We start from the raw sequence: 134,553 nt of genomic DNA on the forward strand, positions 1-134,553 counted from the left end.
ACTTCCACTTCGGGGAGCGAGGGGGAGTTGAACTCAGGAGCGAGGCCATAAGGGGAGTTGGGAAGCATCTGAAAATTCCCTGTTTTCCACAAACTTCTTTGACCCAAAACGAGAGTCCTGTGCAAACTAACCGGCTTAGTTGGCTGAGAGAGTAGCCTTGCCTATTTGGGCACGATCGCTTGTTCGTCTTCTCGTTTTACAAGCTGGCAGGAAGAGCCCGGGACCAGATAATGACAATTATAATTGTGGTATTTGTTAAGCATTTACTAAATGCCATGCACCATACAAAGCGCTGGGGAAGAGACAAGGTAATTGGGTTGGACACAGTCCCTGTCCCACATTGAGCTCCCAGTTTTAATCTCCATTTTTTATAAAAGAGGGAACTGAGGCACAGAGAAGTAAAGTGACTTGCCCAAGGCCACACTGCAGACACGTGGCAGAGCTGGGATTAGAACCCAGGTCCTACTGACTCCTAGGCCCACGCTCTTCCCACTAGGCCGCACTGCTCCTCCAGGTGAACTCGGCCTCTGCCATGATGGAAAACGGATGTCAAGTCTGTCAGCCCCTCGCGATGCCCGACAGGGATTCTCCGAGGTGCGAGGTCCGCGGGAGTGGGGCTGGAAACTTCCAGGTGATGGATTCATCAATTACACAGTTAGTGGATTTGCGCGGGGAGTAATAACTTGCTAAATTGCTTTCCTGGGAATTGCTTTCCTGAGATGGTTTGAGGGGATTAGTGTGGGCTGGGGGCGGGACAGGGCTTTCAATTAAGAAAAGAAAACTTCCAAAAAGCTTCATTTCTCGGCAGCTAAAGGGACCGCTTTCCATTTTCTTTGATCTCTAAAAGGTTAAAAGAGAACCGATAAAAGCTTTATGTCTTTAACAGTTTTCCCATTCCAGTGCCCTGGATGCCTCATTAAGTGGAAATCGATGGCAACAAACAGCCCATCAATTAGCACAGAAACATTGGAAAAGGGTCGGCTCTGTCATCTCTCGACCCCTCTGGACTGTAAGATCGTTGTGGGCAGAGCGGCCTCTCTATCCAGACCCCCCAATGGCTCCTGACCCTCTCGGCTTCACGTCTGGAGATGGGAATGGAAGCTGGGAACACACCTATTTTGCTGAACCTGCCTGAGCGCTCAGTACAGCGTGCGGCACTGAGAGGAGGCTCATTGGCAACTGCCGCTTCTACTCGCATCCATGGGGAACACAGAGCCAAGAGTTCCAGGAGTCCGGCCAATTCGGTTTGTCACAGCCTGAGGCCACGGGGCGGAGTCCTGGCCTGCTCCGGTGTGGCTCCCCAAAGAGGCTGGAGGGCAAGGAGAATGACACGTGTCATCAGCGGTCATGGTCCCTCTGGGTGGGCCCAGATCCAGCCACGCCTGGAGGGAGGAAAATAAAGTCCTCCAGAACACAGTTCCCTTTGTTCTCGCCCTGCCGGATGAACGGCGGCCTGGCTCCTCCTCTCCCTCCTGGACCATTTGGTTTCCAGCCCCTTCCCACGGAACCCGGAGATTAAAGTAGGTTGGGGCAGAGGCCTGGAGTTGGACCTGGGATGGAGGAAGGTTGGAAGATCTCAAGAATGGAGGAAATCGAGAGGGGGGAGGGCAAGAGAGACCTGTCTGGTGAGAAGCGGTTGCGTTCGTGCCCAGGATTACGCGGGGCAGCTGGACGTGGCGAAGGAGATTCTGAAGGAGGGAAACAGTGAGCCTCGATCTGCTAATGGGACTTTTTCGATGATATTTGTTAAGGCTTACTCAATGCCCGTCGCCGTTCTGAGCTGCTCGAGTAGATTCTTGCTAATCACGTTGGACCCAATCCATGGGCCGCATGAGGATAATAATAATGACGGTATTCATTAAGGACTTACTATGTATCAGGGACTGTTCTGAGCACTGGGGTAGATACAAACTAAGCAGGTTGGACACAATCCATGTCCCACATGGGGCTCCCAGTCTTAATCCCCATTTTACAGATGAGGGAACGGAGGCACAGAGAAGTAAAGTTACTCGCCCAAAGTCACAGAGCAGACAAGTGACAGAGGTGGGATTGGGACCCAGGTCATTCTGACTCCCAAGCCTGCTTAACAATAATAATAATAATAATAATAATAATGTTGGTATTTGTTAAGCACTTACTATATGCAGAGCACTGTTCTAAGCGCTGGGGGAGATACAGGGTCATCAGGTTGTCCCTCATGGGGCTCACAGTCTGAATCCCCATTTTTCAGATGAGGTAACTGAAGCACAGAGAAGTGAAGTGACTTGCCCACAGTCACGCAGCGGACAAGTGGCAGAGCGGGAAATCAAACCCATGACCTCTGACTCCCAAGCCCAGGCTCTTTCCACTGAACCACACTGCTTCCACTAGGCCACACTGCTTCTCTTTAGCTTTGGGTTCTGACGGGGGTCCAGGGCAGTTCCTCTGGGCGGGACCACCCCAAACCATTGAAAACATCCCTTTAGCATCCACCACCTTCGGTGCTTTTGCTTCCACAAAAGCAGCGTGGCCTGGTGGGTAGAGCAGGTCAACCCTCACTCCTCAGCCTGCTACAGCGAGGCCTTCCAAGATAATCCCGGGTTCGCATTTTGAGGAGAGGCTGGGGGAAGACCTTCTCAAGCAGCCTTTAGAAATCCCCATTCCCGCTTCATTTGCCTTGACTTCCAGCAGCCTGGGGCCTCTGTGTGAAAGACACTGTAATTCGGGATTCTTAGAGAAGAATCTCAGCCTGCTTTGAGACCTCAGAAGACCTTTCTGTGTCCCAGTTTCCTCATCTGTAAAATGGGGATAAGACATTTACTCCCCCATCCCCTTATAAGCAAGGACTGGGACGGGTACTGGCTGATCCGATTGTCTTCTATCTTCCCCAGTGTTTAGACATATAGTAAGTGCTTAAAATCATAACTGTCGTTTACTTGTTTTATGATTTTCGTTAAACACTTACCGTGTGCGAAGCACTGTGCTAAGCACTGGCATAGATACAAGTTTATCAGTTTGGACACAGTCCCCGTCCCACGCGCGGCTCGCTGTCTAAATAGGAGGGCATAAGATTTAATCCCCATTTTACAGTTGAGGGAACTGAGGCACGAAGAAGTTTGGTGATTCGCCCAAGGTCACAAGCAAGCAATCGGCAGAGTCGAGATTAGAACCCGGGTCCTCTGACTCCCAGGCCCGGGTTCTATCCACTAGGCCACCCTGCTTCTCCGCCACCGATGCTGAGTAAATTATGTTCTTCAAGGTGCAAGCGGCGTGGCTCAGTGGAAAGAACCCGGGCTTGGGAGTCAGAGGTCGTGGGTTCGAATCCCGGCTCAGCCACTTGTCAGCTGTGTGACCGTGGGTAAGTCACTTAACTTCTCTGTGCCTCAGTTACCTCATCTGCAAAATGGGGATGAAGACTGCGAGCCTCACGTGGGACAACCTGATGACCCTGTATCTCCCCCAGCGCTTAAAACAGTGCTCTGCACATAGTAAGCGCTTAACAAATACCAACGTTATTATTATTAAGTCTCGGCTAGCGTGAGATCAAAGAGTCCTGGGGAAACGGTAGTCTCACGTGAGGCGACTGAGATTTTACCATGGCATTAAAGTACGGGTAAGACCAGTGGGCACGTGTGCTCTGACTGCAGGACAGATGGCAAGCCGTCTTGCTGCTTGGGGAGTATTTTGAGCTGGAGAAATATCTGTTTTGGGCAACAGGATGTGTTGCCAGCAGAAGTAGAAATATTTCACACATTTTAACTCCGTGAGTTTTCGGTCAGACTCACGCGGTTTTCAAGTCGCTACTGGATTTGCCGTCCTTATTTATCAAAGGCTGCTCGCGGGCTCCGGCCCGGTGACCAGCTGTCCGGCTCCTTGGCTGGGGAGATCCTCACTGCTTACTTTATGCCAAGGACTGTACAAAACGCTGGGGGAGATACAGGATAATCAGGTAGGACACAGTCCCTGTCCCACCTGGGACTCCTAGTCTAAGAGGGATGGGAGAACAAAAGCAGCGTGGCCTAATGGATAGAGCACAGTCCTGGGAGTCAGAAGGACCTGGGTTCTAATCCCAGCTCCACCACTTGTCTGCTGTGTGACCTTGGGCAAGCCACTTTACTTCTCTGGGTCTCGGTTACCTCATCTCTAAAATGGGGATTAAGACTATGAGCCCCGGGTGGGAAAGGGACTGTGTCCAACCCGATTAGCTTGTATCTAGTACAGTGCTTGGCACATAGTAAGCACTTAAATATCAGAAAAAGATTGAATCTTCATTTTACAAATGAAGATACTGAGACACAGAGAAGCAAAGTGACTTACACCAGGTCACAGAGCAGGCGAGTGGCCAAACCAGGATTAAAGCCCTCCCGTCTACCAAACGTGAGTCTTTACCAATAGGCCCCCTGCTAAATTCCTAACAACTGTTCTGATTTCTATTCACTAGGTCAATCCCGATTACATACAAATCTACCCCATAGATAACTGTTTTCAAGTATATTCACAAATTTATTATTGCCTTTTCATCGCTTTCCTTATTAACATTCGCGTTGCTTCTTAAAGGATCGCTCTTGGTTCTTTTGCAAAGGCTCCGCTCAGAGGTGGTAGAATAAGCCGGGGCAACCTTTTCATTCTGAATGAAAATGCCCCATCTTGTTCTTGGGGGACTCTACCAGAAGACAGCCCCACCTTGTTTTATCCATCCCCGTGATATTATTATTCCCTGTCCCCCGAGAGCGAGAGAAGGAAGGAAGGTGGGGTGAGCCTTGCCGTGGCCAGATCAAGAGCCGGCAAGCTGCGGCCTACTCCTCCCAGGCTGGGTTGGGGCTGCACTGGGAAAAAGAGAGCAGTTTGGCCCCTGATGGCTCTGGAGGCCAAGAAAACCCACCCTGGAAGCAAGTTTGGGTTTTTAATTCATCCACGCACTGCCTGGATGGACTGTGGGCAACATGTGGAGGCCCCCATGGCTTGGATGTCCAGAGAATCTTGGACAGTGGCTGCCCAGAGGGTCAACCGTCAACTTCCCATCCGTCATTGCTGTGGCGTAGAGATAACGGCTGTTCGACTAACAGGGTGTCCTTCTGCTCCCATCTGCCTCCTCGGAAGCTTCTGGGAGGTACCTTCCTCCTTCCTCTTGTGGCAGAAGTTCCCAACCACCGGCTTCTGGACTCCCCCGACTCTCCCCTCCCTCTCCCTTATCTGCCCAATCCACCCCGCTTATGCATTCTGTACTGCAGGGTTCACAGGGATCCTTTTTTTGTTGTTGTATTGCTCGGCGTTTACTATGTGTCGGGCACTGTACTAAGCCCTGGGGTGGATACAAGTAAATCAGGTTAGACACAGTCCCTGTCCCATATGGGACTCACAGTCTTCATCTCCGTTTTACGGGTGAGGTAACTGAGACACAGAGAAGTGAAGTGACACGTCCAAGATCACACGGCAGATAAGCGCTTAGTACAGTGGTTTGCACACAGTAAGCGTTCAATAAATACGAATGAATGAATGAAAGGGGTGGAGCCAGGATTAATATCCATGACCTCCTGACTCCCGGGTCCGTACTCTATCCACTAGGCCATGCTGCTTCTGGCTGGACAGAGATGGAGCTGTATCCTAGGGGCAGCGAAGGCCCCGCGGACCTAGTGGACAGCACCGTGGAGCTAGAATAAACTGAAACCGTGAGGAAACTCCCGGGGAAAATTAAAACCCCAAAAGGTACCCACACCTGTACCCCTTCCGGGCTTCCCGTAGGCCTGGCTGGGACGGCTCTCAGAAGGGACGCAGAGAACCTGGAGGAGAAAGCCCAGTGTGACTTCGCCTTTGGGCCGGGCCGGGAGATCTCCGGCCGGGAGAGAGTGGGATTGATGCGGTGCCCACCATCGCCCCAGGACCAGGAGAGATCTTGCGGAAGGGCTGGACATCCCTAGAAGACAAGGCAGGATCGTTGTCAAAACTATAATGGCACCAGGGCCGAAGCTATGCTAAGTGCTTCTTGGGAGAAAGCTCTGGCAACCGTTAGGAAAAAATACTCCATCACCTCACCCCCCCACAAGGGGCTGTTTTTCTGAGCAAAAAGGCTATTTCACAGTTTGGATTCATGATTTCTTTTTGTGACCCTGAGAGGTCTTACTCGTTTTGTTCTACAACTCTATTACCTTTCGGTATGCTTCCACCGAGCTCACTGCAAACCTGGAATTCCAGCTCGCCGTTCTCCGCGGAGCTTAAACAGGAAGGCTGCCGACAGCCCCGGAATGAAGATGGTTCTTCCGGGACCTTGCAGGCACTCTGAATACTGAAGGTCAGCGGACACACTGAGAGGAAAAATAAAACGATTTTGGTCCATTACGGGGTAGTTGCATTTAGGGTGAGTCGAAAGGATCCTTTTCAGCTAAGTAAATGACACACAGATTTCCTACGACAAAGCAAGTGCGGCATTCGGGAAAAATGACCCTACTGTAGGGCTCTTTTTTCTGATGGAGGGCAAAAATTAATTCCGTGCAGCGAGGAGAAAGAAAATACATTGAGTGGTGAGAGACTGCCATTGTACCTCACAGACGGTTCATCGGGAATAAATAGGAAATCGACTTTATGTGTTTACACTCTCCCAGGGGTTTGACCCAAGTCTCTGTTCTCTATTTCATTAAAACGCAAGCAAGGACTGGGGGAAAAGGAGAGGGAAATTGGGTTGGGGGTGTGGAACACGGGTTAGGGAGGCAAGACCGGCAGCCTCAAGTGAGCCAGGGAGAACTGAAGTTTTGAACTGGATCCCAACCCTTAGTGTTCTTTTGCCAAATAGAAATTGGGCGGCAATGGGGCCATTGTCCCCCTGAATCTGGAGAGAAGCGGAGGTCTAGGGGTCGGCATTCAGATTTTTTTTTAATCTGGCAGCCGCGGTGTGGAAAGTGATGGGAAGGGAGCTTCGGCTAATCGGGGAGGGACAAGACACCAGATGTCTTCTGGCTCCGTGATTCGGGTGACTTCTGCACTGTCGCATTCCGGATGGCTTTTCCCAACATCACACATCTGGGACGGTCGACCTGCCTCTGCCCTTTTGGCTTTTAGCCGCCGGACAGTTTTTTAGCTATCTCAGTTTCCAACCCGGTCCGGCTTTGCCCAGATAAATCAAAAGATGGCAGCCTTCGCCGGCACTCCCTCCCTACGTGAGGAGCCGGGAGGGTAAATTAAAGATCTGTCTGCTTTACCTTTAGGAAACGGTGAGAAAAAAGAGCTTGGAACGGAACGAAACAAAGAAAAGAGAGACAGTGCCACATCTCCTCCTGGAGGACCAGAGAAGTGAAGTGACTCGTCCAAGGTCACACCACGTGCAAGTAGCAGTGCCAGGATTAGAACACAGGTCTGATTCGTCCAGTAGAGTAGGTATATCCTGCTTCCATGATGCCCGAGGCTATAAGACCCATTGACTTTTTGATTTTAAACAAGCCTGCAACCAGCCTTCTATTGTCCTATCTCCAGACCGTAAGCTCGGTGTGGGTAGGGAACATGTCTACCGCCTCTGTTGCTCCTCCATTCCTTCCCGTGACAGTTGTAGTTTCAGCCTCTCCCTCTCTAGCCGACCTCCCCTCCTCTCCCATCCTGGAGGAGAAATTCCTCCAGGAAAGAGACTGTGTCTATCAACTTTGTGGTACTGTAGTCTCCCAAGCACTTAGGGCAGTGATCGGCTCACAGTAAAGACTCAATAAATACTACCGGTAAATTGATTGACGAACCCTGGTTCAGAATGATTGATGTTTGACGGCGTTACTGTAGGGAAGTATCATTTCATGGAACATTAAAGGCCTTAACTGTCCTTTTAAGAAGGGAAAATCTTGACAGCAACTTTCTTTTTTCACAAAAGAGGAGAGCTGACTCTCTCCTGACTTTGTTCCAAAGTCTCACCAGGCTGACTCCGGACCTTCGGTAACTTCCAAAATGCCACATGACAACGAGACAGTGGGCCTGTCCGGAGCACAGCTTGTCTCCTAATGTGCTCTGTGCCCGCCCTCCCTGGACCGCAGCAGCTGCCGGCCCCCAACCCCGCGGGAGCTCGGGAAACGAGTCTGAGAGGAAAGAGGCCGTGCTCCTTGACCTAATTAGACCAGGGCGGAGTGAGACACTCGAGCCCTGGAATGCTAACTAACAGGCGCTGGATCTGGAAGCAGCTCAGATTAAGGAGCCCGGAAAACCACCTACCGCAAAAGCAAACCGGGTTGAGAGACGCCTCTCGGGTTTCAGGCTTGTCGTCCCCCATCCTGTTTGAGTTCACGGTGAAACCGACAAGGTAGAATTCACCCGCGGGTCTCCATCTCTGATTTCAGAGGACTCTCGGTCCGGTCTGCCAGATTCCGGGCTGTCGCTCGGCGGCTCTGGGAGAAATGGTTGTGCGTGGGGGAAAATAGTGGGTGTCGGGCATTGAACAACGGGTCAAAGTGGGGACCGTCAAGATGGGAATCCTCAAGGTGTGGGACAGCTGGCTATATTTTGAGCAACCGTTGAACTTTCCTAAGCCCTTAGTTGCCTACGGTGACATTCAATAAATATCATTTCTAATACCAGATTCTCTTTCTTTCTCTCTCTCCCTCCCTCCATCTCTGTGTGTATGTACCCACATATATATATCTGACTCTAAGCTTCATGTGGATAGGAATCATGTCTACCAACCCTAATGTATTGTACTCGCTCAAGTTCTTAGTACAGTGTTCTGCACACAGCAAATGGATAGAGTACGGGCCTGGAAGTCAGAAGGTCCCTGCTCTGCCACGTCTGCTGTGTAACCTTGGACAAGTGATGCGGCTTTTCTGTGCCTGCTGCCTCATCTGCAAAATGGGGGTAGTGGGACAGGGACTGTATCCGACCCGATTTACTTTTATCCACCCTAGCACTTAGTAGAGTGCCTGGCACATAGTAGGCACTTAACAAATACCACAATTATTATGAAGTGTTCAATAAATATCACTGATTGATTGATCATTTGATTGGCATACACATTCACACAGAGCAGTAAGTGTGGTCATATCTGCAAAACTTTTTTCCAGAGAAACCGTCTGGATTCTGTAGATTCACCCAAAAGTTTCCACTGCGGCATACTGTGAGCCTGGGGCACTTAGGGGTCCGATGTCCTTGAATACCTTTAACGGCCGCTTTTTAACGGCAACCTTTAACAGCGTATCTGGTTGAGAAGTAAAGCCCAAAGCCAAAAGGAGGAAGAAAAGTCATAGTGGAGAGGAAACACAGTGGGGTTTTTGCCTCCCCCTAGAATGGGTGATTAGCCCCAGGCATTTCTTTTTTCTTAATGTAGGAATAATTACTTTATGGCCTCATTGCCCCAAGAGTCATATTGCATCCAGACTATCAAAAAAGCATTATCGACATGACTATGTGACAAAGAGACCTTAACAGAGAGCAAAATGCTAACCAAACTCCACGTTTTCCTTCACTGCCTGTTTATGCACCAATCCACGCTATTTACCCTGGTGATCACTAACAAGCACCGAAGAATTCTTAGCCGCATGCAGGTAAGATGTTTCTTCAAGCAGAACGGAAGCCTTTTAGCTGATTAAATTTGAACGGAGTCATCCGACGCTGCAGGGAATCCTTCCTTTGGAAGACGAAACAAGGTACGTTCTTCGAGATTTCTTCCGAGCAGTATAAACGCTCGTCGGCATTAGCAGTAGACTAGAGGTACAGTCTGTGAGGGACTGCCTGCCTGAGGGCTGAAGGATTGGAGACTGTCAAATGGCAACAACTCCGGACCGTTTAGCCGTGTGGGCGGCAACTCTAGTGTGGTTAGCCTTGTTGGCATTCTTGGTTTGATTTTTCATTTCCCGACTGCTTTTCCCCCTGGTTTTCACGAGAATCTTCCACTGCTCACCCTCCCCCAAGCCCCTCGGCTCTTACTAAGTCACAGCGAGCGGCCAGTTCGAAGCTGACGTCTGGAAAGTGTCCACTGCTGTCCGTGTCTCGGAGACCCTCTGTTCCCTCACCACAGGCTGAGCCCATTCTCCCCACCGGCCATCACACAGAGCACGCAGCAGGGCGTGGGAGGACCGGGGCGAGGGAGTGGGGATGGCTCCATGTGAACCATCCCCACTGCGGCCAGAACAATTCAGCCCCGGGACCAGCTGGCTGGGAGACCCACCTTTCCGCTCTTCAGCCAATCAATCAAATTTGTTAATAATTATAATCACGGGATTTGCTAAGTGCTTACTATGTGCCAGACACACTGTTCTAAGCCCTGGGATAGATACAAGGTAATCAGGTCGTCCCACGTGGGGCTCACAGACTTAATCCCCGCTTTACAGATGAGGTCACTGAGGCATAGAGAAGTGAAGTGACTTGCCCAAAGTCACACAGCTGATAAGTGGCGGAGTCGGGATTAGAACTCACGACCTCTGACTCCCAAGCCCGGGCTCTGTCCACTAAGCCACGCTTCTTCAGTGTGTTGAGTGTGCTGAGTGTATACTGTGTGCAGAGCACTGCATTAAGCACTACTGGTGCCTGAGCAACACTTGCCCGAATGGCCAGGGACCAGAGAGGTTGGCAAGTGTATTTCCATGGGCACAGGGTGCCAGGAATTCTCTCTCAATCACTTACACACATGGACTCAATCTTACCAATGGCACTGTCATCTTCAAACCGGTGGATAAATCAGTGATTTGTGTGGCTGTGTGTGGGTTGTGGAAGTGTGGACAAGGCCATGGGAGCGTGTGTGGGTGCGGATTTACTGTTCAGCGGGCAGTCAGTGAAAGAAAGGATCGTCTATGTGTCCGGCACTTGCGAATCTTACAGAATCACCGAAGCTAGGCCTCACGGCGCTGAGCCTCCTCATCTTCGTGCCCCGGGGAAGACTCCGTCTTCCACGGGAAAGAGCGCAAGACTCCGGGACTGACAGACTGGAAGACGGACGGACATTCCAAGGAGCTTTCCTTAGTGGGCAGAGGGTCAGAAGTCAACGTGTGTCCTGTGGGTTCTGGATGCTCCGTACGCTCCGTGTATTCTGTTTATTTATACTCTGTGTGCTCCGTGGGTTCTGGGGGATCCGTGCTCTCCGTGCGCTCTGCTCATTTCCTTCCTCATCTGGGGCGGCCTCTGGCCTGGTCTGACACAGCGGCGACAGCCGGCTCCAGCTGGTCTCCCTTGTGCGGGTCGGACGCGCGGCCCCAGCCGCCGTGACATCCGGGCCGGGCCTCCCTCCGCGCCAGTCTTAGGCCGTGGGGTCCTGGGAAAGAGGAGTCGTCTACGGAATTGTCTTTGGAACCGATTTCTTTCCAAGGACACATTTGAGCGCTAACCGGGGGCGGGGGAAGGTGGAGAGGGCAACAAGAATTGTCACCTCCGACCCCTCACCCCAGCAGAGGCAGAAAGAGGAAGCAGCAGAAGCGGCCGAACGGCAACCAGAGCCATTTTTTGCTCCGGGCCATACCCAGGGAAAACCCAACTTTGGTTTAGATGGGTTGATTTCATGACCAAAGACATAATAATAATAATGTTGGTATTTGTTAAGCGCTTACTACGGGCAGAGCACTGTTCTAAGCGCTGGGGTAGATACAGGGTAATCAGGTTGTCCCACGGGAGGCTCACAGTCTTAATCCCCTTTTTACAGATGAGGTCACTGAGGCACAGAGAAGTGAAATGTCTTGCCTACAGTCACACAGCTGACAAGCGGCGGAGCCGGGATTAGAACCCATGACCTCTGACTCCCAAGCCGGGGCTCTTTCCACTGAGCCACGCTGCTTCTCTGACATCAGCCCGGCGGGAAGCCTCCCCGCTGAAACGGAACGAGAGCCGTGATTTAATATCGGAGACTTGCAGGCGGCACTAAGTCTCTCAGGGAGGCAATCAACCGCAGGCAGCGACCTGCGCGGGGCTCCCCTAGGTGCCTGCTGGACCTAAGCCGGTCACCGGAACTGCGGCCATCAGCCACGGCTCCGCCCCTCCCCAAGTTGTTGGGCATCCCTTTGTCTTTGTCTCTGATGCTCTTTGGTGTTTTTATTGTTTCATCATTATCTTTCCTTACGGCACTGTCGCCAGGCACCCTCCTGTTGTGAGCCCCTCGAGGGCCAATGGGTCATGTCTAACGCCCTGTCTGTCTCCCCGTTTAGACTGTGAGCCCGTCATTGGGCGGGGATGGTCTCTATCTGTTGCCGACTTGTTCATTCCAAGCGCTTAGTCCAGTGCTCTGCACATAGTAAGCGTTCAATAAATACTATTGAATGAATGAACAAATATTTATCTTGATGATGTTGTCTTGTTCTGTTCGGCTTTGCCGTCTGCCTCCCCCATTTAGACTGTGAACCCGTCACCGGGACGAGATGGTCTCTATCTGCTGCCCAATTGTCCATTCCAAGCGCTTAGTCCAGTGCTCTGCACATAGTAAGCGCTCAATAAATACTATTGAATGAATGAAGGAATATTTATCTTGATGATGTTGTCTTGTTCTGTTTTGTTCTGTTTGGCTTTGATGTCTGCCTCCCCCGTTTAGACTGGGAGCCCGTCACTGGGCGGGGATGGTCTCTATCTGTTGCCAAATTGTCCATTCCAAGCACTTAGTCCAGTGCTCTGCACATAGTAAGCGTTTAATAAATACTATTGAATGAATGAATGAATATTTATTTTGATGATGTTGTCTTGTTCTGTTTGGCTTTGCCGTCTGTCTCCCCCGTTTAGACTGTGAGCCCGGCACTGGGTCGGGATGGTCTCTACCTGGTGCCCAATTGTCCATTCCAAGCGCTTAGTCCAGTGCTCTGCACATAGTAAGCGTTCAATAAATGCTACTGAACGAATGAACGAATATTTATCTTGATGATATTGTCTTGTTCTGTTTTGTTCGGTTTGGCTTTGCTGTCTGCCTCTCCCGTTTAGACTGTGAGCCCGTCAGTGGGACGGGAGGGTCTCTATCTATTGCCGAATTGTCCATTCCAAGCGCTTAGTACAGTGCTCTGCACATAGTAAGCGCTCGATAAATACTATTGAAATAAATACTAATGAATGCCAAGCACTGTTCTACTACTGCTATTTCTCTCACCACTATTATCGCGGCTGCTGCCCCTATTACAAATAATAATAATTTCCCTCATGATTTTCCTTATTTCCCATCCACAAAAACATGGCTGGGGAGTTATCCTAAATCTGAACCTGCAACCACACGTGTCCTGTTGGGAGTTCAACGGCTAATCAATCAATCAAACAATAGTATTTATCGTGAGCACCCACTCTGTGCGGAGCACTGTCCTAAGCCCCCGAGAGAGTACAATACGGTAGAGCCGGTCGAACAATCCCCGTGCTTGAGGAGCTAACTGTCCAATGTCTTTTTTATTTTATTATTTTTCTGAAAGCACCAGAGTTCCCCGTGAATGAGAAACTGAAGCTCTTTCACTCAACATCAGCATCTGCGCTCTCCGTCTAGTCGTGGGACGAGGGAACAGGGAGAACTTGGAGTGAGAGCGGAGGAGAATCACCGAGATGACAACCACATGAGAACTCCAACACACGGAACAAAAGTTCCGGGAAAGGAGCCGGCTTAGCCGGCAGGAGGGGAGACTTCGAAACGACCTCGTAGCATTTTGAGGGAACGAGGGCTCCCGGCCACAAGACGTGACTCGACTTTCTCCAGCTCCCGAGAGGAAATGGGCTGGGACGGCAGCCCGCGGAATTTCGATTAGCGCTGAGGCGGGGAGAATTTCCCCGGGATTCTCCAGCTCAGAACGGGTAGTGCGATCTCCGTTTCTGTAGTTGGGCCTTGGCAGAGTCCTGCTTGAAGGCAGCGGGATGGCCTGGATGGCAGACTCAAACTCCCCTCCCGCCCCCGCCACCGGCCTCCTATCTCGTTGCTTCTCTGTCTGTTTGGCCCCGTGGTCCCCTGGGCTTCTTGTCTGCACAGCAGCACGGCCTAGTGGATAGACCACGGGCCTGGGAGTTAGGAGGACCTGGGTTCTAATCCCGGCGCCGCCACTTGCCCGCCGTGTGGCCTTGGTCGAGTCGCTTAATTTCTCCGGGCCTCAGTTACCTCATCTGTAAAATGGGGATGAAGACTGTGAGCCCCCAGTGGGACTGTGTCCAACATGATTAGCTTGCATCTACCCCAGCGCTTAGAACAGGGCCTGGCCCATAGTAAGTAGCAAATGCCATCATCATCATCACAAAAAAGCCGCTCCTATCAGGACTACAGTGTGCCAGCCACAGTTGTCCCCCGACATCCAGCTGACTGGGCATCCCCATCGGGTCCCCCTCCCGGATACTCCCCGGTGACCCGAACAAAGTGCTGACCACCCATCCCGGGCTCATTTCTTCTCCCTGACAGTGTCCAGTCCAGCGCTTTCAAGTATTCTGATCCTAAACTGAACCAAGATGAGTCAAATTCTCCCAAGGTCCAACCTGCCTACCGAAATAACTCTTCAGAGCAGCAGCCGCCAGGTCCTTGAAAGGTGTAATTTACACCGAAATGGGCTGCCATTCGGGGTCGCGCAAGGGCAAGGTCATTAGGACGAAGCCGCGCTTCGGTTCGATGACGCTGCCGATGGCGAGATTGTACCCATGGACGTGAGCGTCGCTAAGAGAGGAACCCGGGCGCACTCCGACCCGGCGTCCTCGGAAATACGGTCCATTGGAAATGGAGAAGCAGTGAGGCCTCGTGGAAAGAGCACGGACGGGCCTGGGAGTCAGAAGACCTGGGTTCTAATACCGGCTCTGCTAATTGCTCTCTCTACCAATGGTTTTCTGGGTGATGTTGAGCAAGCCACTTAACTTCTCTGGGCCTCAGTTTCCTCAACTGTAAAATGGGGATTCAATACCTGTCCTCCTTCCTGCTTAAGACTGTGAGCCTTCACTTGGGGCAGGGACTGTGTCCGACCTAATTAACTTCCACCTACTTAGAACCATGTTTGATACATAGTAAGCACTTAACAAGTACCATAAAGCAAACAAACAAAAAGTTGGGTACCTCTCTCAGCCCTGCAATTTGGGGGAACACGGCTCAGACATCACTGGCAAAGAGGGGAAAGATCAGTCCTACCACAAGGATGGTTTGCACTGAATCATCCTCACTCTCTCACTCGGTCCTTCGAGGACCCGCACCGCGCCGAATGAGATAGGAAGTTGCTTCCATTATTTGCTTTATTTTAAGCAAACCTGAGAGACCTCAGAAACCTTGAGAAAAATAAAAATACCTGCAGGCACAAATATAATCAACCCTCAGCTATTCGGGAGCTGGGAGCCTTCTTGCAGATTATCCAACACTTTTGCCTTACCCTTTTCCTAGCTTGGTGTTTTGGGGCCATTTCCTCTGTCCCCTCAGGAGGTGGATAAGGGGAATGAAACTAAAAAAGCCAACTTCCATTATGTCCCTTTGGTTCCTGCCTGGCAGTGAGGAAAACAAAAGTGGAGAGTTTGTGGTTCTTGGCGGATTTCAGTTAATAATGATAATGTTGGTGTTTGTTAAGCGCTTACTATGTGCAGAGCACTGTTCTAAGCACTGGGGTAGATACAGGGTAATCAGGTTGTTAATCCCCATTTTACAGATGAGGGAACTGAGGCCCAGAGAAGTGAAGTGACTTGCTTACAGTCACAGAGCTGACAAGTGGCAGATCCGGGATTCCAACCCATGACCTCTGACTCCCAAGCCCAGGCTCTTTCCACTGAGCCACGCTGCTTCTCTAGCCACGATATTTACGGCTGATAATGACTTGGAGGCAGTGGCGGAGGGCGGGGGGCTGGAAGACAGAGCACAGGAGAGGCAGGGGCAGAGGTACTGCTTGACTGAAGTGTGGAAAATTCTAAAGAGCTGAGAAAGCATTCTCAACAAATACGATTAAACCAACTCTGACACACATGCAAAGGGCATTACCCAAAATCTAGCATGTTCAGCAAACAAGAAGGCCTTATGAATAAATGTTTCCTGGTTCCCCATGAGTAGATTAACCCTGGCTTGTAAACTGAAAAGATTTGACATCTCCTATGTGGAATGGGAGGAGCGTGAACTGAAGAACCCAGCTTTCCTAAATAATCCCTCTCTCCCCCTTCAAAGCCTTCTTGAAGGCACATCTCCTCCAAGATGCCTTCTCTGATTAAGCCCTCCTTCCCTCTTCTCCAACTCCCTTCTACGTGACCCTGACTGCACCCTTTATTCATCCCTCCCCTCAATCCCACAGCACTCATGTCCATATCCATCATTTATTTATTTATATTAGTGTCTGACTCCCCCTCTAGACTATGAACTTATTGTGGGCAGGGAATGTGTCTACCAGCTCGGTTACGCTATACTCTCCCAATCACTTAATACAGTGCTCTCTATACACAATAAATGCTCTATAAATATGAAAGATTGATTGATCATAATCTGTGATAATCATTCGGTCCCGAGGGATTTCCTTCCCTCTTAAAGCTTAGAATCATTATTCCCTATGTCCATAATTCCCTTTCCAGGCTGGTTACTCAGGGAGAGCCTTGGGAAGCCAATTTCCTCACAGCACAGTTTAAGAGTCTAATGATCCTAAATTGGTCCACAATGGGCCAGACGGAAAAAGCTTTGTCTGCCCTTAAGTAGCATTGGAGGTGGGTGGGAAGGAGAGTGAGGTAGAGAGGGAGGGAGGGAAAGAGGGGGGAAGGAGGAAGGACAGAAGGGAAAAAGGGGGGGAGAGACAGGGGAACCAGAGGGAAGAAAAAAAGGAGAGAGGAAAGACAGGGCAGGGGGAGGAAAGAGGAAGAGGGGGAGAGGGAGGAAGAGTGGAGGGGTGGAAGAGTGGGTTAGAGAAGGAATAAAGGGAGAGGGAGAGAGGGAGGGAGGAAAGGGGAAGGGGGGGGGAGAAGGAGGAGGAAGAAAGATCGAGGAAGATCGAAGGAGAGGAGGGAGGAAGAGAGGGAGAGAGGGAGGAAGAAGAGGAGCAGGGAGATAAGGTGAGATAGGGGAGGAAGGTCAGAAAGGGAAAGGGAGAGGGAGAGAAATAACCCCTGTGGCCCTGAGATTAGAATACTACTACTTCTGGTATTTGTTAAGCACTTACTGTGTGTCAAGCCACTGTATTAAGCAATCACAGATCGAACAAAGTCCCTATCCCGCACGGGCCTCACAATCTATGAGGGTGGGACACTAGGTATTCCGTCCCCATTTTTCAGATAAAGAAACCGAGTCACTGAGAAGTTAAAGTGACTTGCCCAAAGTCACCAGCAGGCAAGTGGAAGAGCCAAGATTAGAACCCGGATCCTCTGACTCCCGGACCTGGGCCCTTTCCACTGGGCCCCGTCGCTTCATCTTTCGACAGTGTCACTGACCACACTGAGATCGTTGCCCGCATGTGAAAGGCCGGCAATCCATCGATCCGATTTTTTGAGAGCTTTCTGTGTGCAGAGCACTGTTCTGATTGGCAGATTAGCTCGACATGCGGCAGGGACTCCCATCAGAAAATGCACACCCCTTGTAGGGCCGGGACAAGAACCCGGCCAGCCTGCTTCTCAGAGCCAGGGCTCTACCTGCCGGGACCCACCCCCTTCCACCACCCCGACCCCCGGATCCAGAACGGTCAGGGCGAGAAGACGGGGTCAAGGATAGAGAAGCTGTTGAGGCCTGAAAATTACACTCATCAGCGGCTGCTTTTCGGGCACTGGGAATTGGTTACGGCTTCAGACGTCAGCTTAAGGCCTCTGACTGAGAAAACCGTCGACTGACAGGTGTTAAAAACAAAAAAAACCCGCCAGGAATTTAATTTGGGTCTGACCACGGTACCCCAAGAGTTTAGGAGCTTAGAGGACTGTAAAAATCATTCAGTCTCAACCGCCCTGATAGCTAGCGTTTATAGCCGCCCGATAGCCCTGAGTTAAATGTCTCCCCAACTCACGGGAAATTGTCCTACAGGTCACAAAGCACAATGGGTTGGTTAGATAAATCATTTGATAAAAGACAAAGGTTCAGAACAAAGTCATGCAAGGAGACGAAGATTCCAAACGCCCTGAAAGGGCTGGTCCAAGGCTTCCTGTGGTAAATGGAGCCAGGAAAACAACAATAATTAATAATAATGATGGTATTGTTAAGTATTTACCATGTGCCGAGCACTTTCCTAAGCACGGGGGTAGAGACAAGTAAATCGCGTTGGACACGGTCCCTGTCCCACATGGGGTCACAGTCTAATCAATCAAAGGTATTTATCGTATGCTATGTGCAGAGCACTGTACTAAGCACTTGGGAGAATACAACAAAATTAGCAGACACGTTCCCTGACCGTAACGAGCTTACGGCCTAGAGAGAGTCTAAGTCGGAGCGACGTTCACGGTCACGTTTTCGACCTAGAAAACGTTAAAGGCGGGTTACGGCAGTGGCAGGGAAAGATACGTCGCTCCCCGAGGTTAACGATCAAGTCCCCACAAATTGGAAATCACGCCGCTGTACGCGCTAACTTCTTCAAAATGAATAAAGACCCTGTCAATTACCGGCCGGTGAGCCCGACTTCAATCATGAACGCTGTCAGACGAAAATGAAAAAGGCCCTCTCCAAGCCCGCTGCTAAATTATGAGTCGTCGAGTAATCACGGGCGCTCGTCGGTCAGGGAAAAGATGCAAGGGATGGAATCATTTGCCATTCTGGTGCTCTGCACGTGACCAAGCCGCAATCCCGAAAACGCCGAGACCGTTTTCTTCAGGTCTAAATTGAAAATCGCTCCCGACCCTTCTTCTCCAGCCTGGAGGTTGGGGCTGAGTTAACTCTCCTTTAAAGGGGACGCCTCTTTCCTAACACCACCGAAATAACTGCTGTCAACTTCTAAACTAGCACCTGGGATGGATTGCTGTTTCTTCCACCTCACTCACCCCCCCTGCTTTTTCATTCTTGGGGATCGATTTTAGGAGTAGCTTTGGACAGATGAGTCGGTTCGTTTCCTCTGAGGGTGACATCCTTCACAGGGCCAATTAAATCAGGGTTGGGGGTGGGGGAGGGAGAAATGGCAGAATCCACACAGTTCTCGAGATTTTGTTTCTAAGTAAACAAAAGCGAGGAAAAGGGCCCGGAGAGGGTAAGTGACTTGCTCATGGTCACCAGCCCCCAGAAACACCGTCCCACAGCAGATGGTCAAACTGCTGCTAATGCCTCCTAATAATAAATAAAAATAAATGGGTGGGGAGGACATTAAAGCAGCATAGCATAGCGGATAAAGCGTGGGCCTGGGGCTCGGGGGTCAGGGGTTAGGGGATCTAATCCTGGCTCTGCCAGTTGTCTGCTGGGTGCCCTTGGGCAAGTCGCTTCAGTTCTCTGTGCCTCCGTGACCTCACGTGTAAATTAGGGATTAAGACCGTGGACCATGGACTGTGTCCAACCCGATCTGCTTGTATCCACCCCAGTGCTTCGTACAGTGCCTGGTACACAGTAAGCACTTAAATGGTACTATTATTATTATTCATTCATTCATTCAATAGTATTTATTGAGCGCTTACTATGTGCGGAGCACTGTACTAAGCGCTTGGAATGAACAAGTCGGATTATCATCCAATCGGTCAGTACCCCTCCCCGACAAGCCAGAGACTCGTTCTCTAATGGAATCCGCAGGAGAGATAAGCTCCTGGCCGCCCGACCTGATGAGCAAAGTATCCATCAGATTTATTTAGCCTCGATGGAAGCAAAACGTGATTTGCTTCTGTATAATCATCACCCATGAGCGCGCGTGTGTGTTTTCTATAGCATCAGTGATGAAAATTTTATAGCCTCCAAATTGCCTCGTAAAACTTACGTATCTGTGGTCCCGGCTGGCTTTTATCACCGGCTTGTCCCCGGGGTGGGTGGATGGGGGCGGAGGGGGAAGGCAGATTAACAAATCGGACCACCTCAGCCCCCTCTCTCCCTCCCACCCGACTGCCCTGAGCAGGGGCCCGCAGCCCAAGGAAGCGTTTCAGTGCAGCAGGGAGACCTGCCCCACCCCCCCAACCGACTTCCGCCCGCTCAGGCTATCGACCGGTCCCCACGGGTGGCCGGCGGACCCCCCGGCCACGTCCCCTCCCGTCCCCGTTGCCGTGGTGTCTCTGAGGGCTCGGCCACCAAAGGAGGAAGGGGGCTGTTGGCCGGAGTGGGGAGGCCCCTCGGGACCGTGGGAAGATCCCGCTCCGCCAGCCACTCGTTTCCCGGGAACGATGGGAAGCCCAGTCCGGAACACCTTGAACCGGGTGTGAGACCTCGTTCAAAAAAGAATCAAGAGAAAAGCCTAGTTTGGTCCATTTATTGTCGCGATCAGAGGCAAGGCAGAAGAGAGATGTGTCCTGGTCCCTCCGCGGGCAGCAGAGAGCGCACCAGGCAGAAGGAGATCAAAGCTAAAATTGCTCCCTGCTCAGAAAACTCGAAGAGTAAGGGGTCTGGATTCCGTTCCTAGATGTGAAACAGAGGGCCGATGCCGTGGGCAAGTGGACAGCCCTGCAGTCCTTCGACCCCGAGCCACGCCGTCCCGCACGGGCAAGCGTTTCGGCTCGGGGGACGCGGAATGGAAACAGACGGGTCGGAACGGCCAGGGCAGGGAGCGGACGGGGCACGCGGAGGTCGAGGGGCGGAGGAGACGCGACGGCCCTCCGAGGGGGAGAGGGGTCAAAGAGCTCCCTGCGGCAGAGCGGGAGGTCACGTGAGTCCTCCGCTGGCAGCTACGGGGCCCCGCTACGTGATGGGAAAATCTCCAGAGGCTTCCGCCACCGCTCCGGTCCCAGGGCCCCCACCCTGGAGACCGGGGTGTGCTCCCGCAGAGCCGAACGCTGAACGCCGCTTGCCCTCGCCGGCCGGGGCCGCTGCGACGAGGCGGAGGGATTCCCCTGGACAGCCCCGAGCCCTCGAGCGGCGGAGGGCAGTCTCCCTCCAGGAGCCAACTGGGGAGGTCCGGTTCCCCCCCACCTCGCGGATCAGTGACCCCGGCCGACCCGGCGGCCGCTCCCACGGGGAGGTGGTGGCCGGCGGGTGGCGGGACGGGGAGGGAGAGGGGCGTACTGCGTGGACCGAGACTAACCAGGGGTGGGCCGGCAGACCGGGGCCACTACGGGTCCGGCGTGGCCTGATCCGCGGCTGGCTGGTCAGCCGGCTGCAGGGCCTCCTGCACGTACACGATGAACTCGGAGGGCTCCCCGCCCTGGGTGTAGACCGTCACCGTCTCGATCCCCTCCACCTCGTCCGCGGACACGAGCAGGTGGTGTTGCTCGGCCAGCCCCACCGACGCCTGCTGCAGGGTCTCCTGGATCATCACCGTGTGGCCGGACGCCTGCTCCTCTTCCGTCACCTGCGCGGACGGGGATGGGACGCCATTAGCGAAGGGTGGGAGGCCGAGGGCGTGCCCTGGGCCAGACGTCGGGGCTGCGGGGATCACGGCCACTAAGCCTGTGGGTCGGTCGTATTTACTGAGCACTTTCTGTGTGCACTGTGCACTTTGGAGACTACAGAATAGCAAACACGTTTCCTGCCTACAGTGAGCTTTCAGTCTAGAGATCTAGTTTACGGTACAGCGCTCCGCCCGTAATAAGTGCTCGATAAATACCATTAACTCCAGTGCACTCTTCCAAGCACCGGGTAAAGCGCGCTGCCCACGGTAGACGACGATGAGCTTAAGGAGGGCAGGGATCGTGTCTACCGACTCGATTTTACTCTCCCAAGCGCCTAGTACAGTGCTTTCCACACAGTAGACTGTTCCTTGGGGGTGGGAATTATGTAAACCAACTCCATTGTCCTCCCCCTCTGGACTGTAAGCTTGTTGTGGGCAAGGAATGCGTCTACCAACTCCATTATATTGTACTCTCCCAAGCACTTAGGTGAGTACTCCGCACCACAATAAATACAATAGATACACCAATACGAGATCTTAATGAACTGTTGTGTCCACAATGGACTGTAAACCCCTCAAGGGCAAGGAATGTGTCTAGTATACTGTACTCTCCCAAGTGCTTAGTATAGTGCTGTGCCCAAAGCGGCGGCGGCTCGATAAGAACCATCGTTGAGTACAAGGGTCTGGTCAGGTTTCAGGGGCTACAAAGCTCCAAATCTCTTCTGACAGTCCGAGTTGGGGCTGAATCACCCTGATTCACCCCTTGTCACTTGGGCACGGCTAAAGAAAAACAACAAGCTCAACTCCAGGCCCCTATCCGACAACAAAGTGGCCTAGTGGATAGACCCCGGGCCTGGGAGTCAGGAGGACCTGGGTTCTAATCCCGGCTCCGCCACCTGTCTGCTGTGTGACTCTGGGCAAGTCACTTAACTTTTCAGCTCCTCAGTTCCCTCATCTGTAAAATGGGGATTAAGACTGCGAGCCCCAGGTGGGACACGAACAGTGTCCAACCTGATTAGCTTGCATATACCCCAGCACTGAGAACAGTGCCTGGCTCATAGTAAGCCCTTAACAAATACCACTAAATAACAATAACCACCACCACCCAAAAAAAAAACCAGTATCATCTAGCCACCCACACGGCATGTCCGAACTGGAGGATGACTCTCGAAAACCACGGTGCCAGCTAAGCGCTGGGGTAGATAGCTAACCAGCTTAGACACAGTCCATGTCCCACTGGAGCTCACAGTTTTAACCTCCATTTTACAGATGAGTCAACTGAGGTCCAGAGTTTAATGACTTGTCCAAGGTCACGCGGCAGATGAGTGGCAGAGCCTGGATTTGAACCCAAGTCCTCTGACTGCTTCTCCACTTTAATGTCCGTCTCTCCAGAGAGACTCTAAACTCTTTGTGGGCAGGGAACATGTCTGCCAACTCTGTCCTATTGTTCTCCCCAAGCCCTCAGTAAAGTGATCTGCACACAATAAGTACTCGATAAACACAACTAATCGATTGATATGAATGCAGGATTTGCCCGGAAAATGGAGCGGGTACCATGGGACAACGGTCACAGACCTTTCCGCAAGTCAATCGGTTTCTTCTTGGGCTCCCTCCCTGCCTTATCTCTCTCAAAACACCCATCCACCTTAGGACAATTCCCTATATCTCACTGAACTTCACTATCGGAAGCCAGGAAAGTAAAAAGGCTTTGGGATGAGTCATTTTCATTAGTCACTGCTCCTTCGGTTATATGGTTCTTGTCGGGGCAAAACAAGAGATGAAGAAAATCCACAACGAGAAAGCCAGGGCTTGTTTACACGGGAAGCTAATCTTGATAGAGCTACTCCATCTGATTAAATGACTGAACTGGGGGCTTAATTCCTGGACCTGTGGAAAACGGAACCTGCAGAGGAGATAAGACGTCTTTTTTCCAGCGTTCGCGTTACTTTATTCAGAAACGGTTCATACACGGTATGACGTGTCCCAGACTCCTCGGCTCGCCTCGGGTGTGACAGGGAGACCCGGTCGCTCGGCATAAAGGTCGTTTTCAGCCTGGGTCTCGAAGAAAACAAGGCGCCTTAATCTCAACTCTCCACACCACAGTGAACTCTTCATTCCACTGTAAGCTCGCTGCGAGACGGGAACGTGCCTACCAAATCCGTCGACCTCTCCTCTCCAAACCGCTTAGTACAGTGCTCCTCACATAATAAGTGTTCAATAAATTCCCTCTAGCCTGTAGACTTGTCCTCTAGACTGTAAACTCCCTGTAGGTAGGGAATGTGTCTGTTGTGTTCTCCCAAGTGCTTAGTACAGTCTCTGCACACAGTAAGTGCTCAACAAATATCCTCCGTAAGCTCATCCTCTAGACTATTAGCTCGTTTGGGACAAGGAATTTGGATGTCATATTGTACTCTCCCAATTAGTACAGTGCTCTGCACACAGTAGGCGCTCAATAAATATCCTCTAGATTGTAAACTCGTCCTCTAACCTGTAAGCTCGCTGTGGGCAGGGAATGCGTCTGTTCTACTGTACCCTCCTTAACAGGGTGCTCTGCGGTCCTCGGCCCATGCTCTAGCCACTAAGCTCACTGCTTCTTACTTGTTTTTCTTCTGCAATCTCGTGAGAAGGTCAGAAGGAAAGACTTCTGCCCTTTCGAAAGGCAAGTGAAGGGAGTGCCCTGGGGTCAAAAAAAGCAGCTGCTCACATATAGCCGGCGGTTTCAAGCACATCTCGATCCAGAATCTAACCCGGGGCCAGGCACTTGTGTCCGCTCCTCTAGTTTCTATTGCTCCTCCTGTCTGTAATTCATCTTTGTGACTGTCTTCCCCTTTAGACTCTAACCTCCCTTAGGACTGGGATTGTGTCTCTCAATTCTACCGTAACTTATTCTGACGAGCGCTTAGGACAAGACAGAGTAGTCACTCAATAAATGATGGATCAATAGGTACTCTCCCCGTGACCAGACTTGATGATAGTAAAAAAACCAATAATTGTGGAATCTGTCGAGCGCTTACTATGTTCCAGGCACTGTTCTAAGCACTGGAATGGATACGAGTAAGTGGGTCTGGCACGGTCCCAGTCCCATGTGGCCTTCACCTTCTCCATCCCCATTTTACAGATGAGGCAACGGAGGCACAGAGAAGTGAAGTGACTTGCTCAACCGAGGTCACGCAGCAGATAAGCCGTGGGGCTGGGATTAGAACCCATGACCTTCGGACTCCCAGGCCCATGCTCAATCCATCACATCATGCTGCTTTCTCTTAAGGATGCGACGCTACAACACTCCCCGGTCCAGGAAATGAAGGAAATGGGGGCACCAGACGTGGCTGCGGAAAGGACCCCTACCTGCTTCACCACGGTGACCGTTCCTGGCGCCATGGCAACGACGGAGGCGACGGCGGTGGCGTCGTGGCTCTCGTTGCCCAGCTCGAGGATCTGCTGGAGGATGTTGACGGCCGTGGGGTCCAACCTCTCCCCTGGGGAGACAGACGGGGAGCGGGAGACTCTCAGGGCCAGAGAAGCAAAGCGCTCGAGCTTCCCGGTCGGGAAACGGGCCCCTCCCCGGGGCTCCCCGGAATGCCTCCAGATCCTACATAGATTTTCCCGGTGCAAAAAACTTCCCCGACAGGTGCAAGTCGGGGTTCCCAACAGAAACTGTCAGAGGGGAAACCAACTGAGTGGAAAAAAAGCAGAGCTTCTCCCTCCTACTTGGGCTCACGGTTACTGTGCCTGACCTAATTAGCAGGTACCTACCCAGGTGATGAGAACGATGTCTGACACATAGTAAACACTTAACAAATACCACTGAAAAAAAGCTTGCACAGAACCATCGAATTTTGGGACGGGGACCGTGTCCAATTCAGTTTGCTTGTATTCACCCAGGGCTTACTTAGTACAGTGCCTGGCACACAGCAAGCCCTTATCAGACACCGTCATTATTATTATTAGTCTCTCAAGCACTTACTACGGTACTCCACCCATAACAATAAATACAATGGATTGATCTGAGCTCATCTTGAGCCTTTTTTCCACTCCTCAGGGGATGCGCTATAAATGTGCTCTGGGAGGAACCGGCAAGGGCTCAAGTGAGAAACGCCCGCGTGAGTTTGGGGAAGAAAAGGTCACGTAACTCTGCTCTGGGTCCGCCAGTTTCGCTCCCAGACTTGGACTTCTTGACCAGTTTAATTCAAATGGGGAAAAGAAAATAAGCCGGAATCTCAGTTTCCTGCCCCCGGACAGGGTTGTTTGGCACTTTTGTTGGGTTCAGGGTTGATGTCATCGTAGACTCCACTCTGTCCTCAATCTGGCCTTTCTTTTTTAATGGTATTTGTTAAGCACATACCATGTGCCAGGCATTGTACTATGCACTGGGGTAGATTTTAGTGAGGTTGGACACGGTCCCTGTCCCACATGGGGCTCCCAGTCTTAATCCCCATTTTACAGATGAGGTAAGGGAGGCACAGAGAAGTGAAGTGACTTGCTCAAGGTCTCCCGGCAGACAAAGGGCAGTGCTGGGCTTAGAACCCAGGTCCTTCTGACTCCCGGGCCCGTGCTCTATCCACTAGGCCAGGCTGCTCCCTCCCTTCTAATTCATACGTCTATCCCTTCTTATTGTCACCTTGGTTCGCGCCCTTGGTGCCCTCTCCCTGGGGATGAGAGGGTGGTGGTCTGTAGCTGGGGGGAAATGGACTCAAGACTCACTCACTTCAGCTCACCGACCACCCACGAATTGTCAGTTAGTGCTGAAAAGTCCAAAACAGCAGCTTTCTGCTTTTTTTGGGGGGGGGGGGGGAGGTTTGAATGGTATTGACTCAGCACTTCCTCTGTGTCAAGAACTGTTTTAAGCACTGTGGTAGATACCAGCTCAGACACAGTCTCTGTCCCACATGGGGCTCTCGCTCCGAGTAGCGAGAACCTTTATCGAATCCCCATTTTGCAGCTGAGGAAGCCGAGGCGCTTGCCACGGCTTTGGAAATCGGCGCGTCCCGAGAGCCCGCCGTTGATTGTCTCTATCTGTTGCCGAATTGTACATTTCAAGCGCTTAGTACAGTGCTCTGCACAGTAAGCGCTCAATAAATACGACTGGATGAACGAAAGACCCCGGGCCTGGGAATGAGAAGACTTGGGTTTTTCATCTCAGCTCTGCCAAACGCTCGTTGCGTGACCCTGGGAAAGTCACGTCACTTCTCTGTGCCTCAGTTCTCCCTCCTACTTAGACCGTGAGCCCCAGGTGGGACGAGGACTACGTCCAAACCAATTCACTCGTACCTACCTCATCACAGAACGGCATCGGGCTCATAGTAAGTGCTTAACAAATACCGTACAATAAAAAACAACCCAAAGCCCCCCCCATTGTTCTTCAGTGACGGTGGCAGCAGGCCCCGTGGCCAGGATGAGGAGGAGACCCCCCCAGGGGCCCTCCCCCCGCTCCGAGGAGCAGCGGCGAGCCGGCTCCTAATTAAGCCAGGACTCACGGCGGGTGGGCTTCCGTCGGGGGGGGGGGGCTGGTCTCCCTAACAGCTGAGCGACTCCCCTTCCCATCCTCTCACCGTTCTCAGCTGTGTACCGCAGGTCTTGCAGGGCTTCGACCGCCTCCTGGGTTCCCTGGGCATCTTCTTCAGCCTCCGCGATGTGCAGGAACTGGGTGGCTGCTTCTTCAGAGATCTCTGTGGTGAGCTAGACACAAACCGTCAGCGGCAGGGGGAAGCTTGGCGACGCTCCCGGCGTCCGGGGTCCCCCAGACAAAACCCCTGCACGCAGTCACCTCCTGACCCCCAAGAGGCCTACAGAGACACGTCGACGTGGCGGGACGGCAACCCCAATCCCGGCCCCGATCCCCCGGAGAGCAAGCGACTCCGGGTCTCCGATGGCCCCGGCTACAGGCGTCCGAGATAAGACGTGAGCCGTAGCCGCTGAGAGATACGCTCTGCCCGGGCCGAAGAGCAAACGAGGGCATTCTGACCTCTCCGTGAAGGGACGGAGACCGATCGAAAGGCAGGGAGTCTGGAACTGGAGGCAAATGCGGCAGCAGAAAGAGTTGGGGGTCAGAGCGTACCCAAGCAGAAGTCGACGGCCACTCACTGTTACCGAAAAGGCTCTCGTGACACAAGCAGCCTTTCACTTTGCCCTAGCGTGTAAGTGGTGGGAGCTGAAGTCTGCCCATACTGGGTATAATGAGGCTTTTTTCTTTTTTGTGGTATTTTTTTTAGGGGCTTACATGTCCCAGGCACTATACTAAACGCTGGGGTAGATACAAGCTAATCCGTTTGGACACAGTCCATGACCCACAAGGAGTTGACGGTCTCAATCCCCATTTTACCGACGAGGTAACTGAGGCCCAGAGAAGTGAAGCGACTTGCCCAAGGTCACACAGCAGACGAGTGGCTTGAGAAGCAACGCGGCTCAGTGGAAAGAGCCCAGGCTCGGGAGTCAGAGGTCGTGGGTTCTAATCCCGGCTCCGCCATTTATCAGCTGTGTGACTTTGGGCAAGTCATTTCACTGCTCTGTGCCTCAGTTCCCTCATCTGTAAAATGGGGATGAAGACTGTGAGCCCCCCGGGGGACAACCCGATGACCTTGTATCCCCCCAGCGCTTAGAACATGCTTGACACATAGTAAGCACTTAACAAATACCATCATCATCATCATCATCGAGCGGCAGAGCCGGGATCAGAACCCAGGTCCTTCTGACTCCCAGGCCCGAGCTCCATCCACTAGGCCATCCTGCTTCTCTTTCTTAAACCAAAGACCTCAGTTTAGGACTCATCAACTGAGGACTCCACAGAAATTAGAGAGCAACAGAGTGGTGAACTTCAGGATGCGCAGGAACAAGGTAAAGGAGTTGGGGATTGTCTAATCTGGAGAAGGGTGGGGAATAACTGGACGGCGGCTATGTCACGGATGGTCACCAGGAACCGGAGGAGAACTCCTTCAACCGCATCATTAAATCCCCGCCTCTAGCTCGTTGTGGGCAGTGAGCGCGTCGACCCACTCCGTTGCGCTGCATTCTCCCAAGCGCTTACTGCAGTGCTCTGCATGACGGCCACGTCCCGGGTCCCAAAGTTTACCTCCCACTTAGTGCCACCGTCATTCTCCACCAGCTTCAGACTGTGCTTGTTCTTCAGGTGCCTGTTGAATTCCCACTTGGTACCGTAGACAAAACTGCAAATTGGACACTTGATGCCTCCTGGAAAACGGGTGAGAGGTGAAATTAAACCGGGCTTCCCTCCCGCATTTGGGATGACTCCATTCCCGGAAAAAGGCTAGGACTCTCAGGCCGATCTGACGGCGTGACTCGCCACGAAATGCCAGACCATCAGGTACCGACCGGAGCCCGGATTTGGGCGGGGTCTTATATGAGCCTGGGGTTCTGGTTTTGTTTTTGTTTCTTTAACGGTGCACACGTTAAGTGCTCTACTGTGTGCCAGTCACTGTACCGAGCACTGGGGTAGATACAAGCTAATCGGGTTGGACACAGTCCCTGTGCCACCTGGGATTCACAGTCTAAGTAAAGAGAGAACCGGTACTGAATGAATCCCCAGTTTACAAATGAGGCAACTGAGGCACGGAGGAGTTAAGAGACTTCTCCGACGTCACGCAGCAGGCAGTTGATGGAGTTGGGATTAGAACCCAGGGCCTCTGACTCACAGGCCTGTGCTCTTTCCACTAGGCCATCCCGCTGGCCGTTAATTACTCCTCGAAACACATTTCCCTTCACCGTTATCTTGGTCATTACATTTGAGACTCACCACCTTGCGTTTCTATACAGCTCACAGAATGATATATAGCAACGCCAAGCAGCACACTTTCCGTGACTCCGGACAGGTCGAAGATATTATCAGCCATAAAAATGAAATTAAAGATTCACTCTGCGGCACTGGCTCATAAAAACTAATTTAAAGGGAAAGGCTTGTCTATACCATGTTGAAATTAAAATGAATTGAACAATAGCTCGCGTTAATTACCGGCGCCACCTTTGAAATTGTGACTTTAATTAAGGGGACAACAAATGAAACTCTGCAATCTCTGTGGTAATGCATAGGCTTAATCGGCCTCAGGGCTGAGGAAGACGCATTTCTACCCAGTTGATGGAATGCTGATCGACGTACGGGAAAGGTCGGTGGGAGACGGTGTAAGCTACCCGGACCCTGACGTGAAGAGTTCCGAGTAAACTGCTACTGAAAATGAAACTCTACATCATCCTTTCAAGCGGGGTTGAGCCACGGTGTCGTTCCCTCCCCCGTTCCCCTCTCCTTCTCTGATCTACAGCCGTCTGGCCGTTCGAGTGAGTGCTAAGGGTCAAGGACAGTGTGGCCTAGTGGAAAGGACACGGACCTGGAAGTCCGAGGACCGGGGTCCCAAACCTGGCCCCGTCACGTGTCTGCTGGGTGACCTCGGGCAAGTCACTTTACTCCTCCGTGCCTCAGTTCCCTCGTCTGTATAATGGGGATTAAGACGGTGAACCCCACGTGGGGATACGGGCGGTGTCCAACCCGATTAGGTTGTGACTCTCCAATCCTGACGTATAGTAAACGCTTAACCAGTACAATCATAAGAATTTTAAAACAACCGAAAGAACCAGGGAACGGTGTTTTCCCAGCGAAGTTCGTCCGGCAGGCACCGAAGCTAGTGTCATCCACCTTACCTCCAGCCCTCATCCTGCTGGTTAATAATGCTGGCATCCGTTAAGCGCTTACTATGTGCAGAGCACTGTTCTAAGCACTGGGGGCGATACAGGGTCATCAGGTTGTCCCACCTGAGGCTCACAGTTAATCCCCATTTTACAGATGAGGTAACTGAGGCACAGAGAAGTGACTCGCCCACGGTCACACAGCTGACGAGTGGCAGAGCCAGGATTCGAACCCATGACCTCGGGCTCCCAAGCCCGGGCTCTTTCCGCGGAGCCACGCTGGTTCCCCCCGTCCCGGCCTAAGCGCTTAGTACAGTGCTCTGCCCACAGTGAGCGCTCAATAAATACCACCGACCGGTTGACCGGTGGGGTCTCTCAAGGTCTCGAAGCCCGGGCCGAGGTCTCGGAGCTCAGGCCGGAAGGGAAACTCACCTTGCTGGATCAGGGCTTCCGCGGCAAGCTCGCCCGAGCCCACGTTCACGTACTCCTCGTTGGGATGCTTCCGGTTGTAATGGCGCTTCAGCGAGCCGGAGATGTTGCAGGAATAATGGCAGTGGGCGCACCGGAAGGGCTGAGGGAGACCGGGGGGGGGGGGGGGGGGGGGACGGAGAAAATACGGAAAAATTCACAGGCTGGCTCAGGCATCGCTCTTCTCCCAGTCAGTGTAAAATTCCCCATGCATTTGGATCCGCGCCCTTGAAGCACCTGCCAGTCACCCCTCCTTAGGCCCCACGGCACTTAAGAAAATAGCCTTAATTTCTTTAGATTGATGTCTGCCTGGGAGTCGGAGGTCATGGGTTCGAATCCCGGCGCTGCCACTTGTCTGCTGTGTGACCGCAGACAAGCCATTTCACTTCTCTCTGTCACCTCATCCGCAAAATGGGGATGAAGACCGTGAGCCCCCTGTGGGACCACTTGATGACCTTGTATCTATCCCAGCGCTTAGAACAGTGCTTCGCCCATAATAAGCGCTTAACAAATACCATAACTATCACTATTATCATTCTGTAAATCTCATCTGCAAAATGCAGAGATTAAGACTGTGAGCCCCAGGTTGGACGGGGACCATGTCCAGATGAATTAGCTTATATCTACCCTGTGCTTAGTACAGTGACTGACACATGGTAAGCGCTTAAGAAACACCATAAAAAAACCCAAATCCACTGCTCCATCTTGCCACCCACATGGCATGTCTCCCTCCTCCTTTCCCTCACCATCTTCCTCCTCCTCTTCCACCCCCTGGAATGTCCCCAAATCATTTTTCCCACCATCTCTTCCTTGGTGGAACTTTTCACAATTTCCACGATGTGTCTGTGTGTCGGAGGGGCAGGGGGAAGTAGAGGAATCCATTCCTTCAATAGTATTTATTGAGCGCTTACTATGTGCACTGTCCAGTAGGCGCGTGGAACGTACGATTCGGCAACAGATAGAGACCATCCCTGCCCAGTAACGGGCTCACGGTCTAATGGAATGGGGGCCGGGGCCGGGGGGAGAAGCCGCAAAGGTAGCCAAGACCAGGGGGTGGCCCAAAGAGGGAGGAAAGGGGAAATGGGGTGGTCCAGGAGGAGGGCCAGAGTGCGGGACGGAAGGAGGGTGCAGAGTGCAGGATGCGGATAGCCAAGGGGTAGAAAAACTGAAGCTTGGGAAGGGGCGAATCAGGCGCGGGTGTTGCGAGAACACAAATCTCTCGGTGGTACGTGTGTGTGCTTCCAGCTGAGTCCACCAGGATAGAGAGCGACAGTTCATTAGGACAATGAGAAAGGTGTGAGTTCAGCATTTCCAGTGCGTTCCACTGGGCAGCAATCACCCTAATGGTGCGCCTTAATGGCTCGGCCCCGGTCGGAGGGTGGGAAGCGGGAGTTACTGCCGGAACGTCTCCCCCGTCGCGGGAGTCACGGCTCAGGCTGCCGAGCCAAGCTGGGATGGCGTCTTGGGGCGGGGGGGTGGGGGCCTGGGGGCCTGGTTGTCTTCGTCCCTCCCCGGCCCCAGGAAGGGGGGCGCGTGACCGTAGTCGTGACTGCGGTAGCTCCCGAGCACTTACTAGGTGCCAACCGGAGAAGATACAAGAGAAGCAGCGTGGCCTCGTGGAAAGAGCACATTCTGGGAATCGGAGGACCTGGGTTCTAATCCCAGCTCGGCCACCTAACTGCTGTGTGACACCGGGCACACAGTCACTTAGTCACTTAGCTTCTCTCTGCCTCCGTTACCTCACACGTAAAATGGGGATTAAGACTGGGGGCCCCACGTGGGACAGGGACTGAGTCCAACCTGATTACTTTCTATCTACCCCAGCGCTTAGTAGAGTGCCCGGCACATAGTAAACGCTAAACGGATACCATTGAAAAAGGAAAAGAGACCGAGATTAATCTCATTCGGCCTCAGAGGAAAGGAGAGCACTAGCCAACCGCAGGACCCTGGGCGGATCGCTAAACAGCCGATCCTGGGTCACGGTTTCCTCCTCTGTGAAATGGGGAGAAGAGATCTGCTCTCCCATTCAGGTGGTGAGGCCGGGTAGGGACTGTGTCCGATCTGAATGTCCAACGCTTAGCACAGTGCTTCACATCAACTAAAAGCCTCAAGAATTAGAGAAGAATTAAAGAAGCGGCGTGGCTCGGTGGAAAGACCCCGGGCTTGGGAGTCAGAGGTCAAGGGTTCGAATCCCAGATCTGCCACTTGTCAGCTGTGTGACTGTGGGCGAGTCACTTCACTTCTCTGGGCCTCAGTTCCCTCATCTGTAAAATGGGGATTAAGACGGTGAGCCTCATGCGGGACAACCTGATAACCCTGTCTATCCCAGCGCTTAGAACAGTGCTCTGCACATAGTAAGCGCTTAATAAATACCAACATGATTATTATTAAGAATTAGAATACACTGGCTACCGATTACTGCTCTCCTCTGAGCTTAGAACAAGAGGAAACAGGCTTTCACTGAAGCCTGAAGGATTTGGGTTGGAGGAAATATTTCTGGGCAGTGAGGGTAAGTGAACCGTTCAGCCCACAAGGTGGTAAGCTCTGGTGGGGGGGATGGTTTACCACAGGAGGTTGGGCAGGCAGAAACGCAAAAATGGGTTCAAGAAGAGTTTAGACAGGCCTGTGGACCGTGAATCGGCCACGACTGTACCAGAGTTGGCTCTGGTTCTTCCGGGCAGCTGGGGCCAGGCTACGCAGAGGGCTTAGCGCATGGTAAGTGCTTAACAAATATCACCGACGATGCTAATCGTAGCCCTCGGTGCGTGCTTCCTACGTGCCAAGCGCCGTCCTAAGTGCTGGGGTAGATACGAGATCGTCAGGCTGGACCCAGCCCCTGTCCCACATGGGGGTTCCCAGACTAAGTGGGAGGGAGAACAGGCATCGAATCCCCATTTTAAAGATGGAGAAACTGAGGCACGGAGAAGGGAAATGACTTGCCCAAGGTCACACAGCAGACAAATAGCAGAGCCGGGAGAAAACCCGGGTGCTCTGACTCCCAGGCCTGGGTTTTTTGTATCAGGTCACTCTATTCCTCATCATATTACCACAGTCAGCACTGTCGCAGATGATCATCAAACGACCCCGCCCCCCGAAAAAGATAGATTTGTTTTGCCCTATACCCAAGGATTTCTTGTTTCTGACTTTTCACTCAGCTGCCATACGCGGCGATAAACAAATGTCATTTTGGCGCAGAAACCACTGGCATTCGGTCTGTGGGTGCTCTCTTTAGCTTCTCCCTTTGCACGTTTGTTTGTGGTGAGAGCCTGGCACTTGGTAAACCCTTACCAAATACCGCAATTACCATCTCTATCATCTCTCAATATCGCATTAACTCTGCCGCTACATTTGAGGGGCGGGGAAGGTGGCAAACGTAGGTGAAACGAGCGAGGCTGAGTTCTCCTGCACCGCTGACCGGCGAATGCACGGATCGGTTCGGCGCGGGCTCCCCGCCGCTCCCCGTCAGCATCAAGCAGGGCATTTCAGCGGCCCCAGAGGTCGCTTTCACCACTCGGGGAAGCGTCCACGGATGGAGATAATATCGTCAAATGGGGCCGCGGAGGAGGAGACTCATCCGTCCCTTGGAGGGGGGGGTGCAAACCGGAAACGCCGAAGGTTCGGGGATTCTTTTTAACGGGATGCTTATCAAGGAAATGACAAAGGACAACTGGAATCCACCGAACGGCTTTCATCAGGGAAAGCTCAGAGGCTGTTTAGCGGGGGGCCTGGAAGCCAGCTCCCACTCATTTATTCATTCAATCCTATTTATTGAGCGCTTACTGTTGGCGGAGTACTGTACTAAGCACTTGGGAGAGTACGACAGTCAACCGATCCCTGGTCCCCGCTAAAAGAGAGAAGCAGGGGCGTGTCTTCCCAGGACCTGCCATAATAATAAGAACTGTGGTATTTGATAAGCGTTTACCGTGTGCCAGGCACTGTGCTAAGCGCTGGGGTAGATACAAGGGGAAGCAGCGTGGCTCAGTGGAAAGAGCCCGGGCTTCGGAGCCAGAGGTCATTGGTTCGACTCCCGGCTCTGCCACTTGTCAGCCGTGTGACCGTGGGCGAGTCACTTCACTTCTCTGGGCCTCAGTTCCCTCATCTGGAAAATGGGGATTAACTGTGATCCTCACGTGGGACGAACTGATTACCCCGTATCTCCCCCGGCGCTGAGAACAGTGCTCTGCACATAGTAAGCGCTCAACAAGTACTAACATTATTATTACTGCTATTACAAGATCATCAGACTGGACAGAGTCCCTGCCCCACGTGGAGCTCACAGGCTCGATCAGTGGGGAGACTGTCTGGAGAATCACTTTAGGTGGGTGGCGAGGCGAGCCTGGGCAGAGAAGGCCTCGCCTCGGCACCTGGCACGACGAGAAGCAGCACGGCTCAGTGGAAAGAGCACGGGCTTTGGAGTCAGAGGTCATGGGTTCGGATCCCGGCTCCGCCACTTGTCGGCTGTGTGACTGTGGGCAAGTCACTTCACTTCTCTGGGCCTCAGTGACCTCATCTGTAAAATGGGGATTAAGACAGTGAGCCCCACGTGGGACAACCCGATTCCCCCGTGTCTACCCCAGCGCTTAGAACAGTGCTCGGCACACAGTAAGCGCTTAACAAATACCAACATTATTATTAGTGGATAGAGCACGGACCGGACCTGGGTCCTAACCCCAGCTGTGCCACGTATCTGCTGTGCGACCTTGGGCAAATCACTTAACTCCTCTGGGTCTCAGTTCAGCTACCGCATCTGTAAAATGGGGATTAAGACACGGACTGTGTCCAACTCGATTAGCTTGTATTCACCCAGGCGCTTTGAACAGTGTCTGGCGCACAGTAAGCACTTAACAAATCCCATTAAAAAAAAAAACAAAAAAACTACGGCACAGCGCTGGGCCTCTGCTGCAGTCGCTTTGGCTGCGGGTGACCTCTGTTCATAGGGTCCTTGGCCATGGGCTGCACACCTGCCCACGGTGTTATGGGTCCCAGTGGAAATAAACAGGCAGAGAGAGAGACGGAGAGAGAGACGGCGGCGCTGAGCAAGCCACGCAATGCTACGGGAAGCAGCGTGGCTCAGTGGAAAGAGTCTGGGCTTCAGAGTCAGAGGTCATGGGTTCGACTCCCGGCTCTGCCACTTGTCAGCCGTGTGACTGTGGGCGAGTCACTTCACTTCTCTGGGCCTCAGTTACCTCATCTGTAAATGGGGATTACCTGTGAGCCTCACGTGGGACAACCCGACTACCCTGTATCTCCCCCGGCGCTTAGAACAGTGCTCTGCACATAGTAAGCGCTTAACAAATACCAACATTATTACTAGAATCAACTTCTCCACCTGGCTCTTTTGCCCTGAAGACATGGTGACGTCCCAGGCTTCTCCACCGTCCTTGGCGGGAGACTCTGGCATCGTCGTCATCATCATCAAAAATTCCCTTTCAAAAGTTAGGTAACCAAACCGTAATGGGAGAGATGCTCAGGTATCCAGTTTATCAAACTTTCAATTACCTAAACTAGATTCGGCCCCAATTAATTAGGATAATTTGCTTCTTACGGAACAGGAAATTAGAAGCAGGCCAAACACCGAGGCAGTTGGTAAATTAATCTGCATTATACAGAGAGAAAGAAACTGTTAAGCTCATCCTTCCTTTATCTGTGATATTTCACAAAACCGTCTTGTGCGTTTTCTGACATACTTCAGGAAGATCACGTAACGAGAGGAACGCCCACACGATGTTATTTAGAAAAGTTAATTACATTCTCCGTGCATAATTTACCCCAGCCCATGGACCATCAGGCATTTTGATGGCCACGATTTTTTTCAACCGCTTAAATTTCGCTCAACTCAATTTGCGGTCTTACACCCCCTCCGTGGCCGCGTTAGAAGTATTTTGATCAAATATTTAATGGGTGATTTTTACTTCATTTCGCTCGGTTTCTAGGAAGAGCCGGGCCCAGACTCCCACCGGTGCGGGACGGGGCCCGAAGCACCGTGCCGAAAGCAAACCGTATCAGAGTCACCCGGGGACCCCGGTGGCTGGCCGGAAGGGTGAGGTCAGGAACGGAGATTGGGAGATGAAAAATAAATCTGGAAAAGCCCTTTCTAGTCTCGGTACGGCTGAAGGAAAGCAGGTCCTTTCGCTTAATTACTCTGAAACCCCCGGGATTCGCTCGTTCAAGTGACCGAAGTCTCGGGCTAAGCCCAGACAGTTGGGGAAGGGTCGGGGGACGGAGGGGAAATAAAGGTCAAACAGGATATCCTGGCTAAGGGGGAGGGAAGGCATCCCGGCAATGGGGCTGCGGGGTGGTGGGGGTGTTGGGGAGGGGAGAGCCTGTCCATCTCCAAGGTTGACAGCAACAGCTGACAACAGTCAATGTTAACGTCGCTACCTGTCACGATGCCTCGTGACAAGCCTTGCCCGGGCACAGACACACACATAGACTCTCCCAAGCATCTTCCCCTTTCCCAACAGTTCCATCGGTCTCCAGGAGCGGAGGCTACGCCCTGGCCCAGGTGAGCGGAGGGATCGGGAAACTCCTGATGATCTGCGATCATAACTGTGGTACCTGTTGAGGGCTCACAACGTGCCAAGCACTGTGCTAAGGAGGGGCCAGCTCAAGGGTCCACTTAACGGTCGGCTCCACGTCAAAGCTGCAGGAGGGGGTGATAGGTGGACGATGGGGCTGAGGGGGAAGCCGGCCGGGTTCTCTGCCGTTGGCCTGCCGGGGGACCGCGGCCCTCAGTGGACTCGTCGGGAAAATGGGGCTGGAAAACTCCGGCCTCCCCATACCTCACAGGGATATGGCAAGGATAAGAGGAGATCACTGATGTGAAAAGCCTTTGGGGAAAAACATAAAACAGTGCCTCCCGAACAAGACGGTATTATTAATCTCGGCTTTTCACAATTTGATAATACTACCGCTGCTAACAATAATAACAAAAAAAAGGAAGGTGAGGGCCAAGAAGCATCGAGAAGGAGGCCATGCTGAGCCGATTCCGAAAGGATCGAGATTCGGAACGCCCCGATTTCTGACGATTCCAAGAAATAACTTTGTTCCGGGGGTCTGCCGATGCAGTCGTTGAATTTAAGACACGTTTTCTGGAAATCTCTGCAAGTCACTGTCATATTTTAGGAATGGCACAAATGAGCAAGCATCTGCTCTACTGGTATTCTCACCGGTCCACAGAGAGGGGCAGAGAATCGGAGCAGAATCGGGGCACCCCTCCACGCCCACTGAGCGGCCAGGTGGCACAGTGCCCAGCAGTCTGCCCGGGGGGCTGGAGCGGCACGAAAGCACACGAGGGAGCGAACAGCAGTCTCTGCAATTTCTAAGGAGTCGTACCGTCTTCCTAAGTGTGGCAGCTCCCCTCCAGAATGTCAGCTCATTATGGGCAGGGAACGTGCCCAACTGCTCATTTTGTCGTACTGTACTCTCCCGAGCGTGCTTACTGCAGTGTTCTGCGCACAGTGAGCGCTCAATAAATCCCGTTGATCGACTGAGTGTCCTGATCTTCCCCAGCACCCGCTAAGCACTTCCTCAACAGCATATCGAATTATTTTTCCCATTAATCAATGGGGGTATTCACTGAGCACTTACAGTGTGCAGAGCACTGTGCCAAGCACTTGGTAGAGTACAAAACAACAGAGTCGGTAGACACGTTCCCTGCCTTCAGCGAGCCTACCATTACCATCATCGTCCCTATTATTTTCACGCTGGCTTCCTCTGGCCATTATCTAGGCCACACGTGCACCTGTTCCATTTCCCTCTCTTCGGTCAATCAGACAGCGGTACTTACTGAGTGCTTACTGTGTGCACAGCCCTGTACTAAGTGCTCGGGAAAGCACACTGCATTGGTAGACATGCTCCCCGCCCACCTTCCTTAGGGTCTTGGCTCCCCAGATGGTGAATTTATGAACCGCTGGACTTCAGCTCCGACTCCTACAGCCGAGGAAGGCATTTACGTCTTGGAATGAGACGGGGGACCTCCGGAAGCAGCCCCAACCTCGTCCGCTGTGGCCGAGACGGCCGAAGCCGCCTCGGGTCTGTGAGGCTCGGAACCGTCTCGGTCATCCTTCAGAGACCGGGAGGAGAGCGGTGCGGAGCGGGAGGAGGATGAGGACAAGAACGTGGACCGGGAGGACCAGGAGGAAAGGGAGAAGAGAGATAGGAAGAGAAAGAGGCGCGGGAGGAGAACAAGGACATGGAGGAGGAGGGAGGCGAAGGGGAGGGCGAGGAGGGGCGGGAAGAGGAAGGAGGACGAGGGTCTTACCTTAAAAGAGGCGTGCTGCTCCATGTGGCGGAGGAGTTGGGGCTGCTGGGCGGCGTGGTAGTCACACACGGTGCATTTAAACTGCTTCCCTGGAAGGAAGGGGGAGAGGAAGGGCTGGGTCAGGTGGGAGGTCCCAGCCCCCGCTACCGACCCCGGAGAAGGGGCCGGGCCGACCGCCGTCCCCGGCGGCCTGAAGACCGATCAGAAATCTGAACCGGCAGGGAGAAGGCCTCGGCCACCGTCCCCATCCAACCGAACGGGCCAAAGGCCGCGACCCACCATCACCACCCCGGGATCGGCCGACTGCCCGCTGGGTGCCGAGCGAGCGCCGCGCGCTGAGAGCTTGGGAGGGTCTCGCAGACCCAAAGCCCCCGATCCCCCTGCCCTCCGGCAGCTTCCCCTCCGAGGCGGTGGATACCCCCGCGGATGCCGTCGACCCGTGACGGACCTAGTGGCGGAAGGCGTGGGCTGGGAGCCCCGTGAGGGCCAGGGACTGTGTGCGATCTGATTAGCTTGCAACTGCCCTGGTGCTCGGCTTGACAGACGGCCCGGTTATTATTACTATTAGCACGGGTCAATCTGGGGAAAATGAGGGGTGTTAGCCCAGCTCTGGCTTACGCAATGAAAGACGAGAGGCAGGAGGAGCCTGGAGAGCTAAGATAAAGGGGGGGGGCGGAGGCGTCCCGATTCCTCTTCCGAGGAGCAAAACGTCACGATCGGGGCGGAGAACCACGGTTGAAATCCTTGGGGGGAGCTCTTTCCAGCTGGACAGGAGAGGATTCTCTTCACCCAAGATGAGCAGTGATAGCAGTAGAGATCGTAAGTTCCTTGAGGCCATATACTCTATTGGATTCCCCCAAGCACTTAGTATGGTGCTCTGCAGACAGTAAGCACTCGCTAACAATAATAATTGTGATATCTGTTAAGGGTTCGCTGCGTGCAGAGTACTGTACTAAGCGCGGGGGAGATACAATATCATCGGGTCCCTCGCGGCGCTCAGAGGCTAAGCGGGGGGGGGGGGGGGGGGGGGGGGAGGAGAACAAGTATCGAATCCCCATTTTGCAGATGACGAAACAGAGACACAGAGAAGTGAAGCGACCTGCCCAAGATCACACCGTAGGTAAGCAACAGAGCCAGGATTAGAAGCCGGGTCTTCTGACGTCCCGGCCTGGGCTCTTTCCACTACGCCACACCGCTTCCCTTCATATCACTGCCTGTCTGATCAGTGGTGACGTTTATTGAGGACTCACTGTGTGGCTTGCACTGTATTAAGCACTTAAAGAATGCCAATTCCATTCATTTTACAGGTCCTGAAACTCCCCGGGTGAAGTTAGACTGGGAAACCTGATTAAAAGCCAATGACTCCCGGAGCTATTTCCAGGGCTGGTTTGGAAGGCAGGTCTGGAGAGACCCTGGAGGAAATTCATCACCTTATTTAGGACCTGGAATCAAATGTTCGCTAACCACCTGGTCAAGCAGGTGGGCAGCTCGAAGAAGAAAAATTGGCAGATTTCTCACAACCGATCAGAAGCCGGTAAGGCTTCTGCGAGGCTCTGAATCTCGGCCAGAAAGCTGCAGACCATTTTACAAACCCCCTGACGGCACCCATAAGATGGACCCGGGAAGGGCTTCTTTTTTTATCGGTACAGCACTTACTCTGTGGCAGGCACCGTGCTAAACACCGAGATAGATACAAGCCAATCAGGTTGGACACGGTCCATGTCCGACATGGAGCTCACGGTCTTGACCCCTCACTTTACGGATGAGGGAACGGAGGCAGAGAGAAGCAAGGTGACTTGCCCGAGGTCACACAGGAGGCAGGTGGCGGAGCCAGGATTAGAACCCAGGTCCTCTGACTCTCAGGTTCAGGCTCTTTCCACCAGGCCATGCCGCCTGGCTCTTTACCTCAAAAAATCAGTAACCCAGACGACCAGACTATTTATGATCTCGAGAGAAAGAGCGCAGACTGAGGAACCCCTACTTGCAGGAGGCAGGCAGGGGTGCAGCTACAAAGCAGGGGGCGACTTGGGTAGGCAGATAGGAGAGACATTCAGGGTCTCTCGATCCCTGCCATTGGTCCGGTGAACCCAGGGCCCGGCTCCGGCGATCAGGAGAGCTGTAGTCCAGCCCCACCTCGGCCGAAGGCAGACAAACGTGATCGGAGACCGACTCAGGGGTCCTCTGCGATGCACGGCGCCCGCACCCACCCACTTCCTCGTGGCACTCTGGGCCCCGGAGGGAAGGAGTGAAACAGGGATGAGGAAAGCGCTATACAAGCCACTAGCATCAGCATCGATTCCTCTGCACAGGTTTCCGCTCCACACTGCCAACTGCTTAGTACAGGGCTCTGCACACAGAAGCGCTCAGAGGAGACTATCGATGATGACGGTAATCGAGTATCCTCCGTTATGTCTGATGAGAGAGGCATCTCTCCCTTGAACCTTTTGATAATTTTGTCCTCAGCCCCACGGCACTTTCGTACATATCCACAATCTATTGTCTGTCTCCTCCTCTAGACTCTAAGCTCCTTGTGGGCAGGAAACACGTCGGCCAACTCTACCAACCGCTTAGCACAGTGCTCCACACCCAGGGAGCGCTCAGTGAATACCAACAAGTGATCTCCTACGGACCTTCCTTCTGGCCCGTGGCTCTGGGCCAGAGTCCCCCGACTGAACAACCCATCTGCTTAAGAATCGAAAACACAAAGTGCTCGACAAAAGGATGATCGTGGCCAAGAGACGATTACCACATCACGAACAAATGCTGTTTTATCAGATGAGAACAAGAGAGGAGGTTAAACCACCCCATTAAGCTTAATAAAATAAATGGGTTAATGGCCTCGGTTCGGCGAAATTGCACTTGCAAATCAAAAACGGCCTACACACGCAGACGGAGGATTTTTGAGCCTGCCGCCGGAGATTCCGAGGTTAACGGTATTAACGGTTGTAACAGCTCTTCGATTAAGACGGGAGAATGTTCTCGGTGAACCTACTCCGTGCAGCAGAGCAGAATATATTGAATTTTGCTTCCACACCTCGGGAAAAAGCAGCAATTTGGCCTCGGTAATGAAACTCGAGTTAAAGAATGGGCCGGCTGCACGATCTCACGTTGGAAGCGAGCAAGCATAAGGGTGGCTCTTCCCCTCGGCCCCATTTCAAAATTCAGCTCTGCGCTTGTCTAATTGCTGCTGGCAGAAAGGTACGTGAGGACGAGGGTGTTTGTTTTGGTGAATTTTGCCGGAAAAACTTCTTCCCAGGAGGGGAAAAGGAGAGGGAGAAGGGAAAAGAAAGAACAAAAATGAACACTGCTCAACTCCTGGGATGTCTCTGCATACCACCGAAGCACTGAGGTATTTAAACAGATTTATTAGATGGCCGTGGTTGCTCTAACCTCCCCGGGGACTCTGAGACATCACCAGTTTGGGGGCTTTTATTTCCCGTTTGGGAAGGTAGACGTTTCCAATGCAGTGCTGATTTGAGTTTCGATATTCAGGGAAGCGTAAATAATGCGGGTATAATAATGCGGGCCAAAGTCTTTTCATCCTGAAGTCCCGCCTCTACCTCAGAATCAAGTTTCTCCCGGGCTTCGTCCTGAAACACAATTCATCCGGACCTCTCCGGACGTCCTCTCCCTCCTTACCGTGGACTTTAAAGCACTCGATCAGGTCGCCCCATCCTACTTCACCTCGCCGACCTCCTAAAACAGCCCGGCCCACACCTTCCACTCTGTGGCCAGCTCACTCACTGGGCCCCGATCTCGTCTCTCTCGCCACCGACCCCTTACCCACGTCGTCCCCCTAGCCTAGCTCTCCCTCCCCTTCCGTCGTATACGCCAGACCACCACTCTACCCACCTTCGAAGCATTACTAAGGTCACATCTCCCCCAGGAGGCCTTCCCGGATTAAGTCTTCTCCCCAGCTTGCACAGCTTTCTGCATTGTCTATGCACTTGGATCTGTGACCTTTGGACACCTGATATTTGCCCCACCCCCAAGGCCACAGCACTTATATACATATTTTTAAATTACATATTAAAAATTACTTATTTATTCAAATATTCCCCGACTAAGCCCTCATGTCCTCGCCTCCCAGTTCCTTCCGCATAATCCCGGCTCTTGGATTTGCACCCTAAGTTCATCCTACCTTCAGTCCCACAGCACTTACGTGCATATCCATGATTGAAATAGTCACGTTCGTGTCTGTTTCCCCCTCTAGACTCTGAGCTCCTCGAGGGCAGGGGGCACTGCTACCAAGTCTGTTAGACTGCACTCTCCCAACCGCTCTGCACACGGTAAGCGCTCGATAAATACCGCTGATCGACCGACTGCAGGACCGAACCACTCGGGAATCTCAACGCCCCACGTTCCCAGCCTCTTCAGAAACACCTTGCCCAAGGGGTCTACGTGGCCACCGGCCAGGGAGGAAGGGGGCCCGTAAAGAAGCCGGGTCTGAGACAGAAAGGACTCGGGTATGGGAGCGGTGAAGTCGCCGTGAATCTGCAGAGGATCCAGGTCCTAAGCCTGGGGGAGAAACCGAGTCTTCAAACGGTCATTAGATTGTAAAAACCGGCAGGCAGAGAATGGGGGCTTCACTCCCGCTGTCCGTGCCCAGCCGGTGGGGCAGCGTGCCGCGCCCGGGAGGGGCTCGGTCGATGCCGCCGGCTGGCAGATCCCCAGCAGGGCTCCGTCCGGGGGTGCCGGGGGGCAGGGGGGGCGTTAGCCCGCTCACCGAGCAGGAGCAGAGCCGCTCCCCACTGCCGTCCTGTTGGATTTTCAACCTCGGTGGCATCCCCCGCCGACAGAGCCCCCGGTACCGGAGATACCATCTCTCATTACCCTATTTATTTTGTCAGTGAGACGTACATCACCCTGATTCTATTTATTTGCTACCGTTTTAATGAGATGTTCTTCCCCTCCATTCTATCTGTCGCCATCGTTCTCGTCCGTCCGTCTCCCCCGATCAGACCGTAAGCCCGTCAAAGGCAGGGACCGTCTCTATCTGTTACCGATCTGTACATTCCAAGCGCTTAGTACAGTGCTCTGCACATAGTAAGCGCTCAATAAATACTGTTGAATGAATAAATGAGTCAGGCTTAACGGCCCGCTCAGCCGGGCGAGGACCGAGGCGGGCAGAGCACCGGCGACCAGGACGCTTGCCCGCCGGGTGACTTCACGGTGGCGGTAGCCAACGGCCAATCCGGACCGCTCCGGGCACGGCCGGGGGGAGCCGGGATCAGGTGGTCCAAGGGGACCCGCCTCCCTGTCGGACGCCTGGCTTCCTCCATCGGCCCCCCCGGGCTCCCCGACCGGGCCCGAGGCCCCCGCCGGCATCCATCGGCCCGAGGTGGAACCCGGACCTGGGACTCAGAAGGACCCGGTTCTAATCCCGGCTCTGCCGCTTGACTGCTGTGTGACTTTGGGCGGGTCACTTCTCTGGGCCTCACCTCTAAAATGGGGATTAAGACCGAGGATCCCCCGTGGGACAGGGACTGTGTCCAACTCAATTACCTTGTAACCACACCAGCATTTAGAAGAGTGCCTGGCATATAGTAAGCACTTAAATAACACAACAATTATCACTATTTTTCATATTATCTCCCTGTGCCTCGGTTCCCCTATCTGTAAAATGGGGATTAAGACTGTGTTCGAGGCTCAGTGGAAAGAGCCCGGGTTTGGGAGTCAGAAGTCATGGGTTCGAATCCCGGCTCCGCCCCTTGTCAGCTGTGTGACTGTGGGCGAGTCACTTCACTTCTCTGTGCCTCAGTGACCTCATCTGTAAAATCTGTAAACGTAACTGTGAGCCTCACGTGGGACAACCGGATTACCTCGTACCTACCCCAGTGCTTAAAACGGTGCTCTGCACATAGTAAGCGCTTAACAGATACCAACATTATCATTATTATTATTATCTGGACTGTGTCAAATCTGATTCGCTTGTATCTACCCCAGCGCTAAGTGCCGGGAGCATAGTATAAGCGCTTGACGAATGTGATTTTTAAAAAATGGGGGGCGGGGCCCCCCCCCGACGGCGGGCTTCCGCTCACCGTCCGCCGTGTGGAGCAGCTTGTGACTCTTCAGGGTGCCTTTCGACTTGAACTTCTTGCCGCACATGTCGCAGAGGTGGGTCTTTTCGGTGCTGTGCCGATTCATGTGGGCCTTCAGATTACTCTTGCTGCGGGTGGCGTACTCACACAGCGAACACTTGAACGGCTTCACGCCTACCGGGAGGAGGAGACTCACAATCCCCACTCCCCAGCTCAGCCCCGAGGTGACGACCCCAGGTTCGGGGGGCGGGGAGGTGGGGGGGGAGGAGGGCAGTGGGGCGGGAGAAGGGGGCCTGGCTGCGTCACTCAGCCCCTCCGCCTTTTCAAGGTGCCGCGGCCAGCTTAAATAATCCCCACCGCGTGGCCGGGCCAGGATGGACACCGAAGGATCGGCAGGCCGGCCGGGGGTGTGGACGTGATGCAGACCGGGGGGCAAGTGGGCCAACACAGCAGTTCCAGGAGCCTGAGAGCCTGGAGGCGGGGGGAAACTGAGGACGTGGCCCCCGACAGCAAACCGGTGCCTTTCCCGGGGAGTGCAGACTGACTGGAAACCTTCGACCGGGAGGGCCCGCGCGCGGTCGGCGGCGACGGACACGGGACGAGACGCCGGCACGCGACGGTCCCTGGGGAGGCCTTCCCAGATTAAGCCCCACTTTTCCCCCATCTCCCACTCCCTCTGCGTCACCCTTAGCTCTCCCCCACCCCACCCCCACAGCACTTAGATATCTGTAATTTTATTTATCTGTATTGATGTCCGCCTCCCCCCCTCTAGACTCGTTGTGGGCAGGGACCGTCACTGTTTACGGCTGTCCTGTACTTCCCCAACCGCTCGGCACGGTGCTCTGCACACAGTGAGCGCTTAACAGATCCGAATGAATAAACCAACGAAGGTGACCCGGCCAGAGGGGGAAGCCCATCCCATCCTCTTCCAATACCCGCCGTCTCCCTCCTCCCCGCGTGTGTCACCACCCACGCACCGCAAACCCCGGCTCAGACGCGGGCCCGGTGGGGACAGAGCGAGGTAAGAAACCCGAGCCAAGGAGGACAAGAGGTGCTTCGACTTCGAGCAGGAGAATGGCACCCTCCAGGAGGGAAGCAAGCGGAAACTCAGGGGAGCATGAAAGAGGAAAGCCACCCGGCGGCCGTTTACCTTCGTGAGCCCAGATGTGGCGCTGGAGGTCCGAGCCGTTCTTCATGAAGTAAAAATCACAGTAGGGACACTTCACGGCTCTTTTCCCAATCAGTCCTTTCAGCTGTACCCTGCGGCCAAGAATCTCGGAGATGGTGTTCATCGAGACTTCTGGAGAGGGAATGGACGAACGGAGAGGGTCAGCGGGCAGAGACACCCTGGAAGGAGCTCTTTTAATAATAATAACGATGATGATCGTTAAGAATTTACTATGTGCCGAGCACTCTTCTAAGCGCCGGAGTAGACACAAGGCGATCAGGTTGCCCCACGCGGGGCTCACGGTCTTAATCCCCATTTTACAGATAAGGTAACTGAGGCACAGAGAAAGGGAAGCGCCTTGCCCGAAGTCACGGAGCCGATGAGCGGCGGAGTCCGGATTAGGACCCACGACCCCTGACTCCCGAACCAGGGCTCTTTCCACTAAGTCAGGCTGCTTCTCGTGCCTGCCCCCCCCCCCCCAGCTCAACCGTAAGCTCGCTGCGGGCAGAGGACCTATCCTCTAACTCTGTTGTACTGGACGCTCCCGAGCGCGTCGTACAGTGCTCTGCACGTGGTAAGGGCTCAATAAATACCGTCGATGATGATCCCCCGCTGGACCACCCCAAAACCCGTCGCCGGTGTTCAGACGGGAGCCGATCGTAAGGAATCCGGCCCCGGTCGCTCTGGGACGCTTCCCGCGTCAGAGGCGGAGCGGAAGCCCGTCGCTTAAATCCGCTCAGTAAATAGTATCTTTTCACCATCATCATCATTCGGCGCTTATTCTATACAGGGCACCGTACTAAATACTTGGCAGAGCACAACAGAATTAACGGATCCAGTCCGCAGTCCAGAGCAGAAGCCCAGGAAAGGCCAGAGGTACGGTGAGCTCTGCACACAGTGAGCGCTCAATAGATTCTATTTAACGTCTGCCTCCCCCTCTGGATGGTCAATTCGTTTTGGGCGGGGATTGGGCCTACCAACTCTCCCAGGTGCTTGGTAGAGTGCTCTGCACGCAGTAAGCACTCAATAAATGCCAGGGATTGATCGGAGCCGGCTGTGCCCGGGGAAGCCATCCTACCCAGAGAAGCAGCATGGCTCAGTGGAAAGAGCACGGCTCTGCCACTTGTCAGCTGGGTGACTGTGGGCGAGTCACTTCTCTGTGCCTCAGTTCCCTCATCTGGAAAATGGGGATCAAGACTGGGAGCCCCACGTGGGACATCCGGATTCCCCTGCGTCTACCCCAGCGCTTAGAACAGCGCTCGGCACATAGTAAGCGCTTAACGAATACCAACATCATTATTATTATTATTACCCCTCTGTCCCTGAGGGTCTCGCTCACCAGCCCCACGCCGCGACCCCCAGAGGTTTCCAGTCCTCACAAGCTTCTCGGAGTGCACCCCACGGGGTGGGAAATGTGCTCCCCTTCCTCTTCGGTCTCCTCAAACCCAGAAGAGGCAGAAAGCTCATGGCCCCCGACCCCTCCCCCTGCTCCGGATGGGCGGGACTTCCAGGAACCAAAGCCCACCAGGCCCCCGGCACCCGGTGCCGTCCATGGCGACGGCGCGGCTCGAGCCCCGGGAAGCCTGGCGTTCAACAGCCCCAGATGTCACCTTCCTGTCTCCGAGAACTCTCGAATACGCAGCCGAACTCCCCGGCCCCAGACTGGGCGTGCCGCCGGGAGCCGGGGAGGGAGACCGCCCTGACCAGGCGACGGCCTCGATGAACTGTGGCCAGCGGGCCACGTAGCCATGTCCCGCTGTTGGCCCGCTGAGGCAGCGAGGGCCCCCCGCGTCCCGCCCCGCCTCACTCGGGGAGGACCCCCGTCTACGCCCGAAATCAGGGAACGGCAAGAGGTAGCAACATCGCTCCGCCTAAGGCCCTGTCCACCCCCACGCTCAGCTCGCTTCCTGTCCAGCGGGAGGGGCCTTACCGGGGTGATTGGTCTTGATGTGGGACTTGATTAGGCGATCTTCTGAGAAGGACTTGGAGCACACGGGACAGGAGTAGCTCCTTTTGTCCTTAAAGCAAGAGAGAGCAGTCGGTCGGGCCGTCGGTCCGCCTCAGACGGCCGGAAAGGGACGTGAGGAGCGGGGTCCACGGGCTGACTGAGCGACGGTGAAGTGTGGGGGCTGGGACCGATCCCCCTAATTAGGCCACCCCCCCGGTCGGGGGTTCAATCTGGTCCCTAGTTTCTCATCCCTTCTGCCGTTCAGCCGCAGGGGCAGCCACGGCGACACCTGGCGATCCTCATCATCCGAGGGGCTCGGAAGCGAACCGGAAAACCATCGCCAGGACACTGAGGGAGACGGAAAGGTTCCTCGAGGATAGTGAACGCACATCTGTTCCCACCCCGTCGGTCGTTAAGCACCACGGGCTCAAACGAATACGCGCCCAGACAACGAGACGGTCAGAAGTATACAAGAGGCAGCAGGGCCTAACGGAAAGAGTCCGTGACTGGGAGTCGAGAGACGTGGGTTCCGATCCGGCTTTGTCCCCGGCTTGCCGGGTGCCCCGGGGCAAGCCGCTCAACCTCCCCGGCCCACGGTATAAACGAGGATCGGATGCCTGCTGCTCTCAGAGCACGAGGCCCGGGTGGGGCTGGATCTTGGGTCGACCCCAGCGTTCCGCCCAGCGCTCGACCCTCAGAAAGCACTCGGATAGGTCCAAGCAGGATGGCACAACTCTGTTCTGATGTATGACCCGATTCTGAAAAGAGGCCACTCGTTCCACTCGAAGCAAGATTTCTCCTCATACGTCCAAATCCCCGGCTGTCCCAGCACCCGGGGGTTCAGGGCTCACGGGACCTCGCCTTGAAGGAACGTGCGGTGTCACCCACACGCGCGCACCTCCCCGTTTCTCATCGCGTGCGTTTCCCATCCCAGATGCGCACCCGCTGCCTCCCTCCATCCCGGGGCCCCACCCGTGCGGACGGAAGCGGGCGTCCCGGCCGCAGGGAGCCCGTCCTCGCTCCGTTCCACGGGAGTTCGGGAATCTCTGGACCGTGAGCCCCCTGAGGGGATCGTGTCTACCCATTCTATTACGCCGCCTTCTCCCCAGTGCTCGGCCCGGTCCTCGGCTCCCAGGAAGGCACTGGGTAAATACCGCCGACTGACCGGTTGGGCAGGGGAGGGATCCGCTTACCAGCTCGGTGTGGACCTTGAGGTGGGCCTGCAGTTTGTATTTGTCCGGCGTGGAGTAGCCGCAGCCCTGGGTGGGACACTCGAGGAGGACGTTGCTGTGCTTCTGGATGACGTGGCGCTTCAGGCAGTTCTTGGTGACGGACGAGTAGCTGCACTGGGAACAGTGGAACAGGTGTTCCCGTGTGTGGGTGCGGACGTGCATGTCTAAGTGGACCTGGTACCAGAACAGCTTCCCTGGGGGAGGAAAAAAAAAAAAGGCAAGGTGCCCTTGAGGACAAGCCCCTCGGAGGGGATATCAATCCATCGATCAATCACTCGATAACCTCTCCGCTTCACCCCCATCTCACTCCCGATCTGCTCCCTGGGCGGTTTCAGCCCGGGAATAACCTAACTCCAACCGTGAGCACGCGCTCAGCTCACCGGGACGCCGCTACTTCGCGAGGTGGCGCGGCCGAGCGGAGAGACGACGGGGTTAGGAGCCGGGAGACCTGGGTTCTAACCCCGGCTCCCGCGCTTGCCCGCCGGGTCACCCCGGACACGTCTCTTCGCTTCTCCGTGCCTCGGTTTCCTCGTCTGGAAACCGGGGACCCCCCCCCCCCCCCGTCCTCCCCGCTTAGACGGTGAGCCCCGGGTGGGACGGGGAGGGTGTCGGACCCGAGAAACTCCACGGTTGGTCTCCCTTTCTCTTCTCCGCACCTAGTAGGTGCCCGGCCCGGTGCTCCACCCCCAGGATACATCGACAGCAAGGGAGGGCTATCGTTGGGCCGCCCCGTGAGATGGCGGGATCCCGCCGGGCCTCACCGCAGTATTCGCACTCCAGGTCCCCGTACACCTTGCGGATGCGCTCGCACAGGTCCGTGTTCATCTGCCTCTTGTGCAAGCTGTCCAGGATCTGCAAGAACGCCCCCGAGCCAGCCCCCGCCGCCGGAGGAAGGGGCTCGCTGACCGCCCCCGGGCTGGGCTCCGCCTCCCGCGGGGCCGGAGGAAGCGGCGGGCGCCCAGAGGGGAACGGGCCGTCGTCGGCTCCCGCGCGCTCCGGGTCCGGCTCGGGGCCCGGGCCACGGGACGGCGTCAGGGGCGCCCCTCCGCCCTGGCCCTCGGCGGGGGCGGGGGGTTGGGCTCCGGGGGGAGGAGAGCCGGCGCTTCCCAGCGGGAAACCTCCCGAGTCCCCGGGCGAGCGGAGCGCGGGGGCCGCGTCGCCCACGGTCAGGTCGTCTGCGGTCAGGTCGTCCGCCGCCGGTCCGCCCGCCGACAGCCCGCCCGCCATCAGTCCGCCCCCCGGCAGTACGCCCGGCAGTCCCCCCGCCATCGGCCCGCCCGGCGGAAGTCCGCCTCCCGACGGCCCACCCGCCGTCGGCCCGTCCGCCGTCGGCCCGTCCGCCGCCGGCCCGCCGGCCGGCGGTTCGCCCGCCGCCTCGGGGGCACGGCCCGCCTCGGGGGCGCCCGGGCCCGAAGACGAGGGGCCGCGGACGTCCCCGGGCCCCGGCCCGCCTCCGCCATCCCCCGCCGCGGGCGGGGGCGGGCGGGGGCCGAGCCCTTCCTGCTGGAGGTCCCCGCCGGGCTCCAGGAGGCAGAAGCTCTGGTCGATGGAGCGGGCGAAGAGGGCGGCCTCGGGCGCGGGGCCCTCGGCGTGGGCCTCGCGGATGTGGGCGCGCAGGCGGATGGAGCTGACGAACTTCCTCCAGCAGAGGGAACAGACGTAGACGAACGGGTGCTTGCGCACGTGCAGCTCCAGCGCCTGGTACCTGGTGGCGCCGTGGCCGCACAGCTCGCAGGCGAAGGGCCAGCGGTCGCCGTGGACCAGCATGTGCCGGTCCCGGTCCAGCTCGCTCTTGAACTTGCGCTCGCAGACGTGGCAGTCGTAGAGGAGCTGCCTCTTGCCCTCGCGGGTCAGGAGACGCAGCTCGTCCAGGGCCCCGGCGACGCGGGGCTCCTCGGGGTCGTGGGCCTCGCGCACGTGCTTGATGAGGTTCTTCACGTCCGAGTACTTCTTCTTGCAGAAGCGGCAGTGCTGCTTGATCTTCTGGTGGACCCGCTCCACGTGCACCTTCAGGTGGCCCTTGCTCAGGCAGGTGAAGCTGCAGGCGTCGCAGCCGAAGCGTTCGCCCGTGTGTTTGCGCAGGTGGACGTTCAGGTTGGCCTTGATGGCGCTGGCGTAGCTGCAGTGGGGGCAGCGGTGCGGCTTCTCCTTCGTGTGGGTGCGCAGGTGGGCCTGCAGCGAGTGCTTGAACTTGAAGACCTTGTTGCAGTACTCGCACGTGAAGATCTTCAGCTGCGTGGGGCCGAGCCTGGGGAGGGCAGGCCGCCGTTAGGCGCGGGGGGGGGGGGGGGGGGGGGGGAGGGGCCCGCCGGACTCTCCCGGGCGCTCGGCACAGCGCTCCGCGCAAGGGAGCGCGCGGGAAGCGGCGTGGCCTAGGGGAAAGAGCTCGGGTTTGGGAGTCGGAGGACGCGGGTCCCGATCCCGGCTCCGCCGCCGTGTGACCTCGGGCAGGCCGCTTAACCTCTCTGCGCCTCAGGGACCTCATCTGTAAAATGGGGACGGAGACCGTGAGCCCCACGTGGGGCAACCCGATCGCCTTGTAACTAACCCAGAGCTGAGAACGGCGCTTGGCACGTAGTGAGCGTGTAACAAATACTATAATTATTAGTGTTATCGATCCAGGCTCCACCGCTCTGCTGGGTGACCTCGGGCACGACACTTGGCTTCTCTGGGCTTCGATCCCCTCATCTGAAAAGCGCTCAGGAAATACGACTGACCGACCAGCCCGGCGCCGAGTGGTGCTCGACCCGTAATGAGCGCTCGTCACGTACCATTTTGGGGGGAAAAAAAAATTCCAGATATCGAAACGGCTCGCGTCTCCGTAAGGACCGGGGAGAGCCGCCCGAATGACGTCGTGAAAATACGCAAACCGAAAAGTATCGGGGTGCCTGTACCCTACGCCCGAGGCCAGATAGCAGCGATTCATCTGGATCACCCTCAGACTCGGCAGGTTGACCGGGGTGCGGGGGAGACGCGTTTTTTCGGCACGCGAATCAGGAGGAACCTCAAAGAGAGAAAATCTGGACATATTACATTCACTCAATGATGAAATGGCGATATTCCCACCTCCGGCCAGATCCAAACATTTGCGGCGATTCCCTACTTAACTACGGGGTCTGAGACCCTCCCAGCCGACACCTCCTGCGTTTCCCAACCTCGAGTGATCTCGCCAACGAAGACACTCGAGCTGCCTTTACCGGTGGAGGTTTGATTTGGGCAAAAGAGCGGTGAGATTTCAATCCTCGGGCTATCATTTCGAAACATTTTCTTCCAGGGGAGAGAAAAATCTCCCTCCCGGAGGACCCCACTCGGTTTCAACTGTCGGAAGCCGGTCACCCTTCTCTGATTTGCATAGAAAACACCTCCCTGAGGGATAAATGGTTACCTGGGGCTCAGATCGCAGACTTCCCCACCGTGGATACTAAAGCCCGCCTACACCGACAAGATAGCATTGCAGTTCCTTCCGTGCCGAACCGCCGGGCGGAGGGTTCGGTTCTCCCGCCCGTCGCGGGGTCGGGATGTCGACCGACCGGTTGTACGACCGACGGACGTCGGTCCGATCGAGGCCTGACCCCGGTTACCTGCTGGACTTCGTCGGCTGCTCGTAGGGGGTCTGCTGAATGGCGTACTCCTGATAGCCCTTGCGGCGAGCTGGCTCTGGGGGGGCCGTCTCGGAATCGGCGCCTTCCGCCTCCGCGGCGCCCGCCTCGACCGGAACGATCTTGGTGGCGCCTGGCAGGGAGGGAGGAGACGCTGCTCGGAACACAACCCCCCCGCCCCCCCCCCTCACAACCCCCCATCCTGGATCCGGGACAGTCGGTCAATCGTATATACTGGGCGCTTACTGTGTGCAGAGCAGTGTCCTAGGCGCCTGGGAGAGTCGACCTGACGATACACGGACGCATTCCCTGCCCAGGCTGAGCTTACGGTCTAGAGGGGCAGAGGCGGCCACTCTCGGGGATAGGTCCCTCCAGGGAAGGGGGAGGCGAGTTTTAGAGTCTGATCCCTCCCGAGGCACCGGCTTTCAGGAAGTCTGCACAGCGGAAGGGGCGGGGGAATGGACGAGATCCCTTTCTCGTATCCTAAATGGGAATTTAGGGCACTGAAAAACGTCAGACATGAGGATGAGAGTCGGCTCTGCTGCTTTCCTGACGCCAAGAGGAAACCGGGGGAGCTGACCTTGTCCGGGAGAAAGGGTTTGACGCAGGGTAATAACTTCCTGAGGGAGCGGACCTTGGGACGGTCTTGCCCAGGGGTTGCAAAGACCAGGCGAGGCTCCCCCAGGCTGGGGGCGTCTCAGAAGAAGAATGACCGGGAGGCGGGCCGCCCCGGACACCTCTCTGGGCAGGGTGCGGGCCCCTGCAGCCCGGCCCGTACCTCAACTCTTCATTTTATTTTCCGAGGACGGTTCGGCTGAGAAAACTGAAACTTCGCCTCTCTGGAAGTCAACTCTCCTCAGTCACGCTGGGGCTAAAGACTCTCTCCGGGGAAAAGAAAAATCTTCAGTGATGGATTGTCTGGTGCTATTCGTCTTAGCTGATCTTTTACTAAGAAAGGAGAGGTGGGAAGCGGAGTGACCTAAGGGAAAGTGCACAGGCCGGGGAATCGGAGGACCAGGATCCGGCCGCCTGCCTGTGGCGTGACCTTGGGCACGTCACTTCGCTTCTCTGGGCCTCGTTTTCTCATCTCGACGACGGGGATCCGGGACCTCCTCGTCTCCTTAGACTGTGAGCCTCGTGCGGGAGAGGAACTGTGTCCAATCTGCTTATATCTGATCTACTTTAGCGCTCAGTACGGGGCTCGGTGCATAGAAAGTGCTCAAATACCCTCATAAAATCTAAAGGCTCTATTAAAGATTCCAGCAGTTGAAGGGGGTGGTGAGGGAGGGCAGCAAGGGGAGTTGGGGAGGGGAGCCGAGCCCAACCGTCCCCAGCAGAGAGCCATTTGATGAGCAGATTGATCGAGCCGCCGGGTAATACTAGATATATTTGAGATGTGGTCAAAAGAAACCGTGCAAAAGGTAGAGCTGCCAGAGAAGTAGGAATGACCGAAAAAGAAACAGCTCCGTAGTCGACTCTTCAAGCTTCCTTTCTATAGCGCTCGGGCCCGAGAGTCAGAAGATCGCGGGTTCTAATCTAGTACAATCCTAAGCGGCCAGTACAGTGCTGAGTGCTCAGTACAGCGCTTTGCACACAGCAGGCGCTCAATAAATAGGACTGAATTGAAATTGAACCGTCTGCTGGGTGGCCTCGGCCAACTCACTTTACTTCTCTGGGCCCGTTAACTGTAAAATGGGGATTGAGACCGTGAGCACCACATGGAACAAAGACCGTGTCTTTGCCTGTAACCACCCCAGAGGTCAGCGCAGCGCCTGGCACACAGTAAGCGCTGGGCAGATGCCACGGTTATCATTATTAATCATTATTATTGTCATAGCGTTCCCTAGGCAAGAACAGTTATGATCATTATAGTGGTATCTACTTGTATCCGTAGAAGCAGCGTGGCTCAGTGGAAAAGAGCCCGGGCTACGGAGTCAGAGGTCATGGGTTGGACTCCCGGCTCTGCCGCTCGTCAGCTGTGGGACTGTGGGCGAGTCGCTTCACTTCTCTGGGCCTCAGTTACCTCATCTGGAAAATGGGGATGAACTGTGAGCCTCACGGGGGACAACCCGATGACCCTGGATCTCCCCCAGCGCTTAGAACAGCGCTCTGCACATAGGAAGCGCTTAACAGATACCAACATCATTATTATTATTACAAGATAATCCGGCTGGACACAGTCCCCGTCCCATACGGGGGCTCCCACTCTAAGAAAGAAGACGAGGAGGTACCGGATCCCCATTTTCAAGGCGAGGAAATGAGGCCCAGGGAAGTGAAGAGATCCCCCCGCAAAGTCACGCGGCCAACAGGTAGCAGAGCCGGGACGAGAAGCCGAGCCCTCCGAGGCCCAGGCCCCCGCTCTTTCCACCGGGCCACGCTGCTTCTCACGAGTATAGGCGGCGCCAGACGACAGGGCAGAACGATATCTGCTCGGGTCCAGGTGGGACCTTCCCAACCTCCTTCCCCTCAAAGGGGGAGTCCATAACGCTCCCCCTCCTCCGGCGACTCCGGTTAGAGGGGCGGGGACGGCCGGGAAGTACCTGGGATAGCTTCGTGGGCAGTCAACACCACGCTGACGATGGGGTTTTTAGGCCCCGGGCCGGGGCCCGCGTCCTTGGCCAGGACGCCCCTCTGGACTCGCTCCGCTCTCTGGACCCGGGGCCGTCGGGCGGCTCTTTGTCTCTCGGCTTCCTTATCCTTCCTGTCAAGTTCAACGTCAGAATCATTACCTAAAGAGCAAACATCAAAGACGCATAACTCACCGGAGACCACGTCTCCGCGACGGTTCGCGACGGCGACGGAACCGGGCCGGGGCGGGGGGCCGGGGCCGGCGGAGGATCGAGGAAGAGGGCCGCTGCGGGGACGGCTGAGGGCTCAGGGGTCCCCGCCGCCCCGGAGACCTCTCCCCGCACCACCACCACCCTCAGCAAATCCCTCCCGAATCAGCGCGGACACGGCGCGCTCACCGCCGACACGGGCAGACGGGCAACTGCGGGTTGGCTACCACGAGGCCGGAGGGACCCCCGCTACGTACTGACCAGTACGGGCGCAAACGTATAAATGTACCTCCCCCGCACACACCCGGGGAAAACCCCAAGAGGGACTCAGTTTCACGTGTTTAATCGGCAGAGGGCTTCCGGTTTCATATGTTCATTCTGCGTTGCGAGTACGGGGAGTGAGGACGGGAGCTGGGGGAGGTCAGTTCCACGCTCTGCCTCCGGTAAGCGCTCAATAAATACTACCGAATGAACGGACTCTAGGACGCCCTCCACCTCTCGGGCGAGCAGGGGCCACCGAGTCCCAGACGGCGAGTCCGGCCGACCCGCGGCCCCCGGCTCCTCGCAGTAAGGCGAGCCCGCTCGCCTGGCACTTTGGCTCCGCAGGCAGTAGCCCCCCACCCCACCCGCCGGGGCTGAACCCGGGCAACGGGATTTACTCTGCCAGGCCCTACTACAACGTCCGTCTCCCGCTGAAGACTGTCAGCCCCCTGTGGGCAGGAACTGCATCTCCTAACTCTTCTTTTGGAGCTCTCCCGGGGATTTGGTACGGTGCTCCGCACGTAGCGAGCGCTCGCTGAATACCACCGACTGACGGACAGAACTGGATTTTTGCCCCATCGCAGCCGCGGGGGGGGGGGGGGGGGGGTGATCGTCAAGTGTTAAAAGAAATCCCAAATCCGCGCAGATAAAGCCGCGTATTCCAAGGCCAGCGCTGCACATTTGGTGGTCGGAGAGGGAGTAGGGTGGTGCCGGGCAGGGCTCTCTCCTGCCGCGGGATTCCGGGGCTGATTCCGGGGTCGTCTCTCCCGGCGGGCGGGACCGGGCCGACCGGCTCCGAGACTAAGCCCCAGATCGAGTTTGGGATAAGCCCCTTTCGACCGCACTTTTCCACTGATTCCGGCTTCTCTGCCCAAGTCCCCGGGACCTTCTGGGAAGGCCGCTCCTACCCCGAGAGCGGGAAGGTGACGGTCTTCCGTCCTCGAGGTCTGCCCTTGGGAAGCGGCTCTTCCCGTCCCACGGAGATGCCCCCCCCCGCGCACGGCGGCCCTCGCTCTCCAGAGGCCATCCCCATTTGCTTTTATCTACTCCGGCGCTCAGTACGGTGCCGGGCTCAAAGGAAGCGCTTAACAAATACCACAATTAATTAATTGACCGGGGGCTCGGCTACGGCTGAGACGCTGCCCCGGGCCCGTCCGAGGTCTGCGCTCACCAAGCCGGCCCAAGCCTCCGTTGTTTCATTCCACACCGTGGCGCTACGCCACGTCCGTCCTCCCTCCTACTTCAACTGTGAGTCCCGTGTTTTTAACTTAGATCTACCCCACCGCTTAGAACAGTGCTCGACGCGGAGTAAGCGCCTGAGAAACACCATCCTTATTATTCACTATGATTAGGATAGGATCTGATCGGGCGCCAGGTTCCGCAAAAATTACACGGAAACGCAGCTGGACCTGGGTTCGACTGCTTCCCGGGCACGCTCTTATAAGTAACCAGCCAGATGTCCTCCGCTATTTATTGTTCTGAAATGCCCACCGACTAACAACTCCCTAGGAGAAGCAGCGTGGCCTAATAGAAAGAACTCAGACCCGGGAGCCGTAAAGACCCGAGCCGTAATCCCGGCTCCGCCACTCGTCTGCCGAGTGACCTTGGACAGGTCACTTCACGTGGCTCAGTGGAAAGAAGCCGGGCTTGGGAGTCAGAGGTCATGGGCTCGAATCCCGGCTCCGCCACCTGTCAGCTGGGTGACTGCGGGCCTCAGTGTGTGCCTCGGTTCCCTCGTCTGCAAAATGGGGGTGGAGACCGTGAGCCTCACGTGGGGCAATCCGATGATCACCCCTCGGCGCTTGGAAGAGTGCTCCGCACGTAGTAAGCGCTTAACGAATACCAACGTTATCATTATTATTCTCCGGTCCTCAGTGACTTCAGCTGCAAAATGGGTATTGAGACCGTGAGCCCCATACGGGAGAGGGACTGCGTCCGCCCCGATCTGCTCGTATCTACCCCAGCGCTTACTACAGTGCCCGGCCAGGGACTGTATCTGTTGCCGAACTGTACTTTCCAAGCGCTCGGTACAGTGCTCAGCACACAGAAAGTGCTCAACAAGTACGACCGAATGAAATGCCGTTATTTTTTTAAGAAAAGAAAGCCCCCTGAGAGGGATACAGCCTCGTGCCCACCAGCGGAAGGCCCGGCCTCACTCTGGGGCTCTGGACCGAGGTCCCCCCCCCACCGTCAGCCCACCCAGCGCCCTGACGGGAAACGGACACCCAACCCCCCCCCCCGGAGCCCGTTACCTGGTTCTCCCTCCTCCTCGCCTAGGTTGAGCACGATGATGCAGATGTGCTTGCGGAGCTGGCGGCCGTTGGAGAACCTGCGGCCGCACTTCCGGCACTCCAGGGGCCCCGGCGGCGGTCCCGAGGGGCTGCCCTCCTCTTCCTCCTCCTCCTCCTCGTCCTCCTCCTCCGCCGCCCCCGGAGCATTCTCCTCGCTCGGGCTGCAGCCGCTGTTCTCCACCGAGCCCTCGGAGGCGTGCGGCTTCTTGGTGGACCCCCTGGGCCGGCCCCGCTTCCTCTTGGCCGCCGACGGTTCTGCGAGGGAGCGGAGGGCGGAGCTGGGTCATTCATTCGGAATTTAGCGAGCGCTTACTACGTGCAGAGCACTGGACCGAGCGCTTGGAATGGACAATCCGCCGACGGACAGAGACCATCCCCGCCCGCTGACGGGCTCGCGGTCCAGTCGGGGGAGACGGACGGAGGAAAACAAGACAACGTAATCGCGACAGATAGAATCGAGGGGACGGACGCCCCATTCGCAACATAAATAGGGTCACGGATGCACGGCGGGGGTGAAGGGGACGGGCTCCCCCTCAGGCGGAGCATCTGAGCCAAGGGAGACGCCCCCCAATCTGGTGCCGGAAGCCCCGATTCCCACCTTCGGGACCTCCGTGGCGCGGGGAAGGCCGTTTGGGGCGGACGACCGCTTACCTCCCCTCAACCTCTCACCTCCCCCCTCCCAAAGCCCTGTTTTTCCACCCCTTTAACACCACGATCCTGGTTTGTCGACTCTGCAACGTGAGGCAGCTGCTAATTCATTGCTGTCGTTCTCTTTACAGTGCTCTGCACACAGTAAGCGCTCAGTAAATACGCCTGAATGAACGAATGTACCTACCTCCCCTCTACTTGGATTACGAGCCCCGCGGGAGACAGGGGCGGGGTGATGACGACGATGATGGTATTTGTTAAGCGCTCACTATACGTCGAGCACTGTTCTAAGCGCTGGGGGAAGATACAGTCTAATCAGGTTGGACACACGCATCCCCCGCTTGTCGTCTCTTCCCGCGCAGTGACGTCAGGGCACCCCGCCCAAGGGAGTGCACCGTGGTCTAGTGGTTAGAGCCCAGAACTGGGAGTCACGAGGACTGGGTTCTAACCTCGGCTCTGCCACTTGCCCGCTGCGTGACCTGGAGCGAGTTACTTAACTTCCCTGAGCCTCAGTTTCCTCATCTGTCTTGCCTGCTCTTCCTCCCCACTGGACTGTGAACTCCACGTGGGACAGGGACTGTGTCCAAACTGTTTTTCCTGTATCCATCCCAGCTCTTAGTACATGTTTGGCACACAATAAATGCTTGACAAATACCACAGTCATCATCATCATCATCATCGTCATTATTATTATTGCCGTTTTTGGGAATGCGCAAGCTCCTTTGATAAAGCAGTTTTGAATTGCGCTATGATGGCCATCTCCCAGATTACACATTGCGTTACTTGCCCACTCTCCTTTTCACTTAAATTCAGATGGCAGAAAACCATTTTCAGCCTTCCTACGACATGCTCCAAAAATAAAATATCTCAGTTGATTTTCTTGCCCCCCTTCAAAAGCTCATTGTGCTTTTAATGAGTTGCACAACTTCTGAAATTCCTTCCAGGATTCAGGATGACTGGAGCCAAACTGTCCAGTTGAAAAAGAAGATCCAATCTTCAAGATTAAGTGACTAAAAATAAATAATTTTAAGTAGTTTTCCTAGCGACTCACTGAAATTAGATGTCAAATACTTAGCTGCCTATCCAAGTTTGCAACTACTCTGTAAACTGATTCCATCCCAATTATTCTTCCTTTCTTCCCCCCTCCTCTCTCCAGGTTAAAGGATGGGCTAGGAAGAAACAGAATACATCAACCCAGGGAGCACGCGCGCGCGCACACAGACACACTCTGCACTGTACTGAGCACTTGGGAAAATACGGATCGGACAGAAGTGACCGATTCCCTGCCCTCTAGGAGCTTCCACTCTAAAAGGGGAGACGGACATGCGAAATACAGTTAATTGCGATCGTTGCCTGACCCGCTGACTGCTTACTCTAACGGTTAGTCGGAGAGAAGGGGGATTCCTTGAATTTTGCTTTCCATCCCAAAACCCTCCGGGACGCAGACGTGCACATCGATCAGTGGTATTTACGGGGCGCTCTCCTGGAGTTCCTGGACTTCCAGGAAACCGAAGGACACGCTCCTTGCGGGCAGGAGATGTGACCCGTTGCACTGTACTCTCCCAAGTCCTTAGGACGGCGCTCTGCCCACGGCAAGAGCTCGATAGATACCATTATGACGATGACGACGACACGGCATAGAAAGCCGAAGGTGACCGGCTGCCCTGGCCCTATTTTTTTTTTTTTTTCATTTTGAGAGCCCAACTTACCTTCCCCACCTACACGCTGAAAAGATCCAATTTTCAGATCCCCAGCAGGGAGGGTGGGAGGATTTTCGGCGTTTTGGAACACTGGCCGAGGATGATGATAATGTTGGTATTTGTTGAGCGCTTACTCTGTGCAGAGCGCTTTTCTAAGTGCTAGGGTAGACACAGGGGAATCAGGCTGTCCCTCGCGGGGCTCGCAGTCTTAATCCCCATTTGGCAGATGAGGTAACTGAGGCACAGAGAAGCGAAGTGACTTGCCCACAGTCACGGCTGGGTTTCCGGGGGACTTCACGTCGCAATTTGGAGACTCGGCTATACACGCGTCAAGTAGCATTACCTGCCCAGATTCCCTTTTTCCCCTCTAATCCCCCCTTCCTAGCCGTTCAGGGGCAAAACAGATTAAAAGGCAGGAAAATTAAAAGTGGGCGGGAGGGGAGAGGGAAGAGAAGTGGAAGCCTCTTTCTCTTACCCAGGAAGTGAAAATAATAAATCAAACCCTCCGGAGCTAAGGATGCAATTAAGCCATTTCAACTATCGTTCATCTCACCATGGATGGCGAAGGTTAAATCTGGACTGAAACCATTCGGCAGAGTGTAATTATTCTTCCACTCCTCTACTTTTGAGTACTTTCGGAAAGTCCAAAGTGACAGGAAGAAAAAAGAAAAGATCCTCGTCTAAAACTATTAGAACGCTTTTAAACCTCTATCTTGCGTTAAGAACTTGAGATTTTGGTTAAAAGCTTAAGGAGCCAAAAAAGAGAAAACAGTCAAGGAACCCCCGTGAGCCGGAATGCCAGAGAGAGCATTTTTAACTACAGTGATGAGGGCAAAGAGCGAAAAAGGCACGAACAGCTTTTCAGAGAAAGGGGCAGAGGGTCACAGATAGAAGAGTCAAATTGGCAAAAATGGAAACGGAAGGTTAAACGGTCACTTGAGCACTAGCTCGAAGACCACACTCCTCCCGCCCAGAGTCAAACAACATTCCTCCGGCCAGTTTCATTTTAACATCTGCGAATGAACACGTCGAAGTTTCTGATCAACTACAGGGGGAATGTCTGCGACTCACCCGAAAAGCAAACGCCTCCCAATCTCCCCCAGCCCCAAACCCGCGTTTCTCTTTCGTCCTTCGCTAAGAAACGTGCTGACGGATGCTTGGTTGCCAGGTGGCTGAGAGTCTGTATGGTTGGTACCTGTATTGGTTAAGCGCTTACTCTGTGCAGAGCACCGTTCTAAGCGCTGGGGGAGATCCAGGGTCATCGGGTCGTCCCACGTGAGGCTCACGGTTAATCCCCATTTTACGGATGAGGGAACTGAGGCACAGAGAAGTGAAGCGACTCGCCCACGGTCACACAGCCGACGAGTGGCAGAGCCGGGTTTCGAGCCCATGACCTCCGACTCCCTAGCCCGGGCTCTTTCCACTGAGCCACGCTGCTATTTCCACTATTCCCCTCTATTTCTATTTCTCCCCCTCTAGACTGTGAGCTCGTTGTGGGCAGGAACGTGTCTATTTGCTGTTATACTGGCCCAAGCATTTAGTGCAGCGCCTTGCGCACCGTAAGCGCTCCATAAAAATGACCGAATGAATGAACTATCGGGAACCTCTGGTAGTAGTAGCCGGGGTAGAAGAACAAACAGCAGCAATGATAACCGCAGCAGCCATCATATAATAATAATAATATATTATTATAGAATATATAATTTATTGCCACTGTTCTCGTCCGTCCGTCTCCCCCGATCAGACCAAAAGCCCGTCAAAGGGCAGGGACCGTCTCTATCTGTTACCCATTTGTCCATTCCAAGCGCTTAGTACAGTGCTCCGCACATAGTAAGCGCTCAATAAATACTACTGAATGAATATAATAGCTATTATATAATAATAACAAGAATCACGTATTTGTTAAGCACTATTGTGCACGCTTACTATGTGCCAAGCACCGTTTTAAGCACCGGGGGAGTGTACAAAGTAATCAGGTTGTCCCACCTAATAATAATAATAACGATGTTGGTATTTGTTAGGCGCTTACTATGTGCCGAGCACCGTTCTGAGCACTGGGGGGTGTACAAGGTAATCAGGTTATCCCACCTAATAATCATAATAACGATGTGGGTATTTGTTAGGCGCTTACTATGTGCCGAGCACTGTTCTAAGCGCTGGGGGAGATACCAGGTCATCGGGTTGTCCCACGTGAGGCTCACAGTCTTCATCCTCACTTTCCGGACGAGATAACTGAGGCACGGCTGTGTGACCTCGGGCGAGTCACTTCACTTCTCTGGGCCTCGGTTCCCTCATCTGTCAAATGGGGATGAACCGCGAGCCTCACGTGGGACGACCCGATGACCCTGGATCTCCCCCAGCGCTTAGAACGGTGCTCGGCACATAGTAAGCGCTCAATAAATACTACCGAATGAATGCAAGCGAGGCTCGGGAAGGCCAGCGATACCCACTCTATGGTAATCAATCAATCGCCACCATTTATCCAGCATTCACCGTGCGCCGAGCGCTGTTGTAAGCGCTCGGGAGAGCACGGTGGATCCTATTACACTCTCCCACACGCTTAGAACGGTGCTCTGTGCAAAGTGATAATAATAATAATAATGTTGGTATCCGTTAAGCTGCAGGGAAGCGGCGCGGCTCAGTGGAAAGAGCCCGGGCTTGGGAGTCAGAGGTCGAGAGTTCGAATCGCGGCTCTGCAGCTCGTCAGCTGTGAGACTGCGGGCGAGTCACTTCGCTTCTCTGTGCCTCAGTGACCTCACCTGTAAAATGGGGATTAACTGTGAGCCTCGCGTGGGACGACCCGATTACCCTGTATCGCCCCCCCCCCCCCCCAGCGCTCAGAACGGTGCGCGGCACATAGTGAGCGCTTAACCATCACCGACGTTATCATTAAGCGCTTACTATGTGCCGAGCACCGTTCTAAGCGCTGGGGTAGACACGGGGTAAACAGAACGTCCCACATGGGGCTCACATTGTCTGATCCCCATTTTCACAGATGGGGGAACCGAGGCACAGAGAAGCGAAGCGACTCGCTCACGGTCACACCGCGGACCAGCGGCAGAGCCGGGATCCGAACCCACGACCCCTGACTCCGAAGCCCGGGCTCTTTCCATGAAGCCCCATGAATACCACCGCCCGACGGATACCCAATCGCCGCCAATCAGCGAGCCGAAACACACCCGCTCACGGGTCTGGACGTGCCGAGACGGCCCCAACCCCCGACCCACGTTCTGCTTTGTGCTCATCATTCATTCATTCCACAGTATTTACTGAGCGCTTACTATGTGCAGAGCACTGTACCAAGCGCTTGGAATTTGCGTTGATGAAACGTGCATCGCCTCGATTCTATTTAGTCGCCAGTGTTTCTACGAGACGTCCTTCCCCTCGACTCCATCGCCGCCGTTCTCGTCCGTCCGTCTCCCCCGGTCGGACCGTGAGCCCGTCAGACGGCGGGGACCGTCTCTCTCTGTTGCCGGCTCGTTCATCCCGAGCGCCTAGTGCAGTGCTCTGCGCCTAGTAAGCGCTCAATAAATCCCACTGAACGAATGACAAATCGGCAACAGAGAGAGACGGCCCCAGTCTAATCGGGGGAGGCGGACGGACGAAAACAATAGCAATAAACAGAATCAAAGGGGACGGACATCTCGCTAAGACAATGGCAATAAAAAGAATCGAGGGGACGTACATCCCGTTAACAAAATAAATAGGGCGATGAAAATATATACGACCGAGCGGACGTACCCGGCGGTCCGCCCTGGGGGGGGTCGGCGGGTTCGGCGGTCAACGGCCGCAGCGGGATGATGATGTCCTCCGCGTCAACCCCTTCTTCCCGGTGCTTTTCGGACACGTGGGACAGAAGCTCTGCCTGGTTGGGCGAAAACAGGTTGCAGCACTTACACATGAAGATGGAACTGCTTTCTGAGGGAGAAGAAAAGACACACGTCAGCACCGCCGTCCTGGAGGCCCGGCCGTCAGAGAGCCGCGGGTTCGAATCCCGCCTCCGCCGCCCGTCGGCCGGGCGACCTCGGGCAAGTCGCCTCACTTCTCCGGCCCTCGGTTCCCTCGGCTCTGAAACGGGGATCGAGGCCGGGAGCCCCACGGGGGACAGGGACCGACCCCGATTCGCTTGTATCCGTTAAGCGCTTACTACGCGCACGGCGCCGTCCTGAGCGCCGGGGGAGATACGGGGTCATCGGGTCGTCCCCCGCGAGGCTCACGGTTAATCCCCATTTTACAGACGAGGTAACGGAGGCAGGGAGAAGCGAGGCGACTCGCCCGCGGTCCCACAGCTGACGAGTGGCGGAGCCGGGAGTCGGACCCGTGACCTCTGTCTGCGAAGCACTTCCCGCTGCGCCGCGCTGCTTCCGCCCCGGGGGCTCAGTTCAGTGTCTGGCACGTAGTAAGCGCTTAAAAAAAAAACAACCCCGTAATTATCATCATCGAGGGGAATATCGTAATCATCATCATCGAGTAAGGAGGGAGCGGGGGGCACGGCAAGGGCCGCGAGGGAGAAGCAGCGTGGCTGGGTGGGAAGAGCCCGGGCTTTGGAGTCGGGGGGCACGGGTTCGAATCCCGGCTCCGCCGCCTGTCAGCCGTGGGACCGCGGGCGAGTCGCTTCACTTCTCTGGGCCTCGGTGACCTCATCTGTCAAATGGGGATCAAGACCGTGAGCCCCACCTGGGACAAGCTGATTCCCCCGTGTCCACCCCAGCGCCTAGAACAGCGCTCCGCACACAGTAAGCGTTAACCGATACCAACATTTTCAGGCCGGCTCTCGGGCCTAGGAGGGGCGACTCCCGGCTGGGACCGCTGATGGCTTACAGGGAGAGTCAGCGACGAGGGGGGCCCGAACCCAGGACGGGCACGGGGGTCCGGCCCCGGGGGTTTTCAGACCCCCCCCCGTCTCCCGACAAGGAAGACCCCCGGCCCCCCGAAACCGTCGTGGAGCGCGATCCCTCCCGCGAAGGAGGGCGATTCGACTGCCGAAGAGGCGCCCGAACTTCTCCGGGTGGGGGGGTTAACGGCGCGGAGCCTTTTCCTCAAAGTCTCGCTCCCCTGAGAGCTCAAGTCCCAGAGACCGGCCTTTCGACCGGCCCATTAGCCCCTCGCCGCCCCCGAGGAGGAGGGACGTGAGCGGAATCAAAGCAGGCTTTCGCGCCGACGTGGCCTTCGCTGGGAGCCCCTCTGGCAGCCGACGGCACCCGAAGAAACGATCGCTCCGGGGATCGGAGCCCCGAGCGTAGTAAGCGCTCGGTAAATACAATTCGGCGAAAACGAGCGCTCTCGGTCGCCGCTCCGAGAGAAATGTTGTCGGCTCTCGCTGGGTCCATCTGCGAGGGGGGAAGGGGGCCGCCCCTCCTCCCGCCCCCTAGAATCCAGTATTCCTCCTGCCTTTCGACTTCGATCGCGATGATTTCGTCAGCTCGTTTCGCCGCGGGGCTCTGGGCCGGTTCCGGTTCCAGCCCCGTGACGACGCACTCGTTCCTCCGCGTGGAAAAGCGATCGCGGAGACTCGTCCGCTAATGAACGGAGACTGCAAGCTCGCGGCGGGCAGGGGACGTGACTGTCGACCGTCGGAGCGGCGCGGCTTAGTGGAAAGAGCCCGGGCTCGGGAGTCAGAGGCTGTGGGTTCTAATCCCGGGCTCCGCCCCTTGTCCGCCGTGTGACCTCGGGCACGTCGCTTCACTTCTCTGTGCCTCGGTTACCTCATCCGTAAAAATGGGGATTCAAAACTGGGAGCCCCACGTGGGACAGTCTGATGACCCCGTATCTCCCCCAGCGCTTAGAACATTCATTATTATTATTATTGTACTCCCAGGCAGGAGCTTAAATACCACTGATGGATACCAAGTAGTGTCACCCTTTCTCTTCTTTTATAATATCTACGTGCTTAATAATAATAATAATAATAATAATAATCGTGGCATTCGTTCAGCGCTTACTGTGTGCCAGGCACTATGTGCTGGGGTAGATACAGGTTAATCAGTTGAACACAGTCCGGTCCCACGGCAGACTGATGGACTTCCTCCTCGTTTTATTAATAATAATAATAATAATAATGTTGGTACTTGTTAAGCGCTTACTATGCGCACAGCACTGTTCTAAGCGCTGGGGGAGATCCAGGGTCATCGGGTTGTCCCACGTGAGGCTCCCGGTTCATCCCCATTTTGCAGCTGAGGTCACTGAGGCAGAAGTGAAACGACTTGCCCAAGGTCACACAGCTGACAGGGGGCGGAGGCGGGACTGGAACCCACGACCTCTGACTCCCAAGCCTGGGCTCTTTCCACCTAGCCATGCTGCTTCTCTAGTAAGTGCTTAACAAATACCTTAACGCGGCTCAGTGGAAAGAGCCCGGGCTGGGGAGTCAGAGGTCACGGGTTCGAATCCCGGCTCCGCCGCTCGTCAGCTGTGTGACTGTGGGCAGGTCACCTCACTTCTCTGTGCCTCGGTGACCTCATCTGCCAAATGGGGGTGAAGACTGGGAGCCCCACGCGAGACACCTGATCACCTCGTATCCACTCCCAGCGTGCAGAACAATGCTTCGCACATAGTAAGTGCTTAACAAACGCCATTCTTCTTCTTCTTCTTATTATTATTAAGGGGTTTGAGAAGCAAATGCATTGAGAAGCAGCACGGCTCAATGGAAAGAGCCCAGGCTTGGGAGTCAGAGATCATGGGTTCTAATCCCGGCCCCGCCGCTTGTCAGCTGTGCGACTGTGGGCAGGTCACTTCCCTTCTCTGTGCCTCGGTGACCTCATCTGCAAAATGGGGATGAAGACTGGGAGCCCCACGTGGGACACCTGATTACCTCGTATCCACTCCCAGCGCGCAGAACAATGCTTTGCACGTAGTAAGTGCTTAACAAATGCCATTATTAATATTATTAATATTATTATTATTATTATTACCTCCTACTGCCTCCTAGTGGACCTTTCTGGAAGAGGCAGAGTTGCAGACCTCACCGAATTGAGGTTGGAGGGGACAACTTTCATTCATTCATTCATTCATTCACTCATTCAGTATTTACTGAGCGCTTCCCTTGTGCAGAACACTGTACTAAACACTCGAAAGTAGAATAGAGCAATAAAGGGAGACAATCCCCGCCCACGACGGGTTTACAGTCTTGGAAGGGGGGGGGGCATCGAAACAAGTAAACGGGCATTCAGATAAATAGAATTATAGAAAGAGAACAATAACTATGGCATTTGTTACGCGCTTACTATGTGCTAAACGCTGTTCTGAGCGCTGGGGGAGGTCCAGGGTAATCAGGTTGCCCCACGTGGGGCTCCCGCTTTTAATTCCCATTTTACAGACGAGGGAACCGGGGCCCAGAGAAGTGAAGCGACTTGACCGAGGTCACACGGTAGATAAGGGGCGGAGGCGGGATTAGAACCCGGGTCCTCTGACTCCCAAGCCCGGGGTCTTTCCACTGAGCCTCGCTGCTTCTCTACCTAAGTGCCGTGGGGTCGCGGGAGAGCAAAGGGACGGAGCTGAGGTGACGGGGAAGGAAAGGGGAGCTGAGGAAAATGGAGCTTAGCCTGGGAAGGCTAGATTCATTCATTCATTCGATAGTATTTATTGAGCGCTTACTATGTGCGGAGCACTGTACTAAGCGCTTGGAATGGACAGATCGGCAACAGACAGAGACGGTCCCTGCCCACTGACGGGCTTACGGTCTAATCGGGGGAGACGGACAGACAAAAACAATCGGTTGACACATAGTAAGCGCTTAAATACTGTTATTATCATTATTATTATTATTATTACTATTAAGTCTGGGAAGGCTACACCAACGACCAGGCCCAAGTGGCGTGGGAGAGTGAGTGGCAGGCCCACGATACCACCACCAGCATCGTTCGACGTGGCTCAGCGGCGAGAGCCCGGGCTCGGGCGTCCGAGGTCATGGGTTCGAATCCCAGCTCCGCCGCTTGTCAGCTGTGTGACTCTGGGCAAGTCACTTCGCTTCTCTGTGCCTCAGTGACCTCATCTGTAGATAAAGAGTGTGAGCCCCGCGTGGGACGACCCGATCCCCCCGCATCCCCGCCCGGGGCTTAGAACGGTGCTTCGCACATAGTAAGCCCTCAATAATAATAATAACGGTATTTGTTAAGCGCTTACTATGTGCGAAGCACCGTTCTAAGCGCCGGGGGGATACGAGGTGATCGGGTGGTCCCACGTGGGGCTCACAGTTTTAATCCCCATTTCACAGATGAGGTCACTGAGGCACAGGGAAGCGAAGTGACTTGGCCAAAGCCACACAGCCGGCAAGCGGCGGAGCTGGGATTCGAACCCGTGACCTCTGACTCCCGAGCCCGGGCTCTCTCCACTGAGCCACGCTGCTTCTCAACAGACACCAGCATCATTATTTCCAGCGCCGAGGACAGTGCTTTGGCACGTAGTAAGCGCTTGAAAGCGCTCAATAAATACTACTGGATGAACAAATACCACCATTATTTCTGTAGGTCCGCGTGTGGGTCTGGGTGCGGATCTGGGTCCGCGGGACTTTGTAGGTCTGCGTGTGGATCTCGTTATTATTTACGACTCTATTTTATTAATAATGAGTAGATATCTACGATCCTATTTATTTATTTTGATGGCACTGATGTCTTTCGTTTTGCTGCCTCCCCCTACTAGACTGTGAGCCCGCTGTTGGGCAGCGATGGTCTCTATCTGTGGCCCAATTGTCCATTCCAAGCGCTTAGTAATGATAATAATAATAATAATAACGTTGGTATTTGTTAAGCGCTTACTAGGTGCCGAGCACTGTTCTAAGCGCTGGGGGAGGACACGAGGTCATCCCAGTCTTCATCCCCATTTTACAGATGGGGGCCACTGAGGCCCAGAGAAGCGAAGCGACTTGCCCAAGGTCACCCAGCCGCCAAGTGGCAGCGCCGGCATTCGAACCCAAGACCTCTGACTCCCAAGCCCGGGCTCTTCCCGCTGAGCCGCGCCGCTTCTCTTACGCTCGGCGCACAGTAGGCGCTCAGTCAGTACCGCCGAACGAATGCACATAATTATTATCGGGAATGAATACGATCGTTGTAATTATTACGAAGGAATATTGTTATCAGAGAAGCAGCGTGGCTCAGCGCAAAGAGCCCGGGCTTGGGAGTCGGCGGCCGTGGGTTCGAATTCCCCCCTCCGCCACCTGTCGGCTGTGTGACCTCGGGCAAGTCGATTTACTTCTCCGGGCCTCAGTGACCTCACCTGGAAAATGGGGATGAGAAGTGTGAGGCCCCACGTGGGACCACCTGATTATCCTGGATCTCCCCCAGCGCTTAGAACAGTGCTCGGCACCTAGTAAGCGCTTAACAAATGCCATTATTATTATTATTAGTGGTAGTAATATATACGATAATATGTAATATTAATAATAAACAATAATGTTACATATTTTATTGTAATTTTACCAATGATAGATAAGGATTAGAATGACATCTTCAATGTAATAAGTTAATAAAGTATAACTGCAATACTAATTAATATCAATATAAGTACATTATATTAATGATATCATAAAAATAGTAATATCATTACTATAATAAAACTATAAAATTACAATGACAATACTAGCGATTTGTACCAATATAATTGTAATGTTAATCAAGGTCAACGTAATTATATTAATATATCCGTCATAATTCATTCTGTAATTAATATAGTTATCATATTGTGTTATATTGTATTGTATTATATTAATGCTGTAATGCCGTAATATTATTCTACTGCATTATTAATGACATGATTTAGTAATAACGTTGATATAACAAAATTCTAATGATAGATATAGTAATACCGTCAATTTAATAGACTGTGAGCCCAGCAATGGGCAGGGACCGTCTCTATCTGTTGCCGATCTGTCCATTCCAAGCGCTTAGTACAGTGCTCTGCACATAGTAAGTGCTCAATAAATACTACTGAATGAATAATAAAATTATAAACACAATGCTATCGATTGATATTAATAATGCTATTGATAATATATTTACAGTAATGATATTAATATTATAAGATTCCAACATTAATTGATACATCATGTTATATGAAATAATAACGATGATGATAATAATAATGATAGTAGTAATAATAATGATGATGATAATAATGATGGTGATGATAATGATGATGACGACAACAGTAATAATAATGATAGTGGTAATGAAAATGATGGTGATGATAATAATGATGATGATTATAGTAATAATATAATAATGATAGTAGTAATAATAATGATGACGATAACCTAATAATAATGATGGTGATTATAATAATGACAGTAGTAATAATGATGATGATAAGAAGGATGATGATGATGATGATAATAGTAATAATAATAATAATGATCGTAGTAATAATAATGATGATGTTGATGATAATAATGATAATCATAGTAATAATGATGGTGATGATGATAATAATGATAATAACCATAATAATAATGATAATGATGATGCTAATAGTGTCTCCCTGGGTGGAGACATCCACCCCTCCCTTCTTGGGCACAGATTTCTAACCCTTCCCCCCTCCCCCCAAAAAATCCAGGGTGCGGACTACTTTTCCCCCCCCTTGCTGCCTAGGCCTCCGCGGCAGGATCAGACATCTGACGACTCCCGCTCCCGGAACTACATTCAGCCCCGCCATGCGAGGGTTGGATCCCTCCGCCGGGGCCTCCTCGCTTCCTCCCCCCCCCCCCCCATTCCCACCCGGCTCACCTGCCTCCCGCGTCTCCATGGCAACCCCACGGCGCCGGGGGGGAAAAAAAAAGCCTCCGTCCACTACTGCCGTTCCTCCGTCCTCCCCCGAGGCCGGGGGGGCCTCCCCGCCGCCGCGTTTTTTTAAATTAGAATAAAAAACGCCGCGGGGTTATGGCGAATCTGCGGCATCCAACATGGCGGATCGTGGATTTGCCCTCCTCCCCCCCCCGGGCGTCATCGGATGGGCGGTGACGTCAGCCCGGCGCCCCGCCCCGGACGCGCGCATGCGCATATCTCGCTTCCGGTCAGGGATTCCCCCGGCTTCGCCGGGCTACTACGCATGCTCCTGCCCTTCCCGGGCTACTGCGCATGCCCCTGCCTGCCCCGGCCTACTACGTGTGCCCCTGCCCTCACCGAGCTACTGCGCATGCCCCAACCTCTGGGCCTAGTGGTCTGAGTTAGTTGGACCTCCCTGTCAATTCAATCATTCCTACTTATTGAGCGCTTACTCTGTGCAGAGCACTGGACTGAGCGCTTGGAATGCACACTTCAGCAACAGATAGAGACCATCCCTGCCCGACAACGGGCTCCCTGTCTAAACGGGGCAGACCCTGGTTAAGGTTCCCTGAGAAACTGAATGAATGATGGCATTTGTTAAGCGCTTACTATGTGCCAAACACTGTTCTAAGCGCTGGGGGAGATGCAAAGTCATCAGGTTGTCCCACGTGGGGCTCACCGACTTCATCCCCATTTTGCAGATGAGGTGACTGAGGCAGCGAGAATTCATTCAATAGTATTTATTGAGCGCTTACTATGTGCAGAGCACTGTACCAAGCGCTTGGGATGAATGAGTCGGCAACAGATAGAGACGGTCCCTAAAGTCTGACGGGCTCACGGTCTAATCGGGGGAGACGGACGGACGAGAACGATGGCGATAGATAGAGTCGAGGGGAAGAACATCTCGTAAAAACCGATGGCGACTAAATAGAATCGAGGCGATGTACAATTCGTTAACAAAATAAATAGGGTAACGGAAATATATACAGTGGAGCGGACGAGTACGGTGCTGTGGGGATGGGAAGGGAGAGGGGGAGGAGCAGAGGGAAAAGGGGAAAAAGAGGGTTTAGCTGCGGAGAGGTGAAGGGGGGGTGGCAGAGGGAGTAGAGGGAGAAGAGGAGCTCAGTCTGGGAAGGCCTCTTGGAGGAGGTGAGTTTTAAGTAGGGTTTTGAAGAGGGGAAGAGAAGGGAAGCAGCATGGCCTAGTGGAAAGAGCACAGGCCTGGGAATCAGAGGATCTGGATTCAAATCCCAGCTCTGCCCCTCGCCGATTTGGACAAGTCACTTAAGTCCGCTGTGCTTCCGCTACTTCATCTGAAAAATGGACCTGAGAGCAGCCGCTCCCCACCTCCCGGGGACGCCGCGTGGACACGATGAGACGACCTGAGTTCGTTATCCGGGAGCCAGAGCGAGGGAGTTGGCCCTGCCCGCCCCGCAGCCGAACGGCATCTTCAACCTTGCGACCACCCGAGAGAGCCGGGCCAGGCCGAGACGTGGGCAACGAGCAAGCTCAGCGCCTCCGGGCCGGGGCTGGCCTCGGTGGAGCAATCAATCGATCGTATTCATTCGTTCGATCACATTTATCGAGTGCTTACCACGTGCACCGCACTATACTTGGCACTTGGGAGAATACGATAATAAGCGGACACATTCCCTACCCAAAATGAGCTTAAGGTCTACATGGGGAGACAGAAACTAATATAAAAAAATAAAATTACAGTTAGGTACATAGGCGTGGGGGGGGGGCCGAGAGGGGAGATGAATAAAGCAAGTCAAGGCGACACAGAGGGGAGTGAAAGAGGAAAGGGGGGCTTAGGGAAGGCCTCTTGGAGGTGATGTGCCTTCGATGAGGCTTTGGAAGAGGGGAGAGTCATCCTCCGTCGGATGTGAAGAGGGAGGGCATTCCGGACCAGAGGCAGGACGTGGGCGAGAGGTCGGCAGCGGGACGAGATTGAGGCGCGGTGAGAAGGTTAGCGTTAGAGGAGGGACGGGTGCAGGCTGGGTTGTAGGAGAGTAGCGAGGCAAGGTGATTGAGTGCTTCGAAGCCGATGGTGAGGAGTTTGTTCGATGCAGAGGTGGATTCATTCAATAGTATTGATTGAGCGCTCACTATGTGCAGAGCACTGTACTGCGCGCTTGGAATGTACAATTTGGCAACAGATAGAGACGATCCCTGCCCACCGACGGGCTTACAGTCTAATCAGCCCCCCAGTAGCTTTCTGTACTCATCTAAAACTGCATCCAACTGAAATGACTAGAGAGGAAACGACGGATTCAACCGTCCTGCTAATTAGTAAGAGTCCCATTAACCGGGACTGACATGAGAAAGTGCCAGGACCCCGAGGGTATTTAAATAAAGATATGGAAAGTTGTGTAGTTTTGAGTGACTATGGATACTAGGGATATGAGATACTATGGATGGGCAACCACTGGAGGTTCTTGATGAGCGGGGAAACCTGGCCTGAACGCTTCTGACCTCGCCAATTTCTGAGGCGAACTAAATGAGCAGGAAGGACGTCTGCCTCAGTTGAGGGATGAGGCTGCCAAAGCCGGGACCCAGCACACCAGAGTCCGCACTTCCCGGGGGCTGGGGGCGGGGGGTCAGCCTGGGGCGGCAGAAGCATATCTTAGGGCCACGTTTAATTTCTTCCCAGGGCCCCGGGGGGCCGAGGGCAAGGGAACAATCGTCCCTTTCACGGTAACGCGATGCTCTCCGGTGGCCGGGGATCCGGTGAAGCGCAGAAGAGGGTCCAGAGTCGACCAACCGGCTTTTCCTGCCAGGCCCTGTTCACGGGGGGGGGGGGACGCTCCCAGCCGAGGTATTATTTCCCCTAAACAAACGTCCCGCTTCCACGATAATCTAACGCTCCGGAATGTCAGGTGTCCTTGAGGCCCCATTAGCCGACGCCCCCGACTTTCGCCTGAGAGAGACTGGATTTGGGCCCGTGTTGGCGTGGACGGCGCGACTCGCCCGAGGTCATCCAAGCGAGCGATCGGCGGAGCTGGGATTAGAGCCCAGGTCCTCCGACTCCCAATTCCGGGCTCTCTCCGTTAGGCCACCCCGCTATTCTCCCCGTCCCCCTGCCCTCAGCCGACAGCCATCTTTTATCTCGGGTCTTCCCCCATCTTCTGACGTGGCCGCCTGCACGAAGAAATCACCCCTTCCCTTTCCCTCCACACTTGTCGCTCCTGTGCCTGCCTCGGTGAGCTAAGTCCAGCCTCAGGAAAAAAAAAAAAAAAGAAAGAACAAAGGCTCTTTTCTTTCACTCTAACAAGGACACTTCAGTTGCAATGCTTGGCTAATTGGCACGTGACAGCTTTTACAAAATACGAATATTTATGAACGTTTTCTGGCGCAAAGACAGCACGTACAGAGAAACCGTATCCTACCGTACGAACCGAATGACATCCGCTTACCTTTCACTCGGAAGGAGTCGTTCTTTAGCCCCTAAGGAGCCTCGACGATGCCCACCCCGGGCACTCGAGTACTCCGAACCGTGCCAACCTACCCTAGACCTGGAGCACACTGACTCTCGCCCCTTTCGCTTCCGCCTCCTGTCTTTAAATGAGTATCTGTCTTCCCCCCTCACCAGACCGTAAGCCCCTTGAGGGCGGGGATCCTGCCTATCAACTTGATTGCTCTCTTCCCAAGCCCCCAGTACAGTGCTCTGCACACAACGGGGGCTCAATATACTCCAGTGTCTGCATACCGTCTCTAAATCCCAACCACCTTAATAATAATGTTGGTATTTGGTATTTGTTAAGCGCGTACTAGGTGCCGAGCACCGTTCTAAGCGCTGGGGGAGATACAGGGTCATCGGGTCGTCCCACGTGAGGCTCCCAGTAAATCCCCATTTTCCAGATGACGGAACCGAGGCCCAGAGAAGTGAAGTGACTCGCCCACGGTCACCCAGCTGCCAGGTGGCAGAGCCGGGAGTCGAACCCACGACCTCCGACTCCGAGGCCCAGGCTCTTTCCACCGAGCCACGCTGCTTCCCCAATATACTCCAGTGTCTGCATACTGTCTCTAAATCCCAACCACCTTCCCTTCTTCGGGTCTCTACGGAGATCGTCAGGTGAGTGAGAAGCAGTGTGGCTGGTGGGTAGAGCCTGGGAGCCAGGAGGATCTGGGTTCTGATCCCGACTCCGCCTCCTTCCTGCTGCGGGACCTAAGGCAAGTCATAATGATAATAACGTTGGTATTTGTTAAGCGCTTACTATGTGCCGAGCACCGTTCTAAGCGCTGGGGGAGACACGGGGGAATCAGGTCGTCCCACTTGGGGCTCACAGTCTTAATCCCCATTTTACGGATGAGGTCACTGAGGCACCGAGAAGTGAAGTGACTTGCCCAAAGTCACCCAGCTGACAAGTGGCCGAGCCGGGATTCGAACCCCTGACCTCTGATTCCAAAGCCCGTGCTCTTTCCACCGAGCCACGCTGCTTCTCAATTTCCTCTGTGTCTCCGTCGCCTCATGGGGATTAAGACTCTGAGCCCTCTGTGGGACGGGAACTGCGTCCTTATCCTGTATTCATTCCAGCACTTGGTACATAGTAAGTGCTTAAACGTAATACTCAGAAAAGGGTCCGTTTACCCAATCCACACAAAATACACACTCACACACACTTAGAGGGTCTGAAAGGACAGGCCCTGCCCACAGGTACTGAACCCCTCTCCTGACACTCTCTTTTTCGGAAGCGACTTCGTTGCCGGGGTCCGAGGTCTGGGACTGGGCTCAGAGGTTTCCGGACCGAGCTCCGGGATCGCCGGCGGACGCCGGGAGAGGCTCGGACGCCCCTTAAGGGCAGGGACCGATCGACTCTATTGTTCTCGACCCTCCTGCGCCCTCAGTCCAGTGTTCGACCCACTTAACGAACACCACTGTCCGAGAGTAACCAACCGGGCTCTGCTGGTCCTTCCCAAGTGCCCTTCCTACGCTGGCGAAGAGCCGCGAAGGTGGCCGACGCGCTGGTCCGGCAAGGAGCCCGGGTGGCCGCGACTTCTAAACCGGTTCTAGCCGCACAGCCGGCGAGGCGGGAGAACTGGTTCAACCACAAACCCCTCCATCTGCCGAACCCCCGGGCGAGGCAAAGAGGCCCTCTGATGGCACCGGCCCGGGCACTGGTGCCCTTCTCAGGGTGAGTCCTCTAAGCGGGAGAAAATGCCACCTCGAACTTTTCACAACCACAGGTGTGAAACACAGAAACACGGGACGTTTCTTCCCCGGCTCAGAGCAGAACACGGACCCTTTCCGACCAAGCCCCGTAAAGGCGCCATTTTCCCGCCGGCATCCTGGAAACTTAACAAGTTGGCCGTCCGCTGGTGCCCAGACAGCGGCGGACAGAGCGGCCAGCCCGGCGTGAGACCACCGGGAGACGAGGGGCTCTCCTGGAAAGGGCTCTTGGGGAAAATCGGCCCGCTGCTTCTCCACTTAGACTGTGAACCCGTCACTGGGCAGGGATCGTCTCTATCTGTTGCCGAATTGTCCGTTCCAAGCTCTTAGCACAGTGCTCTGCGCATGGTAAGCGCTCAATAAATACTATCGGTTACATTGTTGTGGAGTAATAATGATAATAACGTTGGTATTTGTTAAGCGCTTACTATGTGCAGAGCACTGTTCTAAGCGCTGGGGTAGACACAGGGGAATCGGGTTGTCCCAAGTGGGGCTCGCCGTCTTAATCCCCATTTTACAGATGAGGTCACTGAGGCACAGAGAAGTGAAGTGACTTGCCCACAGTCACGCAGCTGCCAAGCGGCACAGCTGGGATTTGAACTCATGACCTCCGACTCCAAAGCCCGTGCTCTTTCCACTGAGCCACGCTACTTCTCTAAGTACTCTTCCAAGCGCTTAGTGCAGTGCTCTGCACCTGGTAAGCGCTCAATAAATACTATTGAATGGTTACATGGTCGTGGAGTACTCTTCCAAGCGCTTAGTACAGTGCTCCGCACACACTTCGCACTCAATAAATAAGACTGATCGCTTGCTTGGCCTGCTTCCTTGGCCAGCCAAGGGAAAAGGCAGAGGCTGAGAACCGATAATAATAATAACGTTGCTATTTGTTAAGCGCTCACTATGTGCAGAGCACCGTTCTAAGCGCTGGGGGAGATACAGGGTCATCAGGTCGTCCCACATGAGGCTCACACAGCCTTAATCCCCATTTTCCAGATGAGGGAACTGAGGCCCAGAGTAGTGAAGTGACTCGCCCACGGTCACACAGCTGACAAGTGGCAGAGCGGGGATTCGAACCCTTGACCTCTGGCTCCCAAGCCCTTGTTTTGATGTATATTCCGATATATATATATATATATCTGTAATTTATTTTATATTAATGTCTATCTCCCCCTCTAGACCGTGAGCTCCTTGTGGGCAGGAATACGTCTGTTATTCTGTACTCTCCCAAGTGCTTCGTACAGTGCTCTGCGCACAGTAAGCACTCAATAAATACGACTGAAGGAACAAATGAATGATCAGAGGCGGCCAGCCCTGAAGCCGCAGACCTTTCCCATGGAGAGAGAAGCGGAATGGCTTTTCTCGGAGGGGCAGAGGGCAGGAGGGAGGGGGAGAAGGGGCGATGAGGGAATGGCTGATCCCATGACTTGTAATATTAACTAGGTGCACTGAACTGAATCTGCACACACTGTTGACTGAATAAACCTCCCAGATGCCAGAAGTTACGCGTCACGTTGGGGTGGAAAAGAAACACGTATGATCACTTTTAAGTGGGATTTTTTTTATTATTAATTAGCGTGAACTAGCTACTCCACACGCTAGAGAAGCGACCAAGTGACTTCTCATTAAGACGGAGCGATCCTCGGGCAGTCCCCGGACCGCCTCAGATGAACTCACCTTCTGTAAAATGGGGAGTCGATACCTGCTCTCCCTCCCACTCAGCCCCACGTGGGTTAGGGACCCCAGCGCTCAGCACGGAGTTAGCGCTTTACAAATGCCACGGTCATTATAAGTAGCGTGATTGTCCAAATGCATTCATTCCGAGGTAGACTTCAAATTAAAAATACCCTTTAGAAAATGCCCTTGATGGGAACGTACCGACACACTACTTGTTTCTCTGGCTGTTCTCGGTGGCTGCGGCAATCCTGTGAAAAAGATTCTGTTTATTGCCATTGTTCCTGTCTGTCCGTCTCCCCCGATTAGACCGTAAGCCCGTCAGAGGGCAGGGACTGTCTCTATCTGTTACCTATTTGTGCATTCCAAGCGCTTAGTACAGTGCTCCGCACATAGTAAGCGCTCAATAAATACTACTGAATGAATGAAAAACTGGGCATCTCCGGGGTATTTAACTTAGTTTCTGCACACGCAACGGAAAGGAATTTGGGTAAATCGTCCTTCTGCCGTAGTATCAGATTCTTTCTTCACCATCACTAGATGTAACCCTTTTTCCCATTCTGCTAGGGGGAAATAGGTTAATAATGTTGGTATTTATTAAGCGCTTACTATGTGCGGAGCGCTGTTCTAAGCGCTGGGGGAGATACAGGGTAGCCAGGTCGTCCCTTAATAACGTTGGTATTTGTTAAGCGCTTACTATGTGCGGAGCGCTGTTCTAAGCGCTGGGGGAGATACGGGCTAATCGGGTTGCCCCACGTGAGGCTCACAGCCTTAATCCCCATTTTCCAGATGAGGTAACCGAGGCCCGGGGAAGTGAAGTGACTCGCCCCCCAGTCACACAGCTGACGAGTGGCAGAGCCGGGAGTCGAACCCATGACCTCTGACTCCGAAGCCCGGGCTCTTTCCACTGAGCCCCGCTGCTTCCCCTTTGAAAAGGTTGAAACGCTTGAACCTTTGTTTGAAAGGGTTCAAACACTTTTTGACCTTCAGCGAGATACACGCCTCAAAAAATGCAAGTCTCCAGGACCGAGACTCCCGGACGTCGTTCCTACGACTTCTAGAGGAAAGAACCGACGAACGTCCTCTAAGGGAGACAGGATTGGTCGATCGCGCCGAATGGGAAAACGGCCTAACCGAGGCTCTGTTGTATTATGCTCTCCTGGCCATTTAGGTCCAGTGCTCTGCACACAGTAAGTGCTCAATAAACCCCACTGACTCGCTCGGAACCACGAACCCGCGGGTTGGACGTTTGCGCGCTGTGCCCTTTGCGCTTTCCCTCTGCGTTCCATCGCCTCCCTCGTCTCCAGCACCATCGAGCCCGTGCTGGTTGGGATTCCGAGAGGCGTGCCGAAGTCAGTCGTGCTTCCTGCAGGCCTGTAGCTGTTTTGTCGCTCCCCACTAGCAAACATTTATATGAGTAAGACCGAAGGGAGAAGTCCTTAAAGGTTATTTTGAAGTGGTGGATCGAGAATATTTAATGGAAACATTAAATCGTGAGCAGAGTCGGGCATACGCACCTGGATATTAGCATATTTTGAAAATCGCTCGGGGTAAATGAGACGGAGAGCAACAATCAATTTCCGCCCCACTCCCCCGGCCCCGCCAAGGACCCTTACTAGCTCCTCGTAAGAATATGAAAAATATACCGATTCAAAAATGATTAAAACGGCCTTATAAGAGGTTTTAGAGCCGAAGATGTCCCGCCAGCGGAACGGGACGCCGGGACCGTGGCGCTTCCCGCCTCGGGTCTTGCCCGAAAGAAATTTTGCAGGTAGAGGGAGAAGGTTGTTTTGGTGCAAATAATGATAATGTTGGTACTTGTTAAGCGCTTACTACGTGCACAGCACTGTTCTAAGCGCCGGGGGAGATACAGGGTCATCAGGTTGTCCCACGTGGGGCTCACAGTTTTAATCCCCATTTTACAGATGAGGTCACTGAGGCACAGAGAAGTTAAGTGACTCGCCCACAGTCACCCAGCTGACAAGTGGCGGCGCCGGGATTCGAACCCACGACCTCTGACTCCCAAGCCCGGGCTCTTTCCCCTGAGCCACGCGATATCACCCAGGAGCCAGGTTCTACCAGAGCTGAGCTTGGGAGGGAAATGAGAGCCGAGCCGCTCCGTTCCCGCTCCGTCCGCGGACGGGGAGGGTCTTCCGGCTGCGGTTCCAAGTCGGTTGAAGCAAACATCCCCCTCCCAGCCGCTGGGTGGGTCACAGCTGAGTGTAGGATGTTTACATGAACTCGAACTCGGTTTTGCCGGCCGGGCTCCATCGGCGTGTCTGGCCGGAGCCGGGACGCGCAGCCCGGGCCGGACGGCGGAGGGGCCGAAGGGATCGACTGTCGTACCGCCGTACGTTTGGCTCGGGGCGGCCCCGGCTCAACCCCGGCCCTCCCCTGCCTAGAGCAACGGGGACTCCGGAGACCTTTGCCGACGAGTACCTGGGCACGCCGGTGCCGAGACTTCGACGCCAAATTACCGGGACCTTCTCGATTATGTAGACTCAACGTGAAAAACGGTCAGGTACGTCCGCCGCAATTACAAGCCCGTTGCTGTGAGAACATCGTCTCTGATTCCACTCACGTTCCTCCTCCCCCAGCACTCAGTGAGGACGGCGATTAATTCTTCAGGGAAACCTGGCATATGGATCCTTTTCTTTCATAGTTTTTTGCCTAAAGGAGACTCAGATCTTCTTTCTCCCAAAACTCTTTAATCAATCGATCGATCAATCATATTTATTGAGCCCGTACTATGTGCGGAGCACTCTACTAAGTACTTGGGAGAGTTCAGTACAACAGAATTAGCAGAACCACCTCTTCCAGGCTGAGCTCCCGGTGGGCAGGGATTGTGTCCACCGACTCTGTTGTATTATCCTCTCCCAGGTGCTTAGTACTCTGCGCCTAGTGAGCGCTCGGTAAATACCACCGGTTGATGAACTGATCGGGATCATCGGGATTTACTGAACACCTCCCGGGTACCCAGATGGCACTCTGCTGGGAGAAGCTTGGGGACAAGCGATTAAAATAGAAGACGTGGTCCCAGCTCACAGGGGGCCAGTATAGCCATGCTAAGATGGATCAGAGGGCTCCTCTTAAAGCAAAAAAAAAAAATTCCCAATTCAGCGGCACCCATCAGAATTCCTTCTAAGTTAAAATAAGAATCACAAGCCCCACGCTTGCCGGTTGAAGCAGGCAGACATCATCCGCGGGCATCAAGCCACAGAGCCGGCGGCCCACACTGACCTAAGGGCCGTCGTTAACAGCACGACGCGGACCGCCAGAGTTAACGGAAGAACGGATCGGGGAGGCTTCGCTGGGAGAACCTCGCGGGCTGAATAAGCACTGAATGTACTATCGGGCTGCTGAGGGTGGATGGCTCACAAAAATTAAAACCCAAGAAAGGAGATTGCAAGATAGGAAAAAGTAGCTCATGCCCGGTCATAAGAACATTCAGAATTACAGAGGATAACAGTCTCCAACACCAGCAAGGCATTCTGAACACAAGGCGTCGGCTTTAAGACAGGAATTTACTACTTTTCAGGCTCAGGTTCTTTTTCTCCAATTCACCTCTGGAAACTCTCAGGCCACGCTTTATTACCGCATATGAATAAATCCGCATTTTAAACTTTCGGCTCCTGGGAATGTTGCGTCATCACCATCGCTCTTCCTAGCGTTAACCCGCAGATTAGAAAAGGGTAATATTACTGGAAAAGAAACAACAACGTGGACAGAACGTGCGTGCTGCTCCCCGCAATCTTCCCCACCAGGTCTCCAGGGCCCTCCCCACGCCTGAAGCCATCAGATCGGCTCGCTCTCGCCGAAGCCGGAACCTGCTCTGAGTGGGACCCACGAAGCCAGGCCGAGGGGGAGCAGGGTCCGAGCCACGCGATGGACATCCCAGGAGGCTGGGCCTACAATTCCCAGATGCCCTTCCACGAAGCCCCTACGTGCCACGGCAGCACCCTCCGAAAACAACACCCAACCTCCCTTCCACTCTGGCCCGGGCTCCCTTCTGGTTTGGCCCGGGCATCCCGGGTGCGGGTTCCGCTGGGGTGGGTGGGATCGGGGCAGGGGCGCATCTAACTGTTGCAGGGTCCCGCCCCCAATCCCCAAATCGAGACTGCGTCCCATTTTGTGGAGCTGAGGACCACGCTGCAGAGACACTTCCCACAGAGGCCAGCGTGAAGAGCGGCTGGGCAGGGAGCGAGAATTTCAAAAAGATTCGGAAATCCCTGGGAAAGAGTCACTCCCGAGAAACATACGCAGTTCACAGAAAGGGACGGTACTTCAGAGACCCCCAACCTCCTCTTCAAGTCTCATTGTATTTCACCAATAAAGAGAGGACCCCCTGCCACCCCCAGTTTAACAGAGAAGGAACAACAGGAAGCGCTACTTTCTAAGAAAAAAAATAGAACAGAGTTGCTGTTTGTTTTTCCAGAGGGGTCGGTATTTTCCACTTCCAACGATCAACCCTGGAAACTCACGTGGACTTTTGCGTTTGTGAGCAGTACCCAGTACGGGGCTCCAGTTCAACATAAAGACTATATAAATAAAACTGTTTGGTGGGAGCCAAGTTGATCTATTACCAAAAGAGGAAAACGAAGAAGAAAGGTTGGGAGCACTAACACCCCTATGAACACAGAGAAGCAGAGTGTGGCCTAATTATTTCATAAAATGCCGCTCTGATTTCGGTGGACGCTTACTTTTGAGGGCAAATGCAGTCTTAGTAGAGTGACGTGACTGAACAGCAGCTTTGCTGGTGAAAATCACATTGTGGGCCCAGTTTTCTTGCTTTAGTGCTGCCAAATTACCTTCGGGGCTAAAACCCATTCACCTGAAAAGGACACAGCCAACTCTCAAATTATCCAGGGGTTTAATTACCCAGGGAGCGGATCGTCCCGGCCCTTGGCTCCTCCGCCTCCTTCCAGCTGTGGATCTCTTGGCCATTTCAGTGCCCGCTGTCACCTCCAACAGAGGATGACCCGGGCACCCAAGGAAGGGGACGTTCAAAACCAGCCCACGTGGCTCCTCGGGAGCGGCTTGGGTGAAAAGAGCTGCTGAGGCGGAGAAGTTAAAAGCCTTGGCTGAGATAAGGGTTTGAAATTGCTCGTGGCTTTCGGTTATTTCTGCCTCCCACCCCCACAGGCAGGCTCCCCGCCCCGGGTTTCAGCCCTGTGGGTAACTAACAGCACTAACCACGCCACCCTCCTCTCCCCTCCACGTCCACCAAGCACTCGGCTGCGCACCCCTTAAGGACTTTCACACTCACCCCGGCCCCGACAGCACGTACGTCGCATCCTTATGTTCTACTGCTGCCTGTTTCTCTAATGGATTTAAATGACGGTCTCCCCCTGCAGACTGGAAGCTCCTTGTGGTCAGGGAGCCAGTCTGCCGACTCTAATATACTTTACTCTCCCAAGTGCTGAACAGTGCTCTCTCCCCAGCCAGCACTCAAGCGATACCACTGATTCCACACATCTCCACGTAAAGGAATCCATTTTTGAATATAGATACTCAAACTCTGGCCTGTTTGGGAAGAGAGTACAGATGAGGAACCCGGAGTTGAATTCAGTCAGAAGCCGAACCCACGGTGAAGTTGTGAATTTGAACCAAATTCTCTCGGGGCGGTGGCGGCGTTCAGATAAAAAGGAGAGTTGTTTCTTAAGACTGGGGAGTGAATTTCCTTAGATCCGCTAACAGCTATCATGAGCCAGATGTAACTTCTGCTAAACCTCTAGACAGTGAGCAGGGAACGTATCCACCAACCCTGTTGTCATCGTGCTCTCCCAAGCGCTCGGCATCACGCGCCGCACACGGGAAGTGCTCCCGAAATACCACAGATTGATTCTGGTGGACGGCAGGCAACGTGGAAAAAAGTTGGGGCTCCTGGGTTTGTTCACCTTCCTCGGGCAGAAACTCTTTAAAATGCCAGAAAAGGGAAACGGGTGGATGACTCTGAAATGCCAGTGGTAGCAAACATCTGACTGAAAGCTTGAAGGTATTTTACAGCTTCCAGTCGGGGATGTTTACAGCCACAGACTTTCTCTGCAATTTCTAACTGGAAATGCCGCGCGGGGATCATGTTCACCTGGAAGGGCCTTTTCCCCCCTCTCACCCTCCCACGCTTTCCCCCGGGACATCCGGAATGCGTTTCAGTAGTAACTAGGAGAGAAAGGACCCCGGGCTGTCCCACTGAAGGCTCTCGGAGAACCTCCCAGTCTGCGTCACGGCCCGATTCCGGTGACCCTCCCCGAGACGTGGGGGAGAACACTTTCCATCTGAGGGTCCCGCACCAGCGTAGCCTGCCTTTCCCCGCCCTCACACCCACAGAATGCCACAGCTCAACCCGGCACATCTGCCGCACACTTTCCCACAGGAACGCGACTCCTTGGAGAGAGAGCGATCCCAAGGATTGAAACCAAATCGCAACGGGCGAGACGTTCGGAAGCCAATGAATCCGAGCGGATTTCTTCTTTTCAAAAATCCCGACGTACGAGACGGACTCGTTGAGGGTCTGGCACCGGGGCAGAGAGCGTTTCAGAGCCCGGCTTGAGACGGCCTTACTAGGCGCCCACTGGGCCTCCTGGGAGAACACAGGTTTGGGCTGGACTTGGTTTCAACCGTCGTTTTGGCTGCTGAAACTTCATCCCCTTGGGTTGATAAGCAGAAGGGTCATCTCCTGGAAAAAAAAAATTGTAAAAACTGAAGTGAGGTAAACAGCCCAAGCCTTTCCAGAGCTGAGACGGAGACTGATGAGGAATCCTCATGCAGTCTCTGAAACCACCCAGATGATCTTCGCTATTTTGGGGGGGCAGATGCTTCAAAATCCGACGGTCGTTTACACCAACGATTCTCCGGGCTGCTCTAGATACGAAGATTCTGGTTTGAAATCGGAAAGGAACGGTTATTTCATGCAGAGGTGAGCGCGTGGTATTTGACTAATTAGGCTGCTGAGCAGTAAGTTGCAGCGAACCATGTGTTGCACATTCTCCTCTTAATACTTAAGTTCTTAAAAAAGCAATCAGTGAAGGTGACCGCAATGACAGCTAAGGTACAACTTTCTTCTCTCCCCATTTCAATTCAAACACAACGCACAAACCTGTCTCTTGGGCAGTCCCGATTCTTCAACTGAGGGTGCGAAGGGGGGAATGCCGAGGCCCCGCCTGCTGATTAGGAAGGGGGGAGTTCATTAGACTCTGCTACGCTCCACATACACACTTGGCTCCGAGCAATTCAGGGAATCTCACTCCTGCCACGCCCAAGCTTAAGTTAAATACTTCCATAAATGCCGACCCACTTCAGGTCAGAAGAGGCGTGGAGTTTATCCTCGTTCCTTGACCCTGCATGCCGGCTAGGGAGACCTTTTGATCCTAGAGGAAATCTAACAGCTTCTTGAGGTCCAGGTCGGTGGGCAGGGAGGGATTCTTGAGCCCGCCCGCTTGAACAACAAAAAGATTGGTCTCGCCTGCCTGCGCTACTTTTACCGCCCTCCCAAATGGCGCCCATGATCGTTCACACCCGAGATGTTCCCCACCGATCAGGCTGACTCTTTCTGGCCAGGGAACGTGACCGCTGCACTCTCCCAAGCGCTTAGCACAGAGTGCTTTGAACGCAATAGACTATAAGGTCCCTGAAGGCAGGAACTGTGTCTACTAACAACTTTGTACTCTCCCAAGTGCTTGGTGCATCACTCTCTCCGTGAAGTAAGCGCTCAATAAATACCACTGACCGACTGAGCCTCCCGAAGTATCTTCTCAACCTGGCATCAAAACAGCGGGAAGAGAACTCCGAAACTCACCTGTATGGATCACAGCCCACGTGACCCCTTGGTCCTCTCCTGGAGTCTTATCCCTTCCCGTTCTCTCCGTCCGTAACCAGCTCATCGGGGGTCCGGCTCGGGGACCGGGCCTGGCCACCCGCTGACTCCAATGCGCCGGTGACCGAGGCCTGAAAAAGCAAAAACATCATCAGGGCACGTTCCCGACGGCGTCAGGGTGTGGAAGATGAGGCGTTGGCGGGCTCAGGCCGAGGCCGACGCCACGGGCTGGGTGACCCTTCTATCCAGCCAGACGTGAGCCGTCAGCAGAGCGGGCCGAGCTCTCCGACGGCGAGCAGCCCCTCCCGGAGCCCGCGGCCAAGATGCGCGTTGTGGGGGAACCGATTCCATCCAGGCATCGAAGTGTGGTTAATCTGCGTGGCGTCATGTCACGTGCCGTCGTGATTTTACGCCTGGGCACTGTGAACAGCCAGTATCTTACAGATGGCAGCCCTTTCAGGATTAAGACATGGTAAGTGGCCCTCCAGCCTGAGTCCCTGTCTTTTCCTGATGGAAATTCTCCTTGGCTAATTCTGGGCTGAACCCTAATGGGATCCAGGTTCTAGCATATTTTTTTTCCTATTAAGCCCGTTTTCCCGCTAAGACAGTTATCATAATAGGGTGGACACAATGTCAGTCCCACTGGGTCCCGCTCTAGTCTACCCCGCCTCCCTCTCCTCATTAGAAACTCCCACCAGGCCACGGCTCTCCCCATCGTCAGAGCCCTTCTGACATCCTGTCTCCTCGAAGGAACCTTCCCCGATTCATTCTTCTTCTCTCCCGTCACCTCCCTCCAACCATCACCGTGGCACTTCTGCGTCAACAACATATTTATGCACGAAACAACACACACACACACATAGTTATTCATCTCGACTTACACATCCAAGTATTTAAGCATTTACTCATCTACACCACTTTGTCTCTTCTACAAAATATCTTGTATTTTGTCTCCCCCACTAGACTGTAAGCACCTCAAGGGCAGGGATCTCATCTTCTACTGTTCTCACCGAAGTGCTAGGTATAGTGTTCTGCACCTAGCATCTAAGAAATCCTATGATGGGTTAATCACTCAAGGGTATTTTGCTTAATCAATTGATTAATCAATAGCTAAAGGGGGAACTGGGCATAAAAAGTAACCCTAGGTTGTGTAAGGGTCACTGGTGCTCTGCACAGAGTAAGAGCTCAATAAATATGTTTGAATTAATAATAACAATGATAATAATGGTATTTGTTAAATGTTTACTAGTCCTGTTCTAAGCACTGGCGGAGATACGGGGTCACCAGGTCGTCCCACGTGGGGCCCGCCGTCTTAATCCCCATTTTACAGATGAGGTAACTGAGGCACAAAGCAATTAAGTGACTTGCCCCAAGTCAGCTGACGAGTGACAGAGCCGCGATTAGAACCCGCAACCTCTGACTCCCAAGCCCGGGTTCTTGCCACTGAGCCACGCTGCTTCTCAGTGGTGAACGGTGGGTCCTCCAATAGAGGGAATCCTCTTACCAATCCAATTCTGAGAAGAAGGTGCTAATCCTGACGAACGGAGATTAGTTTGATGCCCTGAAGTAGCAAGGGAGAAAGGGGAGGAAAAGGCACCGTTAAAAATTTCCCAGGGCATTAACGGCGAACTTAGTCGGTCGCTTCAATGGAATTGTACATTTTTCCCTTCCCTTCCCATAATGAAAATGGCCTTCTTTGCAATGTGTGTCACCTACTAACCCCGCCATTCATTTACCAGATGCTTCATCCACAAAAGACCCGATGATAGAAATTCCCTTTGTCTTTGGAAAAAACTTCCTTCCACACAACGCTGCTTAGCGGGACGGCAACACAAATTCCAGAAAACCGGGAGGACGGAACCAAAAGGTGCTGCAGTGAACAATGGCCCACGTCTTTTTTAAAACAAATTTCAACGGGATGAACCTCTCGACCGCCTGGGGGAACAAATACAGTAAAATCAATCACCACTAGCAATAAGGGCCAAGGCTGCACCCAAACGGTATTAACCGGGCAGCTCCGTGTTAGAGCAACACCTTCGAAAAACCGACCTCGGATTAGGGCCTAATCGATCGACTCCCGGAAGCTCCGCCAGACCGCGGTCGGGTGGGGGTTTGGGGGACTGGGGCTAATCCCTGCGGCCTCCGCTTCCGTCCAACCCATCCACAGTATCACCTTGTATTCCCTCGGCGCTTAGAACGGCGCTCTGCCCATAGTAAGCGCTTAACAAATACCAACGTATCACTTACTGAGCACTCTACCGTGGGCGGAGCACCGTACTACGCGCTTCCAGAGAGCTGCCAGACCAACCGTCATATCGTCCTCTCTCGAGCGCTCGGCACAGTGATCCGCAGGCGGCCGGTGCTCAATAAATCCGAGAGGGTGATGGCAAGTGCCAAGTGCAGGCCCGGGGCGCCGTGGACTTGAGTTCCGATCACGTCCAGCTGGCCCCCGGCCCCCGCCATGTCCGACACGGGGAAGATCCGGGGGCGAGGGCACCGTCGGCCACTTTCGTTGGCTCAACCCGGCCCCACTTGGGGGTGCGGGGAAGAAAGGCTGGATGGTCCAGAAGATCACCCCCTTAAGTCTTCCCACCACCCCCTCACGAGGCTCCTGGACAAGAGCAGATGAGGACGTTCCAAGAAAGCTTCGGGTCCCCGGACGACGTCTGCATCTGCTCCCCGGTAGCCGTAATTCTCCGGGTGAACGGGACGCCGGATCTGTCCGCTGCAGGCAGGCAAGCTCCGTCACTCCCGCCGCCCCGCAGCCCGAAAATGTCACACTGCTGCCAAACTGCCCCAATCCCCTGGGTAGAGTTAAGTTACACGTCTGAGATCCCGCCATAGCCGAGAAGCAGCGTGGCTTAGTGGGAATCGGGAGGACGGGGGTTCTCGTCCCGGCTCCACAGCTTGACTGCTGAGTGACCTTGGGCAGATCGCTTCACTCACTGGAAGGAGCACGGGCTGGGTCCTCGGAGGTCATGGGTTCGAATCCCGCTTGTCAGCTGGGTGACTTGGGGCAAGTCACTTCACTTCTCTGTGCCTCAGTCGCCTCAACTGTAAAACGGGGATGAAGACTGCGAGCCCCACGTGGGGCAAACCTGATGACCTCGTATCCTCCCCGGCGCTTAGAACAGTGCTTTGCACATAGTAAGCGCTTAACAAATGCCATCATTATGCACTGCTCTGGAACTCGGTTACCTCATCTGAAAAATGGGGTTTAAGACGGTGGGCCCCACGGGGGACAGGGACTGGGTCCAACCTGATAATCATGTTTATAGAGGAGAAATCATAGGGGGCCAACACCAAGAAAAACAAGGGGATTAAAACCGTGAGCCCCACGAGGGACAACGTGATCACCTCGTATCCCCCCCAGCGCTTAGAACAGTGCTTTGCACATAGTAAGCGCTCAACAAATACCGACATTATCATTTGCCTGTATCCACCTCAGGGCTTAGTACAGAGGCTGGCATATAGTGTGAGTTTAATAAATACCTCTGTTATTATTATTATTACGAGTCTTCCGTGAAATTTTCAAATCTGCCTATTGCCCTTTCTTCAGAGTAACCACGTTTATAGAGGAGAAATCATACGGGGCCAACACCAAGAAAAACAACAGTGTGGTCAGGCGAAGCCTCTGAGCTTCAAGGGAATCGAGGCAGCTTTCAAAGAGATGTGGAACATCTGGCTGGAGAGTAAGAATGAAAAACGGAGAAGAGGTAAGAAACTATCTGATCTCTTAATGAACAAGACAAGCATTTTCATCATTCCCTGAATTTTTTTCTTTGCTCCCTGGATAAAACTTGGCAATGGAGGAGGCAGTGTTCTTGACCTTGGATGAAATTTACCCAGTAGTCTAAAAGTAGTCAAAGAATCTCACGTTAAAGGAAAATATATTACTCACAACACCCCACTGGTGATTTTTACGTGGGTACGGGGGTATGGGAGGAGATATTTTATAAATCAGTACAAAGCCATATCCCAACATGCAAGAGCGTAGCCTAATAACCTAAAGAGCTACGACTTCCAAAACACACCTCGGACCTTCCTCGATCAAACAGATGACTTTGCCCGTTCTATTACAGTCGGTTAAGTTGTTCCCTAATTTTTCCCATGATAATATACTCGAGTCTAATTTTAGGTTGCTCATTTAGTACTGCAAGCTGTGGGTTCTGATCCCAGCTCCACCACTTGTCTGCTGGGCGACCCTGGGCAAGTCACTTCACTTCTCTGGGCCTCGGTTCCCTCATCTGTAAAATGGGAATTAAGACTGTGAGCTCCACGAGGGACGGGGACTGTGTCCAACCCGATCTGCTGGCATCTATCCCGGCACTTAGTAGAGCCTGGCACAGAGGAAGTGCTTAACAAATTCCACAGTTATTCCTCTAGACTGTTATGAGAACATTATGGGCAGGGAACATTCTGCTAATTCTGATGTACTGTAATAATAATAATGTTGGTATTTGTTAAGCGCTTACTATGTGCGGAGCACTGTTCTAAGCGCTGGGGTAGACACAGGGGAATCAGGTTGCCCCACGTGGGGCTCACGGTCTTAATCCCCATTTTACAGATGAGGTAACGGAGGCAGAGAGAAGTGAAGTGACTCGCCCACAGTCACACAGCTGACATGTGGCAGAGCCGGCATTCGAACCCATGACCTCGGACTCCAAAGTCCGGGCTCTTGCCACTGAGCCATGCTGCTTCTCTACTGTACTCTCCCAACTGCTTAGTACAGTGCTCTACCCACAGAAAGCGCTCAATAAACACCACTGATCGATGGAAAAGGATGAAGGCGACAAAGCCGCGATGCTCTCCCGGGAGGTCCGGCTGGGGAAAGACAGCTGGGGGCCAGTCTGGGCACCTGAAGGGAGAGGGCCGGCAACCTGAGGGAGATGGGAGCGTGCCACTAAAAGGGACAGACGGTGGCCCCATCTGCGTGGTGGCAAGGGTGTGCTGGGAAGAGCTCCCAGGGAAAATAATAATCACAATAAGAATAATAATAGTACTCGTTAAGTGCTTAGTAGGTGCCAAGGACTGTTCTAAGCACTGAGATTAATCAGGTTCCACATGGGACTGGCACTCTTAATCCCCACATTACAGGTGAGGTACCTTGAGACCCAGAGAAGTGAAGTGATTGATCCAAGGTCACCCAGCAGACAAGTGGAGGGGCCGGAATTAGAACCCAGGTCCCTCTGACTCTCAGGCCCGTGCTCTAGCCACAAGCCACGCCGCTTCTTAAATAGTCATTCCTGCCTAAGATAGGCAGGGTCCGGCGTGAGCAGGGGCGACAGGGGGAGGGCACTTGTCCAGGGCTCGGCTGGCCCGGGGCCCACCGCAATCCGGCCCAGAACTGGCCGCGTTGATGCCCGGCTCAGTGATTTCCGGTGGCAGCGTGGATCGGCTCCAGGGGTCACCGGGACTCGGGAGGGAAGAGAAGCCCCGGGAGCGAGTTGGAGGAAGGAACATTTTGGAGGAGCGCCCTGGGGCTGAGCGAAACTCACTTTCCTGGCGCAAAATGGGGCCTAGGATGCCCCAGTGGGACACTGCGTGCCTCTGCTCCAACGTTTAGCGAGAATGTCACCCCGAGTTCCAGGAGAACTGGACGCGGTGTCCACTTGGAAGAAGTTACCCCGTCCTGAGGTTTAAAGAAGAAAAGAAGGAAGGAGTGTAGCCTAATGGGTAGAGCATGGGCCTGGGAGTCGGAGGACCTGGGTTCTAATCCCGGCTCCCCCGCTCGTCTGCCATGTGATCTAGGGCAAGTCACTTCACTTCTCCATGCCTCAGATCCCCTCATCTGTAAAACTGTATATATTTCCATTACCCTATTTATTTTGTTAATGAAATGTACATCGCCTCGATTCTATTTAGTCGCCATCGTTTTTACGAGATGTTCTTCCCCTCGACTCTATCTATCGCCATCGATCTCGTCTGTCCGTCTCCCCCGTTCAGACCGTAAGCCCGTCAAACGGCAGGGACCGTCTCTATCTGTTGCCGACTCGTTCATTCCAAGCGCTTAGTACAGTGCTCTGCACCTAGTAAGCGCTCAATAAATACTATTGAATGAATGAATGAATAAAATGGGGATTAAGACTATGAACCCTAGGTGGGACATCGACTGTGTCCAGTCTGATTTGCTTGTATCTACCCCGGCACCTAGTATGGTGCCTGGCACCCAATAAGTGCTTAAATACCATTTAAAAAAAAATGTACGGAACTCTGCCTCTTTTGTCCTCTGGGGCGGTGTGGGGAGGACAGGGCTGATGAGTGACGGGAAAAGAAGAAGTGTTCTTTAAATTCAATGTATTCAAAGAACTCCCCAAATTCTGGCTGCGCTCTGACGCCTGAGGGGAAGGAAGGGAAAAGGGGGAAAGAAAACCCATAAAACATTTATGTACATGTCATTAAATTACATCTTATAAATTACTTATTTATTCCCACTAATGTCTAGTCTCCCCCAGGGGCAGGGAACGTGCCTGCTACTTCTGTTGTATTTTACTCTCCCAAGCGCTTAGGACAGTGCTCTGCACATAGGCAGCGCTCAATAAATACCACTGATCGATGGATTGGCTTTGCCCCTACACGGTCCACCTGAAAACATTCAGATACAGCCCGAACCGTCTTCCTTCTTTCAGACCCAAATGGTCGGACCCATCGCAGCTTGCATTTCACTCAACATAGACACGTTAACGTACGGCATCGTGAAGCGGCGTGGCTCAGTGGAAAGAGCCCGGGCTTCGGAGTCAGAGGTCGTGGGTTCGACTCCCGGCTCTGCCACTTGTCAGCTGTGTGACTGTGGGCGAGTCGCTTCGCTTCTCTGGGCCTCAGTTCCCTCATCTGTAAAATGGAGATTAACTGTGAGCCTCACGTGGGACGACCTGATTACCCCAGCGTTTAGAACAGTGGTCTGCACATAGTAAGCGCTTAACAAATACCAACCTTAGTATTAGTCTGGATCGACTGACGGCGTACGCTTCGCTTAGCCTGCGGAACTCCCTCCCTCTCCTTTTCTTTTAATTAAATGTTATTTGTTAAGCACTTCAGTGTGCCAGGCACTACTGTACTAAGGCGACTCCTTCATATCCAACAGACGAATCACTCTCCCTACCCTCAAAGCCCTATTAAAAGCACATCTCCTCCAAGAAGCCCTCTCTAAGCATTCATTTCCTCTGCTCCCTGGCCCTTCTGCGTGGCCCTTGCATTTAGATTCCCTCCCTTTATCCACCCCACCCCAAGTCCCATTGCGCTTCTGTCCATACCTGTGATTTTATTTCCTTATATTAATGTCTGTCTCCCAGTCGAGGCTACAGGCTCCTTGTGGGCAGAGAACGTTGTCTATCACAAGTAAAATTGAACTCTGCCAAGAGAGTTCTGCCACAGTAAGCACTGAATAAATCCAATCGACTGACTGACTGATTCTCTCCTCCCCGCAGAATCCAAAGGACGCGGGTTCCGGGGGCTGGCCGGAAGGTATCTCGGAGCTTCACCCGGCTGATTCCCATTCCCTCTAGTCGTCCCGGACCGACGGAATCCCTTCAAAAACCTCAGGCTCCAGACGGGCCGGGGTCTCCGCCCAGACGGGCGGCGGGCTTGGGTGCCAGTGCCACCCAACCCAGCTGCAATTTAAACCCTCCTCCCCGCCCAGTTCTGCCATCTGCTGAAATGGAGAACGGCTATTTCTCAGCCGAAGAAAGAGCTCGACGTCACCCGCGGTCGGGGGGGACAAGGGACCGTCTTCTGAAACGGGAGACCCGACGCCGATAAAAAGGAATCCAGGGGAGCTGTGTAGGCAGCTGAACGTTCTCCTCGACTGGCCACACGGTTTACTCATTCTCCGCCTCAGGGTATTCAAGCTCTTGGAGAAAGCGTCCAGCGCTGGAGAAGAGTTCTCCTCGGCCGCTAGCGTGGGCCCAATCAACGGGGTGAGAAAGGATCCTGGAAAGGACCAGTTCCACAATGGCGCACGTCCCCCATCACCTTGGCCCGTCAAGTTGGAAGCCAGGCCAATAACTTGAGAGAGCGTCCAAGAATTCCCCTCAGGGGGCAACGAGGTCAGTCACCGGGCAAACTGCTGAGTGGCTCTTGCTCTACACCAAAATCTTCTTTCAATCATGAAGGAGCGGTTCCTTTGAAGGCCTCCCCCAACCCCCATCCATCCCCCCTAAACCCCTCCCCCCCCATAACATTCAACAAACCTTCGATCTGTGACAGGCTCAAAGCTTTGTCGTTTCATTGTGTAATTCTTCCAAAATCAAAAATGAAACAGCTGGACATTTCTCGTGTGAGAAAAGTAAACCCTCTGTTCTGCCTCTTGACCCAGAGCATGAATAATCCAGTTTTCTCAAAATACAATCTTAACTCTAACTTGGCAACGCAATATCACTCCCGGGGTGGGGGCGGAGGGGGGACGAGACGACACAAAATGGGAGGGCAAAAACGTAACTCTGGAAAAAAATCGTCTGTGGATTTCGCAGGAACCGCGGTGTTCCGGCGGAAAAAGTGTCGGGGGGAAAGCGAGGCTCCCTCTTTTCCGGTATCGCAGCCCAGCCAGCTCCTTCCCAGGACGCATTTTCTGAGGGGTCTGAATTTGAAAACGCAGTCACGTTGATGAGAACAGACCTCCTCAGCGTGTCCACCGGCATTTCCATCCTCGGATGACGAGAATTCTGCGGAGCGAGAGGACGGCGACTCCCGCGGCAGTTAAACAAAGCAGAAGCCTCGAAGAACAGTTTCAAATTGAGCCAACTAACTAGACGTGATCACTCTAAATCACGAAAAACCACCGGCTCCAGATCACCTAAGCTCCGGCGGGGCTAGGAGGCCCATCTCAAGAGAAGCAGATTGGCCTAGTGGACAGAGCCCGGGCCTGGGAGTCGGAAGGGCCTGGGTTCTAATCCCACCTCGGCGACTCGTCTATTCTGGGCCCTTGGGCGAGTCGCTCAATCGTATTTACTAAGCACTTACGGCGCGCAGAGCACTGTACTAAGCGTTTGGGAGAGTCCAACGCAACCGAATGATTAGACACGGTCCCTGCTGATAATGAGCTGACCGCACAGGCCGGGACCTTCGTCCAGCGGTGGCTGGTGCCCGGGGACAGACGGGGTTCGCCAAGTGGTTCAGGCCTGAGGGCTGGGAGGGGAGACCAAGCACCATCTGTGTGGCCAGTTAATCAATCGGTGGCATCTGCTGAGCGCTTACCGTGTGCAGAGCATTGTAATAATAATAATGTTGGTATTTGTTAAGCGCTTACTATGTGCCGAGCACTGTTCTAAGCGCTGGGGTAGACACACGGGAATCAGGTCGTCCCACGTGGGGCTCACGGTCTTCATCCCCATTTTACAGATGAGGGAACTGAGGCACCGAGAAGTTAAGTGACTTGCCCAAAGTCACACGGCTGACAAGTGGCAGAGCTGGGATTCGAACCCATGACCTCTGACTCCAAAGCCCATGCTCTTCCCACTGAGCCAAGCGCTCGGGAGAGTCCGATACAACAGAATTGGTAGGCGCGATCCCGGCCCTCCACGAGTCAAGGGTAGAGTGGATCCGGGCTAGCACCTGAGGCGGTGGGCCGGCAACAACTTGGAAGCCCGCGGGACGGAAGGCAAAATCCCAAGGAGGCTGAGCAACCACAGCTGAAGAAACAGATCTCGGCCCCGGCCCACATGAAGAGCCTGACCCGTCCACTGGGCTGAAACCTAAAATTCGGCCACGCGGGTGGACCCCCCGACGCCCCACTTCCAGTTGTCTGTCAATTGTATTTACTGAGTGCTGACTGTGTGCAGAGTACTAAGTGCTTGGGAGAGTACAGCAATAAACAGACCCAATTCCCCGCCCACAACGAGCTCAGCGGGGGAGACGGATGTTCATAGAAATAAAATTACAGATACGCACCCGAACGTGCTGTGGGGCTGGGAAGGAGGGTGAATAAAGGGAGCGAATCAGGGGGATGCAGAAGGGAGAGGAGGAAAGGAGGGCTTGGTCAGGGAAAGTCGCTTGGAGGAGATGGGCCGTCAATAAGGCGCTGGCTGTCAGACAGGAGGAGGGAGGGCGTTCCAGGCCAGAGGCGGGACGGCGGCGGCGAGACAGATGAGATCGAGCCCCGGCACTTGGCATTTGGAGCGAACAGGGTAGGCCTGGGCGGGCGGAAGGGGGCTGAGCAGAGGATGTCTGAGCTTATGGAGACCACTGCCTACTCCCCTCGCAACACTGGCTGGAGCGCCACAACGCTCACACCCTGGCTGGACCGCCGCAACGCTCACACCCCTCGGGCAGCGCTTCAAACTGGCCCGGGGGGACAAGTCGCTTGATCTCGCCTAAATTCTGCTCACCACATCACCATCTACTCACAGACCCAAGTTTACTTGGGTGTCTTAAACACATCAACTAGCCAAAGGAAAAGTCCATTCACGTGACACCAGGTTAATGAAAGAAACACCCTCCCACAGCCAGGGGAACACGGAAGGAGAGTTGCTCTGTCGTCCTTAATGGCGCCGCCTGAAAGCTTTCTCCTCTCCGTTTATAACAAAGTTATCGAATCCTACCGTCCTAGTCTCTAAAACTGGCTAGGGAAAAACACAGGCATGCAGAACAATATCGGCCCACGCTTCCTCTGTGCTACTTTAACATTTCGCCAACAACGATATTCTTCTAATTAGGGCCAAACGCTGCTAAAACAGAGCCTAGAGAGAAAAAGCGGAACAGGTGAAACGGAGAAAAAACGCACAGAAGGTCGCGTTGCCGAACGGAAGCTAAAATTCCAGGACTGACCGACGACGACACAAAACACATAAAAGCTCTCTTTTGTAAAAGTGAAAACAGGTTTGGTCTCAATTTTCCTTTTGCCAACAACTGCGTCCCCCGGGGTGGTTACGTTTCCAGATTCCTTCCGGGAGTCTAGAGAGGAGCGGTGAGGGAAAAAAAGACCCGACCGCAAAGTTGTGATAACTCATACAATGTTTTCCCAAAATGGCTTTCCCCGGGCACGTGCGGAGCTAGGCGGTTAAGAACTCAACCAAATTGCGCATTCAAAGGAAGCATCGCTATTTAATCCAGTCCCTGAGCATGTATTTCTGACCATCTTTTAGCACGCTGTAAAAGCACTAGCTATAGAAGCCACAACTCTGTTGTGGCCATCTCGAGTCTTTCCCCCCCTTCCCACGAGGTCACGCCAAAACCTTCAAGGCTCCTGTCCGATACGCGCCCTCGTTATGAAGGGAAATCGCTAACGGTTCTAACACCTTGGCAAGTTGAAACTAAAATCCGTTGTGTCCTTTTGAATTCTTCCCTTCCACCCTGCAGGAGCCCGCTGGGGAGATGGCGGTGGATCGCCCGGGTCCTCGCTTTCGACGTGGTATATGAAGGCCTTCCCCCTCTGCCCTCCCCACTAACACGTGTGTAATTCCTGGGACTTGGCACACGGATGAAAATAAGTCCCGCCACAACCAAAAACACACGAGGCCTCCAAGTGCAGAGGAATACGTGCACACACAGCTATAGAGAACGTAGGATCGATAATAACGAAGGGCTTGGCACCTGCTTCTTAGAGAGCAGCTCCAACACCCTGCGGAGTAGCACAGGGCGTGGGAACTCCAGGCTCCGCTCTGGAAGTCAGAGGGAAAAACAGAAAAAAATCCCTGCCAGTCTCCTCCCCTTTCGATCCATCCGCTGGGGCTGCCCAGGGCCGTGTGTGAGAATGGGACCGCATCTGGGACTTCCTCCGTCCTGGCTGGTTTAAAGATACAGTGGCGGAAAATTCATTTCCATTAATCATTAACCCCGTTTCTGGTTACCTGGGTAGGAAAACAAGTTGTTTTTCCAAAACGGGGTGACCAGCCCCTTCTCTCGGCTTCTCCGTTTGCTCAGCACCGGCCCCTTTTCCTTCTTCCTCCTATCTGAAATTTAGTTCGGTCTCCGTCTCGCCGGCCACAGAGTAAGCTCCCTGGGGACAGAAATCACGTCTGCTAACTCCACTGTCCTCTCCCGAGCTTAATACGGTGCGGACAGTCGGCACTCGCTAGGTCCGAGCGATGGACGAAAGAGACCAAATGAAGCACATTAAAGTTGACCTCCTTAAGCGAGGGGGTGCTTCCGACTTAATAAGTTGGTGGCCGCTACCCCACCTTGTAAAATTAAGGCAGGTATTAATATCAATCAGCTACGCCGCCATACTCTGGATTGACAAAATCATCGGGGTCGTCAAGCTCGTGAGAGCCAACCGGGAATTACAGAATTCCTCGGCCAACTCCGGCGGCTTGAAGAATGCACGTCTATCACTACTTCAATCCCAAACCCCTGACGACAGAGGCTTCGCGAGCTAAAGCTGGGATTCTGTACACTCTTATCTTTTCTAAGCTCTCAGGGTTTCCTGAGAGTACTGAATGAGGTTGGCCTTTTAACGGGAAAATAAAATCTGAAAATCCACATCGCTTGTGTTTACAACAATTGAACCGGTTGCCGTACCACGGGGGCATATAACGTCCGGTGGAATGTAGGCCTCTAACCCCATCGGTTAACTCGAGAGGCGCCGAATTGATCGTCGACGGCGTTTAGTGGGCAATCACCGCGGGTAGAGTCCCGTCCTGGGTGATTGGGAAAGGATAATACAGCCGTAGGTACACGCAATCCCTGTTAAAAAGGAGCTTACGGCCTACCGAGGATGAATGTATTGTAATAATGATAACTGTGGTATTTGTTAAGCGCTTAATATGCATCAAGCACTGTACTAAGCGCTGGGGTGGATACGAGAAATTCAGGTCCAACATGGGGCTCACAGCCTGAGTGGGAGGGAGGACAGATATTGAAATCCCCATTTTGCAGATGAGGGACAGAGAAGTTAAGTGATTTGCCCAAGGTCACAGAGCAGAAAAGTGGGATTAGATTAGACCTCTAGGCCTGAGGTCTTTCCATTAGGCCATTTCGGCCTCAGCACGTTTATTCAACGGCACCTCGGTATCTATTCTGAGTAGTCCAGTGGTAAATGTTTTTAATCCCGTCTCCCCCATTAAAGCGTAAGCTTCTTGTGGACACCGGACGAATCACTTCCTTATTTTCTGCCCCCCAAGCACCCAGTCCAGTGCCGCTAATTCTGTTAGGGACCGTACTCTCCCAAGCGCTCAGTACAGTGCTCTGCACATAGTAAGCGCTCAATAAATACCACTGATCGATTAGTACGACCTAATGGAGGAAACAGAAGACAGGGCGTCAAGAGATTCACCCAACCCCCTGCCCCTCGGCCTTTTAAAAGTCCACATCCTCACCTCCCTTTCTCCCTAAGCCGTTTCTCTCCCTCTCTGGTCTGTAAATTCCTTGTGGGCAGGGATCACGTCTACCAACTCGATTGTGTTGAACTCTCCCGAGCAGTCACTACGGTGCTGTGCACCCAGGAAGCGCTCAATAAATTAAAACCGATTTGTTGGCTGGTCGATTGACTAATCCGCCTCGCCACTCACCTTCCCTGCGTTTATTTCCTCCTCTGGAAAATGGAGATAAGATACCTGTTCTCCTTCCCCCTTTGGCTGTGAGCCCCCATGTGGGACAGGGCCTGTGCCTGATGTGATTTTACTGAACCTACCCCAGCGCTTAGCCCAGTGGACGGCACATATTAAGGGTTTCACAAACACCGCAGTTACTTTCAAATGTCCTTCTTTCCAAGATGGTGCCACTGGGACCGTTAGCTGCATCCCAGGAGCACCTCCTCTGTGTACCTCAGTTTCCCCTAACAGCCCCTTCCTTTCCCCACCCTTGATTTAAAATCTGGAACACTCTGGCTTGAGTCCACTGTAATCAGGAAGAACACGGCTTCTATTTCCTTTCTTCCTCCAGTGCAGGGAGTCGGAGATGATCGAGTGTTGTGGGGAAAAATGCAAGCTATCTGAAGAATGGGTACCACTATCTTAACAGCCTTTATTTACTGAACAATAAATATTTCACGATGACCATGAATATGAAGCACCCTCATGTATTTAACAACAGAACTGTGCGATCGCAAAAACAAGGCGGCAGTCCTGGGGAATGTGTGTCCAGATGAACGTTTCCAAAGATTCGAGGCCATTTTACTACTTTGTCCGTACAACGTATCCTCTCCACTTCTACGTAGCCGGGAGCTGGGGAGATGTACAAAGATTCCCGAGCATTTTTTTTTCCCCGAAAGTCACCCCCTTTACCCAGAGTCAACAGACTGAAAATAACAGTTCAGCACCCTTACGTTAACAGTTACAGGAAACTAACTGAGAGCAGGTACTTACAGCAATCCTGCATTAACTATCATATCACTGCTCCATCAGATAACGCATTTTCAAAACTAGGCCACTTTGAATACCATGCATTCAAAGCGGGGTTAATGCTGTTTGGTTAGAGGCCAGCTCTAAGGTTGAGGGGCCGGGGTTGGGGGTGGGGGAAGGAGGAGAGGCAAATCGGTTCTCTGAAATCGGCTGACCCAAACATGCGTGTGGGAATTCACACAGACGCACCATTTTCTAAGAAATGATCAGAAAGCACAAGTAAAAAGGAAGACTTCTACACAAAAAAGAGGTTCCCTGAGGCATTCTGAACTCTATTCATTAAAAAGAGTAAAGAGATCATTTCTGGGTGCATTTTAGAGTCCCTGAATTCACAAGGCAGCAAATAATTCCAAGAAAGTACTTTTTGGGGGGTGGAGTGCAAGTCTTCGTAGACTAGTGAAACAGAAGTTGCAGTGGGTACTTATGTGATGACATTTAAATAAATACAACTTGTTTTCTTTTCATTCCAACAGACCTACAGAGTGCGATGACTTCCATGAAATTGGTAACCCAAACACTTTTCTCTAAAACGCTTCTGGGATTAAAAGACCAATATAGAAGCAAGAAAACGATTTTCAGGTGTTACATTTTGCCTATTTTTTTTTTTTTTGGTGGGGGGGCTGAGGGAGGAAGGGTGCCAAAACAAAACTTCTAAAAAGTTTCAAGCTATTTCTTCATCAGTTATCTCTACTCCCAAAACTCCAAACAATAACAATAATAACAGTGATATTTGTTAATTGCTTATGTGCCAAGCACCAAACTAAGCACTGCGGTAGATACAAGATAACCTGCCCCACACGGAGTTAACAGTGTAAGGAGAAGAAGGGAACAAGCCACCCCCATTTTCAGGTGAGGCAACAAGCAAGGAGGAGTGAAGTGACTTACCCAAGGTCACAGAGCAGACACGGCGGGGCAGGGCTGCGTTTAAATCCCAAGTCCCCGACTCTCAAGCCAGTGCTTTCTCCACTAGGCCACACTGATTTCCCAAAAGGAAGCTATTTACAAATCTCCTCTGTGATCCTGAGCACGCATTTGTAGAAAACACTAAACACACACACAAAAAATATGCCACTGATGGGAAAAGGCGGGCACAGACTACCCCTGCTTTTATTTTATACCGTACTCACTCAAGTAAGATAAACCCTAAAACTAATAGTGCAATTTAATGAAATGCTAACAAAATAGTGCTTTAAGCCATCCCTCAAGAAGCACACTGTTTTTATAAATAATTTGGAAGGATAAAATGACTCTGTTTTCCTTATTCTCCGGAAAACATAATTGCTTTCCTCCAATTTACCTTCATATCAGAGGGCATTCCGCAACTGCAATTCCAACAAGGTAGAACTCGACGCACAGTTTGGATGGGTGGAAGAAGATTCGCAGAAACGGCTTTCGGAAACAATCCCCGTACAGAGGCTGTGGCAAGAGGAGGATCGAAATACACCCAGGTAGGGGTTAAAGAGGCACCTTTGGGGGCCACGACCGGAATAAAACTTTTCGTCTTCATCTCGGAAACCCGAACTGGAAGTCCGCCCGCCCATTTCTGAGTTTGTAAAACGTTTACCAACCGCCTCGTTGGCCCAACAGTTCAGAAGGCGTTGGCTTAGGTATTCGAACCAACTTTTCAAGACACCGGTCCTCCCCGGGCCCTTTCCCGGCGGCTCTGAATTCCGCCGGGGACGTTTCCCGGATCCTCAAAGTGAGTTTCAAGTCCCACAAGCTTCTCAGTTTGAAGTCGTCCATTACCCGCCCTAGGTTCCCCCTTCTAAAAGAGGCGGTCTCAACTTTCGCAGCCCCCGGTCTCTCCCGAAGCGTGCGCCGGCTCACCCGGGGGCGGCTCCTGTGCCAAGGTGACCCTCCCCGTAAGATGGCCCCTTCGGACACGCAGGAATGCGATTCCGGGCACTCCTCTAAAATACCAGGCAGCACTTTCTGGAGTTCTCCATGGAAACACGCACACACCCCAACACCCCCCCGCACACACACAGAGACACGGATCCACACACAGACATACGGATTTACACGCGGATCCACATACACGCATAAAAATTCACCCAGATCCCCCCACGGCCACGCAAAGTCGCGGAGACCGACGACAACCCCATACAGACACCCAGGCCCACGCAGACGTGAGAAGTCACACAGACCCACAAATACGAGACAAGGGCCCACACACAGATCCACACACAGACCCGCACACACACACAGGGACCCACACGGGGACACGCAAAGTCACACAGCCCCACCCCCGGAGACACAGCCCCACACACAGGCTTACAGAGTCACACACAGAAGTGCAAACTCCTCCGATTAGACTGTGAGCCCGAATCTCTATCTGTTGCCCAACTGTCCATTCCAAGCGCTTAGTCCAGTGCTCTGCACATAGTAAGCGCTCAATAAACACTATTGAATGAATGAATGAAAGTGCAAATTCACACAGATATACGAAGTCAAGCAGACCGACGCACAAACCCAGACGTGAAAATCCACACAGACCCACACACAGATCCACACAGACACACAAAGTCACCCAGACCCACCCGCAGACGTACAAATTCACACGGACCCACACACACACAAAGTCACAACGACCCAAACGGACCCACACGCGGACGTGCGAACTGACAGAGACCCACATACGGCAGCGAGGCTTCGTGGCAAGAGCCCGGGCTTGGGAGTCAGAGGTCGTGGGTTCTAATCCCGGCTCCGCCACTCGTCTGCTGCGTGACCTTGGGCAAGCCGCTTAACTTCCCCGTGCCTCAGTTCCCTCATCTGTAAAATGGGGATGAAGGCGGGGAGCCCCACGTGGGACAACTTGATTAGCTTTGCGTCTATCCCAGCGCTTGGAACAGTGCTTGGCACAGAGTAAGCGCTTAACAAATACTGCAATTATTATTATCCACACACAGACCTACAAATTCACACACATCCCACACAAAGTCACACCGACTCCCACAACCCCACACGACCGAGCAAACTGACAGGGACCCACACCCAGCTAATAATAATAATAATAATGAGAAGCGACGTGGCTCAGTGGCAAGAGCCCGGGCTTGGGAGTCAGAGGTCATGGGTTCTAATCCCGCTTCCGCCAGTTGTCAACTGTGTGACCTTGGGCAAGTCACTTTGCTTCTCTGTGCCTCAGTGACCTCCTCTGTAAAATGGGGGTGAAGACTGTGAGCCCTCCGTAGGACAACCTGATGACCTTGTATCTCCCCCGGCGCTTAGGATAGTGCTTGGCACTTAGTAAGCGCTCAACAAATACCGCCATTATTACTGGATCCTCCCCAGCGCTTAGGACAGTGCTTGGTACATAGTAAGCGCTTAACAAGCAGCGTGGCTCAGTGGCAAGAGCCCGGGCTTGGGAGTCAGAGGTCACGGGTTCTAATCCCGACTCAGCCACTTGTCAGCCGGGTGACTGTGGGCAAGTCACTTCGCTTCTCTGTGCCTCAGTTACCTCCTCTGTAAAATGGGGATGAAGACTGGGAGCCTCACGTGGGACGACCTGATCACCTTGTATCCTCTCCAGTGCTTAGAACGGTGCTTGGCACGTAGTAAGCGCTTAACAAATGCCGGCATCATCTTCCCCCCCAGAGACCTCCAAATTGGCCCACTCCCAGCCACAGAAAGTTACCCAGTTCATTCATTCAATAGTATTTATTGAGCACTTGCTATTCATTCAATAGTATTTATTGAGCGCTTACTATGTGCAGAGCACTGTACTAAGCGCTTGGAATGGACAATTCGGCAACGGATAGAGACAATCCCTGCCCATTGACGGGCTCCCGGTCTAACCGGGGGAGACGGACAAAGACAAGACAATTGAATAGCAATAAACAGAATCAAGGAGATGGACACTTGGTTAACCAGTTGACCCACACCCCCTGCCCATTCGCCCAGTCTCGTGGCTCGGTGGAAAGAGGCCGGGCTTGGGAGTCAGAGGTCATGGGTTCGAATCCCGGCTCTGTCACTTGTCAGTTGTGTGACTGCGGGCGAGTCGCTTCACTTCTCTGGGCCTCAGTGACCTCATCTGTCAAATGGGGATGAAGACTGTGAGTCTCGTGTGGGACAACCTGATGACCCGGTATCTACCCCAGCGCTTAGAACAGTGCTCTGCACATAGTAAGTGCTTAACAAATGCCAACATTATTATTATTACTTTGCTTCTCTGTGCCTCAGTTCCCTCATCTGTAAAATGGGGATGAAGACAGTGAGCCTCATGTGGGACAACCTGAATACCCTCTATCTCCCCCAGCGCTTAGAACAGTGCTCTGCGCATAGTAAGCGCTTAACAGATGCCAACATTATTATTACTTCACTTCTCTGTGCCTCAGTTCCCTCATCTGTCAAATGGGGATGAAGACAGTGAGCCCTACGTGGGACAACCTGATGACCCTCGTGGCTCAGTGGAAAGAGCCTGGGCTTCGGAGTCAGAGGTCATGAGTTCGACTCCCGGCTCTGCCACTTGTCGGCTGGGTGACTGTGGGCGAGTCACTTAACTTCTCCGTGCCTCAGTTACCTCATCTGTAAAATGGGGATTAACTGTGAGCCTCACGTGGGACAACCTGATGACCCTGTGTCTACCCCAGCGCTTAGAACAGTGCTCTGCACGTAGTAAGCGCTTAACAAATACCAACATTATTATCTCCCCCAGCGCTCAGAACAGTGCTCTGTACCTAGTAAGCGCTTAACAAATGCCAACATCATTATTATTACTTCACTTCTCCATGCCTCAGTTCCCTCATCTGTCAAATGGGGATGAAGACGGTGAGCCTCACGTGGGACAACCTGATTCCCCTGTATCTCCCCCGGCGCTTAGAACGGTGCTCTGCACCTAGTAAGCGCTTAATAAATACCAACAGTATTGTTATTATTATTGTTAAGCGTTTACTAGGTGCAGAGCACCGTTCTAAGCGCCGGGGGAGACACAGGGGAATCAGGTCGTCCCACGTGAGGCTCCCAGTTCATCCCCATTTTCCAGATGAGGTTACTGAGGCACAGGGAAGTTAAGTAATAATAGTAATGTTGGTGTTAAGCGCTTACTCTGTGCAGAGCACTGTCCTAAGCGCTGGGGGAGATCCAGGGGCATCGGGGCGGCCCACGTGAGGCTCCCAGTTCATCCCCATTTTCCAGATGAGGTCACTGAGGCCCAGAGAAGTGAAGTGACTTGCCCACAGTCACCCAGCTGACAAGTGGCAGAGCCGGGGGTCGAACCCAGGACCTGTGACTCCCAAGCCCGGGCTCTTTCCACTGAGCCACGCTGCTTTCCACATTAATGTTATCCTCATCAGTCTCCTCCCCCCCCCAACTGCCCCCCTTCCAGGATGGCCCTCCCCGCCAAGAGATGCCCCCGGGCCTGCCCGCCCTGAAACGGGAGGGGGGGGGGGAGGAAGAAGTCCATCCACGTCTCATCAATGGCGTCATTGGGTCCGTCCTGTCCGTCCTGTCCGTCGGTCGCCCATGGCTAGCAGGCCCCATGACAGCCAGATGGGCAACCCCGAGCCAGGACCGGTCTTGCCCGCCGCAAAGCACTATGGGAGAAGATGGCCCCCCTCAGCCCCCCTGGGGGCCGGGGTGAAGGCCAAACCGGGCCCCTTCCCCCCCTCGCCCACCGTGCCCGGCTGGCACCGACGCGCCCGTCCTGGCCCCCTGGTTCGCCGGCCACTCACCTCGTCCTCCCGCCCGGCCTCGTCCGGCTCCTCGGTGGGCCCCAGGCCTAGTCCCGCTCGCCCCTCACGGACGGCCCCGGCGGCCTTGGTTCGGCCCCCCTCCCCCCCCCCGCGGACTCCACATGGACCCGTCCGTTCCCTCAGCGGCCGCGGGGGCGGGCTCAGACCAATCAGCTGACGGGGGGGGGAGGGAGGAGGAACGAGCTCGGCGGGACATCCAACCTGACGGCGTCTGACGTCATCACGTCGCTCTCGCCGGTTGGCCTGGCATGGGCTTCCTTAGGCCGAGGCAGGCCGCCCGGACATTCATTCATTCATTCATTCATTCATTCATTCACTCACTCACTCATTCACCCACTCATTCATTCATTATAATAATAATAATAATAATGTTGGTGTTTGTTAAGCGCTTACTATGTGCAGAGCACGGGGTAGACACAAGGGAATCAGGTTGTCCCACGTGGGGCTCACCGTCTTCATCCCCATTTTCCAGATGAGGTCACTGAGGCCCAGAGAAGTGAAGCGACTTGCCCACAGTCACACAGCTGACAAGTAGCAGAGCCGGGATTTGAACCCATGCCCTCTGACTCCAAAGCCCGTGCTCTTTCCACTGAGCCACGGATAGTATTTATTGAGCGCTTACTATGCGCAGAGCACTGTACTAAGCGCTTGGAATGGACACATCGTTAACAGATAGAGACAGTCCCTTCCCTTTGATGGGCTTACGTCTAATCGGGGGAGACGGACAGACAAGAACAATAGCAATAAATAAAATCAAGGGGTTATTCATTCATTCAGTCAGTCATTCCTTCATTCATTCGTATTTATTGAGTGCCTACTATAATAATAATAATAATATTGGTATTTGTTAAGCCCTCGCTATGTGCAGAGCACTGTTCTAAGCGCTGCGGGAGATATAGGGTCATCAGGTTATCCCACGTGAGGCCGATTAATAATGTTGGTATTTGTTAAGCGCTTACTATGTGCAGAGCACTGTTCTAAGCGCTGGGGGAGATACAGGGGAATCAGATTGTCCCACGTGAGGCTCACAGTCACTCCCCATTTTACAGATGAGGTAACTGAGGCACGGAGAATAATAATGTTGGTATTTGTTAAGCGCTTACTCTATGCAGAGCACTGTTCTAAGCGCTGGGGGAGATACAGGGGAATCAGATTGTCCCACGTGAGGCTCACAGTCAATCCCCATTTTACAGATGAAGTAACTGAGGCACGGAGAATAATGTTGGTATTTGTTAAGCGCTTACTATGTGCAGAGCACTGTTCTTAGCACTGGGGTAGATACAAGGTGATCAGATTGTCCCACGTGAGGCTCACAGTCAATCCCATTTTACAGATGAGGAAACTGAGGCACGGAGAAGTGAAGTAATTGCTCTTTCCAAGCGCTCAGTACAGTGCTCTGCACACAGTAAGCACTCAATAAATACGACTGAATGAATGCTGGCGTAATAATAATAATGTTGGCATTTGTTAAGCGCTTACTGTGTGCAGAGCACTGTTCTAAGCACTGGGGTGGATATAGGGTAATCAGATTGACCCACATGAGGCTCACAGTCTTCATCCCCATTTTACAGAGGAGGGAACTGAGGCCCAGAGAAGTGACTTGCCCACAGTCACACAGTTGACAAATGGCAGAGCCAGGTTTCGAACCCATGACCTCTGACTCGCAAGCCTGGGCTCTTTCCACTGAGCCACGCTGCCAGGTTGGACACAGTCCATGTCCCACACGGGACTCACAGTCTTAATCCCCATTTTATAGATGAGGTGACTGAGGCAGAGAGAAGTCAAGCGACTTACCCAAGGTCACATAGCTGACAAGTGGAGGAGCCGGGATTAGAACCCAGGTCCTCTGACTTCCAAACTTGTGCTCCTTCCACTAGGTCAAGCTGCTTCCAACAAATTCATTCATTCATTCAATCGTATTTATTGAGCACTTACTGTGAGCAGAGCACTGGACTAAGGACTTGGAAAGAACAATTCGGCAATAAAGGGAGACAATCCCTGCCCACAACAAGCTTACAGTCTAGAAGCGGGGGAGACAGACATCAAAACAGGTAAACGACAAATATGACGGCTTGAGCCAAGTACATCTGGGACCTTGTTTTTCCAAATTTCCCCATGAAACACTGAGTCTGATGTTTCAAATTCAACAGACAAACGTCACCTCGTTTCAGGGGTTTCATGAGACCCAAGTTGATGATTTTTAAGTCTATTAAGCTAACAGAGGAAGAAAAAGATTAACCCACTTTCCGTGTCAGTCCAGCAGAACAGGGATTACTATGCTCTGCACCCAGTAAGCGCTCACTTTAAGTACCCCTCTCGACTGTTGGGGGCGGGGAATTCGTTCATTCATTCAATAGTATTTATAGAGCGCTTACTATGTGCAGAGCACTGGACTAATCGCTTGGAATGGACAATTCGGCAGCAGATAGAGACAATCCCTGCCCAATGAGGGGCTTACAGTCTAATCGGGGGAATGTGTCTGTTTATTGTTGTACTGTATTTTCCAAAGCGCCTAGAACAATGCTCTGCACAGAGTAAGCACTCAATAAATACAATGGAATGCATGAATGAATGAATACCAGTGATAATGAGGAGGAGGAGGAGCAGGATGATGACAGACCAGTAGCCCCAGACACAGTAATAATCATAATAATGTCGGTATTTGTTAAGCGCTTACTATGTGCGGAGCACTGTTCTAAGCGCTGGGGGAGATGCAGGGTCATCAGGTTGTCCCACGTGAGGCTCACGGTCTTCATCCCCATTTTACAGATGAGGGAACTGAGGCCCAGAGAAGTGAAGTGACTCGCCCACAGTCACACAGCTGACAAGTGGCAGAGCAGGGATTCGAACCCATGACCTCTGACTCCCAAGCCCGGGCTCTTTCCACTGAGCCACACTGCTTCGTGGTTCCAGGCCCTCAGGAAGCTGACAACCGAATGAGTCAGTTATTCTCCTTCTGCCCTGCTTGTCTCTTCCAAACAGTCCCTTGACATTGAATTCTCGTCAGGGTATCTTTTCACCACCAGAGACCCATCTCCACACTGGTCTCTAGTGCTCACAATCTACGCTGCCATTCACCTTTCTCTACCCCAATGCTCTCCACCTCAGGGATAACAAAAATGTTAATAATAATGACAGTAAGTGTAAGTATAATTATAGTTATTTATTAAGGGCTTACTATATTCCAAGCACTGTAATAAGGCCCGAGGTAGAGAGAAGATCTCAAGTAAAATATTGTCCCTGCTCCCCATGGGGCTCGCAGGATAAAGACCTTTCGAATACCACATTCTCTCCATTTGGAAACGGCGAATCTTAAGTCTAAAAGCTGAACTGTTGAGACAACCTGTGCTTTTCCAAGGGCCACAGATACGGGGGAAACATTGATATCATTTGAAGAGATTACATTTTCCAAACTCCTCATGAAATGATCAACTAAAAATGATGAAAGGCCTGCATGAAAGGAACCGTCACACTAAAGAGAACGGTCACTAGACAGGAAATTATAACGCCCATGTCAATTCTTCCTTCATCGCAGGTTAAGAGGGAGGAAGAACAGACAGTGAATCCCTTTTTACAGATGAGAAAACTTAAAACGGGAAGTGATTTGCCCAAGGTCACTCAGGGGGCAAGTGGCAGAGCCAGGATTAGAAACCAGGTCTTCTGACTTCCCGTCCTCTTTCCATTAGGCCTCCGGTCTAGCAGGGGAGAAAGACACTAAAATAAATTAGTGTTAGGGGGAAGCAATCAGGTATAAAGATATGTAACCTGGCTGTGGGAAAGGGATCGTGTCTACCAACTCTGTTGTAGTGCACTCTCCCAGTCGCTCTGTACAGTGCTCGGCACACAGTGGGCACGTATTCAATATGATTGACTGATTGAGAGATGAGAGATTAGGCAGGGGAGGCTTCATGGAGATGTAGGACTTTGGTGGTGGGGAGGTTGGTGGCCTGTCACATATTCATTCAACAGTATTTATTGAGCGCTTACTAGGTGCAGAGCACTGTACTAAGCGCTTGGATATGAATGGGGAGGGGAGTTCCAGGCAAGAGGGAAGTCCTGAGCAAGGGGTCCATTGCAAGAGAAATAAGATTGAGGCCCAGTTAGTGCAAGAGGAACAAAGTATGTCGGGTAGGTTGAAGTGGGAGATGAATAAAGGTGAGAAATAGCTTTGCCTAGTGCATAGAAAGCAGACCCGGGAGTCAGAAGGACCTGAGTTCTAATCCCGGCCCCCACTTGTCTGTTGCGTGACTTTGAGCAAGTCACTTCTCTGGGCTTCAGTTACCTCATCTGTAAAATGGGAAGACTGTGAGCCCCAGGTGGGACAGAGACTGTGTCCACCCCGATTTGCTCGTATCTACTACGGTGTTTGGCACAGAGGAAGCACTTTAGGGGGAGAGAGCTGACTGAATGTCTTCAAGCCGCCGGTAAGGAACTTTTGCTTGATGTGGAGATGGATGGGCGACCGTCGGAGGTTTCTGAAGAGTGGGGTGACATGCGGAACGGTTTTAGAAAATTGATCCAGGCTCCAGAGTTAATAATAATAACGTTAGTATTTGATAAGCGCTTACTATGTGCAGAGCGCTGTTCTAAGCGCTGGGGTAGATACAAGGTCATCAGGTTGTCCCACGTGAGGCTCACAGTTAATCCCCATTTTACAGCTGAGGTAACTGAGGCACAGAGAAGTTAAGTGACTTGCCCACAGTCACACAGCTGACTAGTGGCGGAGTCGGAATTCGAACCCATGACCTCTGACTCCCAAGCCCGGGCTCTTTCCACTAAGTACTGGAGTGATGGAGAAGTTGGAGGCCGGGAGGTCGGCGAGGAGACTGATGTAGCATTTGAGGCGGGATATGCTAGCGTTTGGACCAGCCCGGTGGCAGTTTAGGGGTCAGCAGCTGGACTCACGGACAGATTTAAGGGGCCATTCCATGTGTCCCGGATGTAGATGCGGGGAGGATTGTCTGCAAGGCAGCAGTGTGGCCCTCTTTGCTGGGTGACAGTGCCTAAGATCCCAGTAAAGATGGCCTTTGAGGATGTCCTATTCCCCGCACCAACCTTGGCTACCTTGGCTACTAGCCTGTTTGCGACAGTGGTCCCCGGATACCTTCCCCCTTCCCGTGTATATATGTCAACGCCTTTATTTGAGGGGGAGCCCTCAACTCCCATATCTTCAAGTGGAAAGTCTGTGTGGTTTGCCTTTCACATTTATGTAGTCTCTGCCACATGTGGGAAGGGTGGTCATTTGTCCAGACTAGTTTCCAGCCGATCTGTCCCCTGTCTGGTACGGATATGGCCCTGGTTGCCTGACTGTCCGGCGTTTTTATGTCCAGAGTCCAGCCTCCCTCCGCCATAGCTCCGGCCACCAAGCGTCAGGGCCCGGATGTGGTACCTGCGAACGGGGGTCCCGGGAGAGGTTGGAACGGGAAATCTTGTATCGACTAGCGTGGTCAGCGTCCACTACGCTCTCGCACTGCCATGGCTCTAGTTTTTGCTGCCAGTTGGTCTGCGTGCTTTTTATTTTTGGAAAATAGTCCACCGCCCAATCTGATTTTCCTGGGAAGCTCGAGGTGGATATCTGGGGTCCTCCGAGTTGGAAGACCGTACCGCCGATGGGGAGATTTTAATGACGTGGGTGGGCGTGGTCCATAAGACCAGAACACTGCGTCACTTGGCGTTACCTGGGAGAAGAAGAATAACCCGGCTGGATCCTTCCAATGAATCAGAGGGGAACGCGTCCCAGAGGTGGGAATGCAGGTCCTGGAAGCACGCTTGGGTGGTCCCTGAAAGTAGTAGTCGCAGCAGCAGTTGTAGGAATAGCAATCCAGAGATGTTACCGCTGTGTGAGTGGGAAGGTGAGTGGGAGGGCCAGAGGGAGAAGAGTGGGAGGGTAAATAGAGGGTGAGTGGAGGGCGAGAGGGAAGGTGAATGGAAGGTAAGAGGGAGAGTGAGTGGAGGATAACTAGAGGGTGAGGAAGAAGGTGAGTGGAAGGGTGACCTGAGGATGAGCGGGAGGGTGAGTGGAGGACGAATGAGAGGGTGAGTGGAGGATGAGTAGGAGGGTGAGTGGGAGGGTGAGTGGAGGATGAGAGGGAGGGTGAGTGGGGGGGTGAATGAGGGTGAGTGAAGAGAGAGCGGGATGGTGAGTAGGAGGGTGAGTGGGAGGGTGAGTGGAGGATGAGAGGGAGGGTGAGTGGGGGGGGTGAATGAGGGTGAGTGAAGAGACAGCGGGATGGTGAGTAGGAGGATGAGCGGGAGGGTTAGAGGAGGGCGAGTGGGAAGATGAAGAGGTTGAACGGAGGGTGAGTGGGGGGGTAAATGGAGGGTGAGAGGAAAGGTGAGTAGGAGAGTGAGAGGGAGGGTGTGTGGAGGGTGAGTGGGAAGGTGAGTGAAGGGTGAGTGGGAGGTTGGGAGTGGAGGGAATTTCTGGGCCTGGAGAACGGGAAGGGGACACATCTGCTGGGATCCTGGGGGTGTATTCCAAATGAAGGGGGCCTGGTGCTGGAGTTTCCAAATGCAGCATCGGGAGGCCCAAGAGCAGGGAAAATGGGTTTTTCCCCATTCAACGCCGTCGCCTTCCTGCGACTAGGGAGTCCTCTGCTGGTGAACCTCGGAAAAAAAGCCCGAACCCCTCGGGGCCGCCTTAAAAGTTCTCGTCTTCATTCAGCCAATCGGATTTCCTAAGCGCTTACTGCGTTCGGAGTACTAAGCGCTTGGGAAAATACAATACAACAATAAAGAGCGACCATCCCTGCCCACCACGAGCTCACCTCAATCACACATCCAGTCTGTCGTAAATGGAACAGAATTTTGCTGCTTAATAGATGAGGCCGTTTCTGCGGCATCAGGAATGTTTCCTTCCGCCCCCATGATAGACGTGGTATCTGTTCAGGGTTTCCATAGTGTTGGTATTTGTTAAGCGCTTACTCTGTGCAGAGCACTGTTCTAAGCGCTGGGGCAGATACAGGGTAATCTGGTTGTCCCACGTGAGGCTCACAATCTTCATCCCCATTTTATAGATGAGGTAACTGAGGCACAGAGAAGTTAAGTAACGTGCCCACCGTCACACAGCCGACAAGCGGCAGAGCAGGGATATGGTTACTTCTCGCTCTCCCAGGATTTGGGGGTTAGAGTCATTTTTTCGGATCCTGCTGAAAGAAGGTGGAAAATGAGATCTGGAAACTGCGTCCTCCCCAACCGCAGCCCGGCTGGGATCGCAGAGTCAGACGACAGGGGGGCCCCTGTCCCTTTTGGGGACATTTGTACCTGCTGCATAATCCCTGGTTTAAGTCACTAGATCTGAAACCCCAACGTTTTGCAACTTACAATGTGCTATGCACTGTACTAAGGGCTGGGGTAAAGATAAGCAGGTTGTGTACGTGGGGCTCACAGTGATTTCTAAAAGATCTATGACTTTATGAGCCGTGGTTCATCGCACCAGAACTAGTTCTCCTGGATATGTCACTTTTTAAAATGATACATGTAAATTATTCGATTCAAATCAATCATATTTATTGAGCGCTTTCTGTGTTCAGAGCACTGTACTAAGCGCTTGGGATGGTGCAATATAACACAGTTGGTAGACGCTTTCCCTGCCACGAGAGCTTACAGTCTAGAGGGACTTTAAATCAGTGGGATTGATTTAAATGATATTTAAATAATGTATATCTCCAACTTTGTTAATTTTTAGGTATGATATTATACTGCCTGTGGCATCGCAGCTTTGTCTAGTCAAAGTTCTTGGTCTTAACTTCCAAAATGCACACTAGTTTTTAGAGACGGATAGATTTCAGCCGGAGAAGCGGCGTGTCCTAGCGGATAAAGCGAGGGCTTGGGAATCAGCAGGACCCGGGTTCTAATCTCCGCTCTGCCACTTGTCTGCTGTGTGGCCTCGGGCAAGTCACTCCGATTCTCTGGAGCTCAGTTACCTCATCTGTAAAATGGGGATTACGGCTGTGAGCCCCATGTGGGTCAGGGAGTATGTCCAACCTGATGAGCTTCTATTTACCCCAGTGCTCAGTACAGTGCCTGCCACACTGCAAGCACTTAAAGACCACGAAACAAAACAAACGTTTGGAACCGATGACATCCCTCATGGAATCTAGATCCCTTTGAGAGCCAGGGTAGTTGCAAGGCAATCAGATCAAAGTCCCTGTTCCACGTGGGCCTTGCAATCTAAGAGAGAGGAAGAGCAGCCATTTTATCCTTATTTTACAGGTGAGAAAAATGCGGCCCAAACAAGTGCAGTGACTTACTCAAAGTCACTCAGCAGATAAGTGGTAGGGCTGGGATTAGAACCCAGGTCTCCCGATTCCCAGGCTTGCGTTCCTCCCATTCCGCCTCAGTGCTTCTTCCCGTGATGTCCATCTGCCTGAGTCTGTCCCACCTCGAAAGGGCAGGAACTAAGGTTCAGCTTGGCACTTCCTGCACCCGCTACTCCATAGAGTTAGGCTCCGGGAAACTGTTTCCAGTCGATTTTTATTTTTCAGAATAATAATAATGGGGTAGTGGAGGAGGTGGTGGCGTCTCAGCCTTGTGCGGCTGAGCTGGGGATGGCATGGGGTGAAGGGGGGGCCAGAGTCGGGGGCACAGGCTGCTCTATGGCTGGAGGTGAGGGGGGATTTCTCCCCAAACAGGGGCCAGTCAATCCTGGGTAGTGATTCTGAGGGCCGGTCTGGGCTGGGCCCGGTGTGGGAGCGTCAGCCCCCTTTCCTGAGGGAGGGAGGGCAGAGTTCAGGGGAGGCCAGGGGAGACTAGGGGAGACCGGGCGAGGTCTAGGAACCTTCTTTTCCTGGAGACCATCAGAGGGAGAAGAGAGAGAGAGAGAGACCCCATCTGTAGAGTGTGGGGACAGGGACATGGACAAGTTGAGCTCTGTCTTTGGAATTCTCGGATTCTCCATGCAGGGAGGGAGTCAGAGCCCGGGCACAGGCTGTCCTGTGGCCAGAGGTGAGGGAAAACTCTCCAAGCAAGCCTGGCAGTGATTCCGAGGGCCCGTCTGGATGGGGCCCAGTGTGGGAGCGTCAGTGCCTTTTCCTGAGGGTGGAAGTGTAGGGCCCAAGGGAGGCTGGGGGAGGCTGGGGAACCTTCCTTTCCTGGACGCCGTCAGAGGCAAGAGAGAGAGAACCCTCTCTCAAAGTGGGGACAGGGACAAGTTGAGTTCTGTCCTCAGGATTCTAGGATTCTCCACAGGGGGAGGGGAGAGGGGAAGGTCACAGCCCGGTCCTGAGGAGGAGGGTGCAGATGAGGCTGAAGGACAGGCCCAGCACGAGGGTCACGTAGCTGACCTCCACGTGGGCCACCCCGCCGTGATTGCACAAGTCGGCCTGGCAGCAGGCAATGGAGGCGTAGTCCCCGAAGCCGGAGGCCTTAGTGTTGGGGCAGTTCGTGTAGCACATTTTGGAGATCAGGGTCCGGCCCATCGATTCTATGTGGGGGTGGGCAGACACAACAGGGGGTGGGGGCAGGGAGACAGGGACAGGCAGAAAGAGAGAGAGAGGGAGAGGGAGACAGTCACAGGGCAGAGACAGAGAACGGGAGAGGGAGACACAGGTACCAGCAAAGACAGAAAGGTGAGAAAGACACAGGTACAGTCAGAGGGAAGCAGGAGAGAGAGACACAAGTACAGGCAGAGACAAAGATATTGCATAGGGCCAGAGATAGCGACAGAGGGAGAGACATAAAGAGACAGTGGCCAGGAGACATAGAGAGAGAGAGACAGATGCGGGAACAGAGACAGAAATACAGTCAGAGCATTGGGGAGGAAAGTCAGACAAACAGGGCCAAGAGGTGGGCATAGCAACAGAGACAGAAATAGAGAATGGCAGAGAATATTAGACAGGCTTCCTGGTGATCTGTACTGTGCTTTCTTCTCTCTTTTTTAATGGCATTTGTTAAGCGCTTACTACGTGCCAGGTACTGTTCTAAATGCTGGGGTTAGCTACAAACTAATCAGGTTGGATTAGCTAATCAGGATGTCCCATGTGGCGCTCAGAGTCTTAATCCCCATTTTTCAGACGAGGTAACTGAGGCTCAGAGAAGTCGAATGACTTGCCCAAGGTCACACAGCAGACAAGTGGCAGAGCCGGGATTGGAACCCAGGTCCTGTTGACTCCCAGGACGACGCTCTATCCATTAGGCTATGCTTTTTCTCCTCCTGTCTGGCCTGAGGGGAGAGGCTTAGGGCCACCTAGGCATATAGGCCAAACAGATCCCCTATCCCAGAGAAAGTGTTGGCCACTGGGTGATTTGGGAAAGCGATTTGCCAGCTGTTTCCAGCCCGTCCGGTTTTCAAAATCACCAGGAAGCCGCTGGATGGCCAAAACGGGAACCTTTACCACGGCTCTGGCCCACCCTGCCCCTCCTCGGCCCAGCCCGGCCCACCCCAGCCCTCCACCACCCTCCCGGGGACCAAGTCTTACTGGACGAGGCGGTGAGACAGTGGGTGGAGAATGGGGGGCAGATCACCGGCCCCCTGCAGTCATAGAAGTCTTTACACTGATGGCACTTGAGGGCGTGAGCTGTGGAACAAGCACAGGAACATCAGGGGTTGGATCAGAGGATCAGTAACCCGCGGTAGCCCAGGCGTCGACCCCAGGAGTCCGACCTAGATGTAGGCCACAGGTGTAGGCACCGGACATCTTCTCCGCGGACCTGCAGCTGCAGGACAGAATCTGCCTGGGCTTCCACCCCTGGCCCTTAGGCTGCCTAAATCTGAGAGAGGGGAGATTTGTAGCAGGGGAGGGGGAAACAACAAGGTAGGGGAATCGTTCTTGCCCAAATAGCCGAACCCATCGGTATCCGGGAGGCCCAACACTCCCCTGGGCCAGGGAGGAGGGAGGAGGCCCTTAAATCCGTCAAGCCACATGGCAAAGCTGGAAGTGGAGGCAGACAACTCTGGCCTGGGAGGAGAGCCTCCTAAATACTAATAATAGTAGCATTTAAGAGCTTACTACGTGCCAAGCACCGGGTTGGATACAAGCAATCGGGTTGGACACAGTCTCTGGCCCACATGGAGCCCACAGACTTAATCCCGTTTTACAGATGAAGTAACTGAAACCCAGAGAAGTTAAAAGTCACAAAGCAGGCAAGTGGAGGAGCCGTGATTAAAACCCAGGTCCTTCTGATTCCCAGGCCTGCGCTCTATCCACGGGTCCAAGCTGCTTCTATAATAATGATAATTCTAATAATAGCCATGGTATTTGTTAAGCATTTATGCTGTGCCAAGTTCTTCAGTGAATACAATATATGCAGTCAGACAATCCCTGTCCTACACGGGGCTCGTAAGGGGAGGGAGAACAGTCCCCATTTCACAGGGAAAGAAACTGAGGCCCAGAGAAGTTAAGTGACTTTTCCAAGGCCACCCCACCTCTTTGCACAGGTATTAGTCTGGAACTGCATCACTCTGCCTGGCAGCAGTGTAGTAATAATAGCAATTATTGAGCCCCCCGCCGGGTGCAAGGGACTTGAGAAGTTCACAGTAACTAAGAGACACATTCCCCGCCCACAAGAGGCTTAAGCTTTAACAGGAATCTCACATGCTAAAGGGGTGTGGGGATTTTGCTGTGAGCCTGGGAGAGGTGGCAAACACCCAGGAGGTGTTTAGGAAAAGCTAGCAGTCCCACCAGAGTGCACACCTCTAAGCTAGGAGAGATCAAGGCAGGGATAGAAGCATCAAAGAGCTGCCCTGCCCAACCCCTGCAATCACTTTTGCAGACTCCCCCACCCCCCAAACCCTCCTGTTCTCAGGAACACACGTAAGGGAGGAACATTGCACATTCCAAGCGCTTAGTACAGTGCTCTGCACATAGTAAGCGCTCAATAAATACTGTTGATTGAATTGAATGAACATTCCCCCTACCTCAGTTTCCTTACGTTATAGCGGACCTTTAGTGTTTCCCCTCTAGACCGTAAGCACATTGTGGGCAGGCAATGTGTCTTCCCACTCTGTTATATTGTCGTATTGAACTCTCCCAAGCACTTAGTAGAGTGCTTTGCAGGCAGTAAGCGCTCAATAAATACAACTGGTTGACTGATGAGACTATATAATAGTATAATAATGTTGGTATTAAGCGCTATGTGCAGAGCACTGTTCTAAGCGCTGGGGTAGATACAGGGTAATCAGGTTGTCCTACGTGAGGCTCACAGTTAATCCCCATTCTACAGATGAGGTAACTGAGGCCCAGAGAAGTGAAGTGACTTGCCCACAGTCACACAGCTGACAAGTGGCAGAGCCGGGAGTCGAACCCATGACCTCTCACTCCAAAGCCTTTCCACGCTGCTAGACTATATCCTTCTAGTCAGTCTAGTCTAGCCTAGTCAATCGTATTTATTGAGTGATTACTGTGTGCACAGCACTGTACCATAATGTACAGTGAAGCAGTGTGGTTCAGTGGAAAGAGCACGGGCTGGGGATTCAGAGATCATGAGTTCAAATCCCAACTCTGCCGCTTGTCAGCTGTGTGACTTTGGGCAGGTCACTTCACTTCTCTATGCCTCAGTTCCCTCATCTGTAAAATGGGGATGAAGACTGTGAGCCCCACGTGGGACAACCTGGTCACCTTGTATCCTCCCCAGCGCTTAAACAGTGCTTGGCACATAGTAAGCGTTTAACAAATCCCATTATTATTACAGGGAACACGTCTACTAATTCTACTATACTGTACTCTCCCAAGCGCTTTGTACAGAGCGCTGGACGTAGTAAGTGCTGAATAAATTGGCGCAGTGGAAAGAGCAAGGGCTTTGGAGTCAGGGCTCATGAGTTCGAATCCCAGCTCTGCCACTTGTCAGCTGTGTGACTGTGGGCAAGTCACTTCACTTCTCTGTGCCTCAGTTCCCTCATCTGTAAAATGGGGATTAAGACCGTGAGCCCCACGTGGGACGACCTGATTCCCCTGTGTCTACCCCAGCGCTTAGAACAGTGCTCTGCACATAGTAAGCGCTTAACAAGTACCAACATTATTATTAATAAATACCATCGATTGATTGGTACTTAGATTGGGAGTCCTATGGAAGACCCGATCATCCTGTACCTACCCCAGCGCCTAGTGCTGTGCTTGGCACAGAGTAAGCGCTTAACAAATACCACAATTATTGTTATTATTGATGCCTTCTCAAGAGTCCCCCAAAGAGGACCAAAACATTCTAAAACAGTGGCAAAAAAACACAGTGGAGTTTGAGGTTCATACAGCCTTATAACTGGCACAGGTAATAAAATATTTTACATTTGATTTTCTGGGTATGAATGTAAATACAGGACTTCATTTCAAGGTGGAATCTTCCCACATCCTGTTCAGCCAAAAGTCTGACCCTGTGTTAGTATATTTGGCATCACCTCGCGTCCTCCTACCTCACCCCGCTTCCCTCCTTCTACAACCCAGCCCGTACCCTGCGCTCCCCTGGCACTAACCTTTTCACTGTGCCTCCGTTTCCTCATCTCCCACTCCCTTCTGCGTCGCCCTAACTCGCTCCCTCTCCTCCTCCCCCAGCCCCACAGGACTTAATTATACATCTGTAATTTTATTTGTTTGTATTGATGCCTGTCTTCCCCCTCTAGATTGTGAGCTCATTATGTTTATTCTTGTATTGTACTTTCCCAAGCGCTTACTACAATGCTCCGCACGCAGCGTGGCTCAATGGAAAGAGCCCGGGCTTGGGAGTCATTCATTCATTCAATAGTATTTATTGAGCGCTCACTATGTGCAGAGCACTGTACTAAGCACTTGGAATGTACAAATCGGTAACAGATACAGTCCCTGCCCTTCGACGGGCTTACGGTCTTATCAAGTCAGATTGATTAATCAAGTCAAAGCTAATGAGTCAGAGGTCATGGGTTCGAATCCCGGCTCTGCCACTTGTCAGCTGTGTGACTGTGGGCCAGTGACTTCACTTCTCTCCGCCTCAATTACCTCATCTGTAAAATGGGGATTAACTGTCAGCCTCACGTGGGACAACCTGATGACCCTGTATCTACCCCAGCGCTTAGAACAGTGCTCTGCCCACAGTAAGCGCTTAATACCAACATTACTATTATTATTATTAATAAATATTATTGAACAAATGAATGAATACCACCAGGAAACCTCCTGACCTACCTCCTTTTGTGCCCCACTCTTACCTCCCAGGACCTGGGGCAGTCCCTTCGTATCTGTAGTGGATAGAGCCTGGGCATCAGAAAGTCATGAGTTCTAATCCCGGCTCAGCCACTTGCCTGCTGCGGGTCCTCGGGCAAGTCACTTCACCTCTCTGGGCCTCAGTTACTTCGTCTGTAAAATGGGGATTGAGACTGCGAGCCCCACGTGGACAGAGACTGTGCCCAACCCGATTGGCTTGTGTCCACCCCAGTGCTTAGTATAGTGCCTGGAACATAGTAAACGCTTAACAAATGCCACAATTATTATTATTATTGTTATCCCTCACTTACTCCAGTCCCCCTCTCCCCTCCCCTACCTCCAGGAAGCCCTCCCAGCTTGGCCAAAGCTGCTTCCCCGGATCCATTTCCACACTCCCACCTGGTCGTGGGGGGGGGGGGGGGGTCGCAGTTTCTGGTCATCTATCCGGCTGGGGCCAGGAGCAAACCCCTCCTGGGGGGGCCGGGCTGGGTCACACCCTGGTCCTCTGCCTCTTCCCACCCCCTGCCTCACCCACCCCCAGGAGCAGCAGAGTCCTACGGCCTGTCCTGGGATGCCTAAAGGGGAAATGGGCCAAGTCAAGAGCAGGTGCAAGAGGTCTGGCTGGGGCTGGGGGGAGTCAGGGCAGGCTCAAAGCGGGGACTGCCCCCAGCCTCTCCCCGATCCGGGGGGCAGACTTACCCCAATGCCCCCCAAAGGCAGCTGCCAGGAGAACTGCCAGGACCAGCTTCATCTTGGGGAGAATCAGGCAGAGTCCGCAGGCCCTAGCCGGGGCCCTCCTCTACCTGGGGAAGCTTTATAGCCGGACCCCACCCCGGGAGACCCCGCCTCATCCTAATCCCAGGCCCTGGGAGACCCCGCCTCATCCTAATCCCAGGCTCGGGGACATTCGCAGCTCCCCGTGAGCTCTGAGTCATGGGATAGAGGCCGTGACCCACCCACTGCGGAGGGTCAGGAAGCCTGTGGTGGCCGAGCACCCAGAATCTCCTGCTCAGCTCTGCCAGTCGCCTCCCCCAGCCTCTGGGGGGGCATCCGGGGCTACCGCAGGGGGTGGAGGGCCGGACTACGGGGAGAGGGAAGGAGAGGCCGGAGAGACGTAGCCTGGTCAAGAATGGGGTTCAGGTCCTTTCTCTGACTCTGACCCTCCTCCTTCCAAGCTGTTGCTCTTACCTAAGGCTCCCCTTCCACCCTCCCACCCCCCCCCCCCGAACCTCCCCCTTCAACCCTGCCAAGAACATTGGCCCAGCAGTCGAGTGATCTGGGTTTTAATCCTAGCTCCTCAACTTGTCTGCTGAGTGACCTAGGGCAAGACACTTACCTTCTCTGTGCCTGTTACCTCATCTCTAAAATGGGGATAAATACCCAATCTCCCCTACCCATTCTCCTTTCCCCTTAGATGGTGAGTGCAAAGTGGCTGAATTGATTACCTACCCCAGTGCTTAGTACGATGCCTGCCCAGCGCTCAGAACAGCGTTCGGCACATAGTGAGCACTTAACCGATACCATAATTATAATATAGTAAGTGCTCAGTATAGTATCGTATAGTAAGTGACCTGGGTTTTAATCCCGGCTCTGCCACTTCTCAGCTGTGTAAACTTAGGCGAGTCATTTAACTTCTCTGTGCCTCAGTTACCTCATCTGTAAAATGGGGATAAAGGCTGAGAGCCCTGGGTGGGACAAGGACTGTATTCAACCCTATTATCTTGCACCTACCCCAGCGTTTAGTATCGTGCCTGGCACACACTAAGCGCTTATCAAATACTATTTTTTAAAAAAGTGAACTGATTAAAAGGCTCATCCCTGGGTTGGGTTTCTTAAGATTGCACCTGAGGCCGGGGGGAGGGTGGACTGTGGGGGTCTGCTGGGAGCAGAGTCTGGCAGAGCAGGATGGAGAGGAAGGGGATGTTGGGAGACGGGGGTGCGGCCTAGTGAAATAGGACCTTGGCAATGGGCTCCTGCTGGTGGTTGCCCACGCCTCCGGACAGTGGTTCCAAAAGGCACACCCGCCTCCATCTCCCTTCTGCAACGAATGCCCCCCGCCTCCCCTACTCCCCTCAGGGGGCAAGGAACCTGTATGTGTGGAGCCCCCAAGTGCGAGTGGGGGCTGAGCTGAGATCCGGGAGTACCGGCTCCCAGTTTGTGCCTCTCCACCCTCATCACCTGAGCTAGCCAGGTAGGAAGCTGGAAAATACTGAAGGTGGAAGCGATGGAGGGGGAGTTATCCCCCATCTCTGGCCTCGATGCCCACCGCCAGGCCAACGGTTCTCTTCCCTCATGGATTTCACCTCCCGTCCTCTCCCACCCCCAGCTCATCCCCCGTTTTCCCCTCCAACCTTTCTGCCTGGCTCTCTGGCTTCAGAGACTCCGAGAATGGGCTGGAGAAGGAAGAGGAGGAGGAGCGATAAAGAGAGGAGGAAAAGGAGGAGGACAGGGTGACCCAGACTCCCATACTGTGATGTTTGATTCCCTCCGCCTCCCCCACCCCTTATTTCTGACCCCACACTCACAGTTCCCAGGAGTACTCGTTTCAAGCCTTGTTCCCAATGATCTCCTTGTCGAGGTTTTCCCGGCTCCAGATCCTGCCCGCTGGCTGCCTCTCTGCACTTCCTTTCCCAGCTGGAGCTGCCTCCGGTAACGAGGACGTGGTTCCTTCAGTAATTTATCCCTCTCCCGGTGGGAGTTTCAGAAATAGCTGGCAAGGTCTCGACCAGATGATAGTAATAAAAATCATGGGGATCATAATAATATTTATTAAGCTTTTACTAAACTGGAGTAGATACAATACAGTCCGAAGAGATGCAATTCATGTCCCGCATGGGGCTCACAGTCTAAGATGCTCACGGGCATTGAATCACCGTTTTACATATGCGGTAACTGAGGCACAGAGATTTGCCCAAGGTCACACAGCAGGCAAGGAGCAGGAGGTGGAATTAAAACACAGGTCTCCTGACTCCTACCCTGTACTCTATCCATTAGGTCATCCTGCTTCTCCTAGTGGAGATCTAGTCCATCCCTGGGCATCTGTGATCTCAGATTAGTAGAAAAGGAAGGCAGCGTGTCCAGTGAAAAGATCATCTACCTGAAAGTGAGGAAACCAGGGCTTTAATCCCAGCTCTGCCACTGGCCTGCTGGGTGACTCTGGACAAGTTACTTAACCTCTCTGGGCCTCAGTTTCTTCATCTGTAAAATGGAGATTGAAATACCTGCTCTCCCTTCCCACACAGTCCCAAGTCCCACTGAAGCAGAGACTCTGTCCGATCTGCTTATATCCGCCCCAGCACTTAGCACGGTGCTTGGCACATAGTAAGCACTTAAAAAGCACGACATTATTACTATTATATCACCATTATTCTCATCATTACTCAACTTCTCTGGGCCTCAGTTCCCTCCCTGATAAAATGAGGATAAAATTCTTGCTCTTCCTCCCTCTTATATTGCAAGCCCCATATGGGATAAGACCTGTGTTCGGTTTGATTGATCTTGGCCCGGAGATGAACACACAGTAAGTATTCAATAAATGCCATAATTATTACCGTGAACCACGGCTAATCAGACATCAAATGGACCAAAGCTGCCAAGGCTGTCACTGTGAGACACTGTGAGTGAGCCAGGAGCCGACTGGGGTGAAGAAAGTCCCCAGTTGAATACCGAGCATCGTTTGCTTGGCACTGACTTAATGCTGCGGTGGATACAAGATAAACCATCCAGGATCGGCAAACCTTCCGGCCCAGGAGAAAGGCAGGCAGGCGCCAGGCCTGGATCTGCCTGTCTGGGGGCGTTGGCTGACGGGAATGCCTTTCACTCACAATCCTCTCTGCCCAGGTCTCTTATGCCGCTCTCCATGTGGGCTCCTGCCCTTGGAGTCCTGTGCATGTTGAACTCTGGGGTACTTTCAAGGGTTGAGAAGAAGCACGTGAAGCCACAGGGAATCCAGACACTTTGGGGGAGCAGAAGGACCCTCCAAATGTCTTCTTGTCCATTACGGTATTTGTTAAGTGCTTACTACGTGCAGAGCACTGTTCTAAGCGCCGGGCTAGATACGGGGTAATCAGATTGTCCCACGTGGGGCTCACAGTTTTTTAATCCCCATTTTTACAGATGAGGTAACTGAGAAGTGAAGTGACTTGCCCAAGGTCACACAGCAGACAAGTGGCGGAGCCGGGTTTCGAACCCCACGACCTCTGACTACCAAGCTCGTGCTCTTTCCACTAAGCCACGCTGCTTCTCAGCTCTTCTCCTCCTGCTTTCACCGTGAGCTCCACGTGGAAGTTGGACAGTGTCCAATCGATTTAAATCGTATCTACTTCCCCGGGCTTAGTATATTGCTTGGCACATATTGAGCGCTTAACAAGTGCCTAACAAGAAGCGGCGTGGCCCAGTGGATAGAGCACAGGCCTGGGAGTCAGAAGGACCTGGGTTCGAATCCCTGCTCAGCCACTTGTCTGCTATGTGATTTTGGACAAATCGCCTACCTTCTCTTTGCCTCAGTTACCTCACCTGTAAAATGGGGAATAATCAATCATATTTACTGAGTGCTTACTGTGTGCAGAGCACTGTACTAAGCACCTGGGAGAGCACAATGTAAGAGTGTAACCGACATATTCTCTGCCCGATAAGACTGTGAGCCCCATCTGGAATAGGGACTGCGCCCAACCTGATAAAACTGTATCCACCCCAGTGCTTAGTACAGTGCTCGGAACAGAGTGGATGCTTAAAAGCAATAAAAAGTGCTCCCTGCCCATGTTTCCTCTGCCTCACGGATCTTTTTTGCAGACCAGGTCTTCCCAGTTCAAGAAAATTGAGGTCTCGGCATTACCCAAATTTTCCCAAAGTATCAGAATAATTTAATTATTTTGACCAGAATGCTCCTCCTTGTAATTCCTGCCCACAGTCCAGCTGGACCATTCAGGATGAGAAAAGACCCTTTATCTTCTTTAGGCCTATAATAATCTGGATAATTGCCCAAAACTCCATTTCACCCAGATGTTATAGCTCTGAACAGTCCACAAGGCAGACACCAAGAGAAGAAGACTTACAGTGTCCTCAATTCACCAGGCCAGAAAGGGCCTTCAGGGACATCAAATCCTTCCCCCCCGCCCCACTAATAGTGTAAGTTTAGGACCTGCTTCGCAGAGGTCTCTGGGATAGTTCTGTCTGGGACCCAACTGGATCAAAAAGGAAAACCACAGTAGAAAGTTTTCATCACGTTTTGCCAATTCCCCCCCAGCGTAGGGTGAGACGGCAGGGCCAGCCACCGCCCAAACCCCCCTGGGGCCGGGGAGTCTCCACTGGCACCAGCCCCATCCTCTTCCCGCCACTGAGCCGCCTCACGGCAGGGCAGGATAGGACACGCCGCCAAGTTCCTCGCCAGAATGGGAACTGGCAGGACAGCGGTGGGGAGGGGCAAGGAATTGTCTCCTTTTGCAGGTGGGGAAAACGAGGCCCCAGAGGTTAAGTACTTGACCGGAGGGGACACAGCACGTGCGGAGGGAAGGTTGGGAGCGGGCACCAGGCCTCCTGGCTTCCAAATCCAGCCTTCGGTGTGGGGTTTTATCTTGATTCTCTCTTGAGGTAGGGCCCGGCCTGTCTGCCTCGCATCTGCCTGCCTTGATTGCCTTCTGCAAGGTTGGGAGGAGGGAGGAAGGCTTTCAAGAGCCCAATTTGGGGGCCTAAGGTTGGTCACAAGATGAGGGACTGGTGACAAAGAGGGACACCACTTCCTACTGACTGCACGCTGGTCATGCAACGGCTCTGACTCAACTCCTGGACACTGATGACCCTTGACCAAAGGGCCCGGACACAGAAAAATAGCAGGAGGGGACAGGATGAAGACAGGGTGGGTCTTCAAACCCAGTAGGGAAGGGAGGAAGGAAAGGAAGGGAAGGGAATACCGTGACCACTATTCTCCCAGGGGGACTCAACGGAAACTAAGGCTTGCGGTTGGGGTGTCTGCGGAGCAAGTCGACACGGGTTTGGTGGTCCGGGGAAGGTCCTCAGAGGCCCCCTTCAGAGACTGGGATTGGCAGGCTAGACGGAATTTCCTCAGACCTTTCCTTCTTGGAGGAGACTCTAAACAACTGGAGCCACACTCACTTGTGAGTGTGAGAGTTCTGGAGAAGGTGTCAGGCCCAGACTCCACTTCTCCCCATTCTTCAGCTGGGAACACTGAAGCCTAGATCAGGAGCTGCGGAAAACAACAAAAAAGGATGGGACGCGAAAGAGGGGTCAAAGAGATTGAGGAGAAGAGGGAGGAGGAGAACCTCTCCCTCCTCCTTCAGCTGTAGCTCAGACTCAACTCTAGACTCATGTTTCCATCCTGGATGCCGCTGCTTCCCTCTGACACCTGCCGGGAACCGGATGAGGGAATGATTCCTTTGCAGATGGTGGGATGGGCTCCCCAGCGGGTTGGCTTTGGGGTTCCCCTGACTCCCCTCGCCGATGGTGGGGAGGGCGGAAGCTGGGGCAGAGAACTCAGCCAGCTTTCCGATTCTCTCTACGGCCCCGGGCCCCCGCTCCAACTCCCCAGGCTGGTCTACCCGATTCTGCCCGCCTCCACCCTCTCCTCCAGACCCTTCCCCTCCCAGGTTTCCAGCAAGCTACCACCATACTGTGCCCCTCATCCCCAGGATCCTGTGCCCTTTGACCCATCTCCTCAGGGTTCTCTGTCCCTTAAGTGTAACCCTCTTCCTAACCAGCCCCTCCGCACACTCCTCTCAGCCTCAGACCTAAAGCCACCTCGCAGTAGGCTCTGTATCTCCCACCCAGGTCAGGTGTGACCCTGTGGCAACGTGCAAACACGGGCTCGGGTGTGGTCGTGGGTCTTGAGTGAATGTCCGCGATCACAGGTGAGCATGTGTCATGTGGGAAGGTGTGATAGTGTTTGACCATGTGTGATAATACCTGACGTGAACACGTGGATCCTGTGCGTTACTGCTTGTTCCACCTGTGGCGTGTACACCTTTGGCCTTCAATTCCGGCAAGATGAAAATTCTAAACGCATGCAAGTTTGAAGCTGCTTAGTGTTTCTCAAGCACTGGGTCGGGGAAGGGAGGGAACCCCGGAACCTCCAGAATCTCCCGGGAGCCCCTGGGGTCAGGGGCACGTGAGGGCTTGGGTTGGGCAGGCTTGGTTGCCCAAAAGGAGTCACGTTGGCTCCCGGATCTCCCGGGCCCCAGGCCACCCTTGGCAGCCCCCCTTCCTGGGGATGGACGCAACAGTGGTCGGCCATCCTGGACAGGCTAGGAAGGCACCCCGTGGTCACCCTCGAGCCGGTGCAAGACCCCGCCACAACCTGGCAGTTTGGGAGGGAGGATGGAGGGGCAGGGAGACTCTGGTCCAGGTGCCCGGTCCCCTTGGTCCGGGGGCAGTCCAGCAGCCCTGTGTAGCCCCCCCTGACACTAGCTGCTTCCCCAGCACCCTCTCTCTGGCTGTCCAGCTGAAACAACCCCATGGAGCATCCATTACTGTTGTCCGGGGTTCCCTGACAAGGCACAGGTGGGGTTGGGGCAGGCCTGTCCTTTGAACAACTGCGACCTCTGACTCCCTCAGAGTCAAGAATGGCTTCTCGGGGCAGTGGGAGGCGAGGGGTTTCTCCTCCCAAAGGTGAGAGTCCGTGCTGTCTGAGGGCCTGGAACAGGATGCCTTCAACAAAGAGCGAGCTTAGAGATGGGTCCTGCCCCAAACCAGACAGATGTGGCCAAAGAGGCTCCTTCAGAGTCCTGGTCCTCAGGGGCACTGAGCTTCTCGATCCCAGGACCCGGAGTGGGACACCCGGCCACATACCACGGCCGAGAGCCTGCTCTAAGGAAACAGAGGCCAGCATCCTCCAAGGGTTCACCAATCAAAACCAGCAACTCAGGGCATCCTGGGGGGCCCGAGTCCTGAGGAAACCCAGCCTCAAAGTCTTCTCTCCTGGCCAACTGGTGGTGGTGACCCATAAGGGCCGCGGAGGGCAACTTTGGGGATCCCGGCCATCTTGGGCCTCCACTCTAGATGTGGAGGTTGGGTCGACCATTTTGAAAAGGATCTTGATTCAGATCGGCACAGCCCGGTTGGGAATACTGGGGGGGCCTGGCGAACTGGAGGGGTGCCCCCTTGGTTTTCCGAAAAGCTCTAGGACATCACACACACACACCCGCCCTCCGCCCCGCCAACCACGGCAGGTTGGGTCCCAGAGGGCAGCTACTATAGGATCCTAGAAGAGAGTTCAAGGCAGCTCCCTTCGACTCCTAGTTGGCTGGAGACTTTCGGAGGGCTGGAATTGGCACGATTTGTAGAGGAATAGCAGCGAAGAGGTTCGGGGGTTTGGGAAAAGGCAGAGGAGGAATCATACAGAGTCGGGGGGAGGGGGACCAGGCTTCTCGCTCCCCAGTCTGACTCTCCCCACATCGGGAGAGTGGGGACGTTGGGGGGACTGACCCCGGAGACCAGCCGGGGAGAGAGAGAGGGAAGCAGAGTTGCTGAGACCCCCGTGAGGGATATCGGGATGTCAGGGTCGGCTTCTCCCAGGGAGAACTCTCAGCCGAGGTCTCGGGGGGAAGGCAAAGTCACCGACTCCCTCCCGGTCTCTTCACTGCCCGGCCCAGAGGAGCGTGCAGAGCAGGCTGGCGAACACTCCGAGCCCCAGGGTGACGGGGCTGCTTTGTGCAGGGGTTGCCCCGTTGCACAGGTCGTACTGGCAGCAGGTCACGTGGGTGGCATACTTGGTGTAGATGTCTTCCACCGTCGGGTAGCACTTGGGGACACAGGACTTGGATACCAGGATGCGGGTCGGGGTCTGGTCTGAACACGACAGGGAGGAAGGCGGTTTCATAATGATCCTCTGTGCATGGGGGGCAGCACAATTCACCGGTCCCCCGAGATCCCCAGGGGAGAAGGCAGGGTTGTTGGTTTTTTTTCCCCAGATGCCCAGAAAAGTTGAGTGACTTGTCCCAGGTCACTCAGCACATAGCTGGGATGAGAAGTCAGACTCCCAACGTTCAGGGTACTTTTTACTGACTTTAAGCCCAACGGCCTGGGGATTTGTGTTTGGGGGGGGGGGGGATCCCCAACAAAGAAGGCCCCACCGAACGCTGTAACTGAGGCCACAGGGGACTCCTAAGCTTCTAAATCTGGAAGGGAGAATTTGGGGTTCCTTTAAAGGGGGTGGCACCTTCCCCAGTACCATATATAATTGAAAATGCTTGAGAGCAAGGGTCTAGTCTATTAAACTCTATTGCGCTCTCCCAAATATTTAGCACAGTGCTCTGTGCACAGTTCCTTGAGGGCAGGGATTGTGTCCACTAACTCTTGCACTCTCCCAAGTGCTCAGCACAGTAGGGAAGCAGCATGGCTCAGTGGAAAGAGTCTGGGCTTGGGAGTCAGAGGTCATGGGTTCGAATCCCAGCTCTGCCACCTGTCAGCCGTGGGACTGTGAGCAAGTCACTTCACTTCTCTGGGCCTCAGTGACCTCATCTGGAAAATGGGGATGAAGACGGTGAGCCCCACGTGGGACAACCTCATTCCCCTATATCTACCCCAGTGCTTAGAACAGTGCTCTGCACATAGTAAGCGCTTAACAAATACCATAATTATTATTATTACTCTGCACACAGTAGACTGTAGGTAGACTGAGCTTTCTCAGAGAGGTTACGGATTACCTCAGTCTGCCCATTTTTAACGCTTATACACTTCTGCAATTATCTATTTGATTATTTGATTAGTCTCGTGAATATTTTGACATCCCCCGGAATAAGAGTGTAAGCTGCTTGTGGGCTGATGACGCATCGATTCTTTGTTTCTAATTTCCTGAGCACCCAATAGAGTTCATCTCCCCCAGCGGGTGCTCAGCCTACTGCCATATTTGAAAAGGGAATGGGCAGCAATCTCTCAGTAGCTGTTTGAAGGCAGGTGGATGGCTCCTAGGGGGCTTCCCCAGGCCCAGGATGTCTGGCGTAGCCTGGAGGGGAGGGGAGTCCCCCTGTCCCACTCCCCCAAACTCCCAGCTCCTCCCCCTTATTCCCAGGAAATGCGAGGAGGAGCCTCACTCACACGTGCGGGTGGTCATACAGTGGGTGACCAGGGCCGGGCACCGCATGGGCTGCATGCAGTTGTTTGGGTGGCTGCACACGTGGCACTGGAGGGCATGGGCTGCAATACAGAACACAGGCACGGATTAAACTACTCCCTAGCCCCAGGAGTTAACCCATCAGCGGTCTCACTGCCCTCTCTCATGCCCCCCTCCGTGTCTCCTTCGGGTCACCCCACAATGGCAGGAGACAGCCCTGTCCCTCCCCGCACCCCCCTACCTCCACAGATCACCACTGCACATGGTGAGTACTTAAAACAGACTGCAGTTATTATTAAAGGAAGAGAGGGTTCACTGTGCATCTATCTCCTCCTTACCTGTAATTCGTGCAGAGTCTCCTCTGCTTGATTGCAGGTCTCTTGAGAGCAGGGATCATTTCTCTATGAACTCTCTCTCTCGAGCTCTTAGTTCAGTGCCGGGCACAGAACGAGTCGTTCGATAAATGCTACCGACTGACTGACTGTCAATCCTAGACAGCGGGGATCACGTCTACTAATTTGTACTTTCCGGGTGCTCCGTGCACAGTGAGTTACTCAATAAATACCTCTGATTGATTGATCGATTTTGGAGGGAGGGGAATGGACAAGATGACCCTGAGAGGAGTGTGGGATGCATGGAAGGCTTCATGGAGAAGTGGATGGGGTGAGGGGAGGTGACATGCTATTGGTCCCACCTCTCCTCCCTGGCCAGAGAGCCCAGCCCCAAGCCCCCCCGCAGCTCCCAGCTGGCCCACTCCCTGGGGGCAGGAGAGGGGTGAGGAGAGCTGGAGAAGAGCTGGAAAAACAACCCCTCACCTGTCCTAGATCTCCCCACCCCACGCGTGTCTGGCCGGCAGGCCGGGCTCCTCACCGAGCTGCAGGCCGGCAGCGGCCCCTAGGAAGATGGTGAGCAGCAGCCTCATCATTCAGCAGTCCAAGAGTCCAGGCAGGATGGCAGGCCCAGCTCCTGATGGCAAATGCTCCCCGTCTCGTCTCCCTGGGCCCTTCGCTGCTTGGGGAGAAGCCCGTCCCCGCCTGTGAGGGGAGAGACGAGCGGTCGGCCACCCGGGGAGTGGCTGGTGCCACGCTTGCCGCGGGGAGTGGGGCAGAAAGAACATCGCCAAGGGGAGAGGGGTGGAGAGCCGGGAGGGGGCAGCTCGAAGAGGTGGCCGGGGACAGGCTGGGAGCTAAGAGTAGCGCTGAATCAGCACCTCCAAGACTCCCAAGTCTTTGCGCCCAGGGCAAGAATCAGCCGCCCTCCCTCTCCTCCTCACCTTCTTCCACTCTTGTCTCTTGGCACCTTTCTTCCTAGGAGCTCTGGCCTTTCCCTCTCTTCCCCCTTCCCTTGACCATTCTCACCTCTACACCGGCCCCTGCCCCTCTCCGGCCCGTAACGCCCGGCCTCCAACACCCAGCCCCTTTTCTCTGCTGCCCGGCATTGTCGGGTTGGGCAGGCCCAGCCCCTCCTGCTCTTTTTCTCCCTTGAGGGTGTCATCTCTCCAGGGGTTTGGAATCTCCCCTTTGGCTGGATGGGTTGGGGTCCTTCCAGGTCCCTCCTCTGGGCCTCACTGCTCCCCCCCTCCACCTCCAGGGCCTAGGCACCCAAGGGGGCCTGGAACCGAGTCGGTTCCTCGCAGCGGCCCCGTCCCACGCGGGAGGAAAGGTGGGTATCTCGGTTGGAATCGACCCAGACCCTGGATTGGGCAGGATGGGGACCCCCTCGTAATCACCCTCCTAGAGGGAGGAGGCCTAGCTGGGCCGGGCAGCGGCGCCCGCTGGCAGCCCCACCTCCAGCCCCACCTCCCCTCGCCTTGGCGGAGCAGGCCTTGTTTGGGCATGCGGTAACGAGGGGATCGGAATGCCGCCCGGGATGCCACCCGCAAGCATCATGAGACCGTCGGCCCTGCCGGGCCACATTCTCGGCCCAGGGATCAAAGGCCGAGCCAGGAGTCCCAATTAACCCCAGCCCAGGGAAGACCTGTGCTCCCATTCCGCAGGCTCCAACGTCAAGGCCCGGAGATAACAAGACAGGGGATGTCGCGGCGCCCTCAGCACCAAGGGTCGGGGAGCAGAATCCTCAGAGGCCTCCAGGGAGTTGCTTCCCTCCCCTCCCCTCCCGATGTCCTGTGAGAGGGTCTCCCGGGGAGCCCGGCCCCCTCCCCAGAGTCCCTTGCTCAGTCTGATGCCCTCTGATGTGTCAGACACTGCGCTGTGCTTGGGTAGACAGACACTAGCCAAGTTGGAAACTGTCCAGGTCGCACTTGCAACTAAGGAAACTGAGGCCCAGAGAAGTAAGCGACTTGCCCAACCAGGCAGAGTCCCAGTTTAGGCAGAATAGGAGAGAGGGGGATGGGGATGGAGCTGGAGCGGGAGATGCGGGGGGGAAAGGAGGGAGAGAACAGATGGGGGAGGAGTAAGCTAGGATTACTGGGCTCCATGGCCACCCTGGCCTGGGGGACGGGGAAGCAGCACGGCCTAGTCGAAAGGGCACAGGCTTGGGAGTCAGGGGACGTGAGTTCTAACCCCAGCTCCGCCACCTGCCTGCTGCGTGACCTCGGTCAAGTCCTCTGTGCCTCAGTTCCCTCATCTGGAAAACAGAGATTAAGACAGTGGGCCCCGTGCGGGACAGGGACCGTGTCCAACTCGATCTGCTTTGCACCCACCCCACCGCTTAGTAGGGTACCTGGCACATACCAAATGCTGCGTTCGGTCATCAGAGCCGTACTCCCCCGCACCCGTCCGGACGGGTGCGTGACCACAGCCTCCGCATCCTCCTCCCTTCCCCCCGGGGTTTTCCGGGGCTCGGCCCGCGACCCCTGCCAGTCCTGGGCTGTGCCAGCTGCCGCAGTGGGCTGGGCCCGCGGCTCTTCTGGGCCAGAGACCAAATTGGCAGGGAGAGGGACGGGCCCTGGGCGCTGCAGAGGAGGGGACAGGAGGGAAGGAGAAAGGAGAGGAGGGAAGGGGACAGGAGGGGAGGGAAGGAGAAAGGAAAGGAGGGAAGGAGAAAGGAGAGGAGGGAAGGAGAAAGGAGAGGAGGGAAGGAGAAGGGAGAGGAGGGAAGGGGAGAGGAGGGAAAGGAAGGAAAGGAGGGAAGGAGAAAGGAGAGGAGGGAAGGAGAAAGGAGAGGAGGGAAGGAGAAAGGAGAGGAGGGGAGAGGAGGGAAGGGGAGAGGAGGGAAAGGAAGGGAAGAGGAGGGAAAGGAAGGGAAGAGGAGGGAAAGGAAGGGAAGAGGAGGGGAGGGAAGAGAAGGGGAGGGAAGGCTTCTCCTTGACCCGTGGGAGAGGGTCCATCCCCTGCGGGTCCCTCGGGGCTTCCGACCCCAGGAAGGGGAGAAGGGAGGGACGCCTCCAGGGTCCCACCACCTCGGCCCCGCAGCCCCCTGGCCCGCAACGCCCTCCGGGGAAGGGGTCGCGGAGAAGCCGCTCCTTAGGCCTTGGGCCCGGACCCCCATCGCCGGGACTCACCTGTCTCTATCCAGCAGGCAGGTCCAGCGGCCCCGCACCGAAACCCCGCAACCGACCCCGCCTCCTCCTCCTCCTCCTCCCTCCACCCCCTGATGTCATCTTAAAGGGCCGGGGGCCACAGGGGGGAGAGATCCAGGCAGGGTGGTCGCAATTTCCGGCATATCCCTTCGTAATTAATAATAATACCGTTGGGATCTCTGAATCTCATTCCCTGCCCAGGTGAACAAACAATGAAGTTGGTATTTGTTAAGCGCTTACTACGTGCAGCCCGTCAGTGGGCGGGGATGGTCTCTGTTGCCCAATTGTCCATTCCAAGCGCTTAGTACGGTGCTCTGCACATAGTAAGCGCTTAACAAATACCAACATTATTATTTATTGAGCGCTTACTATGTGCAGAGCACTGTTCTAAGCGCTGGGGGAGATACAGGGTAATTAGGTTCTCTCACGTGAGGCTCCCAGTTAATCCCCATTTTACAGACGAGGTAACTGAGGCACAGAGAAGTGAAGTGACTTGCCCACGGTCACCCAGCTGGCAAGTGGCAGAGTCGGGATCCGAACCCATGACCTCAGACTCCCAAGCATTAATGATGCAGATCACTGTTCTAAGCCCCGGGGGAGATACAGGGTAATCAGGTTGCCCCACATGAGGCTCCCAGTCTTAATCCCCATTTTACAGATGAGGTCACTGAGGTACAGAGAAGTTGAGTGACTTACCCACACTCACACAGCTGGCAAATGGCGGAGCCGGGATTCGAACCCATGACCTCTGACTCCCAAGGCCGGGCTTTTTCCACTGAGCCACGCTGCTTCTCTAAATAATAATAATAAGGATGGTCTTCGCTCAGCGCTTCCTACGTGCCCAGCACTCTTCTAAGCGCTGGGGTAATAAGAATGATAAGAAGAATGATAGTCTTTGTTAAGCACTTACTACGTGCCCTGCACTGTTCTGAGCGCTGGGGTAATAGTAAGCATGAGAAGAAGAAGAATGATGCTCTTCGTTAAGCGGTTATTACGTGCCAAGCACTCTTCTAAGCGCTGGGGGAATAATAAGGATGATGAGAAGAATGACGGTCTTTGTTAAGCGGGTACCGAGTGCCAACCACTCTTCTAAGCGCTGGGGTAATAGAATGATAATAAGAAGAATGAAGGTATTTGTTAAGCGCTTACTATGTGCCAAGCGCTGTTCTAGGCGTTGGGGTAATACTAAGAATGAGAAGAAGAAGAAGGAGAAGAAGAATGATGGTATTTAAGTGGTTACTACGTGCCAAGCACTGTTCTAAGCGCTGGGGTTATAATA

General features: G+C 53.8%; 2 protein-coding genes, 2 long non-coding RNA genes and 2 other non-coding genes across 10 annotated transcripts; 1 reads left to right on the plus strand and 5 right to left on the minus strand.

The window, feature by feature from the left end:
* The first annotated feature begins 1,426 nt into the window (after window positions 1–1,426).
* LOC114811260 lies at window positions 1,427–7,592 on the plus strand. 2 transcript variants are annotated; one of them, XR_003758930.2, is made up of 3 exons: window positions 1,427–1,520; window positions 5,545–6,334; window positions 7,179–7,592. It is a non-coding gene; the product is annotated as an uncharacterized LOC114811260 (long non-coding RNA). The 2 variants fall into 2 exon arrangements; XR_003758929.2 differs by having other exon boundaries at window positions 5,545–6,268.
* A 12,548-nt stretch (window positions 7,593–20,140) lies between these two features.
* ZFAT (zinc finger and AT-hook domain containing) lies at window positions 20,141–71,149 on the minus strand. 3 transcript variants are annotated; one of them, XM_029062890.2, is made up of 17 exons: window positions 70,967–71,149; window positions 63,996–64,172; window positions 57,868–58,161; window positions 55,118–55,306; window positions 52,560–52,710; window positions 49,740–51,226; window positions 48,940–49,172; window positions 47,729–47,816; window positions 45,781–45,930; window positions 44,631–44,804; window positions 38,590–38,678; window positions 30,291–30,429; window positions 28,297–28,415; window positions 26,780–26,906; window positions 24,576–24,706; window positions 23,199–23,282; window positions 20,141–21,191 (listed from the first exon to the last, which is right to left on the minus strand). In XM_029062890.2, the coding sequence occupies exons 1-17, from the start codon at window positions 70,983–70,985 to the stop codon at window positions 20,952–20,954; spliced, it is 3,891 nt and encodes a 1,296-aa protein (XP_028918723.1). In that variant the 5' UTR covers window positions 70,986–71,149; the 3' UTR covers window positions 20,141–20,951. The 3 variants fall into 3 exon arrangements, with proteins under 3 accessions (XP_028918723.1, XP_028918722.1, XP_028918724.1); XM_029062889.2 differs by having other exon boundaries at window positions 23,199–23,288; XM_029062891.2 differs by lacking the exon at window positions 23,199–23,282.
* Window positions 71,150–79,999: 8,850 nt separating this feature from the next.
* Window positions 80,000–80,110, minus strand: MIR30B (microRNA mir-30b). The gene has a single exon (NR_034772.1). It is a non-coding gene; the product is annotated as a microRNA mir-30b (primary transcript).
* A 3,660-nt stretch (window positions 80,111–83,770) lies between these two features.
* MIR30D (microRNA mir-30d) lies at window positions 83,771–83,902 on the minus strand. Its single transcript, NR_034771.1, has one exon. It is a non-coding gene; the product is annotated as a microRNA mir-30d (primary transcript).
* A 375-nt stretch (window positions 83,903–84,277) lies between these two features.
* Window positions 84,278–105,713, minus strand: LOC103168861. Of its 2 annotated transcripts, none has more exons than XR_003759051.2 (3): window positions 105,602–105,713; window positions 85,642–85,790; window positions 84,278–84,522 (listed from the first exon to the last, which is right to left on the minus strand). It is a non-coding gene; the product is annotated as an uncharacterized LOC103168861 (long non-coding RNA). The 2 variants fall into 2 exon arrangements; XR_485550.3 differs by lacking the exon at window positions 105,602–105,713 and adding an exon at window positions 101,230–101,776.
* An 8,368-nt stretch (window positions 105,714–114,081) lies between these two features.
* On the minus strand, window positions 114,082–132,743 carry LOC100082309. Its single transcript, XM_039911930.1, has 10 exons — window positions 132,487–132,743; window positions 130,664–130,827; window positions 129,778–129,876; window positions 128,451–128,529; window positions 126,591–126,738; window positions 120,430–120,481; window positions 120,068–120,129; window positions 116,226–116,439; window positions 116,041–116,139; window positions 114,082–115,046 (listed from the first exon to the last, which is right to left on the minus strand). Exons 2-10 carry the CDS (start codon window positions 130,716–130,718, stop codon window positions 114,832–114,834), a joined length of 1,023 nt encoding a protein of 340 aa, XP_039767864.1. The 5' UTR covers window positions 130,719–130,827; window positions 132,487–132,743; the 3' UTR covers window positions 114,082–114,831.
* Between the last annotated feature and the right edge of the window lie 1,810 nt (window positions 132,744–134,553).

This window comes from Ornithorhynchus anatinus, chromosome 4, assembly GCF_004115215.2.
Source record: "Ornithorhynchus anatinus isolate Pmale09 chromosome 4, mOrnAna1.pri.v4, whole genome shotgun sequence".
In the NCBI taxonomy this organism is placed as follows: domain Eukaryota; kingdom Metazoa; phylum Chordata; class Mammalia; order Monotremata; family Ornithorhynchidae; genus Ornithorhynchus; species Ornithorhynchus anatinus.

Coding starts and splice junctions, on each gene's coding strand:
- ZFAT (XM_029062889.2), bottom strand. Junction 45,931..47,728: donor CATCAAGACCAATCACCCCG/GTAAGGCCCCTC, acceptor TTCCCTCTCCAG/AAGTCTCGATGAACACCATC. Junction 21,192..23,198: donor TCTGGGACACGTCATACCGT/GTATGAACCGTT, acceptor CCGTCCGCGCAG/GTGACGGAAGAGGAGCAGGC.
- LOC100082309 (XM_039911930.1), bottom strand. CDS start 130,718: ATGATGAGGCTGCTGCTCACCATCTTCCTAGGGGCCGCTGCCGGCCTG. Junction 126,739..128,450: donor GTGGAAGACATCTACACCAA/GTATGCCACCCA, acceptor GCATGCGTTTAG/AATTTTCATCTTGCCGGAAT. Junction 116,440..120,067: donor GCTGGGAGGGCTTCCTGGAG/GTAGGGGAGGGG, acceptor TCCCTGGCCCAG/GGGAGTGTTGGGCCTCCCGG.